The sequence below is a fragment of the Telopea speciosissima genome, chromosome 7, assembly GCF_018873765.1.
Source record: "Telopea speciosissima isolate NSW1024214 ecotype Mountain lineage chromosome 7, Tspe_v1, whole genome shotgun sequence".
Classification (NCBI taxonomy): Eukaryota; Viridiplantae; Streptophyta; class Magnoliopsida; order Proteales; family Proteaceae; genus Telopea; species Telopea speciosissima.
The window spans coordinates 4,619,116-4,761,102 of record NC_057922.1 but is presented as its reverse complement, the minus strand read 5'-3'; the positions used below and the strand labels follow the sequence as shown (position 1 = coordinate 4,761,102).

The 141,987-nt window shown below is 38.6% G+C and overlaps 12 protein-coding genes, 1 long non-coding RNA gene, 1 other non-coding gene and 1 pseudogene across 21 annotated transcripts; 8 read left to right on the top strand and 7 right to left on the bottom strand.

Annotated features, from left to right (window-relative positions):
* Positions 1-1,602: 1,602 nt before the first annotated feature.
* TRNAQ-UUG lies at positions 1,603-1,674 on the bottom strand. Its single transcript has one exon. It is a non-coding gene; the product is annotated as a tRNA-Gln (tRNA).
* Positions 1,675-10,053: 8,379 nt separating this feature from the next.
* Positions 10,054-13,882, top strand: LOC122668075 (acidic leucine-rich nuclear phosphoprotein 32 family member B-like). 2 transcript variants are annotated; one of them, XM_043864628.1, is made up of 3 exons: positions 10,054-10,257; positions 10,878-11,033; positions 13,192-13,882. In XM_043864628.1, the coding sequence occupies exons 2-3, from the start codon at positions 10,911-10,913 to the stop codon at positions 13,645-13,647; spliced, it is 579 nt and encodes a 192-aa protein (XP_043720563.1). In that variant the 5' UTR covers positions 10,054-10,257; positions 10,878-10,910; the 3' UTR covers positions 13,648-13,882. The 2 variants fall into 2 exon arrangements, with proteins under 2 accessions (XP_043720563.1, XP_043720562.1); XM_043864627.1 differs by having other exon boundaries at positions 10,064-10,257; positions 13,186-13,882.
* Positions 13,883-15,465: 1,583 nt separating this feature from the next.
* On the bottom strand, positions 15,466-36,408 carry LOC122668070 (putative disease resistance RPP13-like protein 3). The gene is made up of 2 exons (XM_043864619.1): positions 34,549-36,408; positions 15,466-16,421 (listed from the first exon to the last, which is right to left on the bottom strand). Exons 1-2 carry the CDS (start codon positions 36,406-36,408, stop codon positions 15,495-15,497), a joined length of 2,787 nt encoding a protein of 928 aa, XP_043720554.1. The 3' UTR covers positions 15,466-15,494.
* LOC122668073 (putative disease resistance protein At1g50180) lies at positions 17,367-36,440 on the bottom strand. Of its 2 annotated transcripts, none has more exons than XM_043864623.1 (2): positions 36,387-36,440; positions 17,367-18,283 (listed from the first exon to the last, which is right to left on the bottom strand). In XM_043864623.1, the coding sequence occupies exons 1-2, from the start codon at positions 36,406-36,408 to the stop codon at positions 17,508-17,510; spliced, it is 798 nt and encodes a 265-aa protein (XP_043720558.1). In that variant the 5' UTR covers positions 36,409-36,440; the 3' UTR covers positions 17,367-17,507. The 2 variants fall into 2 exon arrangements, with proteins under 2 accessions (XP_043720558.1, XP_043720559.1); XM_043864624.1 differs by lacking the exon at positions 36,387-36,440 and adding an exon at positions 36,319-36,383 and having other exon boundaries at positions 17,367-18,261.
* Positions 36,441-47,361: 10,921 nt separating this feature from the next.
* On the bottom strand, positions 47,362-48,346 carry LOC122667390 (putative disease resistance protein At1g50180). Its single transcript, XM_043863652.1, has 2 exons — positions 47,713-48,346; positions 47,362-47,513 (listed from the first exon to the last, which is right to left on the bottom strand). The coding sequence occupies exons 1-2, from the start codon at positions 48,344-48,346 to the stop codon at positions 47,362-47,364; spliced, it is 786 nt and encodes a 261-aa protein (XP_043719587.1).
* Positions 48,347-54,706: 6,360 nt separating this feature from the next.
* LOC122668071 lies at positions 54,707-88,125 on the top strand. 4 transcript variants are annotated; one of them, XR_006333899.1, is made up of 10 exons: positions 54,707-55,000; positions 55,184-56,528; positions 58,080-58,135; positions 58,273-58,503; positions 58,616-58,907; positions 65,811-66,007; positions 66,431-66,634; positions 78,890-78,896; positions 81,759-81,762; positions 88,115-88,125. XR_006333899.1 is itself a non-coding variant. In XM_043864621.1 (8 exons), exons 1-8 carry the CDS (start codon positions 54,810-54,812, stop codon positions 66,582-66,584), a joined length of 2,391 nt encoding a protein of 796 aa, XP_043720556.1. In that variant the 5' UTR covers positions 54,707-54,809; the 3' UTR covers positions 66,585-66,813. The 4 variants fall into 4 exon arrangements, 2 of the variants coding, with proteins under 2 accessions (XP_043720556.1, XP_043720555.1); XR_006333898.1 differs by lacking the exons at positions 78,890-78,896; positions 81,759-81,762; positions 88,115-88,125 and adding an exon at positions 67,156-67,171 and having other exon boundaries at positions 66,431-66,645; XM_043864621.1 differs by lacking the exons at positions 78,890-78,896; positions 81,759-81,762; positions 88,115-88,125 and having other exon boundaries at positions 55,184-55,367; positions 55,443-56,528; positions 66,431-66,813.
* Positions 69,295-73,362, bottom strand: LOC122668072 (tRNA (carboxymethyluridine(34)-5-O)-methyltransferase-like). Its single transcript, XM_043864622.1, has 2 exons — positions 72,190-73,362; positions 69,295-69,435 (listed from the first exon to the last, which is right to left on the bottom strand). The coding sequence occupies exons 1-2, from the start codon at positions 73,248-73,250 to the stop codon at positions 69,351-69,353; spliced, it is 1,146 nt and encodes a 381-aa protein (XP_043720557.1). The 5' UTR covers positions 73,251-73,362; the 3' UTR covers positions 69,295-69,350.
* Positions 73,334-78,156, top strand: LOC122667389 (annotated as a pseudogene).
* LOC122668076 (LL-diaminopimelate aminotransferase, chloroplastic-like) lies at positions 80,215-82,799 on the top strand. The gene is made up of 7 exons (XM_043864629.1): positions 80,215-80,265; positions 80,370-80,486; positions 80,855-80,917; positions 81,263-81,367; positions 81,590-81,640; positions 81,726-82,253; positions 82,503-82,799. The coding sequence occupies exons 1-7, from the start codon at positions 80,230-80,232 to the stop codon at positions 82,797-82,799; spliced, it is 1,197 nt and encodes a 398-aa protein (XP_043720564.1). The 5' UTR covers positions 80,215-80,229.
* A 3,134-nt stretch (positions 88,126-91,259) lies between the features above and the next one.
* On the top strand, positions 91,260-94,427 carry LOC122668074. The gene is made up of 5 exons (XM_043864625.1): positions 91,260-91,569; positions 93,211-93,411; positions 93,607-93,729; positions 93,946-93,983; positions 94,057-94,427. The coding sequence occupies exons 1-5, from the start codon at positions 91,492-91,494 to the stop codon at positions 94,217-94,219; spliced, it is 603 nt and encodes a 200-aa protein (XP_043720560.1). The 5' UTR covers positions 91,260-91,491; the 3' UTR covers positions 94,220-94,427.
* Positions 94,428-96,864: 2,437 nt separating this feature from the next.
* Positions 96,865-99,603, top strand: LOC122667388 (LL-diaminopimelate aminotransferase, chloroplastic-like). Its single transcript, XM_043863651.1, is given in 8 exon segments — positions 96,865-96,904; positions 97,024-97,091; positions 97,195-97,311; positions 97,677-97,780; positions 98,024-98,174; positions 98,397-98,447; positions 98,533-99,060; positions 99,307-99,603. Coding segments are annotated over 8 exon segments (1,356 nt in total).
* Positions 99,604-107,433: 7,830 nt separating this feature from the next.
* Positions 107,434-126,207, top strand: LOC122667386 (centromere-associated protein E-like). Its single transcript, XM_043863650.1, has 11 exons — positions 107,434-107,745; positions 109,388-109,588; positions 109,784-109,906; positions 110,125-110,162; positions 110,236-110,353; positions 116,446-121,179; positions 122,189-122,214; positions 122,329-122,452; positions 122,627-122,734; positions 122,821-122,963; positions 126,054-126,207. The coding sequence occupies exons 1-11, from the start codon at positions 107,668-107,670 to the stop codon at positions 126,205-126,207; spliced, it is 5,847 nt and encodes a 1,948-aa protein (XP_043719585.1). The 5' UTR covers positions 107,434-107,667.
* Positions 126,208-126,405: 198 nt separating this feature from the next.
* LOC122667737 lies at positions 126,406-126,717 on the top strand. The gene is made up of 2 exons (XR_006333849.1): positions 126,406-126,471; positions 126,555-126,717. It is a non-coding gene; the product is annotated as an uncharacterized LOC122667737 (long non-coding RNA).
* A 1,650-nt stretch (positions 126,718-128,367) lies between these two features.
* LOC122667736 (membrane-anchored ubiquitin-fold protein 3-like) lies at positions 128,368-132,684 on the bottom strand. Of its 2 annotated transcripts, none has more exons than XM_043864137.1 (3): positions 132,553-132,684; positions 131,243-131,413; positions 128,368-128,692 (listed from the first exon to the last, which is right to left on the bottom strand). In XM_043864137.1, exons 1-3 carry the CDS (start codon positions 132,680-132,682, stop codon positions 128,637-128,639), a joined length of 357 nt encoding a protein of 118 aa, XP_043720072.1. In that variant the 5' UTR covers positions 132,683-132,684; the 3' UTR covers positions 128,368-128,636. The 2 variants fall into 2 exon arrangements, with proteins under 2 accessions (XP_043720072.1, XP_043720073.1); XM_043864138.1 differs by having other exon boundaries at positions 131,246-131,413.
* Positions 132,685-132,781: 97 nt separating this feature from the next.
* On the bottom strand, positions 132,782-140,659 carry LOC122667735 (F-box/kelch-repeat protein At1g22040-like). Of its 2 annotated transcripts, XM_043864136.1 has the most exons (3): positions 140,568-140,659; positions 138,414-139,905; positions 132,782-132,792 (listed from the first exon to the last, which is right to left on the bottom strand). In XM_043864136.1, the coding sequence occupies exons 2-3, from the start codon at positions 139,789-139,791 to the stop codon at positions 132,782-132,784; spliced, it is 1,389 nt and encodes a 462-aa protein (XP_043720071.1). In that variant the 5' UTR covers positions 139,792-139,905; positions 140,568-140,659. The 2 variants fall into 2 exon arrangements, with proteins under 2 accessions (XP_043720071.1, XP_043720070.1); XM_043864135.1 differs by lacking the exon at positions 132,782-132,792 and having other exon boundaries at positions 137,803-139,905; positions 140,568-140,658.
* Between the last annotated feature and the right edge of the window lie 1,328 nt (positions 140,660-141,987).

The following is a 141,987-nucleotide window of genomic DNA, read 5'->3' as shown; positions in this document are numbered from 1 at the left end:
GAAAGCCATGAAGGGGTGAAGGCATCAATTATCATCTATGTCCAGTGAACAGATGCCAAGGAATTAATCTTTTTTTTGGTGGTCTGGTAGTGGTGGGTGTTTGTTACTTTGTTACCATTGAATCCTTGCTGCAGAGTGGCAGCTCTGTAGTTCTGTTTTTGTGATTTGGCACTTCAAATTCCTCCCTTGTTAGTTGTATGCTGCTGCTGCCCTCCTTTCCTCTCTCTTCCTCCTATCAACTATCATTCTTTCAAGCATCAACCACATCACCTTTGAAAGGACTGTTTGAATGTCCGGTGGTGTAGTGTGGTGCAAGGATTTAGTTCGCGGTATCGGTCATCAGTTGCCACCGATATTGATATCGATATAGATCAGCTGATATGCCTAGATCAGATTCTCATTTCTCAGATTGGTTGATGATGTTGTCAACCAAAAAAGGATCAAGTTTCCATTCACCAATGATGAAGAGAGAATCTCTTAAAACATGGGTTTTGACCCTTGGATGGAATAATGACACCGCAGTTACTAAACTCTAAAAAATACTTTAGTCACTAGAAAAGTTAAAATTTGTCAGGTTTTTTCTAGGTGTCATACTTCACTGTTTACCATTTGATGGTACATAGGTTAGTCGATGTGATAGAAGACCTCACATACATCAATGAATTTTTTTTTTGACTTTTCTAAAAATAATGACACCGCAATTACTAACCCATGGACTATCATGTGACAAATAATAAAACGTTATACTTCACTAGACATAGTGACGGAAAAGAAAATCCCATTAAATACCTGTCTAAAGAAGGTGAAAAGAAAGGGATAATGTCTCACAATCACACTGTTTGGCAAAATGTCCGAAAGGAAATGAATGCCAGGGGAAAGCTCTCCTTGCAAAATGTCCCACAGGAAATGAATGGTATGGGAGAAATGGTAAATGTCCCTGTAAGAGTGTTTTGATGCACCTCATCCACGAAATGAGAACGGTATCTCTTGATGGGCATATTTTACTTGTGCTGTGGAAAGGTGATGTGTCGTTTTTTTTTAACCAAAAAGGTTAAAAGGTAACGTGAATTGAATATGTCTTAGGTTGGATTTTTCAATCTTAAGGGTGGGTTAGGGTTGAAATTTTCAGGCCCGGGGTTAAGATCGGGCTGGGCCAGGATTGAGGCTTTGGGCTAATCCTGAACCAATTCGGCCCTGTGTTAGGTTATACTTCACAATTTAATGTTTACATTTTATGATTTTTGTTTAATATTTAATTATCTATTGGTTTATCAAAATAAAGTCTAATTATCTATAAAACAAAGCTTAATTATCCATTGAACAAAATTATTTACAATTTTAAGATATAAGTTTTTAACTCAAAGAAAAATCTAATAATCAATTGAATATGAAACAAATTAATACCCAATGTGTGTGTCGTTTTTTTAATGCATAGGAAGATATAAATGGTAAAAAAGCCAGGCTAGTCAGGGTCAACTCAGCCCGATTATAGTCAATGAGGGTTGGGCTGGGCTGGTCTAAGTGTGACAAGGTTGGGGTTTTAAAAAATCCGGCCCAAACTAACCCATAAATTTGGATCACAGTTCAACCTTATAAAAATACAGGTCCCACCGGGATTCGAACCCAGGTCGCTGGATTCAAAGTCCAGAGTGCTAACCACTACACCATGGAACCGTGTATTTCTGTTATGTGTAATATATCTCTTTTCTAAAATATATAGTAAACGGTGTGGATTGATCACGCATTTTTTTTTCTTCCAGCAGGGATCTTGGATCTATATGTACACAAAATTTGAACCCTCTTCCAACTATTCCATAAAAACCTTTCAAACGAGTCACTTAAAAAACCTCTTTTCAAAAAATAAATTGAAAGAAACAATCTGTTCTCCCGGGACCATAAATTAACATTTTTCTAAGAAATATCGAAATGCCATGGGAAAAATGACTTGGATGAATTGATGGTCATTACGTCTACGTTAGACGTAGTTATTATTAAAGATTTGTCTTGTACTACCTTCGCTCTAAAGAATGAGAAACTTAATTTATGGTTGTTTGTATGGTTTTTGTATTTTCTTTTCCTTTGTCTTGTTTAAGGCTTTTTGGTGTGCCTTAATTTTCGTTAAATTGATTATCTTTTGCCTATTGAAGAGAGAGAGAGAGAGAGAGAGAGAGGTATTAGTCCTAAATATCTGTGGTAGATTGAATTATTTTACCTCTCCAAATATCAATGCCTTAGTTTTTTGAACCATTTTATCCTCCTTATACTGATACCAATACAGCCGATCCAATATCATTAATACCTAATGGTAGAGAGTTAAAAGACCTAAAAGTGATAGCATAATCGATGGAAGTGAAGACAACCTTGTTGTCTACAAATGCCACCACCCATAAATCATGCAAATGATCCATTGTTTAAGAATTGACCAAAACAAAATTTTCCATTCTTTAATAAAAGTGCATCAATATAAGGCTGCATTGCTTAGATCATAAGCTTAGACCTTGAATTCTTGGCTATGTTTGGCTGGCAAGAAATAGATTTTATATATATATATATATATATTTTCATTTGAAGTGAAAAATAGACACATAAATCAATTATTATATTATCATAATTTTTATCTTATTATATTTTTCTATTTTATTTTATTTTCATTTCATTTTTAAACAAACAAACATAGACTCTTTTCTCTATGACCACCAATGCAAGGGCAGGGAAATTTAAGATCAATTAATATAAGGATGCGTCTGTTTGTGAGAATTTGTAACCGGACTTATATTACCCCCAAGCAATATGATTTTCACTTGGATTTGAGGGCACACGATGTAATTTTACACTTAAATGTTTTTTCCCTTCTTCTGTCTCTCTGATTCCATCGCTGCTTTTGCTCACCGTTGTCGCTGCCATTGCCTGCCGCTGCTGTTGCTGAGCGTTGTTGCTGCCATTGCGTGGCACTGATGTTGCTCACCGTTGTTCATTTTAGGGCTCTCTCTAGGTGTCACAATTTTTTTATTACAAAATTGAAAAAGATTACAGATGCCTAACAAGAGATTAAAGATCAACATTGGTTTGATTAGGGGCTTTATGATTCTTACATGTGCCAAATTCTCCATCAAAGACCTGAGAACTCAACGTGCTTAAAGTTATTTTTTCAAAAATGTCCATCTTTTGCATCAAATTTTCATTCCAAATCAAAGGGATTTTACACCAAAGAGCCCTAGCTTGAGTGTTGATGAAGAAATTTTGTGGACAATGAAAACGATTTTGAAATCAGATAACCTTTATCTTCCATTCCTTCGGAGAACGCCTTGGTGAACCAAACCCACAATTTTATTTGGAGACCCAAAACGATAAGGGAACTGAAATTTGATGAGTCTAGCTACCTCGCTTGCCCTAGATTGCCACTGCTATTGTGTAACAGACTAACAGGCAAAGAAAAGCTGTGAGTGAGAAAGAGAGAGAGAGAGAGAGAGTTATGGTGAAGGGACGGGAGAATGGTTCTCTGTGGAGAGCAGCTGTACATTGCGTGGGTGAGCTATGGTTCTCTGTGGAGAGGAGCTGCTGACGGGGGAATCTCGTGGCTAACGGAGAAGGAGGGGTTTGGGAGGAGGAGAGAGCCGAAGACGGAGAAGAACTGGAGAAGGAGAGAGAGAGAGGAGCTGTACATTGCGTGGGTGAGCTATGGTTCTCTGTGGAGAGGAGCTGCTGACGGGGAATCTCGTGGCTAACGGAGAAGGAGGGGTTTGGGAGGAGGAGAGAGCCGAAGACGGAGAAGAACTGGAGAAGGAGAGAGAGAGAGAGGGGGAGAAGGGAAAATTACAGAAAAACACCCTATCTAAAATGTTGATAAGTGGTGTGGGATGGACAGAAAAGTCCGGTTACAAAGATGCATCGTAACCGATTCGGTTACAAACAGCTTTACCCTTAAAATATAATACCAAAAGATATGCAATTTGTTTTATTATTATATAGATCATAAATCGCCTGGTTTGAACATATAAAGGTGAAATTCATTAATTCGAGATGGGCGAACCCATATGAGTTTTTCAATGTCTTTAAGTGTGTTACCAAAAAAAACAAATGTCTTTCAAGTGATAACATTGGGCTACACGAATTTTTTTCCTTGTCCGGTTCACTGTTCAGTACAGTCGTCTTGTTCTTCTCACAGGGAGTGAAAATGATAACTTAACCGCACTCAGACAATGTGTTCGGATAGGGGATTAGATCATCATTTTCAATCCCCTATGAGAAGAATCGAACGATTGTACCAAACAGGAACCGAAGAGGACAATGATACCCACCTACCCTCCTCCTTCTAACTCACTCCACCAAACGCCTCTCCTCTAGAGTTTGGTGCTGGGCTGTTGTCACGATCTCTAACTTCCAAATGTCAATCTAACATCAATTCGCCCAATCAATCTAACACTTACTCCAACTTCCAACAGAAGTCCTTGTATTGGAATGTGCACAAAAACTTAAAATAAACAAAGAAAAAGAAACCTTAACTAATAAGCATCTACATGGGCCAGGTTGAGAATTATCTTGGGTAGTTAATCCAAATCTCACCTAAAACTTATTTTAGATTTAATAAACGAGAATTCAATTTTGGTCGTATAACCCAAATAAAAAATAATATAATAGCATCATTTCATATCTTATTTATTTATTGGGGTGCGGTTCTCTATGCCACAGCGCAGGCAGAACCCAGGCACATGGGGGTAGGTGCAATGACCACCCTACCCCCTGCACAGGCTTCCCATGTGCCTGGGCACAGTCTACGCTACGGCACAAAGAACATTCTCCCTTATTTGTTTATTGAGAAGGGTTTGCTTCCATCATTCCAAGTCTACCTTCCCCATTTCACATGCTTATTTTAAAGAAAAAAATCCCACGACACCACCAATGTGGGGATTCCTTCCCACATCCTTTCACATTCTAACTAGTAGACTTACATTCAGAATTTTAGTATACGATTTCATATACATAATTTTTTGGAAGAGGGTTCTCGAGCAAGTAGAGTACACTACACATTCTCACGTTGTTTTTTTTTAATCATTCCTTCTCTCTTTAGAAAAATAATATAATAATGAATGTGAAGAGGCGCCGTGTACACCTTAAGCTTAGAAAGCCTTTAGGATTAATTTAAAGCCATCAAATGATTAGGATTTGATGGGAAATTTGGGTAGTTTTAACTTCCTCTTCTTTAATACTTTGGAGGGAGCAATGTTTCTAGGTGGTTCTTGGTTCTGGCATGTGGTATGTCAAATAGGATTATATAATTTTACGGATGGGTGAATCTCAGGGTCTGTTACTCACATGTCAAGTTTTAGTTTAAATAATTTCGCCAAATGTCAAAATAAAGCATTGAAAAATAGAAAAGATTTGATAATTATTAAAGTATATACATAAATATGCATACCAATACACGGGGTGATATTAGTTGAATTTGAGTCTGCAAAATAAGACATGATCATTCAAGCTTACTCCCTCAACATCCAATGGTTGGAATTGTCATATCTTTAGATGGTAAAATTAAGTGCCGTCCAAGAGGCCTTCCCTAAAAGAAAAACTTTCCCAAGTGTTTACAGGTACTCACGGGATTGTATTTCCCTATTTCCATGCCTACTTGAACCTTACCTCGAAGACAACTGCTAGCACAATTGATTGGTACTTCTGCCAGAAGAGTTCAGGGTCCCAAGAGATCATGGAATTATAGGAAACCTAACACAGCTCAAAGAACCATTGCCCATAAACTAAATAAAAAGATTTCTTAATTATTAAGGCTCTTTTTATAAGTAGCTTCTAAGATACTTTTCCTCCCTCTGTTTCCTTAAGGCTTAAGTCCCAAGATTGTAACATTGTTAATCTACCAATAAAATGGTTCCTCCCCTGACTTGACCACTTTTAGAGAGCATAAAAACCTTGCAAAACCTAATATCTCAATGTCGTGGACCTCACGTCTTAAATAGTTATTGCTTCAAAAAAGGATAAGTGCTAGCTGATGATGGCGGCCACATGATTTGTTATGCCTTCTTCCATGTTTTTTTATGTAAAGATATGCTCTAAATCTTTTTAAGAAACAACTTGTAAAGCTGGACCCTAGTGCCAAAATATATTATGTGTCTGATGATATATAAAAGATCAAAGGTCCACCAGTGATTAGGTCCCACTTAAGAAACTACCTATGCCAATTTTTTGTTTTTTTACAAAACTAACTATGCCGAAGTCATTTTGTCCATATGGTATTAAATCTACATTGGACGATAAATTTGAAGTGGCTCCTTAAAAGCATTAAAAACATACATAATTAAAAGGCAAAATTACGGAACTTGTCTAAAGTAATAATAAACTCGAAATTTCAAAAAATGCATTTGTACATTTTTCTCTATTTTCAAAAGATACAAAATTAATAGTCTAATAGCAAATAAACGTTAAGTGATGAAGTGCACTTTAAACTAGACATGAAATGATTGTTTTACCATTTCACTTTATCATTACCAAATCAATGATTATCATTTTTCTCAAACACAAAATCATCCTTGTCTCCATTCGAAGAAGAGACGAATCAGTGATCGCTTTCTCAAGTAAACACAAAATCATCCTTGTCTTTTTACAAAAACAAAAATAAAAAGGTGGAAACTTGAACCACCAAACAAATGCTAAAGACTTGAGACAAAGCTCGACCAATTAAACTAATAGCCTCACAGTTGAGGCAACAAGGTACATATATGAACAAAACACAACTAAAAGAGAAAGCAAAATTACAGATATCTGCTACTATCATGCTTGAAGCCTAGTCGAGAGAGTCTGGGCTTCCACTGATACTAGCGATAACAACCAGGCAATCAAATTTCTGACTAAATAATATTTAGCTAGGATAGAATTTTGAGTAAATTACTCCCCCCCCCTCGATTATGCTCTAATGACAAACCCCTCCCCGGGTATTGCGTAATGACTCTCCCTCCCTTGCATTAACAAGATTCTATCAACTGTACCCATTCCGTTAAAAATGACTGTTAAGTGTTCGAAAAGACCATATTACCCTTTGAAAGTTAAGTTTTAGTAAGAAACCATATTACCCTCTGAGGATTAAGTCTTTTGAAAAGACCATATTACCCTAGTGTCTTAAAACATTCTACTCTTTCTCTTTTCCCTATCGTCTTCAAAACTGGAAAAGAGAAACTCGAATTTGTGAAAACAGGGAGAACAATCAGAAGACAATGTCCAATAATTTGCTTTTGTTCCCTGTCATCTTCTTCTCCCCAACTTTCTTCTCCTGTTCCTTCTCCTTCTTCCTCTTGCTGGTGAGATCGACCGAACAATCGATGTCTTCGATGACGATGACGGACTTGCCGGAGGTCTCACTAAGAGCTTTCGCAGCTCTATTGTTCTTCACGGTGGTGAGTTCGAGGTCATAGATGTTGTAGTTCAAGAGATTTGCCATGGTGGCGATCATGGTGGTCTTTCCGGTACCTGGAGGGCCGTACAGCAAGTAACCCCTCTTCCAAGCTTTGTCGATCTTGGGGTAGTAACGCTCCAATTTTATGAGATTTTTTTAATGAGAAGATAGTAAGTTAGGTTTATGTAGGTTCAGTGGGAGTGTTAATCGCATATAATTCCCTCTGAATAAGTTAGCTTCCTTCTTTTTTTTTCACATTTGCAGATCAATGCGGGTGAGTTGGTTTACTGTTTAGCTTTCATTATTTTAGAACACATCATCTTATGTTGAGTTAATGATATTACAATCTTCTTCAGGGGAATGAAATTCCAGGGGAAACATTGCCGAGCCCTTCAACCGAGCAAAACAGAAGCACTCTCAAGCACGTCACTCGCCGCAAACTTTCATTGCCCAATGAGACATCATCTAATGCTCTTCCCATGGACAATGATTGCATCTCACCGTCTAAGTCTTTCCGAAGCACTTCTCAAAGAAAGTTTTGCCAAAATTATCTCGATGATATTCCCAAGCCTTCGCTTTGCCACCATCAAACCCTTGCCCCAAAAAAATTTCTTCCAATGAAGAAACTCTCACTTCTGTTGCTCCATCATCTCTTGGATGTTCTTCAAAATTGACCAATAAATTTTGGCCGGAATTAATGATGAGATCTCTGTGGCGCTTGTGCAAGGAGAGCCTAAAAGAAGGCTTTTTCTCGGAGTAATTATCGCCGTACAAAGGGTTTTGACGGTTGGTGGTGGAGACATGGGCTTTCCACCGATCTTGACCCTTTCAAAATGATCGGTGACTTCCTCATGGTTATCAAGGTTGAGAACCGGTTTGCAGAGTTGGTGGTGATATCGGCTTTGAGTCGCTTGGCTTGTATGGAGGAATGGGTGCTTAGGTAGGCTTGATGGAGGTGTAAGCCTTATTCCGGCTGAAAAACGACCACCATTGTGCTCGTGGAAGCTGATTTACCATGTTCATAAGTCGGAAACCAGCTTGGTGCTTTGATTGTTCATCTCGGTTGGAGGCAAATGGCGTTGCGGTAGAAGAAGAAGAAGAAGAAGAAGAAGAAGAAGGGCACTTTTTTTTCGGTAAATAAGAAGAAGGGCATTAGGGAGGGTAATCTTGGGATATCATAATCATAAGGGTATTTGTGGGTTTAAATGAAAATATTTTGGGTGATGTCATCACTTAACAGTCATTTTTAACGGAATGGGTACGGTTGATAGAATCTTGTTAATGCAAGGGAGGGGAGAGTCATTACGCAATACCCAGGGGAGGGGTTTGTCATTAAAGCATAATTGAGGGGAGGGGGGAGTAATTTACTCTAGAATTTTTTATTTTTGATAGTAAGAAACCCTAAGAGACTCTTTGTAGATATTAAATTTCAATGAACACGGTGATTTAAGGGATAAGGTTGTGATGGCAGGGTATCCTAACACTTCTATATTCATATATATATATATATATATATTTTACGTGAAATACTTTTACTGCCCTCCTGTAAATCATTACCATTTTATCTCACCTCATTAATTTACTCTGATATATGGCTTGCTCAAGAACCTTATCCTTTCTGGATCTGAATCCTCTCCAATTATTTGAACGTTTAATTCCTTTTAAACCATCCATCCAATAGTTGGGAGGACTTGGACACACATCCCAATGGATTCGATTCTTCTCCAAGGAAACTCAGCGTTTAGGGGGTATCCAAGGGTTGGACTGTGCCGCACATCTCGGCGTATGTCTAAGGATGTGTGCGACACAACCTAACGACTGGATACACTCTGGACATGCTCGGCTCCTTGGAGACGAACTCATTTGTCTAACACCTACCAACACCTGGAAATGTGTGTCCAAATCTACCCCGTCGGATTGGGTGGTTGGAGAAGAGCTTTTTCCATCCCTTAAGGCCTTTATTTAATTTCAAGTCTAAAATTTCTGTTTTCAGCTGCTCAGCCTTATTTTGTTTGCCACGTGCCTGTTCTTCCAAGAATCATGCAACTATTCTCTTCCAAAATCCAAAACATACATTTTAGAACCACACGTGTGTACCCTAAATGTGATTTGAAAATCCTCCTGCAATTCGAATCATAGAATATTCGATGACCGTTACCTGACCTGACTCCTCCAGGGCCGTTGGATTCCAAACCCACACGACTGTCACCATATCCACCATCCAATTCAGAAACCACTCCCCATTCATTAATTATAAAATGCTTAAAACCATTCCCCAGAAGAATAAAAAAAAAAAAATTCACGAGAAGATGCGAGAAATTGGTGAGAAACACAATTGCATGGTCATTGGCCGTGGACTCATTGACTCGAGGTTCTAGAAAGGTTAGAGACAACGATATATCGGGTTTAACTTTAATTAAGTAATCATGGTTAAATCGAATATGATTTTCAAAACCCTAAACCCTAGAATCCAATTCCCACTCTTTTGAAGCTTAATTTATGATGAAACGCTAATTGAGATTAATTTAGATAAACCTCACCAAGCGGAAGCAGGGTATTAGGCAAGGTCAGCCCTGGTTGCCCGAACTGCCCGTTGGACTCTCATGTGCTTTTGAGTGTGAAACTTAAGGATAACGAGCAGCTCCTCAGTAATACTCACGCACAGAGGCCGCACTTGAGAGTGAGCCATCTCTTTCCTTAATTTATTTCAACCCAATCTCTGCGTATATTTGAGTCTTCGCGATCGAGATCGGACGGTGCAGAATGAAAGGGGCTTTTGATGCTTGTTTCTTGAGGTTTTAGTCCCGGAGCTTCTCAGATCTGCTTGGGTTCGCGTTCAGTTCTCCTCACCAGATTCCCAGGTGCGGTTTTTCTCTTCAATTCCTCTGTGTTTTTTTGTTCTGTACAACTGCGTAGGTCTTTTCTGTATCGTTACTAGCTTGTTCGCTTGAATTCTTGTCTTTTCAGTTTGAGGTTTCTTTGATTTTCTTTTTCTTCTACGAATTTGCGGTTCCTGTGAGTGTTTCTCTTCACGCTTCTCTGTTTCTTATAGGATTTATTATCTTTTATTTGAACCGCTGTTTTTCTCTCGTTTTCTGCTTAGATTCCTTCAGTTTCCAGTCCAAAGGTTACAGTTTCTCCCTGTGTTCCGTCATTTTCCGGCAATAACCGTCGTTTTCCGGCAGAGTGCGTGTCAAGAGACAGGAGAGAATACTCGTTGTCTTCTTGTCTGCACTCTGCACGTCCGATTAAAACGAAATGCTTTCAGTCGGTTACGATCCTTTGCCCATTTTCTTATCTTTCTTTGTTCAGACGGTTTTATCTTTTTGCGAAGCAGAGAGAGAGAGAGAGGAAAGTTCTCATTTTTAGTAACTTTTTTAACGGTTACAGCTCCGCCGAACTTGAAACTAATCTTAAGACCATCTTCTTACCAAAAAAAAAAAAAGAAAATCTTAAGACCATCTCTCCGATCGTTTCTCAGGTTTCTCAGTTACGAGACATCTGGGCCGTACACATGGAATCTAACAAGGAGGGTCCCGTTCGGATAACGTTCAACCATGGATCACTAACGTGCGCCGGGGAGACACTAGCCAGTTTGCTAACCTCTATCCTGCTCACAACTCAGCTCTCAGTTCTAGTAAGTTCCTCCATTTTGCTTTTTAGCTTTGCTAAAACAAATTTTATTTTCATTTTTAAGTTCTCAAAAGCTGTTAATGGATTCTGTTGTCTTTTGAAATGGTTTCTTTCTTGAATTGTTGTCGTCTTCTTTGTTTAGGTAGTACGAAATTTCCTGTGTTTTCTTTCGTTTTGTTCCTGCTCTTTTCCGTGCTAGCGCTATCTTGCGCCGGTCATATATTAATCACGAACTTTAACCGTTCCGGAACTGAAGGAAATTATAAAGTGTGGCTTTGGGCACGGTCTTGGGTTCCTTGTGGGTTACAAGTTGGGCCACTTGGAATGTGATCTCTCCTTTTCTGCTTTGTCCGATAGGAATATATCTGTGGAAAAATGTTATGTTAGGTTACACTTTGAAATGTCGAACTTAAAAAATATGGAAAATTCTTAGAAGATAAAACATGCAAAGACAACGCTACCTGGTTGTATGCGGTTTCTGCTCCTCCGCCTTGGTGCCTGAAATGATCGTCCCGTTCTTAGGGATTTCTGTCTTTTTATGTGTCTTGGAGCAGGAGTCGCATGCTGCACGGGACCAAGTAGTTTTCTCCTTCTATCCTTACCCCCAAAAGCTTTTGTGGGATGTGAGTTAATACCGCTCACATCAGACATAGTGGGGAGACGAAATGACCATTCCCACCCCCGCCTCTGCCCCCGACAAAACGTAGAAATCTCATCCCATGATGTTTTGGTGCGTGGGGCAGAAACCACGCTCTCCCACTGCCCCTGCTATATTTATATCCCTTTTTTACCCTTGTTGGCATATATATTCGAATATTCGAATATTCGAATTTTGGTTTTCAATGATTCTTTCCTGAGGAAGAATTATTTTTTAGGTTGGAGAAACATTATATTTGAATCCTAATAAAAAAATGGAAGGATATTTTTTTCTTTGTTTATTTAAGGCGGAGGTGTAGGATGTAACTCATGTAAGCATGCTAGCATTTATAAGTTCGTGCCATCGACCGTAGAACACAAGGGCAGTCTATTGTCTCCAAACTGCTACCTTGGCCGCTTGGCGTATTGGATGTGGTGGGTGGGTCCCTTGCAAGGAACCGAGTTAGTGACCGACTGACCGTTGCCCTGAAAAAGATCTCATCCTTTGGGGTTTACCAAACTAAAGGTCTCATCGGTTGGGCTTTGTTTGGAAGTCAAGAAAAAGAAAAATATCGTTTGGCCAAAATAAAAATAAAACCATCAACCATTGGATTTTAGTTCACGATATCAGATGTATAATGTGTATTGGTCCTAAAAGTCAGGTTAATCTTTTGGGATTGGTGTGTGGTTTGTGTGATTATACTTTTATTTTTTAAAATAAAAAAGAATGTATCAACCCGATTATATATCAAAATACTATTAAAAAAAAAACTCATATCTGTGTTATATCGGCTGATCCGTATCAGTCAAGTATAAAATGGGTCACAGCTGACATCGATACGAATCAGTTAAACGCTGATCCGATACCAATTCTTAATCCAGAGAATATGGGAGTTAGGAAGTGATATGGTTTGTGGTCAGTCATTTGGGTCACCATCATGAAAAAACTGGACGTGGACTGAGAATCCAGCTGAATCCTCTCAGCCACGTGCACACGTGGGGACACGAACCCAATCAGGAAAGCGAAAATAGGATTTGTTAGTTGTATATAAAATACCCTAGGGGTGTCAAACAGTCTGTTTGGATTGGTTTTTTATATGTACCAGCCCAAATCGAAGTCGAAACATTGAGGTGATATTTAGTTTTGGCCTGGTTCAATTTTGGGTTTTATCAGGTTGGCTTAATGGGTTCTTATTGATCCGTTATTAGTCACCTGTTTGGTTTCGGTTTTATATATAATAATAATAATGCAAAACCCACTTCTTTATCGCTTTATCTGGTTTTTTATTTGGTTTTCTGGTCTCATTTTTTTACCTGTTCCTAAATGCCCAAAAATAAACACGACCGATTAGGGAATCGGTTCGGTTTTTCAATCAGTTCCAATACATCCAACTGGTTCGGGTTGGATTTTGAGTCTTTGACACCCTACTCTTGGGAATCAGTTCTATAATGTTGCCTTGTATTTTATAGTATTGCTGGATGTCCTAACTCTTAACTATTGACTGTCCCTAATGAATCAGTTTCAGGATTTGTTTGGATTATTAATGACTCAAAAACCTCAATGCCAAGGGGATCACAAAGAAAGTCAATTGGAGCCAGTTGATGCTGAGGGAGATGGAGATGAAGATGAAGACGATGAGGATGGGGAAGGTGGCTTTGGAGAAGGTGAGGAGGAGCTGTCCTCAGAAGATGGAGAAGGGGGTTATGGCAACAACCCCAACAGCAACAATGGTAACTCTAAGAAGGGAACTGAAGGAGGAGCCGCTGGAGCAGGTGAAGAGAATGGAGAAGACGAAGATGATGAAGAGGAAGAAGATGGTGATGATCATGATGGTCACGATGACGACGACGATGAGGATGATGATGGTGGAGATGAGGATGAGGAGGAAGCGGTAGAGGAAGAGGAGGAGCCAGAGAATGATCAGGAGGAGGAAGATGAAGATGAGGAAGCCCTCCAACCCCCAAAGAAGAGGAAGAAGTGAACAATGAAACTATAGTTACATTGTAGCCTCTTCTGGTACCGACTCTGTGACTTTTACTCTCTAATCTCTACCTTGACATCTATTTTAGCTTTAATGGGGAAGGCCTGTAAGGCCATGTTTAGTGTTGGTTTATTTTTAGGTAATATTTTTTTCAATGCATGTTTCTAAGTGAGTTCATTCGGAACTTGAGACAAGGCAATGAGCCCATTGAGCATGTGTGACATTTTTCTTTGGCCGCTTTAGATTCTCTAAAATGTTCATACGAACTTATAGTTTGAAGTAAAGACTTAGGTTCCACTCAAAGTTTTTATTTCCAAATTGCTGCCATCTTCTGTTAAAAGATCATCCTGTGTTGCCTTGCTACTTCAGTACCTGGTAATCAGGGATTAAGAACACTGAATAAGGATCTCGATCTGTCGTGGCCGATTTCAAACTGGATCGACCCTGGAATCAGTATTTTTTTATATTTTTATTTAGAGTTTTCTGTATGAGGATTAGAGGAACTGGAATGGCCACAATTGGGACCGATGCCGATTATTGAATCCCTGTTGGTTTCTATAACTTCTGGTCCTTAATCAATTATATTTTTTATTATCAAAACATGGATTCTTTAGAAATATATACAATAATAATAATAACTCGATCAGCCTTATCCCAACTAAATGAGGTCGGCGGTTACACGGATTCCTGCCTTCCAATTAACTCTATTTGAGGTCATACTTGATAGTTGATACAAGGCCTCATCTATGCATGTAATTCATCACCACTTCTCCAGTACTGTTTGCTGCTGGTCCCAAACCCCAAATAAAGGAGGAGGAGGGTTGATACGTTAGGTCGACAACTGACACCGGATAAAACCCTAGCCAAACCTTTGACATGGATTCTACATACTTGAAATATATACCACCCATAATTGAAAAACCTTGCATCAATCAAAACATATATTTTGGCTATGATTTTCCTTCATCTCTTTGAACTTTTGGTAAAATTGTGTGCCATAATGCCATGTTAATTACCTTAACTTCGGTTTATTTTGGTTGAAAAATATTAACAGATCTAGACAAGGAGAGAGAGAGAGAGAGAGAGGTGTAGCATAGCCTTCGCTGTTATACTACAAAGAACATTTTCCTTCCTTTTATTATTACATAGAAAACATACTATTTTCGAACAAATCTGTAGATCGACGAGTGGAGTTACGACCAACAGTCTACTTTCAAACAGACTTGTCGGATCAACAAAGGTTTGCTGGATCAATGAGTGGAGTTTCGACCGATAGTAAAAAAACCACTAAATTAAAGTGGTGCCACAGCCTACTTTCGAACAAATCTACAGAGATCTGCTGAATCGACGAGTGGAGTTTCGTTTGACGACAGGAGAGGGATGATGAAGGTTGAACGACGATTGAAGCTTCGGAATTGACGGAAGTCTTAGGATTGGAGGTAAATGTTACAACTGAAGTTCTAATATTGGGGCTAGGAGTGACGGAAACCCACCAATCAACGAGGAGGACGACGGTTCATTATTAGTCTCCTCCACGCATCACTCACTTAAGGGGTACTGCAAGGGAACTTGCCGATTTCCAAATTGAGAGGAGGAAAATCCCATTGTTAGAGGAGAGAGAGAGAAAGAGAGAGGTGTTAACATAACCTCCGCTCTCATATCTGAAAGAAGATTCAACCAAAAAAAATATATATATATATATATCTGAAAGAAGATTGTCTTTTATTATTGCATAAGAAAATAGGAACATTTTATCAGGCACAATGTTTTACCCACTAATCCTTGGAGAGGACAATAATATAAAAAGATTCCTACATAAAAAAAAAAAAATATTAAGAATCAAAGGATCAGCACCATTGATAATAAAAATTTCTTAAAAAAACAGAATTTGATTTGGTTTCAATGGAGGGTATGTGTTTGATGATCTCCCAATCATCTCCTGTATCTTTCCGGACCCTGTATTCAAGCTCTTCTGTCAAGGTAAGTTCCTGAAGAGTGAACATTTGTTTCAATCCACATGGAAGCCTTTTTAACGCAGAACAATGTAGAATCCTTAAAACCCTAAGGTTCGGTAATGCTCCTTCCTCCATCGTCAACTCCTGTAAGTCATATAATTTATGCAATATCAATTCCTCAAGTTGACGAAACCCATCAGCAGAGAAAATAATTTTGGATCCTAGATCTGCCATACTCAAGACGAGACACCTTAGTTTGGGTAGCTTCTTTAGGTTTGCCATCAGTTCGTCTACCAATTGTCCTCCCTGAAAACTCAATGTTAAGGTGGTGAGATTGGAGGGAAAATCTCGAATTCCAATTATTCCTTCCAAATACATATGATAGAGCTCCAAGTGGTGAGAGAATGAAACAGGAAGGACTAGTGCCTCTTTACATTCGAAACATGTCAGACAAAGGCCCCGAAGGTGGTTCAATTTGGGGATGGCATTTAACAATGCCTCTTTGTATGAATACGACCGACTCCCTTCTGAGATTATAAGTAGTGCTCTCAGATTAGTCAACTTATCCAGCCTACGCATCCATTTTCCTTCATGTAACATCAGTGTCTGCAGGTTCGTCATGTGGTCCAGAGGGCAATCAAAGTCCTGGAGACCAACTCCAAGCGTAGTAGCGAAAACAAGATTTCTTAGCTGCTGCAGTTTCATCATTGTCATAGGTAGTTGTGTGAAATGAGTAGAACCTAAATCCAACGTTTGTAGATTTTGCAGGTCTCCTATCGAAGATGGAAGTTTCTCTAAGAAGGAACCACGTAGGCTCAAGTGCTTAAGGAGGATGAGTTTTCCAATTTGGTTGAGCAATCTACTAGGTATAGAACTTAGATACACATCCGGTAGATATAAGACTCTAAGCAGTTTCATGGTTCCATAAAAAGACTTCATCCACATGTTTCTCTCAATATCTAAAGAGAAGCACAACAAGGAACGAGGATGATTTGTTGTAGTAGTACATTGATTTAGAGCATTAGTTGCACTACTACTATTACCATACACACCTCGGCCAGCAGGTTCAACGGCCAAGGAAAGCCGACGTGATTTATTTGGGGAAATCAAATTAGCATTTCCAACAACTTCAAGAAATCTCTCTTGCTTAGCTTCTGAAATTGCTAGATCTCGGATAAGATCATGGATACGACACAATGTAACACGTCCATCATAACTTCGGACTGTTACTTGAATCATGCTTCTTTGGATAAGCTCCTCCAAGTAATCCTCGGCCACATCTTCCATCATCAAGCATCCCCTTGGTTGTATGAAACCTTCTGCCACCCATAGCCAGATCAACCTACAACGCCGAATTTCATGGTCTTCTGGGAAAAGACCAAAATACAGGAAGCAAGGCTTCAAATGATCCGAAAGCTCAGTATAACTCAGACCCAATACTTGTTTGCAATTCCCTTCATTCTCATTTAACTCCCAATTCACGCTATCAAGAACCTTGGACCAGGCAATATGTGTCCTCGGTTTGACGGATAAGAGACCGCCTAATACAACGATAGCCAGTGGCAATCCATGACACTTGTGGACAATTTTCCGTCCCAAATCCTCCAAATCTTCAGGGCAATCTGCTTCCTTAATGCTCATCACCTTTGTTAGGAAGAGTTTCCAACTCTCTTCTTCATTCAAAAGGCGCTGGAAATAGGGAGTTGTGGAGGGATCTGCAGATCTAGCTACGATTTCATTGCGAGTGGTAACTAGCACCCTGCTTTGATAGCCTTCTCCTTGAACTGGAAGGGCTTGTTTCAACAAACATGTTCCAGTCTTCAGGCCTCCACAGGTCATCGAATACAATTAGGTAGGTTGTTTCTCTCAAGTGAGTTGAGAGCCTATGGATCAAGCTTTCGACATCTACCTCCTTCTTATCCTCAGGGCCGGGTGAGAAGCTTGATGATCTGTTCTAGGATGACATGGTAGAAGATCTCTTATATCGTATTGTTGAGACACAGAAATCCAGGCACGAGTTTGAAAATGTTCTTTAACATCATTCCGTTTGTAAACATTTCTAGCAAGGGTAGTTTTACCACTACCGCCCATTCCAACTATTGAAACAACAACAACAACACCAGTAGCAGGACATGGTCGTTGGGGCACTATGGGTGTTACCAACTTCTTTACTATTTCATTCTCTTCCTTTTCAAATCCGATGACATAGAAATCATCGACCACCCTATCTTGCCGACGACGAAACGGTAGGCCTTGTTCAATATTCGTGATCATACGAATTGAACTTGATGACTCTGCCCCTGAATTAGTTTCAAGCCCCAAACTAGATCTCCTAATTGAAAGCTGGTTAATCTTTTTAATGGAATTTTCTATTTCTTTCCCAAACTGGTGGAGATTAAGTAGTTGATTCGGGTAGCAGATGTACCTGGTCAGGAAGTTTCTGTGCCGTTCTCGCTCTGCTCCAAAGATGAACAAGTCGATCACATCCTCGGCATTCATGACAACATCTCTAACCTGTTTCAGCCATTCTTCCACCTCATTTCTTGTTTGCCGCTTCTCACTGGCGTCTCGCAACGCAGAAGTCATCAAACTGATCTCGTTGCATAGTGATTGGGCTTGATCGGGCACTCCGGAGAGGAAATCAGCTTCATTTGATATCATCAAAGCTAATTTCTGTGCAAAGAGCAAGATGCTCGAAGCCATTTTTTTTTTTTTTTTGTTTCCTCACTCAATTGCAAGAAATTTATGGCCTCCAACCTACTTTCCGTTAGAGCCTCAGCTTCATTTCGATATTATCTTCACGCCTCAGTTTTTCCCTTCTTGTGGGGCTCAGCTCTCTGTTTCTTCTTTATTAAACCCTTCCTCGCAAGAAAATGTGCACACAATTTCAACTCTTTATTATTTAACCAAAAAAAAAAATTTCAACTCTTTATTCAATGCACTTGGGCCTGCATTACTTTCTTGACTTGTCCATTCCTTTTCTTTTAGTTCTGTACATTAATTTTGGTAGTTGTGGACTTTTATATGTGAACAAGGACCATCAGCCAGTTTGTGACTTTGTTTTTATGGACCCCTGTTAGTTCCCATTAGAAAATTTTCTCCCAAGACTTGTACAATAGCAGTAGACTGAACCCATATACCAAGTTGTAGTTAGGGATGTAAACGGATCAGATACGTATCGGATGTAATTGGATCTAGATAGTTCCTACCCGGATAAGCTATCCATAAACAGATACAGATGTGAGTCGAATTCAGATTTTCAACTACCCGTTAGCATCTCTGACTTGTGTAACACAAACCTTCCTCCTCCCAACGGATATGATTTACTCTCAATCTATGTTTTTGTCTTATAATTCTCATTTCCTCATTCTTTAGAAATTGTTGAATCTTCAAAAACCCTCTATACCATCAGTTGGATATCTATTCGGACCGGATAATTTTTTTCCAGATTATTCGAATAAAACTTCAGATACCCATAAACAGATATGGATATCCTAAACGAATACGAATACGAATACGAATCGAATTCGAATTTTTAGGTACCCATTGACATCCCTAGCTATAATGCACTTCCCAATCCTAACTCTCAACCCTGCCCAAACCCTAAAAATGTTGGATTTCGTGGTGAACTTTTCAATTTCCTCCCCAATAAACATCTTAATGGAAATGACAAATGATTCACAATTTAAATTTGAATTTGAACCTGGGTTTAAATGATGGTAATTTGAGGAAAATATAAGCTTGGCCGATGAGAAGCATTAGCTTAATATTTCTTCATGTACAAAATAAAATGAGCCACCAAAATTAACTTATCTAATTAGATTGTGGGACTTGGCTCCTGTCAATCAACAGCCCTGGGGGGGGGGGGGGGGGGGGGGGGGGGGGGGGGGGGGGGGGGGGGGGGGGGGGGGGGGGGGGGGGGGGGGGGGGGGGGGGGGGGGGGGGGGGGGGGGGGGGGGGGGGGGGGGGGGGGGGGGGGGGGGGGGGGGGGGGGGTTTTGTGTGCTGCACCGAGAGATGAGCGGTGCACATTCTTGCCTTACCACTGCCCGTGGGGGGGGGGGGGGTTTTTGGGGGGGGGGGGGGGGGGGGGGGGGGGGGGGGGGGGGTGTGCGGGGGGGGGGGGGGGGGTGGGGGGGGGGGGGGGGGGGGGGGGGGGGGGGGGGGGGGGGGGGGGGGGGGGGGGGGGGGGGGGGGGGGGGGGGGGGGGGGGGGGGGGGGGGGGGGGGGGGGGGGGGGGGGGGGGGGGGGGGGGGGGGGGGGGGGGGGGGGGGGGGGGGGGGGGGGGGGGGGGGGGGGGGGGGGGGGGGGGGGGGGGGGGGGGGGGGGGGGGGGGGGGGGGGGGGGGGGGGGGGGGGGGGGGGGGGGGGGGGGGGGGGGGTTGTGGGGGGGGGGGGGGGGGGGGGGGGGGGGGGGGGGGGGGGGGGGGGGGGGGGGGGGGGGGGGGGGGGGGGGGGGGGGGGGGGGGGGGGGGGGGGGGGGGGGGGGGGGGGGGGGGGGGGGGGGGGGGGGGGGGGGGGTGTGTGGGGGGGGGGGGGGGGTGGGGGTGGGGGGGGTGGGGGGGGGGGGGGGGGGGGGGGGGGGGGGGGGGGGGGGGGTGGGGGGGGGGGTGGGGGGTTGGTTGTTGGGGGGGGGGGGGGGGGGGGGGGGGGGGGGGGGGGGGGGGGGGGGGGGGGGGGGGTGGGGGGGGGGGGTGGGGGGGTGTGGTGGGGGGGTTTTGTTGTGGGGTTGTGGTTGTTTTGGTTTGGTGTGGGGGGGGGGTGTGTGTTTTTTTTGTTTTGGTTTTTTTTTTGTGTTGGGTTTTTTTTTGTTGTTTTTTGGGTTGGGGGGGGGGTGTGTTTGGGGGGTGGGTGTGGGGGGTGTGTGTTGTTTTTTTTTTTTTTTTGGGGTGGGGGGTGTTTTTGTGTGGTGGGGGGGGGTGTGGGGGGGGGGGGGGTGGGGGGTGTTTGTTTTTTTTTTGTTGGGGGGGGGGGGGGGGGGGGGGGGGGGGGTGTTTTTTTTTTTTGGGGGGGTGGGTGGTTTTTTTGGTTCCCAAACGCCTTGCCCTAGTAGGGGTAAGGCGGTAAATGTGCACCGCCTCATCTCTGGTACTGCACATGTAGCACTGCTGCCCGGATTGACAGGAGCCAAGTCCTAGATTGTGAAGTGGCAATATTGTTCCTTTATTATTATTGTTAGGGGAATGGGTTCTCACATGGGAGGGGAGGAGACATCCACCCTGCGTAATAGCGGGAAAGGGTTTTTAGTTATTTCCATGGGAATTCTTGTTCCCATTTATTAAGACAAAAGTGTTATGAGGTTATCGTCACACAAAGTTTAAACGAATTGCTATTTTTTTTGTTGGCAAACAAAAATTCATTCAGATAAGTAGCATGTGATACACAAGGTTTGGATACAAAGTACCCGAAAACAAGGAATGGAGTATGATCATACTATCTTACGTGCCAATGATAGGGTCTTCCTGACTGGGGGATGGATAAAACCAATGGATTCCCAAGAAATAAAACTGTAAACATAGCTTACAAGACAAAATGATAAATTAAATATAACCTTCGGATCCAGATCCCAAGTTTTGCATTCTTGGGTTGATGCCTTGTTTTTCTTGTTAAAAGGTCCACACCTCCTTTGGTGACGCACATGATATGTCAACCAGTAGTAATCAACTAATCAACCTGGAGAAAGTTTTCATTAAGCATGAGGAGAAGGTTCATCATACTATCCTAGGGTTCACAAATCCTTATAGAATTTTTATCTATTTCCCAAAATACCCACGTGTACGAATCTGAAATTCCACGGTTAATGGATTTTCTTTCATCGTAGCTTAAATAAAAGTTAGTCAGCTAGTTAATGTGTTCCAAAAGTAAGGTTATCAAACCTAGCCCAAAACAAGTTGAGCTGATCCTTAGTTGATCGGCTTTGTGCTGGGTATTGTAAACTTAAAACCAAACCAAATCAAAATTGAAACCAAGCAGAAAGTAGACCGAAATCGATATAATCCGAAATCCATTTAAAAATGTATTTTTTTCATAATTTTGTACGTATATTAAATTTGTTACTCTTAATCCACATCACGACTTAACAGACAGACACTAACGACCTTGGTTTGTTTGTAATAGATTATAAACTGTAGGGGAGGGGTGTAATAAACTAATAATTAAAAATAAAGGGGAAGACTTTATAATATAATTGGGGCAATGTACATGGGAAGCTATGAGAATTTTTTTTTAATTGAGATGACAGTCTTATTTCTCCCTTTGTTTATTGGGAAATTATCAGCGACACCTCCTCCCAATAGCCTGTCAAATTAATGCCACCCCACTAAGCCCCAAATTATCAATTTAAAAAATTAACAGAAAAAACCTTTTACCTGTTAATGAGTGATGTCAGCATGTTAATATTTTTATAAAAACATTTTTGCCATTCCCATTACAATAATTGAACATATCTTCTTCTTCCTCAATCGAATGAAGAACACTTCCCATCTCTGCAATTGGTCACCGCTGCTCATCTCTCACCTCTACACCCTTGCACACACTCATTTGGTCACAAATAGAGAAGAATCGCTTCAGTAATATGGTTTTGACTGCCATTCCAATTCTGTTCTTGTTCTCGAGCAAAATATCTAAAACCCTAGCTCTGGAAACGAAGACAAAATACCCAAGCAGGGTTTAAGCCTTCAAAGTTCATCAGAAAAATCTGCCATATTAAACTCCCTCGGGTGATGTCATGAATTGATTGAGATTTAAGAAGAATCGAGTCACCACTTGATGAAGTGAAATTTCAGCCCACTCTGAAATTACCAGATTTCTTCTTCCAATCGAACCCTAATTCCAAGTCCAGATTTAACATCCTAATTTAACCCTACACAGTTTTTATTACTTACTGTACTAGTTTAGGTGCTTCCATTAATCTGCAAAATAATTCCATTTAATGCTAACGCCATTCTGTATTTCTGAAGTAGTGAAGTTATCGTTCTTACAATGAAGAGCTCATCACTTTTAAGGCTCAAGTCCGAAGCATTATAGCACTGCTGGAGTCACAGGCAAGGAAGAGAATCAAATCCGATCTACACGTATAAGTGTTTAGTACAGCTTCACCAGCCATCTATATATATAAATTGCCGGAATAGTGGGTGGTCGGTGGATCGGATTCCGATGGACTATTCCAGAGCTCCCAAACTTCTCTTTTTCAATAAAACAAAAAAAAAACACAAAAACATTACCTTTCCACCACACTACCCCATTTGAGGAAAAATAGTTGCACGACGAAAAGAGAAAAAGGGGGAACAAAGTGAACCACTCACACACATACGAACTAAAAGTGAAGAAATTTCTTTAATTATATTTTCTTTTTTTTCAAGAACTTTAACAAGAATCGCTAATTACCTTATTTCTAATCACATTAATGAGAAACGAAAAGAAAAAAAAAACAACAATTTTATCAGGAAATTACAAATCATTCTACGACCCCAGCTAAAATGAGAGCAGAGTACATGAGACAAGTGAGATACGGAGATGCAGGCCATTCATTCATTCTCGGGAAGCACGGGGGCATGAATCGAGTGGAGTTCTTGGGATTTAGCCGGACACTTGCAAGTTCTATGGTGTGCTGATCGCAAGGATGGAAGATGGAGGTGGGTGCCCTATTTTCCCTTCACAGGAAATTAGAGGATATTTTAGTCATTTACATTACACTCAGTTAACCCCGTTAGTTTTGGGGTCAAAAATATTTTGGTGCTTAGTGAGGAGGCATTAATTTGAAGGGCTATCAAAGGGGGTATCGCTGATAATTTCCCTTGTTTATTTAAGGCGGAGGGATTAGGATGTAGGACTTCAGATTTAGCACAGACCATAGACCGTAAAGGCTGTCTAATGTTTCCTAATAGCTATTTTGGCATATAATTGTATGTAGTGGGTCTGGGTGGGCAAGGGCTCTGTGGGTGGGTGTTCTCTGATACAACAAGGGGAAAGAAGAGAAGATGGCGGGAGAAAGAGAAGTAGATAGCAGGAGCAAGAGAGGGAGATGTAATGGAGAGGAGAAGATGGAAGCAGGTTGAAGTCGGGGTGTCAATAATGCCCGGCTGGCCCGAACCCGCCCTGAGCCCGGCCCTGACCCGACCCTGTATTAGTTTTAGGTATATAATATTATATATTAATGTATATATTATAAAGGAAAAGACAAAAAGCCAATAGTAAACCTTAAAATCTAAATTCCTTTTCATTATTTCACTTATCCAGATCCGAAAAGCCGCCGCTCGACGCTCGTGCCTCCATCGTGTTCCTTCCCTGCTTCGTCTTCATCCTTCCCTGCTATCAAGCTTCAGTGAAGATCAAGGAAGCTGCTTACCTGTGTCGAGTTCTTGCGTTCGTTTTCTCTGCTGGTTTGCTTCCAACAATATTTGTTCATGGATTTCGGCAGAGAGAGAGAGAGAGAGAGAGAGAGAGAGAGAGAGAGAGTCGTGAGTACTCTGGTAGAATACTAGGGAGTACAACATGAAGGTACAATGATGCAGATAGGCGTTGGATAAGAAGCAGAGTTTGAGTTGAAGTTTGTTTAGTTGAGTCCATAATAGAGTCTAATTCTATTTATGTTTTAATTAGGGTTTCTTGTTTCAGTTTTAGAGTAGGAGTATTCAATTATTTTCTTTAAATACCATTGTAATCCACCGATACTCAAATTTGAGAGTTTTGGAATGAAATTTTTTTTGGGTTAACCGATGGTTGCCAAGAGCCTTGCGTGCACTCCTCCCTCCACTGATTTCCTTCTTCTTTCTTCTTTTACCTAGTTGTTGTTTGCGTGTATTCCTATTGGTTGCTTATGCTATTGAGGATTGAGAGGCCTTGAGGTGTGGTTGCTACTCTCAAAATTTCAGAACAAAAGACCTCCAGATGAGAGAGATCTATCTCTCAAGAAGATTGAAGCCCTGTTCCGCCTGGTTCTGCTAGCTGAAGGTTGAAGAAGACTTCAATCGTGAGTCTAATTCAAACCCCTATTTGTTTTATTTCCCTTAATACCCCTCCCTTTATTCCTTATTCTCTACTTAGTCTATTATTTTGCTTTGTTCCAAGTGTGACCCTTCACATTAGTTACAATCCCTTCTTTATCTTTTCATTCTTGCCTGCCCAAATACACTACTAGTTTCTGTTCATTTACAATCCTACTAGTGTTCTTATAATTCTTCAAGCTACTTACTATTTTGCCACTAGTGATTGTGATTTTGATTATCTAACATTAGGGGGGCCCATAGCAAACCCATGTAGGACTTCCAAACATGGATTATTTATATGGATGTATTCTCAATCCTATTAATCAAGGTCAGGGCCAACCCGACCCTAACAGGGTCGGGACTGGGTTGAGGGTTTCTTGACCCTGGCAGGGTCGGGTCAGGATCAGGGTTTAGGTTAAGGCCTGTAGGGTCGGGTCAGGGTTTAGGGCAGTCCCGGCCCAATCCGACCCATTGACACCCCTAGGTTGAAGAATCTGTGTTTGTGGTCTCTCTAGTGTGCTGGTCGCAGATATGGAAGCAATGAAAGCTCGGCTGCCCTGGGTATTTCAGAGGTTTGAACTCCCAACGGTAAGATTAGGTTGGGGATGGGTTTTTTATGTTTTGGGAATAAAAGGTAGTTTAGACATTTTACTTTTGTTTAGTTAACTCTCTTTATTTGCGTTAGTTTTTGGGCCCAAAGTGATATATTGGCCCTTAGTGGGGTGGCATTAAAATATTGGTCCATTTGAGGGGGTGGCATTGAAAATTTCCCTACAAAAAATTGTTGGAAATCACACTATCCTCTGCCCAATCAACGTGGGTTACTGGATACTGTTTGTTTTTTCTCGTGCGTCCATCAATAGTATCACACTTGATAATCCAACCGGTCACTCAAAAGAAGATAAAAAAAAATCACTCCCCAATGCACCACACTTGAGAGGATAAAAATTTATCATAATGCCTTTTTTTTCCTACCACTGCCTTACGATCTATCTGGATAAGGCCTTTACTTTTTTTTTTTTCATAAAAAAGATGAAAACACCGCATGTTGAGGCGATAAAAAACCGACCACAGAATCATGGGCGGCGCGCGTCAATCCAAATTCACCAGATACCACCACCCACCCACCCCACAACGTCGTATATATAGGGATAGAGGAACAACTTCTACATATTCACAATCCACACAGAAAATTCAGTTCTCTGCTACGACATTGAAGCATTTTACAGGAAGGAAGAAGAAGTATAATGGCGGATATCGCTCTTTTGATCGTTGAGGAGTACGAGAGGAGGAGGAACAGGATCTCTGAAAGACCAGATGGGATCCAAGGCGAGAGGGCCCACATGGTTTCTTTCGTCTCTCTTCTTTCTCGGAGGCTCAATGAGGTTTCTTGTGTCCAGGGGGCTCTTCAAACCTTTCCTCGGTCTCGCTGCTATTGACGGTTTCTTCTCAGCTTGATTGATTCATATCCAATTTTACGACTGCTGATTACTCCATTTTATTTCATTTCCCATTCTAATTATATATATTCTCTACTTTATTATTATGTAATTTTTTAGCTCTATAAATGCAGAATTTTTTTTTTTATTTTTTTTGAGTCAAACTTAGGTTCGTATACCTTGGGGTGCACATATGGTTCTCGTATGTCAAAGTTTGCATAGATGGAATTTTCAATTTTCAATGTGATAGATGTTCCCTAATTCAATAAATTTTTCATGTAATCCCTGCGACAATGCGTTAGCCAATGAAAATGCGCACAGAAGCATTGATTGAGATCCGATTTACGATTTCACTAGAGATTAAACATTCTTTTTGCACACAAAGACATAAACTTAATGAAACACTTTAAAATGAAATCGTTTATAAATGATTCGGTTTTGCTTTCGAAACCATTTAGTTAAACGGTTTAGTTTCAATTTTTACCCCTAAACATGTGGAATCGAATCAGACCGGACCGTTCAACACCCTTATTTTCTCTCCCCTACTTTGATCATGTGAGCCCCACATGGATGATATCAATTTTTACACCATTATTGGTGTGACATGCAGATTCCTATTCACAGTGACGTAGATGGGAACCCACTCCTAAAGAAAAATTTGCACTATTGAATTTAGCATTAAAAGTAAATTGTACAATCAAAATTCCATAGTTAATCCAAGGAAAAATAAGAACATTATAACTGGCACAAAGCTTTACCCACTAATTCTTGGGACAACAATACAGAATTGGATCCTTCAAAGAAAGAAACGAGCCTTAAGAATCAAAAGGATCAACACCATTGACCAAAATCATATGGCTGAGGATGCTTCCAAGGTGATTTAACAATACCTACATTTTTTCGGACCTTGTTTTCAAGCTCTCTTGAAATAATAAATGGTAAGGTAAGTTCCTGGAGAGTGGACCATTTGTTTCAACGTACATGGAAGCTTTTTTAACTTATAGTCTACAATCCTTAAAATCCTTAGCTTCAGCAATGCTCCTTCCTCCACTATGAAAGATTCTAGATCATATATATCAATAAACGCCAATTCCTGATCAAGTTGATGAAACCCATCAGTAGAGAAAGTGAATTTGTGCAGAAATCCCTTTTCCAAGATGAGGCACCTTAGTTTGGGTAGCTTCTTTAGGGTTTGCATCATTTCATCTACCCCTTTTCCTAAAAATTTACTCAATGATAAGGTGGTAAGATTTGATGGAAAATCTTGGATTCCAATTATTATTCCATCCAGATTCATATGATAAGAGTTCCAAATGGTTAGAAAATGAAATAGGAAGTAATGCTGCAAAGTCATCGTGCAATACACCCAATTTCTGAGATTCAATACTGAAGCCTCGAAGGTGTTTCAATTTGGGGATGGCATTTAACAATGTCTCTTTGTATAATTGTATGGAGATACACTTCTTGCTAACACTATACATACCTCTCTCAGATTAGTTAACTTGTCGACACTATTTATCCATTTCAGTTTTGCCATAAGTCATTAAAAGTGTGGTACCGGTGCATTAAGAATTCAAGGTAAATGATCCAACCAAAATTTCATTATTGGGTGAGGGTTCTTAATGCTGACAGTTAACGGGAACCCACCAATTACAGGGTGAGAGGGAGGACGACAATTCGTTAATATATGGAGAGAGAGAGGTGCTAATGAAACCTCCACTCTTAGAGTGAAGAACATTTTTCCTTTTATTATTATGAGAGAAAGAACGCTACGGACCGGAGTATGTGCAGTGCGCTGTCCCTGCGTTCAATCATGGGCATGCGAAAAGACCGCCACCCTGGAAAGGAAGAAATTCCTGGAGGGGTGGCGTTCATTTCGCACCGCCTATGTGTTAGAAAAACAACGCAACTAAATAATGATTTTTTAGAAGAAATGCAAAGGGAAAGAGAAATCACATACATACATGACAAGATTTTACGTGGTTCACCCCCAAGAAATAAGCTACATCCACAGCCAAGCAATAGTACGAATCCACTTTTTTGTGAAGCAAATACAAATCCTCACTCACCCATCTCTCAAAATGATAAAACTGCCCCTAGAGACCTATTAGAGACCCACCCAGTCTGGTTCGGACCTGAACCAACATAAGATGAAATACATATCAAATAAAAGATCTCAACAAAGAATCACCCTAGCACTTTATGGACGGAGATCAGGCTTCACCAATAACACTATGTTTGACTTGACAATAGGGGAAGGTGCACCGCACACGCCTAGGGTGGTGCGTTCCCTTTTTCCTATTATTACATATAAAAATAAATATACATAACATCCAACACAAAGCTTTACCCACTAATCCTTATACTACAATATAAAAAGATTCATACAAAAATAAAGAATCTTAAGAATCAAAGGTTCAGAACCATTGATAATGAACACCGAAAATCCTGATTTAGTATCAATGGAGGGTATGTGTTTGATGATCTCAAAATCTTCTCCTGTGTCTTTTTGGACCCTGTATTCAAATTCTTCTGACATATGTGACAAGGCTAAGTTCTTGAAGAGTGACCACTTGTCTCAACCCAGGTGGAAGCCTTTTTAATGCACTACATTGTAGAATCCTTAAAACCCTAAGGTTCGGTTTCTAGCTCATGAGTTCTCCACTCCTCATCTTTACTTCCTGCTCATAGCGTATTATTGGATTCCTCTCTTCATCTGGAGAAGAGGACCCACACGGTTTGGTTTTGTTTAATTGGTTCAGTTTGATTTGGTTCAACGATTTGATTCACAATGACATGGACATTAATTAAATTGAACCAATTATAATCGGTTTTATGATTTCAAACCAAAACTAATTAATCAGTTCAGTTATGTGGTTATTATCAATTTTGGTTTGTTAATTGAATTTGATTAAAAAAAATTCGTAAACGGATCAACTAAAGACCTGGGCCACCCTTGCCAAAAAAAATGACCCATAATTCTAAACCCAATTGGGAACACCTATATTTGAATAGATATAAGCGCTCCCTAAGAAAGTTTCATGATGGGAAAATTATCCTCTCAAGTTCTCGGTCCGGTATAATTTCCTAGTGCCTCTAATTAAAGGGGGGTGGATCCCATCCGAGCAGGGGGTATGGTGGTCATTTTGCCCCTTATGAGAGGAACCTGATGAACTGTACTGAGCAAGGAACCTGAGAAGATAAAGATCCCCCATGATCAAGCATCCACACTCAAATTGTCTAACTAAAAAACTATATAAATTTTTTTATATGATTTATAAAATATGTTTTTAATCTATTTATCATGTTTAACCATTTTAACGATTTATCGATTTTAATCGATTTCAACCCAACAATTTGAAAACCAAAATTCAACTGATGATTATTATGTTTGGATCTTTATCCCCTCAATTTGCCAGCTCCTCAATTTCCTCAATTCCATCTAATAGGGGGACAAAAATGACCACCCTACCCCCTGCCCGGGGTGGGGTCCACCTCCCTTTATTAGAGGGAATTGAGGAAATTGATGGGCAGGCAAATTGAGGTGATATTTTTCCATTATGTTTCCAAAGGAGGAGGGAGGGACCTACACGGTTTAAGAAACTCTCAACCATTGTTAGCAAATACGCGTTTAAATGAGTTTTCAATGTGTTCCTGTTTTTTACCAGTTTACACACGTTTTGCCATATGTTTCTCAAACATACGGGAAAAAACAGCAAATGGCAGGCACTCTCATTTGAAACGCGTTTAAAGCATGTTTCTATTTTTTTTGGCGTTTTTAAAGATCTTGGATTAATTGAACAATGACTTACTTAGTTGACCATTTCTCTCTCTCCCAAACTCTGATGTGACTTGATTATTTTCATTTTTTAAAAAATAGAACACAAAGGTGCATGACCTGCTCATTTTCAAGGTCAAAAACCAGTGGCCCAGAGTAGAGTAACCCAGTTTCGCCATTGGCCCATCATTAGTCTCTCAGTATATGTATGATTATCTAACTTTGACGACCAGAGAGAGACCAAGGTTGGATCAGGATTGTCTCCAGGGAGCAGGGAAAGCCCAGGGTGCTGCCAGCCATTGGGTTGTGCCGCACATATCCCTAGATGTGCATCGAGATATGTGCGGCACAGCTCAACCGCTGGATGCCCCCTGGTAGCACCCTGGGAGCACGCCTCCCTGAAGAGGAGCTAAATTCGAGAGAACTATAGCTCCCACAGTCCCAGCTCAAGCAAAACCCTAATTTAATCGTCTCCTCCTGTCTCCTGCAGAGCATATCCTTCTTTCTTTCTCCCACTTCCGCTGTCTCCAGCGGGAGCCATAGAGAATCCTCACTTGAAGCTTCAAGCAACCCTAACAATTATTACTATGATTTTCATTATAATTTACTGGACAATTTCTCTGATTATAGATCTATCGATAAAATCTATGCAATTGGAATATCACTGGTTTGAAAAGGAAGTTTAACCACACCCCCACACCCCCAAAAAAAATATTGAAGAGGAAAAATGATCCCTCCTGATTTCAACATATAATGGCAAGTAGGGTGTCAAATTCTAGCCCGAATCATTAAAATCGATCGAAAAAAAACCCGAGACCGAATCGAACCGATCCTTATTGGATTGGGGTATGACAGGATCGATTGAAAATCGGACCACATCGGACCGATCGATAACAAATCGAAAATCGAACCGAACCGAATGAAACCAATACAAAAATTATAAGTATAAGGTTATGAATAATTGAATTGATTTCAATATTAATGAGCAAATTTATGGTTGTAAGGAAAATTGTTACAAATCAATGAGTATGAGGTTATGAAAATAGGGAAATTGATTTGTAACAATGTTTGTTCCATTGATCTCCTTTTTAAATGTGAGGCTAATGAAATATTTTATGTAGTTGAAAAGAGAAAGAGAAGAAAATAGGCACAAACCAAATCCAGCTTGTTTAAAAAACCCGATATCGAATCGAATCCAAACCGTTATCAACCTGTTATCATAAATCGAAACCGACACCAAATCAAACCGTACCAAAACCAAAACTGATCCGAAACTAAGAAGTCCTTATTGGTTCGATTTCGATTTCCCTTTCCCTAAAATCCACAATAAAATCGAAAAAAATTGAACCAAACCGATCGATTGACACCCCTGAATAATGACCATCCCTTGTTGATTCTGTTGCCAATAAATTGTGCGTAGAATTTCATCAACGAAGGTGTTCATGATTCCCTTCTCACCGAGCTTCATGGGGTGGCTTGGTGGTGGGTATATCTTTCTTGTTTTTTTTTTCCTATTTTGTTTGTTGCCCGTCAATATTTTCCATATTAACCGAACTTTTCAAGCACAAACGTTTCAAATCCTACACGAACTTTTCAAACAACAAAACCAATGGTTACAACGTATTTTTTGAAATCAGATTCGAACTTTTAACCGAATTTTAGAACATTGAGCGAACTTTTGAATACCTTCAGCCGAACTTTTTAAATCATAAACTATTCTTTCAAACCATAGTCGAACATTTTAAAAACCCCCTCTGGTATTTTTATTTTCTATCCTTCCCCCTCCCTCCCACTTCCAGCAAGGCCCCATTCTGCCATTATCGTCCTTCTTAGATATTCTCTCACACTATCTTCTTGTTAAATCAGGTACTAATCCCAAATTTCAGTTCGATTAAGAGAGATTTTCCGTATTGGGTTATTGACTCTTCCTTTCCCCTCCATGGTCCAAAACCAGCAGCCCATTAGTCTCTATATGTGATTATCTCTAAGTTGATGACCAGAGACAGACCTATCGCTCCCAGTCCCAGAGTCCCAGCTGAAGCAAAACCCTAATTTTAATCGTCTCCTGTCTCCTGCAGCAGAACTTCTCCTTTCTCCCACTTCCGCTGTTTCCAATGGGAACCATAGAATTCTCGCTTGACGTTTGAAGCAACCGTAATAATTATTACTGCGATTTTTATTTTCATTACAATTGGAGTTTCTGGCTTGAAGGAAAAAAAGATCCCTGATTTCTTATAATGGCGACAAAGCGTATCATATCTGCAGTTTTTCTCGACGACGTTGATTCTGTTTACTAGTAAGTTGCCATCAACGAGCTTCAAGAATTTCTTTCTTATTTTATTTTTCCATATCAAGGTTCTCCTTAGCCGAACTTTCCAAACCTCCCCTGAATTTTGTGAAACCTACCCGAACTTTTCAAACAATAACGAACTTTTTTTTATCATTCATTTCATACCTTACCCGAATTTTTTAAACCTAAAACGTATCTTTCAAATTTTGCCCGAATTTTTTAAATCAGTATGCACGAACGTTTCAAACGAATTTTTCCTAATCTTACACGAACTTTTCAACGACTTTTAAAAACATCTTCTTGCATTAATCTGCCATCATCTCGTAATAATTCTGGTTTTCCGTTTATGGGTTATTGACGCAAGGAAAGAAGACGACTCGTCCTTCCCCACGATTTCTTTCTCTCTTGTCTCTTAATTTCACTCTTTTAGTTTCATACATGCCCTCAACACAAAGAACATTTTCCTCTTATTATTACATAGAAAAATAAAGACATTATAATATCGGACACAAAGCTTTACCCACTAATCCTTGGACAAGAACATAGAAAGATTCATACAAAGAAAACGATTCTCAATAATCAAAGGATCTACACCATTGATAAAAAAAAATGTTGAAAATTCTTCATCCATTCTGAATTAGTCTATTTTGAATTAGTTTCAATGGAAGGTATGTGTTTGATGATCTCCAAGTCTTCTGCTGTGTCTTTTTTGACCCTATATTCAAGCTCTTTTGACATATATGACAAGGTAAGTTCTTGAAGAGTGGCCACTTGTTTCAACCCATCAGAAAATGATTTTGGATCCCACATATATGCCTGAAACAAGATGAGGCACCTTAGCTTGGGTAGCTTCTTTAGGTTTGCCATCAGTTCATCTATCTGTTGTCCCCTCTGAAATCTCAATATTTAGGTGGTGAGATTGGACGGAAAATCTCGAATTCCAATTATGCCTTCTAATTCCATATGATAGAGCTCCAAGTGGTCAGAAAATGAAATTGGAAGAACTAATGCCTCAGGAAGGGCTCCGAAGGTGGTTCAATTTGGAGATGGCATTTAACAATGCATCTTTGTATGGAGAGAGACTTCTATCTGAACCTATATTTAACGCTCTCAGATTAGTCAACTTGTCCATGCTACCCATCCATTTACCTTCACATAGCATTAGTGTCTACAGGTTCGTCATGTGATCAAGAGTGGCATCAAAGCTCTGGGGTACAGAGTTTATACACAAAAGAAGCCTTTTGGGCCCAGAAGGCTCCTTTTGTGTATAAACTCTGTACAAATTTGCTATCCTCTTAATATATATTGTCTCTTTTTCATAAAATTTTAAGAAAAAAACAACTTGCTGTGGAACAAGAAAAAATGTGGCACACAGGAAGTTCTATTATTACATTGAAAAATAAGGAATTACTTATGAATAAACACTTTACCCACTAATCCTTAGAGAACAATATAGAATGAATCCTATAAAAGAAACGAATCTTAAGGATCAAAGGATTAGCACCATTGACCAAACTCATGTAGAAAACCTGAAACCCTAAAAACTGATTTGGTTTCAATGGAGGGTATGTGTTTAATGATCTCCCAATCTTCTCCAGTGTCTTTTTGGACCCTGTATTCAAGCTCTTTTGACATATGTGACAAGATAAGTTCCTGAAGAGTGACCACTTTTTTCAACCCATGTGGAAGCCTTTTTAACCCACCACAACCTACAATCTTTAAAACTTTTAGGTTCGGTAATGCTCCTTCTTCCACTGTGAACTCCTCTAAGTCATATAAATTAAACAACATCAATTCTTCAAGTTTATGAAACCCACCGGTTGAGAAAATGATTTTGGATCCTAGATATGCACCATACAAGCTAAGGTTCCTTAGTTTGTGTATCTTCTTTAAAGTTGCCATCAGTTCGTCTATCCCTTGTCCTCTCTGTAAACTCAATGCCAAGGTAGTGAGATTTGAAGGAAAAACTCGGATTCCAGTTATTCCTATTAAAATCATATGATAGAGCTCCAAGTGGTCAGAAAATGAAGCAGGAAGGATTTGTGCCTCGTCATTACTTTGGAACCTTGATTGGTCTCCTACAAGACAGAGGCCCCGAAGGCGGTTCAGTTTGGGGATGGCTCTTAACAATGCCTCTTTGTATGGAGACAAAGATCCAGTTGACACTATACATAGCTCTCTAAGATTACTCAACTTGTCGAGCTTACCTTGTATCCATTTTCCTTCATTTAGCACAAGTGTCTGCAGGTTCATCAAATGATCGAGAGGGCAATCAAAGCTCTGACACGCCTCTACAGTATAACTACGGAAAATAAGATGTCTTAACTGTTGCAGTTTCGTTATGGTCATAGGCAGCTCACTGAGACAAGTATAACGTAAATCCAATGTTTGTAGATTTTGCAGGTCCCCTATTGTAGATGGTAGTTTTTCTATGTTGGCCTCACGGAAGCTCAAGTACTTAAGGAGGATGAGTTTTCCAATCTGCTTGAGCAACCTACTAGGTATAGAACCTAAAGGCGCACCCTCTAGATCTAAGACTCTCAGTAGTTTCATGGCTCCATAAAGAGACTTCTTCACCCACATGTTTCTCTCAATATTTCCAGATAAGCACAATAAGGAACGGAGATGATTTGGTGGTGGTGCTGTAGTACCTTGGTTTAGAGCATTTGTTGGACTATCATGCATATGCATTCCTCCAGGAAATTCAATGATGGAAAGCCGACGAGGTTTATTTGGGGAAATCATCAAATTCTCACTATAACTCCCAACAACTTCAAGAAATCTCTCTTGCTTAGCTTCTGAAATTGCTAGATCTCGGACAAGATCATGGATACGGCAAGTTGTGACACGTCCATCATAACTTCGACCTGTTGCTTGGATCATGCTTCGTTGGATAAGCTCCTCCAAGTAATCCTCGGCCACATCTTCCATCGTCAAGCGTCCCCTTGGTTGTATGAAACCTTCTGCCACCCATAACCATATCAATTTATAACGTGGGATCTCAGAGTCTTCTGGGAAAACACCTACATAGAGGAAACAAGGCTTCAAATGATCTGGTAGGTCAGTATAGCTCAGAGCCAATACTCGTTGGCAACTCCGTTCATTCTGATTTAGCTCCCAATTTACACCATCAAGAATCTTGGACCAGACAATATGTGTCTTCGGTTTAATGGATAAGAGACCACCTAATACTACGATGGCCAGTGGCAATCCATGACACTTGTGAACAATTTTTTGCCCCAAATCCTCCAAATCTTCAAGGCAACCTGAATAATACTTACTGCCCATCACCTTTGTCAGGAAGAGACTCCAACTCTCATCTTCATTCAAAAGGCGCTGGAAATAGGGATCTGTGGAGGGGTCTGCACATCTAGCTACGGTTTCATTGCGAGTGGTAACCAGCACCCTGCTTTGAAAACCTTCTCCCTGAACTGGAAGTGCTTGTTTCAACATGTCCCAGTCTTCAGGCCTCCATAAGTCATCAAATACAATTAGGTAGGTTGTTTCTCTCAAGTGACTTTTGAGCCTATGGATCAAGCTTTCGACATTTAGCTCCTTCTTCTCCTTAGAGGTGAGGGGCTTGATCTGTTCTATAATGACCAGGAGAAGATCTTTTATTCTATATTGTTGAGAGACAGAAATCCAAGCACGAGTCTGAAAATGTTCCTTAACATCAATCCTTTTGTAGACTTTTCTAGCAAGGGTGGTTTTGCCACTGCCACCCATTCCTACAATTGAAACAACAACAGTAGAACATGGCCGCTGGGGCTCCATCCACTGTACCAACAACTTGTTTACTATTTTTTTCTCTTCCTCTTCCAATCCGATGACACAGAATTCTTCGACACGATCTACCCGAAGAAAAGGCGGATCTTGTTTATTCCTGTTCATATCAACTGAACTTTGCCCTGCCTCTGTAGTTGCAAGGCCCAGCATAGATCTCCTAACTGAAAGCTGGTTAATCTTTTTATTGGAATTTTCAATTTCCCTCCCAAATTTGTGGAGATTATATAGTAGATTGGGGTAGCAGATGTACCTGGTAAGGATATTTCTGTACCGTTGTCTCCCTGCTCGAAAGAAGAAGAAGTCAATCACATCCTCGGCCTCCATGACAACATCTCTAACTTGGTTCAGCCATTCTTCCACCTCATTTCTTGTGCGGCGTTTCTCGCTCGCGTCTCGTAATGCAGAACTCATCAATCTGATCTCGTTGCTTAACAATTGGGCCTGATCTTGTACTCCAAAGAGGAAATCAGCTTCATTTGATATCATTAAAGCTAAATGCTGTGCAATGGAATAGATGCTTGCAGCCATTTTTTTTGCTCACTCAAATGCCAAATACTTTGGGGAGGGGATGGGATAAACCCATTATGTCTCCCCAAAGCAGAAATTTATAGCCAAACACTCTGTTTCTCTGTTTTCAAACCTAGCTTTCCTCTTTTTTCAAACCTTCCTTTTGATTTCTTGGAAATATGGATCCAGATTTGACCTTGCCTTGTCTTTTTTGCTTGCCATTAGGAATCCGTCGCTTTCTCATGAGATAACTCCATTTCTCTCATTTATTCCCTGCTCATATGGACGTTGGGTTCCTCTTGAGGTGGACCAAATGGTTTGCGGCTCACAAGCTTCCAACAATTTCTCTAACCTGGTTCATCCTTTCTTTCAACCTCATTTCTTATTTCGTTGCTTAGCAACTGAGCTTTGATCCTGCACTTCAAAGAGCTGATATCATCAAAACTAAATTTTTTTTGGGAAAATTACAGTGCCACCTCCTGAGGTTTGTATAAAATACAGAACAACCCCCTGTGTTTCTAAATTATACAGCTAGACCCCTTGAGTTTTGATAAGTTGTTACAATCAGCCCCATTCTGTTAAATCAGTCCCGTTAAGTGGTACGGTTTTGGTAATGCATGACCTAAAATGACTATTATACCCCTGTTAGGGGTGTGAGCTTACCACCCCCATTCCCAACCCTTCCCCTGCCTTGTTACTCGAATCAAGTTAGGGTTCTGGTTCTGGTCCTCTGCAACTTCTCAGGATGTCAATCTTCTGAGGCCCATCCCCGAAGTGCGACGACTGTACTGGCGATATAACCCATAGCTAACCTCATTCAAACCCTAAAAAATCTACAACTCTTCTATTTCTCTCTCCTCTGCACACACAAAAAAAAAAGAAGAGGATGAAACAAATCCAGGAACGGCAAAGCCGTCGAAAAACGTCCACGACCAAGGCAGGGTTCTTAACTTTTCTTTATCGTTCAATTATGGGGTAATCTTATATGGGGAAGAAGAACTCAAAAACCGCAGAATCGATGGACAGAATAGGGATCCAAACCCATGATAAATTAAGCCTCTAACAGTTGAATAATCGGTAATAGAAAGTAGAGACAGAACAGCCAAAACCAAATCAGAGAGCCAGCGAGCAAGAGAGAGAGAGAGAGGGTAAGATGATTCTAAATCTGACGAGAAAGTTGAGGAGAAAGTCTCGTAGAGATGAAACAGATTACAAATACTCTCTTCCAACCCAGGACAACCTTGCTTTCGATTACTATCATCCCATCGACACTGAAGGTCTCTCTTTCTTTCTCTCTCGGAAATCGAGTTAGGGCTTCTCTATTCCATTTCACCCTTCTATGTTAGCCGTGAGACACGAATTTTCATTTTATCTTTTTTGGGTCAATTGAGTAAAATTGCAGGTGAACAGGTTCTATCAATCAAGGAAAAGCCAAAGAACGGTGGCAGTGGTAGTGTCCGGAAACTAGATCCCTATGTATGGAGGTGGTGCGAGTCTAAGCAGTTCCGGGGGAAACCTAATGGCGCCGGCGCATCTAAAACTGGATTTCATGGTTCGTCCAAGAGCTTACGTTCTGGGCAAGCTAGTTAAACCAAAGTTCTTTAAAAACATCAATTGCTCAATCGTCTTTGACCCTAAGAAGATCAATGTTGCCCTTTCGCTCAAGAACTCCTGCACATACGATTAGATTTGTTTGTTCTGTTCAGAGTTTGAAGAATCGAATAAACAACACTCCAACATCAACAGATGGTTCACAGTTGTCTTCTCTATAGAGTAGATCAGATCACCAGAACGACAAGAAATTCAATTATTGAAAACGATGAGAGAAAGGAATCTATTTCCATTAATTTCTGTTCCTTTTTATTTTTTATTTTTTTAATCTTGGGTAGGATTGCTCGTTAGCTGGCATCATGTAATACTTCCTTATCCTGCAGGCCCTTCTCTTCAGTTATCACTTTTAATCTCTCCCTCTCTCTTTCATTTTTCTACCCGTAATGGTAGAGTTGCAACCCGCAAAAGGTTCGATGAACGGTGGAGCCACTGTAGGTGTGTTGATCTGAAAATCTAGGCCCTTTTTTGGGCTCCAAGAGGCAACGTAGGCCCAGCGTTCGATTTGGTGACATCGGCAACCAGCCAGTGACGCTCTCATACGATTAGTACATCCGGCGAACCAAGCAGTGGAGGCTCCCCACCGACAACAACGAGTTCAAGTCTCAGAACCCCTCTCTGAAGGACACAGGTGCCGCCACCAAAACTTCTAAGACTCGACCTCTGTCTTGGAAGAGGGCAAATTTGGTATTTCTCAGAGAGTATTAAGGATATTAGAAGAGGGCAAAGTTGGTATTTAAAATGTCTTATTTAACACCGTTCACTCACCGTCCACTCAGAAGGTCTGATTGTATACTTTAGAAACACAGGAGATTGCTCTGTATTTTATACAAACCTCAGGGGGTGGCACTGTAATTTTCCCTTCTTTTTTTTTATAGCCTCATCTTTTCATTTCTTGTTGGGTTCTCTTTCCCATTTTTTTCAAATCTTTGACTCTGACCCATATCTTTGATATTCATCAAAACTAAAATTTTGTTTATAGCCTCAGAGAGGAAATCAACCTCATTTGATATCATCAAAACTAGATTTTTTTTATAGAATTTTTCAAACCTTTGACTCTGACCCATATCGCTTCAAAGGTTAGAATTTGATTGGGATGGCCGGGTTGCTGAGGAAGATGCCGTAAATGAGGGGTTTAAACCACAAGTTCAGTTCAAACTGGTGAAGAAATTTGAGTCAATTTCTACTCAAATCAAGGAAATAAATCGCATAACCAGCACCAACCTGAGCAGCAACAAAGGTTTTAAAACTCGGATTTGGGAACCAATCGGTCAGAGAGGATTCCAATCTCAATCTGACTGAATCAGTTCAAGAATCAAGAATCGCTCATGAATCGGTCTGATTCAAGATGGATTATTAAAAAAGTGATTAGGTATTGGCTGATTCGATTCTGATTCAAGAAGCAACAATTAAAAGCGGTTAAAGGTTAGTAAGATTCTTGCTAGTCTTCGGTGTTTTTTGGGATGGGAAGCGTTTGCAAATGGAAAAGCTAATTTTTACAAGGATTTAGTTTCAGAAAAAGAAAAGGGAAATGTATTTGCACAAGGAGATTCTTTTATCGACCTCGTCAAATAGGGGAAGCAGGGGTGTTTATGTCATTTCAGATGCGCATTATGCCAAATAACCTTCTCATTTGGTATGTTTTTTGTGACGATTGTTTTCATTGAAGTAGAAGAAGTGGGCTATTGCCAAAAACAAAAACATAAGGAGTAGAAGAAGTGGGCTTGGAGCAAGGTTCGTAGTCTAGGTCTCAGATTGGGAAAATCGATTAAATTTGATTGGTAACAGCCGAGACCGATCGTGATACTGATCCGATACACCTGTATGTAAGGATGTTAAATGGTCCGATTTTGGTTAAATGGTTCGGTTTAGTTCGATTTTGATTGCTTGAGGGTAGAAACCATAACCAGACCGTTTAACTAAACGGTCTCATAATCAAAATCTAGACCGTTTGATAAACGGTTTCGATTAAATGGTTCTATACGGTTTTACATAGTTTTGGTTAAATGGTTCTATATGCATTTTCTACTCTATTTATTAATATTAGTTGTTAGTTAATAGTTATTACTTGTTACTTACTAAGTTATTAGTCTTTTTTTTTGAAAAAGGAAATCACTAATGAAGAAATATGACTGCTTAGTAGTTGCTACTTGCTAGGTTTTGACATTTTGTTTATAAAAAGTATACGGGGAAAGGTTTCGTTAAGTTTTTAAAGGGTTAGACGATTTGATTATAATCGATTTTAATTGGATTACACGGTTTGAAACCACTGGATTAATCGGCCTAAATCGAACCAAACCGATTAAATAAAAGGTGTTATTTCTAAAACCATAACCGGACCATTTAACTAAACAGTCTGCCGGTTTTGATTTAAATGGTTCGATTCGGTTTCGGTAGACAGTTTCGGTTTAGTTTTGACACCCTTACCTGTATGGATAAAGGTAAAACGATAATAACATTTTTGGGTAATTTACACATACCACCCCTGAGGTTTGACGAAAGGATAATTTTACCCCCCAGTTTTGAAAAATTCTGCGTAACCGCTGAGGTTTGCAAATGGTAACAAATAAGCCCAATCCGTCAGTTTATGACTAATACTATTAAAAATACGATGTGAATTGTCAAAATTACCCTTGCAAGAAACAAAGAAAAAAAAAAAAAAAAACCTACAACTCATCTTCCCCAAATCGATTGAGGAAGATGAGTTGCAAAGTATCCAAATGCTCACAATTTAAAAGAAGAATCGCATAACCGGCTACGACATGAAGATGAAGCTAACCGGAGAAAATGTGAACGGGACGATCCAATCCAAGGATTTGCTTTACGGAATGTATAAAAAACAAAGGGAAAAAAAAAGGTTCTTATTGTTGATGGACATCTAATATCATTCTTCTGCTCGTCCCCTCTCTCTCCTCCTCCTACTCCACTGCAACTGAGTTGCATACCCAGAAAACCAAAAATCACCCAAACATATGTTGCAAAATTGTACAATTCGATGCACACTGAAGGTGGACCAGAATTCAGGTTTCAGAATTTCAGATCATTCAGAATTGCTTGCCTTACCCATACAGTCCAGACCTTCAGTTCGGCTACGCACGATCCTATGGAACACCTCCCTTACCTGGTGCTCCAAAGGATCTAATCTCTCTCTCACTGTATCCAATACCAATGCCAAATCCGATGCTCCCTGTCTCACCTCCTTCTCCCGTTCCTCCGTCAAGGGAAACTGAACTGCATCGGCCATTTCCGTCAAGTGATGCACACATTTCTCAATTTGATGGATTTCTTTCAACAACCCACTCGCATTCTTTCAGTCCCGCTTCTTGGATTCCTCCGTGATCCGCTCTTGGAGTGAAAGAATTGAGATTGCCCATGGGAAATGGCGAGGAATGGAGAGATGGGTTTGCAAGCCACGGTCCTGATAAGGCATAGCAGCTACGAGAGACCACATTACGAACAGAAGCACCGAATTCATGGTCTAGACAACAACTGCTACCCCACCGGTGGCAACAATTTCATTGCTACGAGGAGGTCTCGAGACGAGGGCCTTGCTTTTGAACAAAATAGCCCTAAAATCCTCCAGGCAACAGAGGAACGCATCAAGAAGGTGATGGATCCATGAGAGGGAGAGCAGATCTTCACCGGTAACGGCATGGAGATCATTGAACCGATCAACGACCTATTTCTAGAACCCCTCGAGCTCCAATTCCAGGTTGGTAGGCTCCAGGTTCCCTTCCATGGAATGAACTTGATCGTGCCTAATACTCAATAACGAACGACCTATCGAGGAAAAAGGCACTGAAGAACCCTGGTAATCCGTCGCTGGCATTCTCATTCACGATAGGATAATTTTACCCCCAGCAGTTACTTGCAACTCATCTTCCCCAAACGATTGGGGGAAGATGAGTTGCAGGTTTTTTTTTTTTTTTTTTTTTTGGGCAAATTTCATGGACACCCCCTATAACTATTCGAAAAGGCAAGTACACCCTAAATTTTGTAAAAATATCACAGATACCCCTTACTTTATGACTTTATTTCAATTTAATCCATTTCTAACGGTCTGCACAGTTAAGTCACTGTTAACTCTTTTATAATGACAAAATTACCTTTTCCACATGATGAACTTCCCATAATACCCTTAAGATTAAAACTTCAAATACAAATCATTCTCTTCTTGGTCTTGCCGTGGCCGTTGCCGTTGCCGTTGCCCTTGTCGTTGCCGTTGCCGTTGCCGTTGCCGTTGCCGTTGCCGCTAATCGTTGCCGTTGCCGTTGCCGCTGACCGCTGCCGCTGCATCTTCTTCATCTTCTCTTACCCCTTTTATCTCTTCTCCACACAAAAGAGTAATTGCTGGGATTCTCTCTCCTCTTCTCCTCAATCAAATCCTCCTTCCCCTCTGTTTGGCCAGAGTCCCTAGTTTCCTTTTGCCATCGCTTCAGCTTAATTCCAGGAATTTCGATTTCAATCCGCCACCACTGATCCTGGGAAACCTATTTGAGACTGACAGTGGTTCCCCCTTCTCCATGAAATTGAAGGAATTTATTTTTCAAACTCTAAACGAAGAAGAAGAAACCAGATCGAAACCAAACCTTTTCGCAGACTTGCCATTGCGTTTCGTTTCATTCAACTCCTGCATCTCTCGAGTAGTGGAAGAATAAATGGAACTGGGTGAGTTTTCTTAGTTTCTTCTCTTTTCTGCTCTTACGAAGGGATAGAAAGTTGAAAGGCAATGGCAGGCGGAATCGGAGACAAACCAGGCACCCTCTACAAGTGTCCTGTTCTGTTCTTCATCTTCTCAAGCCGTTTATGATTTGTAGTCAATTATAAGAGAGAGAAACAGCAGCACTTCCCTTAGCTTTTCCCCATCTCCAGGAGAGTAGGACTAGAATTCCCTCGGTTGAACTCGTCAGCCGTCTCCTCTGGATCAACCGGGCAATGGAGTTATTTGGTACTCAAACAAATACCAATCCATAACCTAGCCTACATCTTCCCTGATTCTTTCTGGAAGCTAGAGAATTTAAGTGGAAATCTCATCTCATCATAGTGTCTCTCAAGTCCATCTCACTGTGTTGGGCAATTTCTTTAATCTTCTTTTAATCCACAGAAACACTATGGACGCTTATCTCTTAAATAAATAATAATCGCTGTGAAGGGCTCGGCAAATGGCTGAATTCAAAGATTTCAGCCGTTTTATCAGAGAACAGATAAATAATCTTCGCCATGCTTACTAACACACACACATACACTCAAAATATGCTGTTAATGAATTTGAGTTCTTTCCCTTGATAAATATAGATGATATGCCTTCTTTATCACATACAGAATGAACAGCTTGATGATCAAGTTGCTGCTGTCGCTGCATCTTCTTCATCTTCTCTTACCCCTTTTATCTCTTCTCCACACAAAAGAGAAATTGCTGGGATTCTCTCTCCTCTTCTCCTCAATCAAATCCTCCTTCCCCTCTGTTTGGCCAGAGTCCCTAGTTTCCCCTTTTGCCATCGCTTCAGCTTAATTCCAGGAATTTCGATTTCAATCCTCCACCACTGATCCTGGGAAACCTATTTGAGACTGACAGTGGTTCCCCTTTCTTCATGAAATTGAAGGAATTTATTTTTCAAACTCTAAACGAAGAAGAAGAAACCAGATCGAAACCAAACCTTTTCGCAGACTTGCCATTGCGTTTCGTTTCATTCCACTGCTGCATCTCTCGAGAATAAATGGAACTGGGTGAGTTTTCTCAGTTTCTTCTCTTTTCTGGTCCCCCCCCCCCCCCCCGGCCCTTAACTTCTTTCACAGATTATTTTCTGGAGGTGGTGGTGGCGGCGGCGGCGGAAGAAACAGCAGCAGGGGAGCAAGAGAAGGAGGGATTTAAATTACTAAGAAGGTAAAATTGACATTTTAATTTTGGGGGTAATTTTGCTTAACATCAGGGAGAAGGTTGATATTATTGCAAAATTTAGGGTGTATTTGCCTTTTTAAATAGTTATAGGGGGTATCCATGAAATTTATCCTTTTTTTTTGTTTCTTGCAAGGGCGATTTCAATAATTCACATCGTATTTTTAACGGTGTTAGGCATAAATTGACGGAATGGACTTATTTGTTACTGTTTGCAAACCTCAGGGGGTACATAGAATTTTTCAAAACTAAAAGATAAAATTATCCTTTCGTCAAACCTCAGGAGTGGTATGTGTAAATTACCTTAACATTTTTTGTTTATTTAAAAACAAAGGTAAATACATCTTACTTGGCCAATCCCATATACAGATCCAATCCTGATACTAAGATTACAAACCAAGCCTTGATACCAAGTTCGAAGTCGAAGATCGATGGTGTTCATTGTGAGGCTGGACCACTGAAGAGGGTGCGAATAAGACTGGAGAAATGTAGAATAAAATTGGAGGAGAAGGGTGAAGAGGTAATTATAAAATTGTTCTATATTCTTTTCTTTTATTCATTTATTTATTGGTGAACTATTCTTTTCTTTTAGCTTTGGTGCTTCCAAAGCTAAAAGCTGAAATATCCCAGTAAAGCATCTATCTTAGTTTTATATTCTTTTCTTTGGCAACACAGCATAATTGAAATAAAAATCAGCCCTGAGATAAGGAATAGCCATAGGACCTCAAGTCAAAGAAATCAGGAACAATCCATTAACTAAAATGACATAATAGACTTGTACAAGTAGTGGATTGAGCCTAACCTTTAATAGGTCCCCAAATCGGTCCAGCTAAAATCCATTGGCCTGGCCCATATACCAGGTTGTTATGCACTTACCCATTCCAACCCAGCCCATATTATAGTGGTCTAGTCCATATACCTTAAGGACTAGGTATTGACTTATATAGCAAGGCTGGGGAAATGTCTGATTAGATAGGTATAGAAGTTGGGTTACATGAGACACTTGTGTCAAAATGGGTTGGTTATTCAATGACAGTTAACGGGAACCAATACTGATGGGAAAATTATCCTCTCAGGTTTTTTGTCCGGTACAATTCCCTATTGCCTTTAATAAGAGTACGGTGGACTTCACTCAGGCAATGTGTTCGGGTAGAAGATAAAATGGTCATTTCCCCTCTTATGTGAGGAACCATACCAATTGTACCGGGTAGGGAACCTGAGAGGATAAAGAATTAAAGATCCATAATGATGCAACCAAAATTTCATTATTGGATGAGGGTTCTTAAATGACGGTTAACGGGAACCCACCAATCAGAGGGTGAGGGTGAGGGTGAGAGAGAGAATGACAGTTCATTAATATGGAGAGAGAGAGAGAGAGAGAGAGAGTGCCAACAAAACGGAAAATTATCTCATGTAATTCTCTGTCCGTTCCATTCCCCAAGTCCCTCAAATAGGGGGTGAACCCCACCTGGGCAAGGGATAAGGTAGTCATTTCTGCCCCCCATGAGAGGAATTGCAAGAAATGGACGAGCAGGACTTGTAGGGGATAAAGATCCAAATTGGTACCAAATCCCTACAATTTGCTCTCATTCGAATCAACTAATTTGATCAATCCAATTCTGATTTTTTGAAATCACTGTAGAAACCAGGTCATACGTATAACTCCATAAAAGTACAACTCCCAGAAAGCAATAGAATGCAATGAGAATTTTTTTCCTGTCATGTTCCCTGCCCCGTCCGATTGTCTGGTTCCTCACATAGGGGGGCAAAAAATGACAACTTGATCATGCCTAGACAGTGTGTTTGGGCAAGGGGTTAAGTCATCATTTCCGCCCCCTATGAGAGGAACCAAACAACTGTACTAACAGGAACCTAGAGAATAATGACCCATGCAATGAGAGAATAATGACCCATGCAACGACCACTATAAGAAGTAAAAAGAGTTGGGAAAAGATGACAAGAAACCACTATCTATGACTCAAGAACGTGGCAGATATACTCCCTCACAAAGAATCCCAACATTAAATTAAGAGCAAATAGAAAGCACATAATTCTCAATTATAAAAGTTGGAGTTCTGTCGTCTCGCCATCAACCTCCTCCACAACACCTTCTCTAGCATATACTCCTAATAAAGGTTTGTCGATTTAATTAGCAATTTCATCTTTGAGACCTCACGATTTTTTTTACTAGGTTTTTGTCATTTGGCTTCGCTTGACTTTAAAGCCATTCTCTTGTACAACGACATGACCCGCACTCGAACGGACAAACCCACTAAAAAAGGGACGCGGGGAGAAGGGGGAGAAGGTGTGATATGAGAGAGAGAGAGAGAGAGAGAGAGAGAGAGCATTTCTCTTCTATTATTAAATAAAAAAATAAGGATATATTATCCAGCACAAAGCTTTAGACACTAATCCCTAGACAATAATGTTTAAGGATTACTTCAAGAAACAAATCTTAAGAATCAAAGGATCAACACCATTGACGATAAAAATTTATCAAATCAACATTCATCCATTCTGATGATTTAGTTTCAATGGAGGGTATGTGTTCGATGATCTCCCAATCTTCTCCTGTGTCTTTCTGGATCCTATATTCAAGCTGTTTGGACATATTTGACAAAGTAAGCTCCTGAAGAGTGACCACTTGTTTCAACCCACGCGGAAGACTTTTTTAACGCAGAACAATATAGAATCCTTAAAACCCTAAGGTTTGGTAATGCTCTTTCTTCCACTGTGAACTCCTCTAAGTCATCTAAGACAATCAACACTAATTCCTCAAGTTGACGAAACCCATCAGTAGAGAAAATGATTTTGGGTCCTAGACATGCCTCTTTCAAGATGAGGCACCTTAGGTTAGGTAGCTTCTTTAGGTTTGCCATCAATTCGTCTACCTGTTGTCGTCTCTGAAATGTCAATATTAAGGTGGTGAGATTGGGGGGAAAATCTCGAATTCCAATTATTCCATTTAATTCCATATGATAGAGCTCCAAATTGCTCAGAAAATGAAGCAGGAAGGTCCATTGCCTCCTCTAGGCTCAAGTAGTTGAGGAGGATGAGTTTTCCAATTGGCTCGAGCAAACTAGTAGGTGTATCACCAAGATACACACCATCTAGATCTAAGACTCTTAAGCAGTTTCATGGCTCCTCCATAAAAGGACTTCTTCATCCACAATTTTATCTCAATAACTCCAGAGAAGCACAATAAGGAACGAGGATGACTTGGTGCTGTACCACGTTGATTTAGAGCATTATTAGATGGACTACCATACCACATACCTCTAGTAGATTCAATGATGGAAAGCCGACGTACTGGTTTATTTGGGGAAGTCATCAAACCATGCATCACTACTCCCAAGAACTTCAAGAAATCTCTCTTGCTTAGATTCTGAAACTGCTAGATCTCGGACAAGATCGTGGATACGGCAAGCAACGTGTGACACGTCCAGCATAACTTCGAACTGTTGCTTGAATCATGCTTCTTTGGATAAGCTAGCTCCTCCCAAGTATTCCTCGGCCACATCTTCCAATATCGTCAACCATCCTCTCGGTTGTATGAAGCCTTCTGCTACCCATAGTCGGATCAACCTACAGCGTGGGATCTCAAAGTCTTCTGGAAAAATATCTACATGGAGGAAACAAGGTTTCAACTGATCTGGTAAATCGGTATAACTCAGAAGATAACATGGGCTTGATCTGTTCTATGATGACATGGAGAAGATCTTTTAAATTGTATTGTTGAGAGACAGAAATCCAGGCACGAGTCTGAAAATGTTGCTTAACATCATTCCTTTTGTAGACTTTTCTAGCAAGGGTGGTTTTACCACTACCACCCATTCCTACTACTATTGAAACAACAACAACAACAACAACAACAACAACAACAGTAGCAGGACAAGGCTGTGGGAGCTGCTGCTTTATGGGTTTCAACAACTTCTTCACTATTTCATTCTCTTCCTTTTGGAATCCGATGACACAGAATTCTTCAACAAGATCTCCCCGACGAAAATGCAGGCCTCGTTCATTCGATAGCATACCGATTGAACTTTGGCCTGACTCTGAAGTTGCAAGGCCCAGCATAGATCTCCTAACTGAAAGTTGGTTTATCTTTTTTGTGGAATTTTCTATTTCCCTCCCTAACTTGTGCAGATTATATAGTTGAATCGGGTAGGAGATGTACCTAGTTAGGAAGTTTCTGTGCCGTTGTCGCTCTGCTCGAAAGATGAAGAAGTCAATCACATCCTCAGCTTCCATGACAACATTTCTAACCTGGTTCACCCATTCTTTCACCTCTTTTCTTGTTCCGCGTTTCTCACTGGCGTCTTGCACTGCAGAAGTCATCAAACTGATCTCGTTGCCTAGCGATTCCACCTGATCGGGCAATCCTGAGATGAAATTAGCTTCATTTGATATCAACAATGCTATATTCTGTGCAATGGAAAAGATGCTCGCAGACATATCTTTTTTTTTTTTTTTTTTTTTGGGGCTCAGAACTCCAAATGCAAATACTTTCCTTTCTTGTTTGTTTGTTGGCTCTTGCCTCTCTGTTTCTCTCTTCTCAAACTTCCATCCACCATTTCTTTCTTTATTCCTCCAAATAACAAATTAATTGTTCATCGCATCGAGTATACTATTTATTGTAATCCACTACGATCTCACGAAGTGGTTGATAATAGTCAACTCTATCTCGTGCCGTGCCAAACTCTCCCCAGTTTCCACCTGTCCAGAGTTTTCAAGCTGGTCAGTTAAACCAAACCGTTGACAAGAATATTTGAAAATCTGATTTCGATTTACATCGGTATTTGTTTAGGAGTATTGTATCCATTTAGGGATACCTGAAAAAAAATTTGAATAATCCAAAAGATATCCAACTAATAATAAAAAATTAAATAACTAACATTCCTGAAGGTTGCATCCGTATTCATTTAGGGATATCTGTATTCAGTTGTGAAATATCTAGATCCAATCACATCTAATTCTTATCCAATTGGTATTTAACCCATTTACATCTCTAGATATCAGGCAGCAGTCTGATTCTTAAGAAATTTGGTTTTAGTAAGAAACCGTCAAAAAACCAGTTTCAAAACAGAGGACACTAGTTAAAGAAGACACCAATCGAACTTCCTTTTCTTTTACATATCATTAATGAGGGGATTGTTAGACCATGCCCTGGTTGACTCAATTTGGATCATCTACTGCGGAGTTGCCCAGCAGGACTGTGCTGCCCAGACACGGTGTTGCACACAATGTCTACCTTAACCCTGCCTAAATGCCTTACCCGAGTGAGGGTAAGGTGGTCATTGCACGTAGCATCGTGTCTGGACAGCACGGTCCTATTGGGTAGCTCGACAGTAGAGGATCTGGTTCCTGATTGACTTGGGCCAAAGCATAGTTCAATTATGGGTCAAGTCCAATATTCTTAGAAGTTTGAATGCCTCTAAACAACCCCACCTACATCTTTAGAAGAATATATAGCATATTTAAGTTTGGTTAAAGTTTTCCTCCACTTAGAGAGGACGGTCGACCCACCATCTTAGTGTTCACAAACCCCTCCTAGGGTTTTAGTATGTTTCAAAATACCCTCTCGATATCTATTTCCGCCTTCTCCCGCCTCTTGGTGAAGGGATCCTATTCATCGTGGGTGAAGGAAAACTCACTCCTTTAAATTTTGCTTCTTCATCTTAGTCTCCTCTCCAAAGGTAGACTTCACAACAAAGTTCCACTTTAATTCAACTTTTTAAGGTTTCAAGCTATTTGGGTCAGGGTTTAGAAACCTGGAATTGGGATCCAAATCAGTTCCAGGTGATTACAATCCGGATCGAATTGGAATATGCTTGGTTTAGCACTAGAATCAGTATATTTAATGTATGTATCTAGGGATTTTCTATACTGAATCAGCCCGAGCCGGATCAAGGGGAATCAGAATCAAAATCGGCCGGATTTAAACCGATTGTTAAAACCCTGATCAGGCTGGACATATTTTATTAGTTTATTTTAATTTTGGGTTTTATGACATGACACATGACTACCAATTTGGATTGTCTAACAAAGTTTGATTTGGTTTTAATTTTTGGGTGATGTCTAGTTCGAAATTGGTTATCTACATATCATATACATAAGGGTGCAAGTGGGATAACATGTAATTGAGAAATATTATTCTAATCCATTGTAGTCTCCACTTATTAGAAACTCTCTAAATTCAATTTCTATAGTTCGAATGACCACAATAAACTCAGGTTAGTCTTCTTTAGGCTCAAAAGCAGAAATAATGGGAAAACAGATGAATGAATTACCTTCAGAAGGTTACTTCCATGGTTTTAGTGGGTTAGTGCTCTGGGCAGTGTTGTTATTGTTGGCAACAAGGATTTGGCAGTGACGATCATCAAAATATGGTTGTGGAGACAGTATTCAGTTGGTCACAAGGATTTGGCATTTTTTTGCTTATTTCTTATTGGTTTAAAGGGTATCTCTTGGAAATATATAAATATTCTCTTGAGAGGACCAAAAACGCATCTCTAGAGCCCTAGTGAAGAAGGAAATCGAAGAGAAGTCGTCTTCTACCATTCCGGCGTGATTTGAGAGCAGAGGCACAAAGGAAATCAACAAAAAACATCGGTTTTGTTGTTGGCGATGGATTCGAGGGCTTGATATGTTCTATTGAAGATCTCACAGCATTCGTTTTGGAGTTGGGAGTTTGCCTTTGAGAAGTTCGATCCGATATTCACATAGTGCATGGTATCGATCACTTGCAAAACCGATACAATACCAATACAGTATCGGCCTGAATCGGCTGTATCGAATAAATTTTTCCCTTGACTTTACTTTAAAAATGGGTTTTTTTTTTTTTGACAATTATACCTCTAATCCATATTACCTAATATTAGGAACACAAACCATTTTGAATGCCATAGGAACCACTAAGCAGCTTCACTAGACAAATGATCATTATCAATTGAGAAAGATGTGAAGACAAATCGAAACATTTACAGAAATTCAGAAAGAAATGGTGATCAAAAGTTAGTACTTTAAATTGTTCGCAAGTGATTACAATTTTTTATTTATATTTATCTGATCAATTTTCTGATTTTGATGATAAATCTCCACTTTTCTAAAGTAGAAAATCACTTATAAACAACCGATCTTCACTTCTAAATTAAAACTTGTAATATATACACTCATAATAATAAAAAATGAAAAATAAATAAAAACCTTGCCAATGAAAGATTTCAAGGCTATAATTTTCCTTTTAAGGGTCCTTTAATTGCCTCTTTGAATTTTTGTATCATGGTATGCCATACTGCCATTTTAATTACCTTAACTTTTGGTGAATTGAAGATGGTTCAATTTTGGGATAGATGGCATTTAACAATGCCTTTTTTATATGGAGACAGCTTTCCAGTTGAATGTATGTATAGCGCTCTCAGATTAGTCAACTTGTCCAGACTACCAATCCATTTGCCTTCATTTAGCCCTAGTGTCAACAGGGTCGATCGTCAGGTGATGGCAATTGAAGCTCTCGGGGTTCAGCAACATTACTACGATTGGAGAACTTTTAATTTCTTAGCTGTTGCAGTTTCATCATCATCATCATCATCATCATCGTCATCGTAGGTAATTTTGAAAGATAAGAAGTATTAGTTACATCCAACGTTTGTAGATTTTGCAACTCTCCTATTGAAGATGTAAGTTCCTTTATGAGGGTCCGACGTAGGCTCAAGTACTTAAGGAGGATGAGTTTTTCAATCGGCTTAAGATACCTAGCTACCAGGTGTAAGACGAAGGTATCTTAAGCCGATTTGGGATTTTTCCCCAATTTCAAACCCTAAACTCTTAAACGGTTGAAAGGGTTTGTAGTCCAATTGTCAAGGGCAATTGTGTCAGTTTACATCATATTTTTAACGTTGTCAGTCATAAACTGACGGAATAGATATAAGTGTTAACGTTTGTACACTTCAGGGGGTACGCAGAATTATCCAAAACTAGGGGGTAAAATTATACTTTCGATAAACCTCATGGATGGTATGTGTAAATTACCCAAAAAAGAAATATCCTCCATAACATATACTCCTAATAAAGGGTTTGTCGATTTAATTAGCAAGTTCATCTTTGACACTTAAGAATTTTTTTTTACTAGGTTTTTGTCATTTGGCTTCGCTTGACTTTAAAACCATTTCTTTCCCTCTTAGTTTCAATTTGAATTTCTTATGCTAGTATGGGACTTATTTTTGGGTCTTTTGTTTTAGTTCCACATAAGAATTGGAAGCAAATTCCAAAGGGTTACTAGCATAGAGGAATACATCATCCAAAGGGTTACTAGCACATTTCAAAATGATGGCTATGTTGTGGGTGTCATGTACGTGTTCTCTCACATTTTTTCTCCTCCGTGACAATTGACATGTCTGTATATGAACCGTGCAACACCCTCTCCAGTATTCTCATTCACTTGGTGTGGGAGATTCCATTCACTTGGGTAGCATGGCAAACCACTGCCTAATTAGTCATTTACCTTTATTCTAATTTGTTAATACCATCGAGGAAACATTGTGTTCTAATTTGGGTTATCTTTCACACGTGTGCACGTGAGACAGGATGAGGCTTGGGTGTGGATCTTTATATGATAAATTCATATATTTAGAGAAAATGATGGGCCACATTGAGGGTGTCATGGGTCTTCTCACATTTTTATCTGGATATGTGGGTCCCCTATAAGCGAATCATATGGCACCATCTCTCGTGCTCCCATTTAGTGTGAGAGAATTCATTCCACGCGCCAGGGTTGCAATCCATTGATTAGTTAGTTATTTGCGTTAATTGTTATCTAATTGTTTCTTATCATTTGTTGTTTAGCACATGTTAAATGTGCTTCTGATTTCCATACCCTTTTATAATCCATCTTGTGTACGGATCCAATCAAATCATTGAACATCGATTGCAAAGTTTTTTCTTATTTTTTCTTTTATCTAGAAGATCACTATGAATATCTAGAGTATCTCTTTAGTCACTCTCTTCGCGAAGCAAATTCTGTTGCTGATTGCCTAGCATCGTTGGGAGCAAGGCATTAAGATAATCTTGTGTGGCATGTATCTCCTGGCCATTGCATATTCCTTCCTTTGTATGCAAACGTTTCGGGAACTTTGTTCCGTCAATAATAAAATTTTCTTAACAAAAAAAAAAAAAGAATATCACTTTAAGCCTATAATAATTATGAAAAAAAGAGCTTTGTCCACGAGTGTGGCCTATGTCAGTAGTCCCATGAGTCTATCTCTCTCCTCCCATATGAAAAGACATTCCTACCCCCTTTGTTTTGAGGAGGAAAGAGATAGACGCAACGAAATGATGGAATAGACCATACTCTCGGACAGAAAACTACTTTCCAATAATTATTTCAAGGGTTTCTCTGTTTATCAATGGCGAGCTTAGTGAAGAGTAGCTATTGTTAACAATACTTCAAGCACTTGACTATTTATTTATTTTTATTTTTTTGGTAAATCACTTAATTATTGTTTACCCTTTAGTTTTTTTTGTGGTGAAAGATTATATTTTACCGTTGCAGAACTAGAAACATCAAAGCGAGATTTTTTTTCCCCCTATTTCAAATAAAGTCATTCTTGTAATTATCAGTGAGAAATAAGGGCATTTTATAGGTATATTTCCATCTATAAAATGGTCTTAACCCTGTACATGCATTTCAGCCCGCGGATTTCCCGCTTTCTTAGTTCGGATGTTCACTCTGAAAACCGTTGTGCGTTTGGACGGTTTCCATACCATCAAATCGCTCTTCGAAAACTTTCTCGTGAGTTTCACGGATCTCCATTACTCTCCTCTTTCTCTTCTCAATCTCTGCACTGTCTCTCAATGTTCTGTTTTGCATTCGTTAGATCTGCTGGTTTTTCTTACATTTTTCTCTCTAATTTGTTCATATTGTCCCTGTTCCCTCGACGTTTTCTCTCTCTCTTTTGCCGTTCTTTCGGTAGACGAAGTTGCTGAATCCCTAATGGGGTCGATTCTGAAGGTCTTGGACTCTTGGCTTTTTATATCTTTATTTCTTTTGCTTTTTAGTGGGAATTTGAGTGTTCTTAGTGTCGCTTGTTCAAGCCCTCAAGAGGAGAAATCTTTCTTGGAAATCTGGTCTTCTGTAATGATATTTTTTTTTTGTTGGTCGCTGCTAGTGTTTTTTTTTTTTTTTTTTCTGCCTTATACCGCATTCGGATTGGTTTGGGATGCAACGGTGTCTCCCCTCTCATTATCTTTTTTGCTAAATTTTCCAATCTTTTGGATTTTCTTTCAAACCTTATAAATGTTTTGATAGGTTGCTAATAGCTTTGTATCTAGATACTCTTATCAGTACGGGAAACGTAAGAAGCTTGCTAAAATGATATGACTTTGTGTTCGCTCATCTGGTTAGGGTTGGAAAGGTTTTCAACAGATTCTTTCTTTAAATGTCATTTGGTTCTCTTTTCATTTTCGTTGATGCCCTTATTTATTTTCATGGTGTTGCGTCATTGTTTGTATAAAATTTTCACTATTGAGGTAAATGTCTCCAAAGGTTGTGGCAAGTTACTGGAATATTTTGGAAGTTTCTTATTTGGGTTACCAATTGGGAAAAACGTCATTGAAGATCTGGTTACTGGAAAATCTTTTGTTTATGCTTTTTTACCCATTTTACAGTCTTATACCTGCCCGAGTTTTAATCAATGCTCAAACTAATAACACAGGCCTTATGATGTATGTAAACAAAAAGTCCTTACTGTCTGTAACATACCTCTTTTTATATTTCTCTACAATTTTTTTGAAGTTTTTTCTTGAATCATCTTGCAGGATTATGCCAAAAAAATCATTGCATGCCATCGATAAGGCTGGTTAGATTATAAGAGCCCATGTTTCCTTAATTAAATTCAGGATATCACTAATTGTTGGAATCATGGAAAACGAAAGCTCTGATGAGAAAAATGTTGTCAATGGAATAGTGAAAAATGAGGAATCCAGTGGGGACAATATGGTCAGCTCTCCTACTGCAGCAGAAGAGCTGAAGAGAGATACACCTGATATTCAGAAAGGTGGTCAAGAGAAACTACAGAGTGAAAATGAAAGCTCTGACGAGAAAAATGTTGTCAGTGGAATAGTGAAAAGTGAGAAATCCAATAGGGACAATGTGGTCAGCTCTCCAACTGCAGCAGAAGAGCTGAAGAGAGATGCACCTGATATTCAGAAAGGTGATCAAGAGGAACTACAGAGTGAAAATGAAAGCTCTAATGAGAAAATTGTTGTCAGTGGAATAGTGAAAAATGAGGAATCCAGTGGGGACAATATGGTCAGCTCTCCTACTGCAGCAGCAGAGCTGAAGAGAGATACACCTGATATTCAGAAAGATGATCAAAAGGAACTACAGAGTGAAATGAAATCTCTAGACATCAGTGAGGAACATCTCAGTTTTGAAAATGTTGAAAGGGGAGAAAGCTCAAATGATGAGATTGTTGAGGCTAGAGGAGATCCCAAAGGAACCATTGCTAATAGTGTCAACAGAGAAGAAAGCTTCAATGGTCAGATTGGGGAGAATAGAGGATTTGAGTGTGAAGATCAAGAAGAAACCAACAGTGACAGTGCCAAAAGAGAAAAAAACTCGAATAGTCAGATGGTTGATATGAAAAGACTGGATTCTGAAGATCTGGAAGAAACAAATCAGCCTGTAGGGGAGGTTTTAGGTGAGGATGAGGAGGCAGAACCTGTATTTGATGGAACAGAGATTCCTGGGATGGAAGCCAATAGCAGTTTATCTACTCGGTCTTTGGATCTTGAAACAGAAGTGCAGGGATATGGTTGGCCTGACAAAGCTGCTGCACTCACGAACTTTGTTAAAGAAAAGGGTGTTGTTGCTGTTGCCACCATTCTTCGTCGCCTTTCCGGAAAAAAGGACGAAGATGGACAAAGCTTTGCTGATGGTGAAGAGAAGAATGATAACTTGAATAGTAGCACTAGGGAGGAAGGATGTTCTGCCCCTGAAAGTAAAACAAAAGATGTCACCCCAAAAACTGTGGAGCGATCTTTATGGAATCCTCTAAACTATATTAAGATATCTCGGGATGCAGATGTGGAAAACAAAACAGGGGAGGGACAGGATCAGCATGTTCATATAAGAAAACCAATTCTACCGCTAGCAATGAGGGGAAGAGTTTTATTGTATACAAGGCTTGGCTGTCAGGAATCTAGACAGATTAGATTATTTTTGCAGCGAAACAGGATGAGATATGTTGAGATTAACATTGATGTCTACCCCAGTCGAAAGCTTGAGCTGGAGAGGATTGCTGGGTCTGCGGCTGTTCCTAAGGTGTTCTTCAATGAAAATCTTATTGGAGGTTTGAGTGAGCTTTTGGTCATGGAAGAGTCGGGTAAACTTGGTGAAAATATCAATGAACTGATCACCAAAGAACCATCACATTTGGCTCCTTTACCACCTCTTTCTGGAGAGGATGATGTCTCCAGCTCTGGAATGGTAGATGAATATGCTGTCATTGTTCGGAAAATGAAGGAGTTTATTGTGTTTAGGGACAGGTTTTATAAGATGCGCAGGGTCACCAATTGTTTTCTCGGGTCTGAAGCTGTGGATTTCTTATCAGAGGATCAGTACTTGGAAAGGGAAGAGGTCAGTTACATATGCATTTTTAAACTTGGTGAATTGAGTTTAACCCTCTGGTATACAACAGTCTTGAGGTGCATGCTCATGATTATTTGTTGCTAGATTCATCTACTGATGGGACCTGTATATGAGTTCTTGTACACTGCTAGTTTACCTGATCAGGTGGTGCTCAGCTAACCAATGGATTGCTTATGTCGAGGTCAGACGAAAAAGCTAGCAATCCAAAATGAAAGTTTAGAGGTTGGATGGTTATGAGCATCTTATCAGGCCATTTATTGGTGGAGAATTTTATGACATGCTTCCCCACTACCCTATCGTTATGGTTCATGGCAATGCCTTCTTAATATTCCAATAAGTACTTCTTGTTTATTGACTTAATAAATTATTGGAGTTGTTTATTCTTTTGTTGATTTAATTTTATGGGTTCTTTTCTCATTTTCCCATTGCTGAAGTAAATACTTTTTGTGCTGAAAAAAACACCATTGACAAATTCTGATTTATGTATGTAATATAGCAATTGTTTTTTACAGTCATCCTAGGTTTACTAACTTGGCCTGCTTAGGCTTCCATTTCCTGCTTTGTGTGGCTTGGGTCATTATCCTTACTTTACACCATTGACAAATTCTGATTTATTTATGTAGGGAATTGTTATTCCCCCCCCCCCCCCGGATTTTGCTAGTTGCAGGGTAAAGATTCTGTTTTCAGACAATTTTGCATTTAATAAAACTGAATATAGGCCAGGAAACTAGCAAAGCAGGAGTGGAAATAACCATTTGTTATAAATAGTTCATTTTTCTTAATTATTTCTTGTTAAATTATATTAATTTTAAGTTGGTTTTGGCTTTCAAGTTTCATCAAAATTCTATTGACAACTGGACTCAACAAATATTGAAAATTTAAAATTATTGTCATAGACATCTGGAGAACACAATCATCTCAAAGAAAAGCTGTAGAACACAAAAAATTACTCTGACAAGACTAAATGGATGTATTCTAAATGTTCCAGAATTGGTCCTACATCTTCTATGTCAATCTGGGGTGATCACCGAAAGTCAAACTGTGGACCTTTTTTTAATGACCAATAGGATGATTAGAAAATTAGAGTCATTCATTCATGACTTTCTTCTGGGAAATCTATTGAATGGAATGTACCAAGTTGTGATTTCAAGTCCTTGCATGTGGTCCTGGTATTCAATTCTAGATGATTCTAGAGAATTTATATATATATATATATATATATATATATATATATGTAACCTTTATTGTTTGGATGCTTCTGCCTGAATTTGTATGACAGCCAGCGTAGGAATTGATTCCATGAGACAAACATCATGTGAAACTGACCTTCAATAAGTTCAAATTAATAGTGGATTCCAGCCCAACTTCAATCATGGATTGTCTCATGTACAATCAGTTTTGTTTTCTTTTGAATCGATAGTTTGCATTTGTGTTCATAATTTCCTTTGTGTGTTTATAATTTCTAATTTCCCATATTAATTTCCCATATTTAGAAATATCCTTATATTCTTCTGTTTGTTTCTGTTCTCATTGAATCAGGCTATTGAATTTGGACGAAAGCTTGCAAGTAAATATTTCTTTCAGCATGTTCTTGAGTAAGTTCTTTGAAATTGTCCCATCACAAACATATGTCTAATTTTTCTTTGTAGCGAGTTTGGGTTTCTGTCTTGGTCTTCTTCCTGATGAGGCAATCCTTCTCTGTGTGTTCTTCTTGAAATCTCTACTTCTCTAGAGAGAATATTTTTGAAGATGGTAATCACTTGTATCGGCTCCTGGATCATGATCCCGTTGTATCTCAATGCCACAACATTCCAAGGGGCATTATTATTATTAAACCCAAGCCAATAATAGAAATTGCATCAAGGTTGCGATTCTTGTCCTTTGCAATCTTTGAAGCTTACACTTCTGAAGATGGAAAGCATGTTGATTACAGAAGTATCCATGGGAGCGAGGAGTTTGCAAGGTTGGTTGGGACAGCTAATATTAACATATTAATCATGGAAGTATCTGAGTACCTACATCTACTTGTTTTTCTAATTTGCTAGTTGCAATTTTTTGTTGCTCTTTTGGCACAGGTACTTGAGAACAGTTGAGGAACTTCAGAGGGTGGAGTTGCAGGATATGTCGAGGGAGGAGAAGATTGCTTTCTTCATAAATCTCTACAATATGATGGCCATTCACGCAATCTTGGTATGGGGTTATCCTGTTGGACCACTGGAACGAAGAAGGTTGCTTGGGGACTTTAAGTATGTTATTGGTGGATGTACCTACTCACTTTCCGCCATCTACAATGGCATCTTAAGGGCAAACCAACGACCCCCATACAATCTCATTAAACCCTTTGATGTGAAAGACAAGCGTTTGAAGGTGACATGCACCTCTCTTTTTTTTTTGGTCATAGCACTCTTACTTTTGAGTAATGGATTTAATAACTCTGCTAATCCTTGTGCCAACTAAATGAGGTTGGCTACGGGAATCCTGTTTCACCATTGAACTTGATTCATGGCCATACTTAACAATCCTAGGCCATGAGCATGTCTTTTCCCTCCACTTCTCCCAAAACCATTTAAGGTCCCCCTGTTCTTTGAGCTCCTCCAGTCTCAACAATCACTCCCCTCATCAGTGTATTGAGGGACCTTTGTTCCACATGTCCATGCCACCTCAATTGACTTTCTCTCAACTAACACATATTTTATCTTTCTGATTTTACCACCCGTCTATCTCAAAATCCTCATCTCAGCAACACTGAGTATGGATTCAACATGTTAATTAAATATCTAATGAACAGTAGAAATTAGAGGAAAGAAGAAAATTGAAAGAATATTGGCTTATCAAGTTGACAAAAGCCACCACTTTATTTATAATTTGAGATGATTACAAATATGGGATGCTAGCTAAGGATGACTCAATCCTTGTCTAGCATATTTAACATGTGCATAATGAACGTAGACACTATAATGTATCTAGATACGTTACACACTCCAACAAGAGAACCAAACTGGTTAAGAACCGGACCAAATATTTCAACACTCCCCCTCAAATTGGTGCATAGATATCACACATGCCCAACTTGGAAACAATAGGATGAAAGGACTTAGCAGATAAACCCTTGGTAAACACATCTGCCAACTGGTTGTCTGTTGTAATAGAAGGAATGCAGATCAGGCCATCTTCGGTCTTTTCTTTGATGAAATGCCAATCAATTTCAACATGCTTGGTCCTATCATGTTGAATGGGATTATGAGCTATACTGAATGCAGCTTTGTTGTCCACAATAGAGCCTTATAGGTCCCTTAGGAGTCAACTTCACATCACTGAGAAGTTTCTTCAGCCAAAGGATCTCATATTCCCCTTGTGTATGCTATTGATCTGTATTCGGCCTCGGTACGTGATCTGGACTCTGGAGACCACAGGTTGCTTCTTGTTGCCGCTAGGTAACAAGATATCCCCCAAGGAAAGTACAATAACCAGAGGTAGAACGTCTACCATCAATAAAGCTGGCCCAGTCTGCATCAGTAAAGGACTCTAACTTTAGGCTGCCATTGTTTGAGAACAAGATACCCATTCCTAGTCTGATTTTAGGTATTGAAGAATTTTGTCATTGCTTCAAGGTGGACAGTCCTTGGGTCATGAAGGAAACAACGAATGACACCCGCAACATAAGCAATATCAGGTCTGGTGTGAGAAAGATATATGAGTCTTCCTACAAGATGTTGATATCGTTCCTTCTCTACTGAATCACCTTAGGTGCTGCTGAGTTGATGATTAACTTCAATGGGAGATTCAGTGGATTTACAACTAAGCATTCCAGTCTCTTCAAGAAGGTCTAGGACATACTTTCTTTGAGAGATGAAGATCCCTTTGTTGGATCGAGCTACTTCAATTCCCAAGAAGTATTTTAGATGTCCTAAATCCTTAGTTTCAAACTCACTTGCCAGCTGAGATTTTAGGGGAGATTTCTGCCTCATCATCGTCGGTGATCACTATATCATCCGCATAGACAATAAGAACTGTGATCTTGCCTTCCCTATGTTTGACAAATAGGGTGTAATCGGCATTACTCTGTTTGAACCCGAACTTCAACATAGCCCTCTGAAACCTTCCAAACCAGGCACGAGAAGATTGTTTCAAACCATAAAGAGACTTATGGAATTTGCAAACCTTGCCAACTGAAGTAGATGAGTCAAAGTCAGGAAGAGTATCCATGTAAACTTCTTTCTCAAGATCACCATTCAAAAAGGTGTTATATACATATAACTGCTAAAGATTCCATCCAAGGTTGGCTACACATGATGATAGAGCCTGGACAGAATTCATCTTAGCAACTCAGGCGAAGGTTTCTTGGTAGTCAATGCCATAAGTTTGAGTAAATCCTTTGGCAACCAGCCTTGTCTTGTAGCGAGAAACAGTTCTGTCAACATTCTGTTTGATGGTGAACACCCACTTGCACCCTACGGGTTTCTTTCCCTTGGGATAAGGGACTAGCTCACAAGTATCATTTTTCTTCACGGCCTGCATTTCCTCTATCATAGCAGTTCTGCATTTAGGGTCAGTTATAGCTTCTTTCCAGCCCTGCGGGATAGAGACAAGATAGAGGAAATAAAAGCACGATAGGTAGAAGACAAAGACTTATAGGAAACAAAGTTAGAAATGGGGTGTTGGGTGCAAGATCTGACTCCCTTTCTTATGGCAATGGGACGATCATCATGAGAGGAAGAAGAAGAGGCATTATTACCTTCTGTGTACTCAGGAGCTAGTTCAGGAGGCGCAGGAAGACATGGTAAGGCAAGAGCAGCTTTCTTTTGGTGACGAGAATAGGTTATGAGATCTTCCCACCAATCAATTCTCCCCCTAAATAGGTATAGTATTAATAATGAAAGTACTTGGAGAACCTTCATTCAAGGGCATTTCTTCCACAAAATAATTCATCCCTTGAAGAGATGCCGGATAGAAGGGTTCTTCTTTATGGAAAGTGACATCCATGATGACAAACAATTTTCGAGTGGGAGGGTGATAGTATCGGTACCCCTTTTGAGATATGGAGTACTAGAGAAAGATGATCTTGAAAGTCCAAGGGTCTATCTTAGAATGGGTAGGAGAGGAGTTGTGGGCAAAGCAAACACACCCAAACACTTTGGGCGGGAGATGTGAGGCAATAGCAAGGTCGGGAAGCTGGTTGATTGGAGTTTTGAAATCCAAAACAACAGAGGGTACCCTGTTGATGCAGCAGTAAAAATAGCATCCCCTTCAGTAAAATTTGGGAACATTGGTGGTGAATAAGAGAGATCGGGCAACATCTAGAAGGTGCCGACTTTTTCTCTCAAGAATGCCATTATGCTCTGGAGTTCAAACACAAGAAGTCTAGGAAAGAATATCTTGTCATCAACATATTTGAGAAAAGGACCATCTAGATACTCTGATCCATTATCTCTTCTCAATACCCGAACCTAAGCGCTAAATTGGGTCCGAACCATACTGTGAAAGGATTGGAAACAAGAAAAAGCTTCAGATTTAGTGCAAAAGAAATAAACCCACGTTAGACGAGTGCAATTGTCAGTAAAAGTAATAAACCATCAATACCCACCTCGAGCAATAATATGAGGAGGTCCTCATAAATCAGAGTGGATAATAGAAAAAGGAAAACTATTTTTATTATCGCTAAGGTAATACGTAGAACGAGTGTGTTTTGCAAGTTCACACACGTCACAAGAAAAATATCCTTGTGGACAATGTTTTACTAAATAAGGAAATAAATAATTTAAAACAGGAAAAGGAGGGTGTCCCAAACAGCGGTGCCATTGATGAAGTTGCTAAAGGTGACTTTTAACCTGAAGAGTATGAGCAGAGACCGGAGGAGAGACAGGAGGAGGTACCGGATCCAAGTAGTAGAGCCCATCTCGCACCTTACCATATCCAATTGTTGCCCCCATCGCTAGCTCCTGAACTCAATGAGAAGAAAAGAAGTGAACATAGCAGTTAAGGTCAACAGTGAGATGATAAACTGAACATAAATTTGCACAGAGATTAGGGACGTGAAGGACATACTGAAGGGAAATGGTGGGAGAGATGGTTACAATGCATTTACTAGAGGTAATAGAAAGAGACTCATCTGCTACTCGGATTTTGTCCTTACCTGAACAAGGGCTGGTATAGGTATTGAAAATGTCCGAGGAGCTAGTCATATGGTCAGACGCTCCAGAATCCAAAAGCCAGGAAGGGCTAGGATGTGAAGAAGCAAGAAATATACCTGACTAGGAAAAATGAGAAGTGGAGGTGGAAGATGCTGGTGCAGGAGCAGCAAAACCCAACTGAGCCATCATACGTTGAAGAGCCATTAACTGATTTAAAGAGAACGGTGAGGATGCAATGGGTGTAGTAGCACTATCAACAGTATCAGCCACATGAGCCTGAGAACGGGGACCACTTTGTTTCCCACCATGCCCTCCACCTTTAAGGCGACATTGAAGCTTCAAACAAGTGTCTTTGGTGTGTTTGGGACGGCCGCAATAGTCACTTAACCGGGTCTTTACCAGAAAACCGATTTAGTGGAGTTCACTTGTGGAGTAGTGGTAAGGACTGATCGGGCTGGAGTAACAGTAGGCATCATAAGGGACCGACAGCGCTCTTCATGCTGGACCAGGTTATAAACCTCTAGTAAAGGAGGAAACTTATCACGGCTGAGAATTTGGACACGGATCTTATCATACTGTGGGTTCAGTCCAGTAAGAAAGTCATATACACGCTCCATTTCATCTCAATCTGAAATGTCCATGCATCAGTAGGATCAATCATAGACACTGGATGGTAAAAATCCAATTGCTGCCACAAGTTGTTGAGGGCTGAATAATACGCCGGGAGTGATAACTCCTGAGTAGTTTCCCTAACTTGCCGGTGCAATTCATAGATCTGAGCATAGTTAATGGATTGTGCATAGGTGTGCTTCACAGCCTCCTACAATTTTTTAGCAGAGTTCAAAAGTACAAAACTAGGGATGATTGTGGGTTCCATAGAGTTTAGTAAAAAATACATCACAAGGGCGTCATTCACCAACCATTCATTAGCAGCAACGATTTCAGATGGTTTGGGAGTGTTACCAGTTATATATCCCAAAAAGTTATTACTATGAATCGTGAGCATACAAGCCCGAGACCAAGTGAGATAGTTGGACCCATTCAGCTTAGTAGGACCAATTTGGAGAGTATGGTTATGGCCATGGGTACCAAGACATCCCACCACACTACCCTCAACTCCCCCTAGAGAGGTCACTGAACTTTCTTCCGTAATAAAGAAAAGAAGAAGACCAAAGAACACTCACTTGAATGGTAGAGATGATCACAGCAACTATCCACACGATGATAGAAAGACCAATAATCAGCAATGGTATTGCAACATGATATTAGAACTAGGCAGCAACCAATGGAGCAGACAGAGAGAGAGGCAGAAGGGGTTGTAACCCCTGAACTACGGAAATAAGGGGGCGGTAGCACCTGCTAGCAGCGGAGAAAGGGGGTGGGAGCCCCCGTTATCACCAAGAGGGGGCGGGAGGCCCCTGCGATCAAGAGAAAGGGGGTGAGAGCCCCTAGAGACGTCGGAGAAAGGGGGGCGGAGCCCTGCTATCGGCGGAAGCGCAGGTGGAACACCTGCAGGCGGCAAGGGCTGCACCCCTATGATTTAGGGGTGTGATGCCTTGGTGGCGGCGGTGAACATGGTGATGTGGTTAGTGGTCAGCAGTGAAGGCAGCACAACTTTATGTTACCATGCTCAGCCTTGGGAGGCCGAAAGCCTCTATGATGGGGCTGACCTTCGCAAAAAATATCCCTAAGAGAATCTATCTCTGATACCAAGTAGAAATTAGAGGAGAGAAGAGAGTGGAGAGAATATTGCCTTATCAAATTGACAGAGGCCACCACTTTATTTATAACTTGAGATGATTACTAGTATGGAATGCTAGCTAAGGATGACTCAATCCTTATCTAGCACATTTAACATGTGCATTATGAACCTAGACACTGTAATGTACCTAGATACGTTACACACTCCAACAAGAGAACCAAACCGGTTAAGAACCGGACCAAATATTTCAACACTTTGCTCCCCTACCCTAGACTTGTTTAGGATGCTCAATTGCTCATTGAGCTGAAAAGGTGAATTGGTGGGCCTCTTGGGGTGGAGCTGGCATGGCATGTAAGCTACTGAGCAGTTGTAGAAACTGAAACCTATCCACGATATAGAAAACAAAACATAACAAGGGAAAGAGCAATCAAACAACCACGACACAAGAATATACGTGGTTCAGCAAGTTGCCTATGTCCACGGTGAGATGAGAGCATCTTCACTAACAATGGAGAATAGGGTTACAAGTTCTGTGATGCAGATTCATCACCAAATAGGGCTTGTTTCATTGGGAATAAGTCTAGGGTTGGGTTACATACATGTTGGGCCTTTGATCCCATGGGTTTCTAATGTTCTAATGTAATAGGCCACTTTTATGGGCCTAAAATATGGGTATATAGGTTGCATACGGGATTAGCCCAATACTTAGTTTATTTTTATGTTTTTTAATTGAACCAGTTCAAATTGGTTGCATCCAATTGGTTCAATTTAAGTGATCATGTGAAGAATTCCCCGTAATCCTAATAACCCCCATCACGGCCAATTTAAAGGGAAAACATGAGATACAATTTTCCAAAACTACCCTCATGTAAATTACCCTCAAGCCCCACAGGCTTTTAACATCCTTTCGGAAGTGTCCACAACCCAAACCACAGAATACAAGACATCAGGCCTCAACAGTTGTAATGTGTAACAACTGATATATGAAGCTTATCTTGCAAGCCGCACTTAGTGTTTCCCCTGTCATATCTATGTTTCTGATTGCATTATAAAGGTTGGCTTGAGTGTCCATATACCTGCTCGCATTTTTGTGCATGTTGCACCTTCACTATTTTCTTTATGAATCGCTGCTTGGTAGTTAGCTCTAAATGTAATAGAGAATGCATTCTCTGTCTGGGAGTGTGGCCCCTTCCCCAACACAAAGGTCAATAGTAGTGTGTGCGGAAGCATCAACAGGGGTGGGATTTCTGCCTTTCATGGGGGCGGGGGTGGTCATCGCCCCATGCTGTGTTTGGACGCAGGAACCACAATCCCGGACAGAATTCTTTTTCCCTTATTAATATCTTATTCTCTCTCTCTCTCTCCTTGCAAAAGTATTTCTGTCATGGTTCAAATTTTGAAATAGCTTTTTCTTGATTGACTATTTTACTGGATCAGGTAGCTCTTCCCTATCCGGAACCTCTTGTTCATTTTGCACTAGTATTTGGTACCCGATCTGGGCCAGCTCTTCGATGCTACTCGCCTGGGGATATTGATAAGGAGCTGATGGAGGCAGCCCGCAATTTTTTAAGGAATGGAGGTCTCATTGTTGATGCTGAAGCCAAGGTGGTATCAGCCAGTAAAATACTTAGATGGTTAGTTGTATTGGAAGAATCCATTTGATACTTTGGCTTGTCATTTTTTACCCTGGCAAAACAAAACTCGTGGACAGAGTTTTACTATCAAATATGAAGTTAGGACAGGATGGATGGTAGTTAATTTGTCATATAAAGAGCATGGTGTGTTAGCCACTATGGTCACATAAATCATTTCTTGGCTTGTTTCCAATATGGTTACAGAAGATCATTCTTGGAAGATCGGCTGTAAGGGGGTTTCGTGTTTATATAAGGAATGGCAAAAAAAAATACAAGGACTTCACCATTTGGTGGTTGGTGGCTCATCTTAATGTTTGTTCTGCTGCTAGTGACCAGTCACTTCTCAGATAATTGTTATCTGTAATAATTCAGAAGATTGCTATGATTGTTATTTGATATTCTCCTTCCATCTTTATCCTTCAGGTACCCTGGGGATTTTGGGAAGAATGAAGTGGAAGTGTTGAAGCATGCAGCAAATTACTTGGAGCCGGCAAAGTCAGAAGAGTTACTTGAGTTGCTTGCAACCACTCAATTGAAAGTCACATATCAACCCTTTGACTGGAGCTTGAATTATTAGCATTTCTTTCACTAACTGCTTTAGCTTATTGAAAAGCCCAAAATGAGAAAGTTTCATATTGTTATTATGGTTAGCTTTTTTATTCTCCATGTTCATCAAATTACCGTCAGTTTTGGTCACTGTGGAAGAGGAGGCTGTAGTAGCAAAGTTTAATGCCCTTTTTTTTCGAGTGGGCAACATTATAATGTTCAGTAATCCTCCATCAAAGAGAACTTAATCTACCAGTTTACAATTCTAGTTACTGCTGTGTTCTATTTATGCCTTTCACTCATTGACTAAAGTAATCGTCCATCACATTGTATGTGATCCTTAGTTCTTTTTCTTTCCAAAAGTTTGTTATTATACTACTGATGTTAGAATTCAGAACACTAATAGTAATGGTGCAAAAATCTGTGGAAGTTTGTATGACACTCCCCATCTGTAATGCAGAGGTCTATTATAAGTCCATATTTGGTTAACAGTAAGTGGCACTAGTGTGGCCTTTCTTGCTCAGTGCTCCATCTAATATGTTCTATTTAATTTTCTACCCTCTCCCTGTTTTAACAAGTTGAAAGATTAAATATGTTGGTATTAACCATTTTTTTTTTGAAGTTTTTTTCATTTATGGAAAAGCAAAAATCCTAGGTCTTTCTAACCATCTAGGCCCTTATGACTTGCACCTGTTTCATGATGAGATGATTGGCTCTGCCATTGGCTGGTTCTCAGTTTAGAGACTCTTTATGAGAAAAATAGCTGTAGAGTAGGTGATCCAACTGTTTGTTTTTTGGTTCTTTTGTTTGAACGTATAGAATTTAAATAGAGTATCAAGAAGACCCACAAATAATATTTAGTTCAAATGGTAAAATTGATATCTCATCATGGTGAGTTTTTTTTTCAATGAATTGATCATGGTAATTAAATTGAACAGGGCAGAGGTCTCCTGTATTTAATGGCTGAAATGTGGAAGTTTTGTTTATGGTAAATTTGGACCTACTCTTCATATAATTTTCTATACATAGTAAAAGATTAGGCCAGTTTACCCTCAATGTGTTACCACAAGGGCTGAAAAGAAGTTTGAAATGTCAACGAAGTTTGTTCAACAGGAATTCAACATGAATCACTGGAAATTCAGTGGAAAAAGTTTATACATGATAGACCATATAATTGAAATAGGTCAACAAATTTAACAGGTTAGTTGTCTTATCAAAGGGGTCACCATGATACAAATCACCCAATGTGGATGCCCTGGTTGGTTTGCTCATAATGAAAACCCAACTTGTTGGACAAGATAAAAGAGGAAAGTTTTCTACCACCTAGGATGTCGAATCTCTTCATCTAATGTGATTTGATGTTGTGGTTGGACTTCTGAATGAGCGATTGTTTTCATTAACTCCCGTTCGCTATATATGAAGGTCAAGGTCCGAAGTACCTTTTCATAGTCCAATTGGAGGGTCGGATCCCTGATTAAGAGTTTCTTTCTTCATCATGAGTGAAGAAAAACTGGGTCTTGATAAAACCCTGTGAGGTTTTGCAATAACTCTTTCCCAACTCGTTGGTTCTTCCGGTTCCTATTACGCAGCTATTGGAAGCTGGTTGATCTGTAGGTTAATTGCATCCTGCTCTTTGCGGCAACCTTGAGCTTGTGTATGCAATCGCTGCTTACTGGAATACTGCACCCCATAATAATTTCTTTCGTCCCTCTACCAATTACACCATATAACCCTTACTAGTGTAATTACTTTACATTGAACATGTCCACAACATCCCACCATTGTTCCAGTAAAAGAGAGAGACTTTCTTATACAACTAACACCGGGCCTGTTTCCCCTCCACTGATCCATACACTTAAAAAGGACATCTAATTAACTCACCAAATAACAATCCTGACAAGAACATGAATCATACCCAACTATTGTTCTATTTTTTTTTACAAGATTTGGTACAAAACTTTATCAATGAATGTATAAGATGGGGATGAGAAGAGGTTCAAAAATAACTAGAGGATACTGATTGCCAGTGTCTCTTTATGAGAGAATCCAGTAGATCCAATGGAAGCATGCCGTGGGGGGAGAGGGCACTGGCACACTGGCAGTGTGCTGTGATAGTGTCTTCAACATCATAAACATCTATTAATTAGAAAGATTTTCTTTCAATCAAAACCCATTTGTATGGGTGTGAGAAAAAATGGGCAGGTTCTGAATTATTTAAGAAATATAATTTTCTGAAGAAGACTCATGGTTCTCATCACTCGCAAGAAATGGAGAGCTCTCACTGGAAACAGTGAACTATCACCTAAATAAAATTACAGTTTTCGGAACCAATGGAAAACCAAGAAATCTGGAGAATAATATGAAAAATTAACAGACAGACCAGACCATCAATTGCACTTCTGGACATCTTTGAGGAATGGTTTAATACCATTGTGATTTTTCAAGCTAAATATGAAGAGGATCCATTTTGAGCGTCTCCTTTGTCAATGAGGAAAACCTTCGGAGTAACAAAATACTTGATTCATGATAACAAAAACAGGGGAAAAGGGACAAAATTTTCATCCTTAGTGTTACAGCAATTATTTTACACTTACTATGTGACACAAGGTAAATGCCACAACATTTCTTCAGAGCAACATTTCATAGCAATCAAATTCATCTCACAGAAATCAGCCAGAGCAACATCATCATGGTGAACAAAACCTGCTAACAAGATCTCTGCTAGAAACTTCAGTGTGAAGCGCGAAGAAAATGGCATTGTTGATTGATTGTATACCCTCAAGGCATCTACGGAAACTTATGTCTTCTTGAGAATAATGCACCAGTTCGACTTATCATAAAATTGATCGACGATGACAATATTGTCAATTCCAGAGACTAACCTGTAGAGGGATTTAAAGATGTTAGCTCTTCTGTAGATAGCAAATACTGCCAGAACAAGATACAAAATGAAGACAGAATTTATTGAGGGGACAAGTCACCCCCACCCCTTTTTTTTCCTTCTTCCTTACATAAAAACGTTTCTGTCCTAAGGAGTTTCAAATTGGCTCGGTATTTTACATGCTAATGCAGCTCTCCAAAAGGTTACTTGTCTTGCTAATTTCCTCAATATTCCCAAATGTGCAACATTTACCCACATATAAGGCCTCCTAAGTTCCTGACTGGGGGAAACAAAAAATTTAAAGCAGAATTATAGTGACTAATAGGAGGCATAGCCCAAATGTCCAATACCACATAGTAAACATTGAAAAAACACTACTAGTGGGGGCAGCCCATATTGGGCAGGTTGACCTCCTTTTTTTAGGAGGGGGGGGGGGGGCAAGAACTGCATTTTTTTAAGTTCTAGATTCTCCCCTTTCAATGTGGCTGGCAAAGGATTGAAACCAAAAACTGCATTAAGAAGCAACTTCAAGCTCAACTACAGCAGGTTACTTAAAAGAAAAGTGAAACATCAGTACAAGAAGAACATTTTTCTTACATATGTTAGCTCTTATTTCTTGTTTTCAGCTGATAATCCTAGTACCTAACGAGACTACATATATAATCTACATAGCCATAGGTTCATTTGGCTAATCTTACTAGCTGAAGAGCTCCTTGGTCCTTACCATAGATACTTGACTACCTTTTTATCTCATGCTCAGTGGTTGGAATGTCTGATACTATTTCTGGTGGTTCGGTTGGGGAAGCTTCGGTATTGTCCCAAGAGAGCAAAGAGAGGCCTTTATCACATGGCCAGGGATTTCATGAGAGAGAGTCAAAATTCTATGGTAACTATTACCATTTTGCCATATATTGGGGTATCTGGAAAGAAAGAACCCAACGAAGCACTTAAAAAAATGCCACTCATAAGGAATAGAGAAATTAGTCCATGATGCTGGGCCTGGGGGTTCCCTTTTGAAAGCCAGAAGTGTATATGTTGTCATAGTTGTCATGGCGTCTAGGCGAACCAAGGCATTGGAGGGGGCCCGGACGCAAGGTGACCAAAATGCCCACTTAGGCGATCAAGGCGACACTAGTTGTCAATGTGCCTGGATGCCAAGTCGGTCACCTCGGCAACACCTTGACAACTGTGATTGTTATTTCCATCCTGTGAGAGTACCATAATGTATGTGTGAGTAACGTATTTACATGATGTGTCATACACACTTCTACAGCTCTTTTGACTTATTTTATTCTATCTTCTCGCTTTGGTCTCCTACGCCACATGAGAGTCCAGATCAATTTTGATAGTGAGCCAATCTGTGTCCTGCAGATGTTGGTGGAGTATTGTTGGATCATGAAGGGACCAAGCTGTTAGTGTATTCAGGTCCAGTTGGCATTTGTGATTCTGTAACTGAGATAAAGGGAATAATCATGGGCTTGGAGATCCAAGAACTTGGTGGTGCGACGATTTGATTATGAGTGTGATGCCAAATTTGTCATCAAGTGGATGGAGTCGAAAGCACAGGACTTTGAAGATGCTTCACTTCATTAGAAGGGCTAGAACTCATAGTGCTTCTAAAAATCAACTAACAACCTGGCTGACGAGACAGCTAGTCTGGGATGGACAGACACCCTCTATTTAAGACCTCATGTAGTTGGTTGTTTGTGTGTGGTTCAGCTTGGGGCCAATCATATTTGTGTGGCTGCATTATATCCTGTGAAGCTTGATTTGCTCTAAATGAAATTGATGTTTATCCCCAAAAAGAAAAAATTCTATTACCTCTTAAAATAATATTTTTGTGCAAAACAATTTTAGTTAAAAAGAGCATCAAGAGAGTTAAAGACGAGATAAATGGGTGAAACTACGAAAGACTCAATATGAGGTTCTTGTAAAGCTACAACTTGAACTGTCAAATAATTGTTGAAAATTATACTAATAGATTCATCAATATCAACATATACATAGGGTTCAGTAGCAACAATACATTGACACATTCATAAAAATAGCAAAAGTATGATTACCTTAAATATATAGCACCTATAGCTAAAAAAGTTACAAACAAACCTATTAAAAGAATATTTTTGTGCAAATCAATTTTAGTTAAAAAGAGCATCAAGAGAGTTAAAGACGAGATAAATGGGTGAAACTACTAAAGACTCAATATGAGGTTCTTGTAAAGCTACAGCTTGAACTGTCAAATAATTGTTGAAAATTATACTAATAGATTCATCAATATCAACATATACATAGGGTTCAGTAGCAAATATACATTGACACATTCATAAAAATAGCAAAAGTATGATTACCTTAAATATATAGTACCTATAGCTAAAAAAGTTACAAACACACAAAGTACAAAACTATCAAAGAAATAAATATCACAAAGGAAAGGGGCAAGAATGTGTTCAAGGGGGAGGGCACGATGTATAGAGTTCTTCATTTTCATAGGATAAAACCAACCCCATCAGATGATCCAAGCCATCTTAGCCTTTTCCACATATCTTTGCAAATAATTTAAACAAGATTTTCCACAACTGGCGAGTGTCACAAAGAATAGGTTTTAGGGAGTATCCTCGCTGCATAAGTATTGGTGATAAAGTTCTAGCTAAAAATGCTGAATATTTAATAAAAAGAGACCAAAGAGGAATAAAGAATGAAAATCAATTTGAAATTTCAAAAGGAAAACAGTAGATAAAGAGAAATAATCTCTTACCTTTCAAGTTCACCTTCGATGAACACATGGTAATATCTATTGTACACCACAGCACCTTTTTTATCATCTTTCTCAGCTAGTCCATTTGCAAGAGCACAAGCAGAGGCACCACTAACTTCAGCACGATGATAAGGCAAGTGCCAAGGGACAAAATATTCCTGCTGATTTTCAAGATTCTTCCCATTTCGGGGAGCAACTGAACTGTCATCATTTATCGTTCCCCTCATGGTGTCCTCAGATAACCGCTTAGAATTTCTTAATTGATCTCGGACACTATTTTCCTCAGTTTCAGGGATGCTTTCTAGTGTTAAGGTCGAAGAACTACGGACTCGAGGACTCCCAGGACCTATCCACTCCTCTGTGTACTTTTGGGTAAGGGGGGTCCACTTGGTTAGCAATGACCTATCCTCTTGTTCTACAGCCCAGACTGTTATTAGGACCATTCCACCCTTCCTGACAACTCGAACTAAGTCAGCTATTGCTTTCTTCCTTCTGCTTTCTGTGCTTAAGTGATGCAATACAGCAATAGAGATTGCTGCATCACCAAATCCAGTTCGGTAAGGAAGATTTACAGCATCTGCAACCATAACTTCATGCTCTCTTTCTGCACATATATTGATCAAAGGTGCACTTATATCGCAGCCTATGAAAAAGCAATCAGGATTTAAACCCAGGTACTTTCCATTTCCACAGCCTGCATCCAAAATGAGGGATCCTGGAGGCAAGGAATTGAGAAAAGTAGCAACTTTTGGCCACTTTGCAAATCGTGTGGAGCTAAAATGAGGAGCAATGGCATCATAAACATGATGGACATACTTCTTTTCAATATCTGGGGTGGATTGAACACTTGATGACTTCTTTTCCCGGCTCACTGTGATGGGCTTCTTGAAACGAAATTCTTCATTAAGAGGAGGCAAACTGGAAGCACCATCTACTTGGGAATCTGTCATTGTACAAAAGGCTCTTTGATTGCCAAACCTACAAACTATACCAGTAGAAGAAGTAATGAACTCCAAAGATCTATTCAAGAAACTCTCTACTCTTGCAACATTAATGATCATCAGAGTGCAGCATAAACTCTAAGCTGCAAAAATACCACATCCAGGAATAAGTTAATGCTATGCATCATACATTTAGAAACGAAATGGATAAACAACTGAACAGGTTTCCCTCTAGCATATAGAGTGGACGAAAAAGGAAGAACGAATGCAAGTATTAAACTCCCCAGGCATTTCTGGTATGCATCATTTTTAAGAACCCATTTGGACAGGCACAGTATCAGTTATTGCGTCAGACATGAGATCTGAAATGCAAACTATTCAAGCACGCATAGGACCCAAAACCTCTTCAGAGAAAAATCAAAAGAATTACGCCTCCAATGTGAGATATCAGATATCCAGCCAGTCCCCCAAAGTAGTACATTGACAATCCATTTCAAAGAAGTTCAAAATATATACATCAGGAAAGCGGACCCTAATATTTTCTGTCCAATAAAAGTTCCTCATTATTTTACCCACAATTACAGAATCAAGAAATGAGGGGGGGGGGGGGGGGAGGAAAGGGGTTCCGAAGTAGTTTTCATGGTCGAAGTATATACAGAGAAAACAGAAGAAGAAAACGAGATTCTCTATCAATGAGAATGATGGGCAAAGCTGTTCAGGACTTGCCTACCTGTTATCGAAAAGAAAACTATGTTCTGAAACTATAGAAACTGAAGGTTCAGAAGATTGAGAGAGAGAGAGAGAGGTGTTCAGAAACTTACCCAGAATCTTAAGAGGAATGTCATAAAATGATAATGGTGGAGTGATCGGAAACCGGGGCCGTATTTCAGGCGAGCATCAGTGGCGAATGGCGACAATTGTTAGGGCTTTAGTCTTGATGGGCAGAGATACAGAGAGAGAGAGAGAGAGAGAGAGAGAGAGAAGATAAACGTTTTCATCAATTGAGAATCCGCATTAAAGCAGGGTTATGAAAATTGGAATCGGGGATCAAATTGGACAATGCCGACTCTGATTTGAGTCGGTCGTAATTGGCTGGAATTAAATGGAATTTAATCAGAATTGGATGGAATCGTCTGAATCGGTCACAGCCGAATCCAATCTGAATCGATCATTTCGACCGATCCAATTCTATTTTTGAAACAATGGGATACAGTCGGGTAAGAGCCTTATATGAATTTTTTATTTTTTATTTTTTTGGTGAAAAGCCTTATTTGGATCTCGAAAGCATAGATCGGATAAATGAATGGTATGAGTAAAGTTTTCCGTCACCTAGGTAGGGTGGAGAGAGAATCTTTTTATCCAAAATTATTCTTGAAATAGTGAATGTTTAGGAAGATTTGAAATCTTCTTTCTCAATCTAATCGGAGGGTAAGATCCCGTGGATTAAAAGGTTTTCTCTTTACACCACGGGGAAAGTAAAATCTGATCTATATATGAATTACCCTTAAAGTGGATTTAAAATTTAGAAAAATCTCGATTGAAATACCCATAAATGGTATTTTTCATAGAAACAATATTTTTACGTATTTCGAAGACCCCTAAATCATAAAAATCAATTCAATAATTTTTAAGGGTAACTAACTCTATCTGATATGAGTATCATCTGAGACCTGTCCCATATCTGATATCGATTCTTAAAACTATGCCCATGATAGAGGGAGGATGAGGTCACTGAAGTATCAAAGTATTGTACATTCTATGAGTAAGTAACAAGGTAAGAAACTTTAGCTTATAATCCCAACAACATGAAAGCAATATCTCAATATCTCTTCAGGCATTAATGATATCCCCCAACCTATGTTTGTTGGGACTCGAAAGGCACAAGAAAACCATTTTCAATTTGCATCACAGAGGGTCAGAGGCTGCCGTGGTTGTAATGACACAAAATTATTTGGTTTCTTATAAGAGGCTAAATGGGTTAGTTGTGTGCACAAGTAGGTGGCTCTCATTACCTTTAGTATAGATTAAGGGAGAATGTTCTCTGTGCCACAATGCAAGTTACGCCCAGGCACATGAGCAGCCTGTGCAGGGGGCAGGGTGGTCATTGAGCCCACCCCCATGTACATGATCTCAATTTCATACATGCATGTACTCGATTTTATAAATAATCTCACGTTGAAAATTGTTGATGATAATATATATATTTTGTTGTTCTGTTAGTAGATTATTGTACGAAGGTTCCTCGCAATGTAAACATGGAGAAGTTGTGAAACGGATATTTATTTCCAATCTTAGCTTGAAGACCCTTTTGTGTGTGTGTGTGTGTGTGTGTGTGTGCCATCAGAAGAAATGTATGATGTCCATTTAGTAAAAATGTTAATGAAACATAAAAAGGGAACTGTCCCAACTACTCCTCGATCAAGAACTTAGAAAAGAGAGAGAGAAGGTGCAATGAACACTTTTTTTGTTTTTTTCATTATATTGTTATCATTGACACTTCTTTTTGGAACAAGCATATCCATCAGATTTTCATGATATTTTAAATATAAATTTGCAGAAGAAAAGAGGAAACACAAGGTGATTATACCGAAGCAAAGATAATAACCCTCGGAGTTGGTGATACAACTGAACCTATTCCACAGATCATTACCTCTTCCATGGTTCAGGTAACATTAATTAAGACTTACATATTAAGTCATAATTTAATTATAATCTAAATTAGATTGACTTACATGGAATTAGGTTGACCATCTCCATATATAATAAAGTCAACACCCCCACCTTTCACGCTCACTAGTCAACCATAGAGGATTTGCTTCAAATATTTTATATTAAACAAGCTTTAGTTGAGTCAACCATGCTTGACGTTAAATTAAAGAGAGCCTTGGTTAAGTTAAATTTGCCATTGACCATGGAAAAATCAAACCTTTTAAAATGTGATCGAAGTGAGTTCATTGACAAAAGACAGTCAAGAACAATAAGAATCTTTCAAGTATTCCTATTTTTTAATCTTTTTTTTTTTAATAAAATAAAGGATCGAGTTTTCCTTCACCCACAATGATTCCATTCACCAAGGAGTGAGAGAGAGTGGGAATGGATATCGGGAGGGTATTTTGAAAAATACAAGAATCCTCCTAGGGTTTTGTGAACCCTAGGCTGGTGGGTGGAGGAAAACTTAATTAATTATACGCTGGTTTGCAGCAAGCGTGTGCTCTATCAACACATGAAGGCTACAGAGGATACGGGGATGAACGAGGCAACAACGTAATGTATCGCAATGTTTTTTGTTTTTTTTTTTTTTTATTATATTAAAAAATTCAAAGTCCAAACACTCCATTGGAATCTGACTAGATTTTTTTTTGTTGTTGGAGGATCAAAACAGAAACCACCAGTAGCGAGTCTCCTTTTATGATGTGTTTTTTTTTTTTTTTTTAATTTAGTTTCTTTATTCCAAGATTTTAAGTAATTCTATGTAAATCAGGCTCTAAAAAAGGCTATAGCAGATAAGTTATACAAACATGTGGGACTAAAAGATGATGAAGTTTTTGTATCAGATGGTGCACAATGTGACATTTCCCGCATCCAGGTATTTACATATAAAAAATTTTGTCAATTTTATTTGGAACACTCAGTTGAATTTAATGTGAACTCCAAGCATATGAAGGCACCAAGGATAAGAACAAACCATTGCGGGACTACATATATATATATATATATGGCTCTATAACTCCTAACATCTTAACGTACACTCTCCCTCAATGCATCTTAATATATATCTACTATTCTTCCTCAGTTGCTTATGGGATCCAATGTTACGATAGCTGTTCAAGACCCCTCATATCCGGTGAAAATTCCTTAATCTTTCCCTCGTTATCTTATATCCTCCTAATAATGCTTGTTATTAAGTGATTAATGAAAAATGTGGTTGAGACAGGCATATATAGATTCAGGTGTGATAATAGGTCAGACTGGTGAGTTCAATGAATTGAAGAAACAAGGAAGTACAAGAAGTCAAGAACATAGAGTACATGAAATGTGGATTTGAAAATGATTTCTTTCCGGACAATCATTTTTTTCTGCTCACCAAACAATCCTACTGGTTATGCAGCATGAAGGGAACAATTACAAAAACTTGTAAAGTTTGCAACAAAAAATGGATCAATTATTGTCTATGACTCTGCCTATGCTGCTTATATCTCTGATGATAGCCCAAGAACTATTTTTGAAATTCCTGGAGCCAAAGAGGTTTGTCACCAATGCATCACATAATTTTATAATCTTATTACTTAATTTCCTAAGTTAAGTATGTATTGCTGGAAATGACCAACCCCTGTTTTTGCCCTGTTTTTGGGGGGTTTCCAAGCGTTGGACCCTCCAGCTCCTGTGACGGCTGGAGGAGAGCCAGATCCTATAATGCTCTCTAAAGGATGATCTTTAATTGACGGGATTCACTGGAGTTCGTCTTGGTTGGACAATGGCTCCTAAAGAGCTAAAATATGCAAATGGGTTTTCTGTCATTAAGGATTACAATCGTATTGTTTGCACATGTTTTAATGGTGCATCAAATATTGTTCAAGCCTTTGGACTAGCATGCCTTTCAGAAGAACTATATGGTACAGTTTTCTTCTAATTAAAACCTCTAATTCATCTTTAAAATTCAAAGTTTAAGAAACTAATCTAATCAATAATATCTGTTTTCAGGCCTTGTGTAGTGTGATGGACAACTACAAAGAGAACGCGAAAATCTTGATTGATACATTCATTTCACTTGGGTTGAAAGCTTCGGGTGGCAAAAATGCACCATATGTTTGGGTACATTTCCCAGGGTCAAGTTCTTGGGCTGTGTTTACTGAGATTCTTGAGAAAACACACATAGTTATGGTTCCAGGCACTGGATTTGGTCCAGGCCAGGTGGTGAAGGGTATATTAGAGTAAGTGCGTTAGGTCATAGAGAACATATCCTAGAAGCCTCAAAGAGGCTTAGAACTCTCTTTAAATGAAAATGATTGAAGGCGCGCCACCCTTGGCCTTGGCCTTGGCCATGGTATCTCTAGTTGTTGTTATCCAGTGGGGACTTTAGCTTGAGTCCGCCCTAAACTTCACCTTTGGGTTTTATGGGGTTGGGTCTTATTTGTAATAATATATATAAAAAAAATCATTATCAAATAAAAAAGGGTGGGAAAGGAAAAGTTATGGGCCCAAGTAATGAGGTTAAACAACATGAAAGAGAAAAAAATAAATAATAGAGTTTCATAATTTTTTATTTCAATGCGTATTAAAGTTCTGAGCCTTACATGTAATAAAGTCATTCACCTCCACCCCCCCCCCCCAAAAAAAAAGAGGACGAACTTTAGAGAAGGGTGGGGGTGCATGGTTCTAAGTATCGGTATCGTATCGTTTGTATTAGGCGATACGTATCGATTTTGTTAATTGCCAATATCATATTGATAGCACGGTACGGATAAGGGGTAAAATGGTTAGAAAACTCATTTTTTAAGAAAATTCAGGGATATTTTTGTTCGATGCTGCCAATCCAAGCCGATACCGAATCAGTATCATATCGATTTTGTGGGTCACCGATACTGTGCACTAAAACCATGGTGGGGTGGGATAAAGTTAGTCATGTAGACATACCTGTGTTCCTTAATACATGGATGGTTTGCTTAGTTTTCCCTGCAACCAAGCATCTGCCCATTTGGAATTTTATGGAATACCCTATAGTTATCCCATCAGGGTCTACATGTAATGATTGACTTAAGTTTTGAAGTACGTATTATTAGAGGCTAAGTTTTGTTTCCTCATTGTGAAAAGAAAATCTCTAATTCAATGTTTCGAACCGTCTTCACTAGGGGTGAGAGTTAATAATGAGACTCATTGTGCATAGAGTACATCCAATTATCGCATCAAATCATCATAAAATGAAGAGATTCTCTATTCATCTGGGGTGATGAAAAAATTCGCCTATTTTTAGTACTTCACCTTTACCATTCAAAAGGTTATCAGTAAAAAAAATTTCTTTATGTATTGGGTGACCCGGCAATAGGATCCGAGAAAAACACCATAGTCCATAGAAGACCAAAGATCGATGGACTTTCTAGCTTGATGGGTTTAGCATTAATTTTGGTCAAAGAGGATCGTACCGTTTGCTTTGAAATTGCTGAGGAATTAAGTGAGAAAATATGGCCTTGGATTAGTCGGCTGTTTGGGGGCGTGTGATTCAATTCATCATACTTCGAAAATTAAGTAATAAAATTAAGGGAAAAAGTTCTCTGTCCGAGAGTGTGGCCGACGTCAGCACTCCCATGAGTCTATCTCTCTCGTCGCCATGTAAAAAGATATTTCTGCCCCTTTATTTTAAGAATGAGAGATATAGACACATGGGAGTGCTGGCGTAGGCCACACTCCTGTACAAAAAACTGCTTCTCTAAAATTAAATCCAATCCTTTCAATTCCTCCCCCCAAATGCAGCCGTAAGACCATGACGCCATGGGTTTGACATATGCTGTTTGTGTCAACGTACTATCTTAGAAAATTCAGCCTTGGCCACTTTTCAATGAAGAAAATTGTTTTTTTTTTTTTTTGGGGGGTTTTCTATTCCCACATGCTCCTCTTGTAAACGGGGACTGAATATTTCTTAAGCCCCAAAGGAGAATTACCCGCAGCTTTCAGATGGATGGGAGAAGGTATCGCACAACAATGGGAGGGATGTTCAACCATTCGTAATTAGTAATAGGATATTTTAGGACCTTAAGATGATAACTGCACACTATACTAGGGGTGTAGGAAAATTTTTTCCTATAAATGGGTTTTTATTAATGGATGTATAAATGTCTAATTTATGCATTATACTCCTATAAATTTCTTCTGAGTCAAATTCGAAAGTGAAAGAAGAGGAAGGAATTCAAGATGTCTCCAACTCAACTCTCTCCTGAGGAGAGAGAACTGGGTATGTCCATGATCTCAATTCGATATATGAACTCATTTTATAAGTAATCTCCTCTTATTAAAAATTGTTGATGGTGATGTGTTCGTAATTTCGTATTTAAATTTTGTTGTTCGGTTGGTAGGTTATTGCACAAAGGTTCCTCGCAATTCAAACATGGAGAAATTGCGAGATGGGTATTTATTTCAAGAGGTTAGTAGCTTCCAATCTCTTCAGGACTCATAAATTGGTTTTTTTTTGTGTTTTGCTACACACTCTTCTTTCCTCGTACGTATAATTATATATTTTGAATGCAGATTCGTAGAAGGGAGGAAGAACATAGGAAGAAGTACCCAACGGCAAATGTGATAACCCTCGGAGTTGGGGATACTACTCAGCCTATTCCACAAATCATTACCTCTTCTATGGTTCAGGTAATTAATTAATACTTGCAAATCAAATCACAATTGGACCCGGGATGAATGGCAATCTACATACCTATTCATTGTTCATTCTGACTTATGCAGTCATTGTAGTACGGTGAAGCTAACCTATGGGACCACTAATTGTAGTAGTGCCTGGGGTATGTTGGTCTCGAGTTCGAGACTCCTCTCCTCCTATTACCTGCAATAAATCAGATCTTTTCTAAAAAGAACGTGTTGATCCTTCGTGGTTCCCTCCTCCTGGCCCCTTGGGATCAACGATTCCCATTTCTTAATCCTTTTCTTGACCCAACAAGATAAAAATCTGTGGACAATATGTATTCTCTATTTCCTAAGCAATTACATACACTGGTTTGCAGAAAGCTTGTGCTCTGTCAACGGATGAAGGCTATAGTGGTTATGGACCTGAACAAGGCGAAAAGGTAATGTATCGCAGTGTTTTTTTTCTTCTTTCTTACCAATCCTATCTTAGCAGCCCGGTTCCTAATCGGTTCCAGGTGTAATGAATCCGAACCAAAATCAAATCAATTATTAATCGGTTTCAAATTCCAAATTACATCATTTGTTATTGGTTAATCGGTTTATCATCGATCATATCGGTTATTTGGTTGTTATTGGTTTGTTACCAGTCAACCGATTCAAACCAAACCAAACCAATTAAATGTTCGTACAATGGTCCAAACTGAAACCGAACCAATTAATAAGCACTTCACTTATTTATATTCTTTATTTCAAGATTTTAAGTCAATCCATATGTATAACTGCAGGCACTAAGACAGGCTATAGCAGATAAGTTATACACACATGTAGAAGTGAAAGGTGATGAAGTTTTTGTGTCAGATGGTGCACAATGTGACATTTCTCGCCTTCAGGTATTTACATTTTTATCTATTGAGACTTGTTTGAGGGTCCAATCCAAAACCTTAAGACATTAAGAGAGAGAACTCCGAGTATATGAGGGCATCAAGGACATGAACAAACCAATGTGGGATTATAACTCTATAACTCCAAACATTTCAACACTCCTCTCTCTGTTCCCTCCGGCACAGAGAACATTTCCCGTATCCTAATCGATCTCTACTATTCTGTTGCAGCTACTTATGGGATCTAATTTAACGATAGCTGTTCAAGACCCCTCATTTCCGGTGAAATTTCCTAAATCTTTCCCTGGTTATCCTCTTAATAATGCTTGTTGTTTAGTGATTAATGAAATTGTTGTTTTTGAGACAGGCATATATTGATACAGGTGTGCTAATAGGACAGACTGGTGAGTTCCATGAAAAAACTAGGAAGTACAAGAACATAGAGTACATGAAATGTGGACCTGAAAATGATTTCTTTCCGGACTTATCAATTACTCCAAGGACAGATATAATTTTCTTATGCTCACCAAATAATCCAACTGGTCATGCGGCAACAAGGAAACAATTACAACAACTTGTAGAGTTTGCAACAAAAAATGGATCAATTATTATCTATGACTCTGCCTATACTGCTTATATCTCTGATGATAGCCCAAGAACTATTTTTGAAATTCCTGGAGCCAAAGAGGTTGCAATTGAAGTGTCCACTTTTTCCAAATTCGCGGGATTTACCGGAGTTCGTCTTGGTTGGACAGTGATTCCTAAGGAGCTGAAATATGCAAATGGATTTCCTATCATTAATGATTATAATCGCATTGTTTGCACATGCTTTAATGGTGCATCAAATATTGTTCAAGCCGGTGGACTAACATGTCTTTCACAAGAAGGCTATATGGTATAGTTTTCTATAACCCTAATATATGTTCTAATATAAGTTTACTTGAATAAGGAATCAGGCTGATACTAGCTGGAGGCAGCAACCTGTTTATTCTAAACTTGATATACAGGGTATATTGTTTTAAACAACCTTGTGCTTAAATCCTAAATCCGAACATATCTTCTAATTAAAACCTTTTAAGTCATCTTCAAAATTTCAAAGTTTTTAATCTTAAACTAATACGAATAATAATCTGTTTGTTTTCAGGCCTTGTGCAGTGTGATAGACAACTACAGAGAGAATGCGAAAATCTTGATTGATACACTGACTTCACTTGGATTGAAGGTATATGGTGGCAAAAACGCACCTTATGTTTGGGTGAAATTCCCAGGTTCATCAAGTTCTTGGGATGTATTTACTGAGATACTTGAGAAAACCCACATAGTTACGGTTCCAGGCGCTGGATTTGGTCCCGGCGGTGAAGGGTTTATTAGAATAAGTGCTTTTGGTAATAGAGAAGTTATCCTTGAAGCCTCAAAGAGACTCAAAACTCTCTTTAAATGAATCCTCCAGCTAGCTCCGCCATGGCTGGAGGAAAACCAGGTCCGATCTAGTTGGGTCTTTCTTGTAATACCTATAAATAAAAGAAAAATTATGATCAAATACAAAATTTAATTTGTTAAGTATTATTGTTTAGATAGCAATACAAGTCATCTAAGTATAATGATTGACTAAAGTTTTGAAGTTTGTATTTTCAGAGACCAAGTTTTCCGAATCTCTTTAATCAACCCTTTTAATTTAAGGTATTTTAAACCTTCATCGCTAGGGGGTGTGAGTTAATGATGATCGAGATTGATCGTACCAAAAAGTCAAACCATATCATCAAATCACCATGAACAAAAAGATTCTCGATTCAACCTAAGTGACTAAAAACTTTTCTCTATTTTTAGTGCTTTACCTTTCAAAAGGCCATTGGTATTGAAAATTAAAATATAAAAGGAATGAACTAAAATGGTCTCCACGAGAAACCCAATATACCATACGATGATATGTTCTTGAATCAACCTATTATACATTGCAGTGCTCCTAAATAAACCTATTAATATACTGTGTAAAAGTATATTTCTTGGTCAAAGAATATGTTGGCCCTATAAATTCTCTTACTAATACCTAAATTTATACAAGGGAGTGTCTGAATGACACCTATATAAGGGATCCGGCTCATTTCCAGGGAACCCAATGCCCAGGGAGTGCCTAGGAGGCATCCAACGGCTAGGTTGTGCCACACACATCCTGGCGTGCGCTAGTCGACCATCAGGATGTGTGCAGCCCAGCCCAGCCGTTGGATGCCCCCTTGGGCATTCCCTGGGCGCTAGGATCCCTGGAGAAGAACTCGATGCATCTCATGCCTATATAGGTGTATTTAAAACTTGATACATTTTAATTACCTATTGTCTTATTTTCATAAGTTCTTTAAGTTAGCGGTATAAAAAGGTTTTCAAAAATAATTTGAAAATAACATATCATTATATCATTATGAAAAAGATAAAGTTTTCCTCCACCCATAGAAGATGGTTCACCCACCATCCTAGGGTTCACAAAGCTCTCCTAGGGTTTTTGTATGTTCCAAAATACCCTCCCGATACCTGATACCCATTCCCGTCGCTTGATAAATGGGATCTCATTCACCGAGGGTGGAGGAAAACTTGGTCCGTAATAAAATATGTCATTGTCATACACATATTTCAAAATGTAAAATGATAATATATATATATCCTCATTAGAAAAAATTGTATGTAATACTAATAGGACAAAAACCGTAAAAAATACAAAAATTATTTGACACTTTAAGAGATGAAAATAAATTATCCCTTTATAAAAGGTTTTGCCTTATTATGATGTCTTTCCTATCCTGCATCTGCTCAGCATTACTCACTAGCTTGGCAAAAGCTTTAGAGAGATTTTCTATGACAAAACAAGTGAACGAGGACCACTTATTTGATGCTTCCCACTAAGGGAAGGAATTTCAACAGAAAAATAACAAGCTTTCAGAGATTTTCGTGATTTTCAATAGATATTTAAGTATTTAACCCTCCATTTAGTAAATAATACTCTCAAATTTAGTCCAATCACATCTAAAGCAGATCGTGGTTCATCACCGAACAGGAGAAGAGTCATTATATATCATTTCAATCTCTTTTAAATAGACACAGAATATTTTGGTATATGCCATCATCACATCACTTTGCTTTTTCTTTTTTGGACAAGTCAAGATATTTTGACAAGAGAAGAATCATATACACAGCACATTGTATTTCATTCTTATAAATCATAAATCATAATAGGTCAAGTGGTGATCTCTCCTCTTCCAAATCCAATCAAAAGATATTTATGTCTACTTTTATCCCTACATTTCTTGAATATTAGACAGTTTACTATTTCCTCTTAAACTCAAATCTAATAATGCAAATCTAGAGTTACCACACAAATTAAAAGAGTTTTATTTTACTCATATTAATCAAGTGTATATGGTTTTTTTCAGAATAATACACTTTTATTTTTCTCTCCGACACTATCTAAATGATACCTCGATAGGTGTATTCAGAATTTGATAATATTTATCTTCATTAGAAAAAAAATATTTTGTTTTCTTGAAAAAAGCAAACAAGTAAAGTTACAATTTATTTTACACCTTGAGGAGTGTTAATAAGAAATCTACAGAAAACTAAGAGAATGTTTTTCGACACTCACGGCGAAGAGATTCTTTAGGTGGTGTAATCCTATTATTGGACTCTTGGGCAGTTAATTTCATTATTAAACTCTCTCTTCGATAATACCCTATTTTAAACCAATCCAAGGATCAAATGAGATGGCTTAAGAGATTCCCTCTCCTCCACAAATGAAGTGAAACTACAAAATAACAAAACTTATTCACATGATATGTACTAAGAGGCCTTTCAAATTAGCCAAAATATCTACTATGTAGTATTCTCTATTAACATTATCATTTAACAGCTTGGAAAGTTTCAGTCAAATTTACTTCTTCCACATGGATCAGTTTTGGAATGAGAATGGATGAAGATCGATTCCCTCCGTCTTAAACGTGTTTCTGTTTTACAACCCCGTTTTTTATTGAAAACCTGGGGCAAACTTGTCCGATACAAGCCAATTTATATGGTATTATATTGGTTTTGATGGTGATCGATACCTGATCTGATACTGTGCACTTAAACCATGATGGCAAGGGTAGCCCGGACACAGGTGAGTACAAATTAACAAAGCCCATGAAGGACCACATTATTCTGTCCCTGCTAGCATTGTATACTAGTTCTATAATTTCCAAATTCTTATTCCGTCCATAGATAGATGCTGAAGGGTGCGTTGTAGAAAGATACATATCCCACCATAAAACCAACATAAAAAAGAGGAGAATGGAACCCAAAACCATTTTATGATGATGGCATGGCTTAGTCAATAAGGCATTCAATTGGTCCGTGGGCTGGGCTCCACTTCAACGCTTGTTCCCCAAGCAATTAGACTCCTCTACTTCCGCCTGCCCCCATTATTATGTGCATTTCACACACAAGCAAGGTGGAATGTACCGCCTCACCCTTGTCCGAGCGGGGGTAGGGGAGTCGGATCTTTCTCTAAGAAAAAGTAGCGCCTATAAATAACATTCTTCCTCACAACTATACTCTCTGCTTGAATTGATCGGTAGCTGAGAATGTCTTCTGTTGGAGTTCATATGGCTGAGGCATACGTGATGCAGAAACTCCATAAGGAGAAGATGAAGAGAATAGAAGGAATAGATAGTAGTAGAGGAGAGACAGTAGAGAAGAAATCCTATGGCCGCCGTTTCTTTGGGGGGAGAAAGAAGGTTCACCCAAGCAGTACTGCTTCGACATCTTCTTCCTTTTGCAACGGAAGAGCAGCTTAGCGAAGGAAAGGAAATAAGCACCATTTCTGTGTAGCTTCTAAATTCTAATGTGTTTGTGATCTTATTTTCTTGTTCTTCTAAAGTCTACTTTTCTGAGTTTTCTGTTTAAAAAAGGTACAACAAATCTAAGTCTGGTGTGTGTGGTGTATGTATATTCGTCATTCCATGGTTCTAAAAATCGGTTAACCGTTTAGGATTGGTGTGTAGTTTGTATGATTACACTTTTATCAATACAAATCTATGTGAAGTGGATTCCATTTGTGCACTTAAGAGGCGTACGAGATGGTTAGCCTCAATGTTATTTATGTGAAGTAGATTCCATCTGTATGTCTAAGAGGCATACGAGATGGTTATCGTATGTGAACCTGAGCCAACCTCAATGTTACCTAAGCGGTGATCTTGGGATAAAAATCCTTTGCAATGCGTTGCAGTGCAGGTTCCATGAAACGCCACATGGTGTTTGAAGATCATGCGGGTGAGATTGTAACTGCACATTTCAAATGAACTGCAACTTGTAACCTGACCTTGTTTTTTGTCAGATTGTAGGTGACTTTTGGAGTTAAATGAAGTCATTTCATCATAACTTTAAAATCCTCACTTGAACAAAGGATTTGGGTAGAACTCAAATTTAAAATGCTAATTTTTAAGGAGAGGTGTTCAAGTACCTATAAGTCTTCATATAGGATATCTCGATACTCACATCCGATGTAAGATTATTATTTTCGTCATTTGTTAGGGTTTTAGGTAGGATTCAAATAAGATTGAATTCGAAACCTATCCATAACAAATTGATAAGATTTCAAAACCAAATCAAATTATAACCAAAATATTCCAAATTGATTTGGTTTCAAATAATTCACCTTTACCACATCGAAAGCGATTTAGCCTGAACTGATCGATTTGACAACCCTAAATGTATGACGAGCTTCCCTTTATATTTTTTCATGTAAGTGGTAAGACATAAAATGAAAAGCTTTCCTTTTAACGTTTTCTAGTGTTTTTTCTACGCAAAGGATAAGAAAAAAAATGACGGATTACCATTCTTGAAAGTTTCTTTTTTTATTTTTCTCAAGGAATGCAACGATAGAGCTCAAAATTTAATTTCATTGTTGACTACTTTTCCTTTCCTTAAATACTAACAAAGCAACCAAATACAATGTTTAATTAATTTTTAAGATTTCAATAAAAACTCTCAATTTTCATATTTCATGCATTGGTGTTAAAATATCCTCCAATTTTGATGATCCACAATTATTAGATCATGAGCACATCACCCACTGAGTCTCATGTTAACATGGTTTGGAGTGTCAGTATCGGATTGCCTGTGTCAGATGATCTGTATCAATATCGCTAATCACTGATCTTGATATCTCACCGATGTCTCATATCGGTGGAATGATATAGGCCGATTCGATTGATTTGTATCATTATTGATACATGATCGATACAAATTGATGGATATGATTTTTTTTTTTAAAAAGGATGTTTTAATTTGAAGTCGATATTAATACGATAATACAACCGATATGTATCGATAGATATGATATCGACAACTCTTACCCCAAAATAAAAAAAAATAAAAAAGATATCGACAACTACTGATACCATAGAAATTGGGATCGTGGGTGTGCCTTGGGATTCTTACCAAGTTGGCGCCGTGGGATCCGTTTCGTAAGATTTAAATTGTAAGATTTCCTTCTTTATTTCTCGTCATCAGACTCTCCCGCCTGGTCTATAACTAGGGATGTGAACGGATCGAATTCGGTCAGATAGTGGCATTATCATATTCGTATCCGTTTATATTCGGACGGATTCGGATAATATCCTATCGGTATTCGGACGGATTCGAATAATTTCCGGATAATGATTTTTTGAATACGGGTTCTCCTAAATGGATATGAATACAGATCGAATACGATTTTTCGACTATCCGTTGACATAGTTACCATTTTTATGATGAAAGTTAGGGTTGAAACTTTAGAGTTCAGTTATTACCCTTTCTTCTACTCTTTTTAGTCTTTTATTCTCTTACGTTTTTTACTTTTGATTTTTTAATAGATATGTAATTCCATGTAGCACATTGCATAAAATAATATATATAAACCAATAACAAATCTAGAAAAAGAATCACATTATCTTAACTTATAAATTTATAAAACTAAGATAACAAAATCCAATAAGGTAACTTAAAAGGATAGACAAACACAAAGTTATATTTCACATATTTTATTACCGTTGGACTGCTAAACGAATCGGATAATAATCGATCGGATAGGGGGATTATCATATTCGTATCCAAATAGTTTCGGACGGATTCGGATTCTCCTAAACGAATACGAACGCGGATCGAATACGGATTTACGAATATCCATTTACATCCCTATCTATAACTCCTATAAGCTTATAATCTCGTACGTCAATGTTATTCCCCTTTTACCCTCATTCTCTAGGCTTAATCTCCGAGTGACCTGGCAACCTCAAATAACGGAGTAGACTAGTGTAGAGTGTAGACTGTCGAGTGTCGACAACTAGACAACATCGAACTTTCGTTGACTCTGGTCAAAATAGGGGGTATCTTTGTAAATTCATAAAATCACCATTAATCCTAATTAAAAAAGGATTAATTTGGTCACCTCTCTTGACTCCTACTACCTCTCTGTCTTATATTTGGCGGGATGTTGGAATGTTTCTTTCTTTATTTTAATCCCCGTTCGAACGGTTGGATTCTCGAAAGCTGATATTTCATCTCTGAGATTATCAATCCATCCATCGTCCCATGGCGAAACTACTACATTTACTGCTTCTCTCATCACAGAAACAGCTCTTTATTCAGACCTGTCTCGATCTGTCTTTCTATCACTTCCGAAGCTTCCATCGAAAGGTTCCGTGATTTCCCTTGCGGTTTAAGTACTCGCAGAATCTGAGTTAGGTACGAGATGGCTCTGTAGCGTCTTTCTCCTTCTTCTTCTTTCTTTCTTTTTCTTTTGTTTTGATATTTTCAAATCAGTTCTGCTCGGGAAGTTATGCTTCGGCAGGCGAGGATTTCTTTTCTTTCTGTGTCTGATTCTACCATGCATTTGAAGTATTTCTGAGATGGAATCTAGTTGAGATATCGGGACTTGGCGTTTTTTAATGTTGTACGTTTTAACTTCTCTTGTATCTGCAAAGCTGCTTTCGTTTTTCAGTCTAGGTTTTTAACCTGAGATATTCTTAGGGAGCTGTATTGGATTTTCTCTCGCTACAGGTTTGCTTTAGTTGGATATTTAAGAATGTGGTAGCTCCAGTATGAAGTTCAGCTTTGCTGGTTTCAGTTCTGTAGGATACGAAGCTGATCATTTGTTTGATTTAAGTTGTTTCAGTCTTATTTATGGTGGCGTTGGCAAAATCGAGGATTTTGACTACAGAATTGATTTCGCTTGCAATTCAACGAATGTCGATCACTTTGTTGAACAAATCTAACTTTTTAAATTGAGGTATTTGTTTTTTGTTCATGAGCACTTTTGTCTATTTCACTTATTTATTCAGCGTTTCATTTGTATTTGGTACATTTCCAGTTCTACTGTTTTTTTTTTTTTTTGTTTTTTGGGTCAAAGTGGCTGCTCTACGGTTGATGTAGTTGATTTCTAATGGTTTGGCCTTTTGACATTGGTCCAGTGTTGTTAGCTCTATGTATAGGCACTTTAGTGGATTTGATATATTTTCGGGAGATCTTTTAGTTTTGTATCCTTATCTCTGATATAAGTTGGTCTATTTTGTAAGTTTAAATTATTTCATAGTGCTGTTTTAACCTTTGAGTTATATTATTGTGCTTAACTTCAGTATGCTTTGTTGTAACAAAAATTTGGATTTTAATTTTTCTAAATACTGGGGAAAGCATTTTTAATCAGGTTGATTGCTTCAATCCTTGAGCATATTTTGCTAGTTTGAGTTTGAAAATACTGTTTCAGTTTTCTGCTTGTCCACTTTCCAATGTCAGTAGAGGTCCATATGGCCTTCACATATGCAAAAACTAAGCCATTTTCTACCACAACTTTTGAGCTTAGAGGTTTGGTTATGTAGTGTCATGCGTTGAACTCCTTTTTATAACCTTCCTGTATTCTTCCATCACGCTCCAACTTCCTTTAAACTTTTGACAAGCAATAGCTAACAAAATTTGTTTAGATTATGTACTGTATAAAAATACTTCCATTTACATGAGTGTGAAACATTTGAAAAAGTTTACTATCTGAACATGGGAACACCTACTTGCACAAAAGAAATTCTCTCTCCAATCAACCCAGTGGTACCACCTACAGCACATAATCTTTGGATTTTAAATGACCCTCTACGAAAGTTTCTCTATTTCTATTCTTCAACAGCCACTTTGATTCGCATCCACAACTTTAATCTCTATTTCCTGTGCCATTGATGGGGGGGAAAATGGGAAGAAGTCCAACCCTTCCGAAAACATGAGTGTGAAACATTTGAAAAAGTCCAACCTCTGAATGGTGCCCTCATAGGTGCTAGAGCTGGTTGACAACATGGAACCCCATGTACCACATGCATGTCATACAATTCACTGCTTCCATGTTAGTTTCCTGCAGAAGGATGTCTCCTCCGATAAACCTTTATTTTCCTGCAGAAGGATATCTCCTCTGATTAGCCTTTGTTAAGTCTTGAATCAGTCTTGGCATAAGAGTTGAGGAGAATTTGTACATTGCATGGGGCCTGCTTTTTTCTTTGGAGGGGGGGGGGGGGGGGTGGGGTGGGGGAGCTTGTCCAATAGGATTGAACAACTTGGGTCAGATTTTTTATACAGAGATGCAAGCTTATGTGAAAAATATTACTAAATATTATATATATAACATGTAAGTTCAACAATGTAATTTTGTATATATGTTCTTTATATCATTCCTGCTTCTTATTTTCGTGTGAATTTTCAATATCCTACCCACCAATTAAGTTTAATCTTGCTTTCTACAATAAAAACTGTATTGTTGTGAAATTTGAGACTATCATTTCTTTGAGATTTGACATACTTGCTATTGGTTATTAACTTCTTACTTTGCCTCTGATCACACTTTTTGTATCAAGATGAGGCATCATATGTCTCTTGAAGCTCTGTCATCATGGGGCTGGACTTTGACATCCTGATGTTCTAGTGATTGATAGTTTGTATTTCTTGTATTGAACTTTTGGGTTGCTACGTTTGATAATCTTGCATCATTCCCTTTTAGATAAATGATATGAAGGGTAGTTGTTTTGTTTGTTCTGATCAACAAAGGAAGTGAAAGTGGGAAACTGATTGTTTGTAGCAGATGATCGATTGATTATTCAATAATGTCAAGGATTCCTAAGAGGAAGGTTGAGAAGGTGAAAGTAAAAGTGGTTTTTCGGTTGCAGTTCCACACGACACATGTAAGTTTATTTTTCTTTAAGGGAAAGAGAACTGCGTGGGTGGGTCCGGGGTGAAATGACCACCGCACCCCCCTGAATTTCCGCCTTTCCATGGGGTGTGGTGGTCATCTCGCATGCCCCTGTGTCTGGGCGCAGAGGCAGCGCACTGCACGCACTCAGGTAGCATTCTTTCTCCCTTCTTTTTTTTTTTTTTTTTTTAAATTATTGTAAAAAAGTGGAATTTGCATTCCTGATGGATTCTTTGTTGTCTATTATAGCATCCTTTCTAATATGATGTCTATCTTGCTTGATGTCTTTAATTTTCTTATGGCGATCAATCTCCGAGCTTGTACTAGAGAATTGGAAGGTTCTTATTTACAATGTAGTCTTAGACTATGCATTTTTCTTGACCCGAACTATTTATGCTTTAAGGATTTCAAATGTGACTTTAGCTCTTTGATCTGGGTAGGAATCTTTCAGTTATTATTATTATTATTTTAAATTTGTGGGAGCCCCATTGGTGATTTCTGATCAGAAGCATTATATATTGGGTTACACTGGGAAAAAGGAGAGAGAAAAAGGAAAATTTCTTCCGCAATCGATCCAACTTTGGATCTCGCTGAACTTCCGGAATCTTACATAGGTTACATGACAAGTTCTTTCCAGGAGCTGTTAATTTAGGAGCTATAATTTTAACTTTCGCTTTTCAGTCCCTTTGTCAAAGCTTGCCTTCCCTTTTTTGATGATGAATAGAGGCGTTGATTAGGTTTAATGTGGCACTTGCTGGATGCTAGAAACTACTGATTACTGTCCTAACACAGGCCAGTGTACACAAGCTTGTTTCCACATACCACCTAGTTCTGCTGTGTGTAGAATGATGGGGGCAATTCTGACCTTTAAACAGAGAGAGTAGGATCTAGATTGCTCAGTGTCAAATTTCATAGCCAAATTCAATTACATATCTCCTAGGTACAAAGATAGGTAGGGTCCCGTTGAGTTCTTACTCTATACATCCCTATGTTGGTAGAACGCTCTTCATCATCCCTATCTTAATTGGTGTCCACTCTCTCGGTGGTCCTGGATTTTCATAACTTGATTTTGGTGTTTGTCTTACTCCGTTTTAGCTGAAATTTGACGTGTAAGCAGGGGACCTTTGAGTCATTCGTCCAAAAAATCTGGACCACATTAGACATGCCATGGGCTCAAAAAGGTGGGTTGTGTAGCGAAGGTTTCCTCAATACACATTTTGTATGTTGTATTACATTTTACATTTTACCAATTTAATTGTAGATCTAGATATAAATTATAGGCTACTTAATCTTTACCGCAGTTATTTGATTCCTGCAAATGTGATTTCTTAGGAACTGAGGTTGCCTAATTAATAATTACTTGTTGAAAGACTAATATTAAAGGGGAAAAATGATTAGATTGGATCAGATTTTGATCTTCTGCATCATGCAATAGCTGGAGATTTGTCAAATAAAGCCATACCATATGTTATTGCAGGTTTGTATGGTTTTCTGCTAACATGCAGCCTCTACCTTTTGATAATGATGGAACGAACTGCATGTGTTCTGAAGCCTTGGGAAATAATTATACGTGGGTTCAGTTCTTCTAATCTTAGGTGATTGGTTTTTACGCCCGCCATTTTTCCTGTTTCAGATTCCACAAACTGGATGGGATAAATTATTTGTATCTTTCATTCCTGCTGATTCTGGAAAGGCAACGGCAAAGACAACCAAAGCTAGTGTCAGAAATGGGACATGCAAATGGGCAGATCCTATCTATGAGACAACAAGACTTCTCCAAGATCCAAGAACCAGAGAATATGATGAAAAGATGTATAAACTTGTTGTGGCAATGGTATTAATCCTTCTTATTTCCTGCATATTCATTTAATGCAGTTGGAGTTTGTCTTCTTGCAATTGAACATTGTTATGCTCAGACTGCTTCCTATTCTACCCTCATTTATCCAACAAAAAGAGGCCTTCTGAATAGATTAGTTTCTTCCAAACTGTGATTAACAATAACATTTGATCTGAATCTTGCTGACATTAGGGTTCTTCTCGGTCCAGCGTCGTTGGTGAGGCTAACATCAACCTTGCTGATTATGCTGATGCATCAAAGCCTTGTGCTGTTTCTCTGCCTCTTAATTGTTGCGACTCGGGAGCTGTTTTACATGTGAGGATTTGTGGATGTGTTTTCTGAATATTTTTCAGGGAATTTTCTTGATTAAATTCAGAACACTTCCAATTTGTTTGAGACAATTCATTTTTCATTAATCCCTTGGACAATAATGATGCCCTATATGGAAATTACTTCTTCTTTGCTATAAATGGAAATCAATTATTTATAAACCTTGCTTATGTTGTGATTCAATGGATTATTTGATGCTAGGTCACAGTCCAGCTGCTTACTTCTAAAACAGGGTTCAGGTACCACATCAAATATGCCATAAACTGGGTGCTTTTACTATTGCAACTTGTCTTATGTTCCCTTTGCTTTCAGAGAATTTGAGCAGCAAAGGAAGCTTAGAGAGAAGGGGTTCCAGATGTTGACCAAGCAGAATATTCATGATGAACCTGTTCAAAAGTTATTAGCTTCCACAGAGATGGCCAATGATCAGGTAGATAAGGTTTTGCAGTTGTTTTGTGCTCCTGTTTTTGATTGATGTCTTCATGGTAATCAGTTACTTAATTCATGCTAGAATTCAAGATGCTCAGGATTTCTGTAATCTTCACTCAGACATAGATACCTATAAACGTAATTTGCATGGCTTCCATAGCTTACTGCTTAGCTGCCATTTCTTGACTCATTAACATATGCTGCGAACAGTTATATAACATGTGCCACAGATTGGTGTTTTTTGTTGTCATCAACATGTCTTATTTAACACAATAGGAGTCTTATTTAGTATCATATTACAATATTTGCAGCTTTTTGCATGTGTTATAACTATCGAATTGCTTTTGATATTTATAAACAGAAAAAAACAGAACAATAGAAGCCCTTCAAGAGAGAGATATATTGGATGGAATTTGGAGCGAGATCACACTTATGATCTCATCAAGAGGGAACCACACCTTTGATCTCATTTGAGAGAGGCCATAACTCCTGAGCTGGACTGAGTAATTAACCACCTTGGGTTGAAAGCTTCTGGTGGCAAAAATGCACCATATGTTTGGGTACATTTCCCAGGGTCAAGTTCTTGGGCTGTGTTTACTGAGATTCTTGAGAAAACACACATAGTTACGGTTCCAGGCACTGGATTTGGTCCAGGCCAGGTGGTGAAGGGTATATTAGAGTAAGTGCGTTAGGTCATAGAGAACATATCCTAGAAGCCTCAAAGAGGCTTAAAACTCTCTTTAAATGAAAATGATTGAAGGCGCGCCACCCTTGGCCTTGGCCATGGTATCTCTAGTTGTTGATATCCAGTGGGGACTTTAGCTTGAGTCCGCCCTAACCTTCGCCTTTGGGGTTTATAGGGTTGGATCTTATTTGTAATAATATATATAAAAAAAATTATGATCAAATAAAAAAGGGTGGGTAAGGAAAAGTTATGGGCCCAACATCTAATGAGGTTAAAGAACATGAAAGAGAAAAAAATAAATAATGGAGTTTTATAATTTTTTATTTCAATGCGTATTAAAGTTCTGAGCCCTACATGTAATAAAGTCATTCATCTCCACTCCCCCCCCCCCCCTCTCAAAAAAAGAGAGGACGAACTTTAGAGAAGGGTGGGGGTGCATGGTTCTAAGTATCGATATCGTATCATTTGTATCAGGCAATACGTATCGATTTTGTTAGTTGCCGATATCATATTGATAGCACGGTACGGACAAGGGGTAAAATGATCAAAAAACTCATTTTTTAAGAAAATTCAAGGGTATTTTTATCCGATACAGCCAATCCAAGCCGATAACATATTAGTATCATATCGTTTTTGTGGGTCACCGATACCATGCACTAAAACCATGGTGGGGTGGGATAAAGTTAGTCATGTAGACATACATGTTTCCTTAATACATGGATGGTTTGCTTAGTTTTCCATGCAACCAAGCATCTGCCCATTTTGGAATTTTATGGAATACCGTATAGTTATCCCATGTGGCTATTTTTCATCAAACAAATAGGGTCTACATGTAATGATTGACTTAAGTTTTGAAGTACGTATTTTTAAAGGATAAGTTTTGCTTCTTCATAGTGAAAAGAAAATCTCTAATTTGATGTTTTGAACATTCTTTAGGGGTGAGAGTTAACAATGAGACTCATTGTACATAGAGTACATCCAATTATCGCATCAAATCATCATAAAATGAAGAGATTCTCTATTCATCTGGGGTGACGAAAAATTCACCTATTTTTAGTACTTCACCTTTGCCATTCAAAAGGTTATCAGTAAAAAAATTTTCAAATTTTCTTTATGTATTGGGTGACCCCGCAATAGGATCCGAGAAAAACACCATAGTCCATAGAAGACCAAAGATCGATGGACTTTCTAGCTTGATGGGTTTAGCATTAATTTTGGTCAAAGAGGATCGTACCGTTTGCTTTGAAATTGCAGAGGAATTAAGTGAGAAAATATGGACTTGGATTACTCGGCTGTTTGGGGGAGTGTGATTCAATTCATCATTTTTCGAAAAATTAAGCAATAAAATTAAGGGAAAAAGTTATCTGTCCGAGAGTGTGGCCTACGCCAACACTCCCATGAGTCTATCTCTTTCGTCGTCATGTGAAAAGACATCTCTGCCCCTTTGTTTAAAGAATGAGAGATATAGACACATGGGAGTGCTGGCGTAGGCCACACTCCTGTACAAAAAACTGCTTCTCTAAAATTAAATCCAATCCTTTCAATTCCTCCCCCCAAATGCAGCCGTAAGACCATGACGCCATGGGTTTGACATATGCTGTTTGTGTCAACGTACTATCTAATTCAGCCTTGGCCACTTTTCAATGAAGAAAATTGTTTTTCTTTTTTTTTTTGGGTTTTCTATTCCCACACGCTCCTCTTGTAAACGGGGACTGGATATTTCTTAAGCCCCAAAGGAGAATTAGCCGCAGCTTTCAGATGGATGGGAGAAGGTATCGCACAATAATGGGAGGGATGTTCAACCATTCGTAATTAGTAATAGGATATTTTAGGACCTTAGGATGATAACTGCACACTATACTAGGGGTGTAGGAAAAAATTTTCCTATAAATGGGTTTTTATTAATGGATGTATAAATGTCTAATTTATGCATTATACTCTTTCAAAACTCCTGTAAATTTCTTCTGAGTCAAATTCAAAAGTGAAAGAAGAGGAAGGAATTCAAGATGTCTCCAACTCAACTCTCTCCTGAGGAGAGAGAACTGGGTATGCCCACGATCTCAATTCGATATATGAACTCATTTTATAAGTAATCTCGTTATTAAAAATTGTTGATGGTGATGTGTTCGTAATTTCGTATTTAAATTTTGTTGTTCCGTTGGTAGGTTATTGCACAAAGGTTCCTCGCAATTCAAACATGGAGAAATTGCGAGATGGGTATTTATTTCAAGAGGTTAGTAGCTTCCAATCTCTTCAGGACTCATAAATTGGATTTTTTTTTTTTTTGCTACACACTCTTCTTTCCTCGTACGTATAATTATATATTTTGAATGCAGATTCGTAGAAGGGAGGAAGAACATAGGAAGAAGTACCCAACAGCAAATGTGATAACCCTCGGAGTTGGGGATACTACTCAGCCTATTCCACAAATCATTACCTCTTCTATGGTTCAGGTAATTAATTAATACTTGCAAATCAAATCACAATTGGACCCGGGATGAATGGCAATCTACACACCTATTCAATGTTCATTCTGACTTATGTAGTCATTGTAGTACGGTGAAGCTAACCTATGGGACCACTAATTGTAGTGGTGCCTGGAGTAGGTTGGTCTTGAGTTCAAGACTCCTCTCTTCCTATCGCCTACAAGAAGTCAGGTCTTTTCTAAAAAAAATCCGTATTGATCCTTCGTGGGTCCCTCCTTGACCCGGGTCAATGATTCCCATTTCTTAATCCTTTTCTTTTGCCCAACAAGATAAAAATCTGTGGACAATATGTATTCTCTATTTCATAAGCAATTACATACACTGGTTTGCAGAAAGCTTGTGCTCTCTCAACGGATGAAGGCTATAGTGGTTATGGACCTGAACAAGGCGAAAAGGTAATGTATCGCAGTGTTTTTTTTTCTTTCCTACCAATCCTGTCTTAGCATCCCGGTTCCTAATTGGGAATCCGAACCAAAATCAAATCAATTATTAATCGGTTTCAAATTCCAAACTACATCATTTGTTATTGGTTAATCGGTTTATCATCGATTTTATCGGTTATTTGGTTGTTATTGGTTTGTTACCAGTCAACCGATTCAAACCAAACCAAACCAATTAAATGTTCGTACAATGATCCAAACTGAAACCGAACCAATTAATAAGCACTTCACTTATTTAGATTCTTTATTTCAAGATTTTAAGTCAATCCATATGTATAACTGCAGGCACTAAGACAGGCTATAGCAGATAAGTTATACACACATGTAGAAGTGAAAGGTGATGAAGTTTTTGTGTCAGATGGTGCACAATGTGACATTTCTCGCCTTCAGGTATTTACATTTTTATCGATTGAGACTTGTTTGAGGGTCCAATCCAAAACCTTAAGACATTAAGAGAGAGAACTCCGAGTATATGAGGGCATCACGGACATGAACAAACCAATGTGGGATTATAACTCTATAACTCCAAACATCTCAACACTCCTCTCTCTGTTCCCTCCGGCACAGAGAACATTTCCCGTATCCTAATCGATCTCTACTATTCTGTTGCAGCTACTTATGGGATCTAATTTAACGATAGCTGTTCAAGACCCCTCATTTCCGGTGAAATTTCCTAAATCTTTCCCTGGTTATCCTCTTAATAATGCTTGTTGTTTAGTGATTAATGAAATTGTTGTGTTTGAGACAGGCATATATTGATACAGGTGTGCTAATAGGACAGACTGGTGAGTTCCATGAAAAAACTAGGAAGTACAAGAACATAGAGTACATGAAATGTGGACCTGAAAATGATTTCTTTCCGGACTTATCAATTACTCCAAGGACAGATATAATTTTCTTATGCTCACCAAACAATCCAACTGGTCATGCGGCAACAAGGAAACAATTACAACAACTTGTAGAGTTTGCAACAAAAAATGGATCAATTATTATCTATGATTCTGCCTATACTGCTTATATCTCTGATGATAGCCCAAGAACTATTTTTGAAATTCCTGGAGCCAAAGAGGTTGCAATTGAAGTGTCCACTTTTTCCAAATTCGCGGGATTTACCGGAGTTCGTCTAGGTTGGACAGTGATTCCTAAGGAGCTGAAATATGCAAATGGATTTCCTGTCATTAATGATTATAATCGCATTGTTTGCACATGCTTTAATGGTGCATCAAATATTGTTCAAGCCGGTGGACTAACATGTCTTTCACAAGAAGGCTATATGGTATAGTTTTCTATAACCCTAATATATGTTCTAATATAAGTTTACTTGAATAAGGAATCGGTGATACTATTTGGAGGCGAGAACTGCTTATTCTAAACTTGATATACAGGGTATATTGTTTTAAACAACCTTGTGCTTAAATCCTAAATCCGAACATATCTTCTAATTAAAACCTTTTAAGTCATCTTCAAAATTTCAAAGTTTTTAATCTTAAACTAATACGAATAATAATCTGTTTGTTTTCAGGCCTTGTGCAGTGTGATAGACAACTACAGAGAGAATGCGAAAATCTTGATTGATACACTGACTTCACTTGGATTGAAGGTATATGGTGGCAAAAATGCACCTTATGTTTGGGTGAAATTCCCAGGTTCATCAAGTTCTTGGGATGTATTTACTGAGATACTTGAGAAAACCCACATAGTTACGGTTCCAGGCGCTGGATTTGGTCCCGGCGGTGAAGGGTTTATTAGAATAAGTGCTTTTGGTAATAGAGAAGTTATCCTTGAAGCCTCCAAGAGACTCAAAACTCTCTTTAAATGAATCCTCCAGCTAGCTCCACCATGGCTGGAGGAAAACCAGGTCCGATCTAGTTGGGTCTTTCTTGTAATACCTATAAATAAAAGAAAAATTATGATCAAATACAAAATTTCATTTGTTAAGTATTATTGTTTAGATAGCAATACAAGTCATCTAAGTATAATGATTGACTAAACTTTTGAAGTTTGTATTTTCAGAGACCAAGTTTTCCGAATCTCTTTAATCAACCCTTTAATTTAAGGTATTTTAAACCTTCATCGCTAGGGGGTGTGAGTTAATGATGATCGAGATTCATCGTACCAAAAAGTCAAACCATATCATCAAATCACCATGGACAAAAAGATTCTCGATTCAACCTAAGTCACTAAATACTTTTCTCTATTTTTAGTGCTTTACCTTTCAAAATGTCATTGGTATTGAAAATTAAAATATAAAAGGAATGAACTAAAATGGTCTCCACAAGAAACCCAATATACCATACGATGATATGTTCTTGAATCAACCTATTATACATTGCAATGCTCCTAAATAAACCTATTAATATACCGTGTAAACTATATTTCTTGGTCAAAGAATATGTTGGCCCTATAAATTCTCCTACTAATACCTCAATTTATACAAGGGAGTGTCTGAATGACACCTATATAAGGGATCTGGTTCATTTCCAGGGAACCCAATGCCCAGGGAGTGCCTAGGAGGCATCCAACGGCTAGGTTGTGCCGCACACATCCTGGCGTGCGCTAATCAACCATCAGGATGTGTGCAGCCCAGCCCAGCCCAGCCGTTGGATGCCCCCTTGGGCATTCCCTGGGCGCTAGGATCCCTAGAGAAGAACTCGATGCATCTCATGCCTATATAGGTGTATTTAAAACTTGATACATTTTAATTACCTATTGTCTTATTTTCATAAGTTCTTTAAGTTAGCAGTATAAAAGGGTTTTCAAAAATAATTTGAAAATAACATATCATTATATCATTATGAAAAAGATAAAGTTTTCCTCCACCCATAGAAGATGGTTCACCCACCATCCTAGGGTTCACAAACCCCTTCTAGGGTTTTTGTATGTTCCAAAATACCCTCCCGATACCTGATACCCATTCCCGTCGCTTGATAAATGGGATCTCATTCACCGAGGGTGGAGGAAAACTTGGTCCGTAATAAAATATGTCATTGTCATACACATATTTCAAAATGTAAAATGATAATAATATATCCTCATTAGAAAAAATTGTATGTAATACTAATATGACAAAAACCGTAAAAAATACAAAAATTATTTGACACCTTAAGAGATGAAAATAAATTATCCTTTTATAAAAGGTTTTGCCTTATTATGATGTCTTTCCTATCCTGCGTCTGCTCAGCATTACTCATTAGCTTGGCAAAAGCTTTAGAGAGATTTTCTATGACAAAACAAGTGAACGAGGACCACTTATTTGATGCTTCCCACTAAGGGAAGGAATTTCAACAGAAAAATAACAAGCTTTCAGAGATTTTCGTGATTTTCAATAGATATTTAAGTATTTAACCCTCCATTTAGTAAATAATACTCTCAAATGTAGTCCAATCGCATCTAAAGCAGATCGTGGTTCATCACCGAACAGGAGAAGAGTCATTATATATCATTTCAATCTCTTTTAAATAGACATAGAATATTTTGGTATATGCCATCATCACATCACTTTGCCTTTTCTTTTTTGGACAAGTCAAGATATTTTGACAAGAGAAGAATCATATACACAGCACATTGTATTTCATTCTTATAAATCATAAATCATAATAGGTCAAGTGGTGATCTCTCCTCTTCCAAATCCAATCAAAAGATATTTATGTCTACTTTTATCCCTACATTTCTTGAATATTAGACAGTTTACTATTTCCTCTTAAACTCAAATCTAATAATGCAAATCTAGAGTTACCACACAAATTAAAAGAGTTTTATTTTACTCATATTAATCAAGTGTATATGGTTTTTTTCAGAATAATACACTTTTATTTTTCTCTCCGACACTATCTAAATGATACCTTGATAGGTGTATTCAGAATTTGATAATATTTATCTTCATTAGAAAAAAAATATTTTGTTTTCTTGAAAAAAGCAAACAAGTAAAGTTACAATTTATTTTACACCTTGAGGGGTGTTAATAAGAAATCTACAGAAAACTAAGAGAATGTTTTTCGACATTCACGGCAAAGAGATTCTTTAGGTGGTGTAATCCTATGATTGGACTCTTGGGCAGTTAATTTCATTATTAAACTCTCTCTTCGATATTACCCTATTTTAAACCAATCCAAGGATCAAGTGAGATGGCTTAAGAGATTCCCTCTTCTCCACGAATGAAGTGAAACTACAAAATAACAAAACTTATTCACATGATATGTACTAAGAGGCCTTTCAAATTAGCCAAAATATCTACTATGTAGTATTCTCTATTAACATTATCATTTAACAGCTTGGAAAGTTTCAGTCAAATTTACTTCTTCCACATGGATCAGTTTTGGAATGAGAATGGATGAAGATCGATTCCCTCTGTCTTAAACGTGTTTCTGTTTTACAACCCCGTTTTTTAAAGAAAACCTGGGGCAAACTTGTCCGATACAAGCCAATTTATATGGTATTATATTGATTTTGAAGGTGATTGATACCTGATCTGATACTGTGCACTTAAACCATGATGGCAAGGGTAGCCCGGGCACAGGCGAGTACAAATTAACAAAGCCCATGAAGGACCACATTATTCTGTCCCGGCTAGCATTGTATACTAGTTCTATAATTTCCAAATTCTTATTCCATCCATAGATAGATGCTGAAGGGTGCGTTGTAGAAAGATACATATCCCACCATAAAACCAACATAAAAAAGAGGAGAACGGAACCTAAAACCATTTTATGATGATGGCATGGCTTAGTCAATAAGACATTCAATTGGTCCATGGGCTGGGCTCCACTTCAACGCTTGTTCCCCAAGCAATTAGACTCCTCTACTTCAGCCTGCCCTCATTGTTATGTGCATTCCACACACAAGCAAGGTGGAATGTACCGCCTCACCCCTGCCCGAGTGGGGGTAGGGGAGTCGAATCCTTCTCTAAGATAAAGTAGCGCCTATAAATAACATTCTTCCTCAATCCCAACTTCCTCACAACTATACTCTCTGCTTGAATTGATCGGTAGCTGAGAATGTCTTCTGTTGGAGTTCATATGGCTGAGGCATACGTGATGCGGAAACTCCATAAGGAGAAGATGAAGAGAATAGAAGGAATAGATAGTAGTAGAGGAGAGACAGTAGAGAAGAAATCCTATGGCCGCCGTTTCCTTGGGGGGAGAAAGAAGGTTCACCCAAGCAGTACTGCTTCGACATCTTCTTCATTTTGCAACGGAAGAGCAGCTTAGCGAAGGAAAGGAAAGGAAATAAGCACCATTTCTGTGTAGCTTCTAAATTCTAATGTGTTTGTGATCTTATTTTCTTGTTCTTCTAAAGTCTACTTTTCTGAGTTTTCTGTTTTAAAGAGGTACAACAAATCTAAGTCTGTGTGTGTTGTGTATGTATATCCGTCATTCCCTGGTTCTAAAAATCGGTTAACCGTTTAGGCTTGGTGTGTAGTTTGTATGATTACACTTTTATCAATACAAATCTACGTGAAGTGGATTCCATTTGTGCACTTAAGAGGCGTACTAGATGGTTAGCCTTAATGTTATTTATGTGAAGTAGATTCCATCTGTATGTCTAAGAGGCATACGAGATGGTTATCGTATGTGAACCTGAGCCAACCTCAATGTTACCTAAGCGGTGATCTTGGGATAAAAATCCTTTGCAGTGCGTTGCGGTGCAGGTTCCATGAAACGCCACATGGTGTTTGAAGATCATGCGGGTGAGATTGTAATTGCACATTTCAAATGAACTGCAACTTGTAACTTGACCTTGTTTTTTGTCAGATTGTAGGTGACTTTTGGAGTTAAAAGAAGTCATTTCATCATAACTTTAAAATCCTCACTTGAACAAAGGATTTGGGTAGAACTCAAATTTAAAATGCTAATTTTTAAGGAGAGGTGTTCAAGTACCTATAAGTCTTCATATCGGATTTCTTGATACTCACATCCGATGTGAGATTATTATTTTCGTCATTTGTTAGGGTTTTTGGTAGGATTCAAATAAGATTGAAATTGAAACCTATCCATAACAAATTGATAAGATTTCAAAACCAAATCAAATTATAACCAAAATATTCCAAATTGATTTGATTTCAAATAATTCACTTTTACCACATCGAAAGCGATTTAGCCTGAACTGACCGCTTTGACAACCCTAAATGTATGACGAGCTTCTCTTTATATTTTTTCATGTAAGTGGTAAGACATAAAATGAAAAGCTTTCCTTTTAACGTTTTCTAGTGTTTTTTCTACGCAAAGGATAAGACAGAAAATGACGGATTACCATTCTTGAAAGTTTCTTTTTTTTTTTTCCCCTCAAGGAATGCAACGAGAGAGCTCAAAATTTAATTTCATTGTCCACTACTTTTCCTTTCCTTAAATACTAACAAAGCAACCAAATACAATGTTTAATTAATTTTTAAGATTTTAATAAAAACTCTCAATTTTCATATTTCATGCATTGGTGTTAAAATATCCTCCAAATTTGATGATCCACAATTATCAGATCATGAACACATCACCCAATGAGTCTCATGTTAACATGGTTTGGGGTGTCAGTATCGGATTGCCTGTGTCAGATGATCTGTATCAATATCGCTAATCACTGATCTTGATATCTCACTGATGTCCCATATTGGTGGAATGATATAGGCCGATTCGATTGATTTGTATCATTATTGATACATGATCGATACAAATTGATGGATATGATTTTTTTTTCGAAAAAGGATGTTTTAATTTGAATCGATATTAATACGATAATACAACCGATATGTATCTATAGATATGATATCGACAACTCTTACCCCAAAATAAAAAATAAAAAAAAAAGATATCGGCAACTACTGATACCATAGAAATTGGGATCGTGGGTGTGCCTTGGGATTCTTACCAAGTTGGCGCCGTGGGATCCGTTTCGCAAGATTTAAATTGTAAGATTTCCTTCTTTATTTCTCGTCATCTGACTCTCCCGCCTGGTCTATAAGCTTATAATCTCGTACATCAATGTTATTCCCCTTTTACCCTCATTCTCTAGGCTTAATCTCCGAGTGACCTGGCAACCTCAAATAACGGAGTAGACTAGTGTAGAGTGTAGACTGTCGAGTGTCGACAACTAGACAACATCGAACCTTCGTTGACTCTGGTCAAAATAGGGGGTATCTTTGTAAATTCATAAAATCCACATTAATCCTAATTAAAAAAGGATTAATTTGGTCACCTCTCTTGAGTCCTACTACCTCTCTGTCTTATATTTGGCGGGATGTTGGAATGTTTCTTTCTTTATTTTAATCCCCGTTCGAACGGTTGGATTCTCGAAAGCTGATATTTCATCTCTGAGATTATCAATCCATCCATCGTCCCATGGCGAAACTACTACATTTACTGCTTCTCTCATCACAGAAACAGCTCTTTATTCAGACCTGTCTCGATCTGTCTTTCTATCACTTCCGAAGCTTCCATCGAAAGGTTCCGTGATTTCCCTTGCGGTTTAAGTACTCGCAGAATCCGAGTTAGGTACGAGATGGCTTTGTAGCGTCTTTCTCCTTCTTCTTCTTTCTTTCTTTTTCTTTTGTTTTGATATTTTCAAATCAGTTCTGCTCGGGAAGTTATGCTTCGGCAGGCGAGGATTTTTTTTCTTTCTGTGTCTGATTCTACCATGCATTTGAAGTATTTCTGAGATGGATTCTAGTTGAGATATCGGGACTTGGCGTTTTTTAATGTTGTACGTTTTAACTTCTCTTGTATCTGCAAAGCTGCTTTCGTTTTTCAGTCTAGGTTTTTAACCTGAGATATTCTTAGGGAGCTGTATTGGATTTTCTCTCGCTACAGGTTTGCTTTAGTTGGATATTTAAGAATGTGGTAGCTCCAGTATGAAGTTCAGCTTTGCTGGTTTCAGTTCTGTAGGATTCGAAGCTGATCATTTGTTTGATTTAAGTTGTTTCAGTCTTATTTATGGTGGCGTTGGCAAAATCGAGGATTTTGACTACAGAATTGACTTCGCTTGCAATTCAACGAATGTCGATCACTTTGTCGAACAAATCTAACTTTTTAAATTGAGGTATTTGTTTTTTGTTCATGAGCACTTTTGTCTATTTCACTTATTTATTCAGCGTTTCATTTGTATTTGGTACATTTTGAGTTCTACTGTTTTTTTTTTTTTTGTTTTTTGGGTCAAAGTGGCTGCTCTACGGTTGATGCAGTTGATTTCTAATGGTTTGGCCTTTTGACATTGGTCCAGTGTTGTTAGCTCTATGTATAGGCACTTAAGTGGATTTGATATATTTTCGGGAGATCTTTTAGTTTTGTATCCTCATCTCTGATATAAGTTGGTCTATTTTGTAAGTTTAAATTATTTCATAGTGCTGTTTTAACCTTTGAGTTATATTATTGTGCTTAACTTCAGTATGCTTTGTTGTAACAAAAATTTGGATTTTAATTTTTCTAAATACTGGGGAAAGCATTTTTAATCGGGTTGATTGCTTCAATCCTTGAGCATATTTTGCTAGTTTGAGTTTGAAAATACTGTTTCAGTTTTCTGCTTGCCCACTTTCCAATGTCAATAGAGGTCCATATGGCCTTCACATATGCAAAAACTAAGCCATTTTCTACCACAACTTTTGAGCTTAGAGGTTTGGTTATGTAGTGTCATGCGTTGAACTCCTTTTTATAACCTTCCTGTATTCTTCCATCACGCTCCAACTTCCTTTAAACTTTTGACAAGCAATAGCTAACGAAATTTGTTTAGATTATGTACTGTGTAAAAATACTTCCATTTTCCATTTACATGAGTGTGAAACATTTGAAAAAGTTTACTATCTGAACATGGGAACACCTACTTGCACAAAAGAAATTCTCTCTCCAATCAAGCCAGTGGTACCACCTACAGCACATAATCTTTGGATTTTAAATGACCCTCTACCAAAGTTTCTCTATTTCTATTCTTCAACAGCCACTTTGATTCGCATCCACAACTTTAATCTTTATTTCCTGTGCCATTGATGGGGGGGAAAATGGGAAGAAGTCCAACCCTTCCGAAAACATGAGTGTGAAACATTTGAAAAAGTCCAACCTCTGAATGGTGCCCTCATAGGTGCTAGAGCTGGTTGACAACATGGAACCCCATGTACCACATGCATGTCATACAATTCACTGCTTCCATGTTAGTTTCCTGCAGAAGGATGTCTCCTCTGATAAACCTTTATTTTCCTGCAGAAGGATATCTCCTCTGATTAGCCTTTGTTAAGTCTTGAATCAGTCTTGGCATAAGAGTTGAGGAGAATTTGTACATTGCATGGGGCCTGCTTTTTTCTTTTGAGGGGGGGGGGGGGGGATGGGGTGGGGTGGGGGAGCTTGTCCAATAGGATTGAACAACTTGGGTCAGATTTTTTTATACAGAGATGCAAGTTTATGTGAAAAATATTACTAAATATTATATATATAACATGTAAGTTCAACAATGTAATTTTGTATATATGTTCTTTATATCATTCCTGCTTCTTATTTTCGTGTGAATTTTCAATATCCTACCCACCAATTAAGTTTAATCTTGCTTTCTACAATAAAAACTGTATTGTTGTGAAATTTGAGACTATCATTTCTTTGAGATTTGACATACTTGCTATTGGTTATTAACTTCTTACTTTGCCTCTGATCACACTTTTTGTATCAAGATGAGGCATCATATGTCTCTTGAAGCTCTGTCATCATGGGGCTGGACTTTGACATCCTGATGTTCTAGTGATTGATAGTTTGTATTTCTTGTATTGAACTTTTGGGTTGCTACATTTGATAATCATGCATCATTCCCTTTTAGATAAATGATATGAAGGGTAGTTGTTTTGTTTGTTCTGATCGACAAAGGAAGTGAAAGTGGGAAACTGATTGTTTGTAGCAGATGATCGATTGATTATTCAATAATGTCAAGGATTCCTAAGAGGAAGGTTGAGAAGGTGAAAGTAAAAGTGGTTTTTCGGTTGCAGTTCCACACGACACATGTAAGTTTATTTTTTTTTAAGGGAAAGAGAACTGTGTGGGTGGGTCCGGTGTGAAATGACCACCGCACCCCCCTGAATTTCCGCCTTTCCATGGGGTGTGGTGGTCATCTCGCGTGCCCCTGTGTCTGGGCGCAGCGCACTGCATGCACCCAAGTAGCATTCTTTCTCCCTTTTTTTTTTTTTTTTTTTTTTTTTTTTAAATTATTGTAAAAAGGTGGAATTTGCGTTCCTGATGGATTCTTTGTTGTCTATTATAGCATCCTTTCTAATATGATGTCTATCTTGCTTGATGTCTTTAATTTTCTTTGGGCGATCAATCTCCGAGCTTGTACTAGAGAATTGGAAGGTTCTTATTTACAATGTAGTCTTAGACTATGCATTTTTCTTGACCCGAACTGTTTATGCTTTAAGGATTTGAAATGTGACTTTAGCTCTTTGATCTGGGTAGGAATCTTTCAGTTATTATTATTATTATTTTAAATTTGTGGGAGCCCCATTGGTGATTTCTGATCAGAAGCATTATATATTGGGTTACACTGGGAAAAAGGAGAGAGAAAAAGGAAAATTTCTTCCGCAATCGATCCAACTTTGGATCTCGCTGAACTTCCGGAATCTTACATAGGTTACATGACAAGTTCTTTCCAGGAGCTGTTAATTTAGGAGCTATAATTTTTACTTTCGCTTTTCAGTCCCTTTGTCAAATCTTGCCTTCCCTTTTTTGATGATGAAGAGAGGCGTTGATTAGGTTTAATGTGGCACTTGCTGGATGCTAGAAACTACTGATTACTGTCCTAACACAGGCCAGTGTACACAAGCTTGTTTCCACATACCTCCTAGTTCTGCTGTGTGTAGAATGATGCGGGCAATTCTGACCTTTAAACAGAGAGAGTAGGATCTAGATTGCTCAGTGTCAAATTTCATAGCCAAATTCAATTACATATCTCCTAGGTACAAAGATAGGTAGGGTCCCGTTGAGTTCTTACTCTATACATCCCTATGTTGGTTGAATGCTCTTCATCATCCCTATCTTAATTGGTGTCCACTCTCTCGGTGGTCCTGGATTTTCATAACTTGATTTTGGTGTTTGTCTTACTCCGTTTTAGCTGAAATTTGACGTGTAAGCAGGGGACCTTTGAGTCATTCGTCCAAAAAATCTGGACCACATTAGACATGCCATGGGCTCAAAAAGGTGGGTTGTGTAGCGAAGGTTTCCTCAATACACATTTTGTATGTTGTATTACATTTTACATTTTTACCAATTTAATTGTAGATCTAGATATAAATTATAGGTTACTTAATCTTTACCGCAGTTATTTGATTCCTGCAAATGTGATTTCTTAGGAACTGAGGTTGCCTAATTAATAATTACTTGTTGAAAGACTAATATTAAAGGGGAAAAATGATTAGATTGGATCAGATTTTGATCTTCTGCATCATGCAATAGCTGGAGATTTGTCAAATAAAGCCATACCATATGTTATTGCAGGTTTGTATGGTTTTCTGCTAACATGCAGCCTCTACCTTTTGATAATGATGGAACGAACTGCATGTGTTCTGAAGCCTTGGAAAATGATTATACGTGGGTTCAGTTCTTCTAATCTTAGGTGATTGGTTTTTACGCCCGCCATTTTTCCTGTTTCAGATTCCACAAACTGGATGGGATAAATTATTTGTATCTTTCATTCCTGCTGATTCTGGAAAGGCAACGGCAAAGACAACCAAAGCTAGTGTCAGAAATGGGACATGCAAATGGGCAGATCCTATCTATGAGACAACAAGACTTCTCCAAGATCCAAGAACCAGAGAATATGATGAAAAGATGTATAAACTTGTTGTGGCAATGGTATTAATCCTTCTTATTTCCTGCATATTCATTTAATGCAGTTGGAGTTTGTCTTCTTGCAATTGAACATTGTTATGCTCAGACTGCTTCCTATTCTACCCTCATTTATCCAACAAAAAGAGGCCTTCTGAATAGATTAGTTTCTTCCAAACTGTGATTAACAATAACATTTGATCTGAATCTTGTTGACATTAGGGTTCTTCTCGGTCCAGCTTCGTTGGTGAGGCTAACATCAACCTTGCTGATTATGCTGATGCATCAAAGCCTTGTGCTGTTTCTCTGCCTCTTAATTGTTGCGACTCGGGAGCTGTTTTACATGTGAGGATTTGTGGATATGTGTTTTCTGAATATTTTTTAGGGAATTTTCTTGATAAAATTCAGAACACTTCCAATTTGTTTGAGACAATTCATTTTTCATTAATCCCTTGGACAATAATGATGCCCTATATGGAAATTACTTCTTCTTCGCTATAAATGGAAATCAATTATTTATAAACCTTGCTTATGTTGTGATTCAATGGATTATTTGATGCTAGGTCACAGTCCAGCTGCTTACTTCTAAAACAGGGTTCAGGTACCACATCAAATATGCCATAAACTGGGTGCTTTTACTATTGCAACTTGTCTTATGTTCCCTTTGCTTTCAGAGAATTTGAGCAGCAAAGGAAGCTTAGAGAGAAGGGGTTCCAGATGTTGACCAAGCAGAATATTCATGATGAACCTGTTCAAAAGTTATTAGCTTCCACAGAGATGGCCAATGATCAGGTAGATAAGGTTTTGCAGTTGTTTTGTGCTCCTGTTTTTGATTGATGTCTTCATGGTAATCAGTTACTTAATTCATGCTAGAATTCAAGATGCTCAGGATTTCTGTAATCTTCACTCAGACATAGATACCTATAAACGTAATTTGCATGGCTTCCATAGCTTACTGCTTAGCTGCCATTTCTTGACTCATTAACATATGCTGCGAACAGTTATATAACATGTGCCACAGATTGGTGTTTTTTGTTGTCATCAACATGTCTTATTTAACACAATAGGAGTCTTATTTAGTATCATATTACAATATTTGCAGCTTTTTGCATGTGTTATAACTATCGAATTGCTTTTGATATGTATAAACAGGAAAAAACAGAACAATAGAAGCCCTTCAAGAGAGAGATATATTGGATGGAATTTGGAGCGAGATCACACTTATGATCTCATCAAGAGGGAACCACACCTTTGATCTCATTTGAGAGAGGCCATAACTCCTGAGCTGGACTGAGTAATTAACCACCTTCTTACTACATTCATTCTGTCACATACTTAACCGTCGGACCACCCAAATCACTGACACACGTCCTAACCAGTTGTTACTTCCTAGCAGTTTTAACCAATACAAAGGTTTTAAGACCCAAACCAAAAGATACATGACCCCATATCCCTTATTAGTTAAGAAATTAGGCTTTTCTCTATTGGATACACCAATCTTTTGTCTCTTCACTTATAGGGTTGTAGTTGTAGTTCACTTCTATTTTAATCTTAATGAACAATAGGTAAAGAAAAAACTTGAGCTCTCTGTTCGTAACCTAGTTTACTCAAGCAAAAGGTGTTAAACTGGCAACTGGTGGATTTTGAGAGGATAGCATCTGTGGAAGATTCAGCAGAAAATCTCAGATTCTCAATTATGGCTGCTGAACTACTATTGGTAAAAAGCTAGGTTTTGCTTGGGTTATAAAGCTTCCATAAGGTTTGTTTACAGAATCACTGGGAAAAATTCTATTGTATAAGGGATACAAAAGAGGGTGGCTTTTGATGAGACTGAGAGTAAGGCAAGAACTAAGTGCCCAAAGTGTAGACTGAAAAATGTGAGCATGAGCATCAGAGCGCCAAATTCAAATATTCACTACATTCAAGATTGTCTTCCGAGCACCCATGTAATATGTTCTGTTAAGATGTGTTAGGAGTTGAGTCACGATTGGGGGAAGTGTCCCCGTCGTGGACTAAGTTGAGTTTGAGTTTACTTTACTTTATATTAGTTTCCTTTTTAGTTTGTAATTAGGTGTTGTATTCCTACTAGGAATACAATTGCTGTTGGACAGATCTATATAATTAAAGACAGGCCACGGTTTAAACATACACTGAATCTATCTTGGGTTTAGATTTCTCTTTCCCATTGTTCTCTTTCTTCTCTTCTCTCCTCTCTCTTCCACTTGCAGGTACTGGTTCTAGGTTCTGGGTTTGTTACATGGTATCAGAGCTGTAACCAGTACCTGTTCTCTCCGTGATTGCCGTTTTGAGAGTCGTTTTGGGTTTCTGGTGTGAAGAAGGAAACCCTTGTTCATAGAAGAAGAACTAGGGTTTCACATTCTGATTTCAACGAAGATTTTGTATGAACATTCATACCTGTTCTGCTGGTGGAACCTTTTTTTGAAGGTTGAAGCAGAACTGCAGAAGTTTGTTCCTACGCAGGCTGTTCCCCTTTTGTTGCTTTCATATACTACTATCGTTACTGGTACATATTGTTACTATTTTGCTATTCATCATACCAGAAGTGAATTGAACTCTATCAATATATCTGCTGCTATTTTTTTCAAATCTCTGCTGCTGGTATCCATTCGTGAATATCATTGCTATTGTTGATGGCATCTGGTTGCTGCCGGTATCAAACTTGTCTATCGTTGAAATCAATTCTGCTACTGGTTGGTTTGCTGCTCCATTGAACTAAGGTTGGATTGCTACTGGTGAACTAGGATTCTTGATATTCTGGATTTTCCTTTTAATCGCGAACCATGGAGACTGATTCTTCGAGTGGTGGTCGATCCACCTCCTCCTCGATGTTCCTGTGTTGCTACCTTAAGCTGTTGATGTTGCTGCTTCTCCAAAATTTCAGAATCATATTTCCCTCATCGTGACTCAACTCCTAACACATCTTAACATGTTCAATCGAGTATGTTACATACAAGTATGATTAACATATTCATAAGATTTAATTATTCAAAAGAAAAATACTTGAAAGTAAGATGGGGATAGAGGAGATGATGGATGTTTTACAACCTCTCAACACAAAAGGAATGTCGATCACTAATTGCAGCAGTAGGCCTTTTCCTTTTTTAATTTTATATATTTATTGTTTTTTGGGGTGGGGGAAATGAAACTATTCTATAACCATGTATTGATGTGATTTTGGTTTCTTTCGCCTCATTTACGATTGGATTTAGGTGTGCAAAATTCTGATTCTGAACTGGTTTTGGTGAAGATACTTCGACTTTTTTTAAAAATCAATTTCTTGGAGTTGAAGCTGCAAGTTTGATTTTTCAAATTGCATTTTGGAATTTATGAACCCGAATTTGTTGGTTCTCGCTTTCAGTTAATCAATTCACGATGTGACGGTGAGTTTAGTGACTCCATGCCATGGGGTGGGGCACTAAAGGCAAGCCATAAATCAAGAGAATGAGATCAAAATGGCAGGTTAAGAGAAGAGCAGATAGGAGTGCACAAAAATTCATTTGTAATAATTAGACTTAAGAGTGGTCGTGTTTTACAGATTTTTTTTTTTCTTTTCAATTCAAGATTTAAAACATCGTAATATTTTGACCAGTAATTAATGAAAAAGGATAAAATACAAGAAGAAAAATAAAAAAGAACAGCCTTATGCTGCAAAAAGTCAAGGAGTGTAGACACACAGGAGAACCCAGAATCAAAATTAAAAGCTTGAAAGTTGTCCAGACCCAAATGCTACTCTTATACAACAACAACAACAACAACAACCATAGCCTTATCCCAACTAAATGGGGTCGGCTACATGGATCCAATAGATGCTAAGCCAATAAAGGATGCAAGAGAGATAAAAAGTAAAAAAGGAAAATAAGTAAAGGTAGGAGTCGAAGCAATAGTCAAAGCAACATCCTAGGAACATCCCCCTACAAAGGGTCGGCTATACGGATCCTTGTCCTCCAAACAACTCTATCCGCTGTCATACTAGGGTCGAGCCCTACCATATGCATATCCTTTCTTACCACTTCACCAATAGTCATCTTAGGCCTGCCCCTACCCCTTTTAGCTCCATTAAGCTGAATCTGGTCACTTTTCTTTACTGGTGCATTCATGGGTCTCCGTTGGACATGACCAAATGCTACTCTTATATACCCCACAAAAAGAAAGATGCGTGGCTTATACAAAGGACCCTTGGGAGAAGCAGCAGAAAGCGGAAAATCCACTAGGACAATGCAAGGATTTAAAGATTAGAATCAGCCCTGGATTTGGACACTGGATCAGGCAATCCAGTGTCCAAAGTCCAATAATGACAGTGGTCAGCCAATCCACTATTAATATATTGGATTGCTCCCAGCTGATACCCCAGATTGGGTAACTAAATCTTTCTTGGTCAACCTTGAGAGCATGAGCATACGACCAGGGATGCGCATGGACTGTGTCTGGGCCATGAAGTTGTTTTGTAACCTGAGTCTTGGCCTGGTGCAATTTAATGTCAGGCCTGAATTACTTAATGGGCTCGCACAGCTGCCCTGGAATTTAACCAAAACCAAGGGGAGACTGGGTGAAACCCAACCCTTACTGGAACACCAGAATATTAAAGAAATAACTGCAACCAACCTACTAATTTGATAATCCACGACCACTCTTTAAGGACCATCATACCAGATTATTCTGATTTGGAAAATCAGCCTTTCCAAATTCTGGTAGAACAAATAACATGATGGAATATTCTTGCTTCCATGGACACGCTGGCTTCTTCTATTCCAACAAAATCTCCTGATTTATCACATTATTGGTTACTTGAAGTTGCTGTCATCCTCATGATGTTACTATTCACTGTGCCGGTAGAATGTTCGCCATTATTAATCTGTCTTTGATAGTTTTTGAAGTTTCCTTGGTATGTGTTGAGGATCTTTCTCTTTCCTACTGCTGAACATTTTAACCCTTCCATGTGTCCATGGAAATTGAATGCTTCTGCACCTCATACCTCATTAGAATGCCGGGAGGAATTTCTGAGGCCATAATTTCATTTTAAGTACCCAGTCAAACTTTATTTTTTAGCTTAGTTACCCACTCAAAATTTATTCTTCAGTTTGGAGGATCTTATACTTTGGGCTCTCCACCTAGATAAATAAGATAACCCTAAAAGTAGTAACACCAAGAGCCTTTGGGATAGTCAGATAGAGGCAGCGAGGGCCATCTCTGGTCCTCTTCCTCGGGTACACACTTGAACCTATCAACTGCCTTTTCGTAAGAGTGGCGAGAGAGGGAGTGACTGATTTCAGACTGGTTAGAAGACACTCCATAAAGGAAAGATGACCATGAAAACCTAATCTTGAGAAAAGCAGAGCCTGCCAGGAGTATTGCGATTTTAATTGATGAAAAGTACCAAGAAATGGACATTAATCTAAAAAAAAAAACTCGTTAACTAGAAAAAAATGGATGCAAATAAGTCATGCATATCCAAGTGCCCAGCTACTTGATATTGGCTGCGCAAATCCTGTTTCACCATTCAAAAGTTCCACTCTATCTAGGGAAATATGTTAACCACTGGCATATGATCAAAATAATGCTAGCACTTGCAATATTCTATCCTAAAAGAAAATATTTGTTGGTACAGACTCATAATATAAACTTCTAATGTAAAAGAAATAATAATAATAATAATAACAATAACAAAAAATCCTAAAATTGCATGAAAGACTTGACCTTTAAGAGTAAAAGCATGCAAAAATGTTGGTAAAAAGTTTGGATTCAAAGTTGAGAAACCTGAACAAACATATAGAAAGAATCCTTGAACTATATAGAAGTCATAAATTGAATAAAAGGGGAAAAAATCTGGAGCCTTAAATTGAAGTAGTGAAACACAAAAGATAACTAGAAATTGCTATTGCTTATAGATATCAAACAAGGCAAAATTGTGGCACAGCGGTCTACCCAATTAGAGCCATGTACAGATGATGTGGGAACTTTCAACCACATGGATATGTGTGGTCCACCTTGGATCAGCACAATGTTAAATTTGGTGGTCAAACTCAATCATATCCTTTACTTGTATTGGATTAGTACTTTGAACAGTCAATATATCTAGCTCTTATCACCTTTTAACCAATATTGGACCTATTTTCCATGGAACTCAGGTTGGCTTTAATTTTTAGGCAAACAGGGAACAATAGTGGGATCTATCTCTGCACCGAATTTGAGTGCCAAGTGGACTGCCATATGGCAGATATAAGTGGGCCATTGTGCCAAGCCTGGCACAACAGCTGTTATATCACCTTTCTATAAGAGGAAGTAAACATAAATAGGAGAAAGTCTAAAAAATTCTAATGGTATGAACCCAAGACTACTTATGAATTAAAAAACAAAGGAGAATATATATTTAGGGAAAACTAAATAAAATTGAAATTAGCAACAATAAAGATGATTAATTATCTAAACTGAATTTTGTAAACCCAAATCCAAAATACAAAGCAGTTGGGAAAAAAACTGTGAATAGATTTTTCAATATCTTAAAATAGGCTCAAGTTTTCCTATCCCAAAGACCTAAACTGGAAATTACTGAAAAAAAAAAAATTGAGCCTGAACAAGTGAAAGAGATGGACGGAAAGAGTTTATCCTCAACAAGATTAATTCTCGGGTGGAGACTAGAAACTAGATTCTTAATTTAGTTTATGTTGTGTGATAAGCTTCACTGTGAAATCCTCTTAAATAAATTATAGTAATGTGCTAAAGAATTCTACTGCTGTAATACATCACATGTTGGAGCTCCTTTCTGGTTGTAATATTGTTTTGCTGATGTATTGCCAGTCTTTTGCCGTATCATGCTTTACTTTTAAGTTAAATCATTTTTCCAATTTTTTTTTCCCATGAAACAGGTCAATGTGAGAGAGAGATTCAATTCAGAATCTAGGGAGCTTCCTTCGCTTGAGGAGGAGGTGTTGAATGAAGAGTACACAGTCTCAGCTGTGGGAATTGATGGCTCATCTAACATGTCGGAGAGCATTTATGCTGAGAAGCATGATACATCTAGCATGCATGAAATTGATAGCCTCAATAGCACATTTTCTGGTGAAATAGGTGGGCTTCCCCCGAGTCAAAGCCATCAACCTGAGAAAAGGGACCTCTCTGATCATCAGAGTTTGCAACCGGGGAGCAGTGACTGGGGCCAGGGCTGGAGTTCAGATTATTCCTTGGATAATGACTTTACAACTGCTTATGAAGAAAATAGTCAACTTAGAGAGAGCTTGGAATTGGCTGAGTCTTCTATCTTAGAGCTTGAGCTTCTAGTAAGCACTTTACAAAGTCATGCAGATGAATTAGGTGCTGAAACACAAAAGTTTTCTGAGCAGCTTGCTGCCGAAATTGCTTCTGGAGAAAGTTTGGCAAAAGAAGTTTCCTTGCTGAAATCAGAGAGTTCAAAGTTCAAATTTGATTTTGAACAGCTTAAGCATTCTAGATCAAGCCGTCAGATAACCAATAAGGAGATGATTGAGAAAGAGCACAATCACCTATTACTGGATGTGCAAGTGAAATGGATGCAGAGTCTTTTGGTTATGGAGGATAAACTAAGGGAGGTCCAAAATAAATCACGCGTCAGGTACAGTGATTGTGATTCCAGTTTCCTCTACCCAGATTTAGAGGCATTGCAATGCATCCTGCAGAATCTTAAACAAGAAGCCACAGAAGTAGCTTCTGCGATAAATCTACTACCAATGGAAGAAGCAGATATAAAGGGTATTGGAGCAATGACTGCACAGAGACCTGAACATTTTATTACTGTTGATGGGGAAAATGGGTTAGAGGTTTTTGATGCCAACCATCCTCAATCTGAAGGTATGCTTCACCACTTATGCAGATCTGGTCAAATTTCTGGGGAATCCGGACCTATTGATGTTACATCTGCAACAGAAGTCAAATTTTGTGAACTTCTAAAGGAGTTAGAAGAGTCAAAAGCTGAACGGGAAAGCCTTGCACAGAAAATGGGTCAGATGGAGTGCTACAATGAAGCTCTTGTTCATGGGCTTGAGGAAAATCAGAAGCAAATGCTGGGAGAGTTGCAGAGCCTCAGAAATGAGCACTCTAATTGCCTGTACACAATTTCTTCCTGTAAAACTCAGATGGAAACAATGATCCAAGATATGAATGATCAGTTCTTAAGGTTTGCCGAGGACAGGCAGAACTTGGAGTCTCTTAATAAGGAGCTTGAGAGAAGAAGTATCACCTCAGAAACAGCACTCAGAAGGGCCTGCTTAAATTATTCTGTCGCAGTGGATCAGTTACAAAAGGACCTTGAACTGCTTTCTTTCCAGGTATTGTCCATGTTTGAGACGAATGAAAACCTCATCAGGCAAGCTTTTGCAGAAGGTTCACAACTCTTTTTTCAGGAGTACCTGGAAACAGTGGATAAGGTTGATGCACCTTTCCTAGATCAGCATAAAACACCCACTCAAGGAAATCAAGCAGTGGTCAAGGAAAGTGAGAAAAAAGAGAATGCAATCCCTTCTGACCAGCTGATTCAATTTAGGAAAGTTCTTACAGAAAAGAAGAGTTTGGCAACATGCACTGATTTAATTGCTGATCCAAGGATAACTTTGGATCATATGGACCTTGTGGGCTGCCCAAAGGATGAGCTTCCTGGCAGGGAGACTACCCTTGAGTCCAAGCTGGATTTTCTGGAATCTGAAAATGCAAAACTGCTGCTGTTTCAGAACCTGAATTCAAATCCAAGAAAACAGTTATTTGGTGGTGAGATTCTTTTGGAGGACTTAAAGAAATTGTTTCACTTCGAGGAAGATCGTTATCAGATGGTCGAAGCTGAACTTAATAAGATGTATGTGGTCAACATGCATTTGGACGTGCTTTCAAAGGTTCTGCAAGAAACATTGCATGAAACATGTGATAGCTTCAGGTTTATGACAGAGAAGATAGATGAATTGGCATGGCAGCTTGAACATTCAACTGAGTCTAAAGAATTATTGATGCGTCAACTGGAAACCGCACTGGATGATGTAAACACACTCAGCGAGTACAAGGCTAGTTGTGTCACCAAATGCAATGACTTGGCTTTGCAAAACCAAATTCTAGCAGAAAACTTGGAATCCATTTCCAATGAAAGTTGTCTTCTGACTCAAAAGATCGTGGAATATGAAGGATTAGTGATGGAATCCAGAAGCTACAAAAGCAAATATTCAGCATGCACTGCAGAAAACTTGGAACTAGCAAATTTATTAAAACAGGAAACTTTGGAGAAAGCAAATCTTCTCAATGAAGTAAGTTCTTTGCAAGAAGAATTGACTGCTGTCAAGGTTGAATTTGATAAGCAAGATTCTGTTAGGGACAATCTGGAAAAAACTGTCATCTTTCTGCAAGATAAGTTGGGGGATCTGATATCAACCATTCTGTCCTACGGTGAGCAACTCAATGCACCCGTTCAAGGTAAATCTCTGCAGAAGGACTGGGGAAACAATGATTTAATCCATAACGTCTTACATTTGGGAGAGCTTCAGAAGAAAACATGTGAAAAGATTATTCAAGTCACCCAAGAGAAAAAGGCTATAGAGGAAGAAAGGGATATTGCTCAAAGGTCATTAATTGGCACAGAGACAGAAATTTTCAGCATGAAGCAGAAGTTTGCATCTGAAATACGAGGCATGGTGACTGGACTAGCTCTCTCCCATGCTCATGTTGAAAAGCTTCAGCTAGAGCTTGAAGCTTTTGCCAACAGACTCAAATTTAGCTCAGAAGCTGAAGAAAAATATGCAAAGCAGAACCAAGTACTCTTCTCAAAAGTGGAATCATTGGAAGTTGAGCTGCAACATGTTATTACTGAGAGCGGAGATCTTGCCAAAAGAATTATGGCCTTGGAAAGTGTGAATGAGGAGCTTGAGAGAACTAGGTTGTCTGTTGTTAATTTTAGAGAAGAAAACCAAGCATTAGTGACATCCTTAGCAGCTGGCAATGAGGAATCTGTCAAGCTGGCAGTGGAGTTTGATAGTGTAAAAGAAAGTTTGAGGTGTGTGAATGCTGAATTGAACTTTGAGAAAGGCATCAGAGCTGAACTAGAGGGCACAGTAGCAGATCTTACTGCCCGATTGAATGAGAAACATGACCAACTGTTTCGTTTTGATCAGCAGAAAGCCGCACTACTCAATCTAGAACAACTAGTGTCTGATCTAGAATTAGAAAAATCAAGAGTTGGTGGTCTTTTGTTGCATAGTGAGCTATGCTTAAAAGAGGCTGATGAAAATGCTTCATCATTGCGCATCCAAGCAACTGAACTGGAAACTTGCCTTGCAGAAGTATTTGAGTATTTGTTAGCTTCCGATATTGAAATCATTTTCACAAGAAATCAGTTCCAGACCAGGATGCAGGAACTTTTTCAGCAACTTGAATCTTTTGATAAGTGCCATGAGGAACTCTCTATGAAGCATCTTGATGTATTGACCTCACTGAATAGGCATATTGCTATTGAGGGACAGTATGTTGAAGAAAATTCTCGACTGTTGACAGCTCTTGAATCACTAAAGTCTGAGTTAGAAACCTTGGTTACTGAGAGAAAAGTTCTTCTCGATAAAGACAGAGTAAGTTCGGCTGAACTTGAGAAATTTAAGACTAAAGCTACACTTGCAGAAACCGGTGATGATATCAATGATAATCAGTGTTGTGAGCTTGAGGTTGAACAATTGAAACGCATGATATATATTTTTGAAGAAGAGATTAATAGTCTGAGATCCTCCAGGGATGAACTGGAAGTCACACTTACAGTTTTCAGAGCCAAGTTATTCGAACGATATGCTCAGATATCATTGCTGGAGGACCATGGTGACGAACTGATGATGCTACGGAACCAGCACAATGAGCTGACTCACAAGCTTTCGAAGCAAGTTTTGAAGACAGAAGAGTTCAAGAACCTTGCCTTCCATTTAAAGGAACTTAAAGACGAGGCTGATGCTGAGTGTATCCTTGCTCGAGAAAAAAGAGAAAGTGAAAGACTGTCAGTCACAATGCAAGAGTCCCTGAGCATTGCTTTTATCCGAGATCAGTGTGAGACAAACATGCAAGATCTGAGAAACCAGCTATATATTTCCAAGAAGCATGGGGAAGAGATGCTGTTGAAACTGCAAGATGCCCTTGATGAGGTTGAGAATAGGAAGAAAAGTGAAGCTTCTCACATAAAGAGAAATGAAGAGCTGTCATTGAAAATCTTGGAATTAGAAACTGAGTTGCAGTCAGTGCTTTCTGGCAAGACAGAAATGGTCAAGGCTTATGACAGAATGAAAGCTGAACTGGAGTATTCATCAATAAGCCTTGACCATTGGAAAGAAGATAAACAAAAGGTTGAAGCTTCCTTACAAGAATGTGAGGAGGAAAAGTCTAGAATTGCGGCTGAGCTTAGCTCTATGAGAAAGCAGCTGAGAAGTGCATTGAATATCACTATACGAGAGGAAGGAAATTCTGGACCAGGCATTGGGAGATGTATATCCAGTGAGAAATTTATGGATGTTAAACAAGAAGCATCATTGGAGGGTGATCAAGTAGAAGATGTGTGCCAACTTTCTTGCAATGAAAGTAGCCAGTCAAGTTCACAGATGACATTGCAATCCATAGAGGTATTAGTTTTTCTTTCTTCATTTCATTTCTTCGCATTTTATTTTCCAGCCTATGAGTTTTCTTGGAAGTTGAAACTGGTATAAAACCAAAATATCACAACCAGAATCAGTGAAGAGAACCCACAGAAAAAGAAAGATTGATTGGGGAGAAAAAGAGGCTCACGATTTGGCTAGTCAATCTAACCGTGAGCAGAAACATGTATTAATAATAATCCCTAACTTGTTACAATGATATTAATACCTTTACTTATCCTTATCAATACTTAAACACCACCACAGTATCTAAACTACACTGTGACTCATAAACCTAAATACTACCACAAAGTATAAATGTAACTACTAACACTAAAACAGCACCATACTACTAAACGTCACCATATTTTCAACGGAAACTATAACAAACACTTCCGCCATGTGTTTGCCTTTTCTTTCCCTCCTCCCAGCCCTCCTTTTGTATTACCTTTTGAATTTTGCTGATGGTATAGTTTGGTTGCTGAAACAAAGGCGGAGATAAATGCCAAACGTGAAGGGGTGCTGTAGAGTCAAAAGGTTTTACAAAAAGTCTAACTAAAACAGAACATGGAGTGTAACTTCAATTGAATTAGGAGTGAAAATGGTGTGGTTAGGATTAATGACCCGGTTATACCCGAGTAATAGTTTTTTATATTTAGGTTCTATTTTAAAGAAGATGTTGCTCATAGAATTAAAGCTGGATGGGTTAAATGGAGGAGTGCTTCAGGAGTTTGTGATTGAAACTTTAAAGGAATATTTTATTGAACAAGACCAACTAAGGGATTCATGTAGCCGTCAACTAAGGAATAAATATAACTTTAAACAGGGTTCATTGGTGTGACAGGATTCATGTAGCAGTTACTAAGGGAAAAGTCTTAGTTGAGTTGAGTAATACCTTCTGAATTTATTATATCTCATTACTGTAATGAAAGTTAACGTTATGGTTTCTTTCTGTATCTCTGACCTGTTTTTGTTGCAATATTGAATATTGGATTAGTTTCCTGCTTTGTCATTTGGCTTTGTGTAAGCCTGTTCAATACTTCAAGCACTATAATCTTTCTTTCAGTTTGTTGCTTGTTTGTCTCTCAAACCAATCTAAAAAGCTACCATTTCATCGGATAATACTCTATCCTGAAGTGTGCTGGGTAGCCCAATGCCTATGGGTGAAATAATTCAAAATAATGGGAAGAATGTAGCTCTTATCAGTGACCATTTCAAAGCCCAAAGCTTGAAGTTTAGTATGGATCTCCTACAGAAGGAGGTATTATTGTCTTGAATGGACACTGTACTGTACTTTGTATCACTTTCTTTCTTCTTCTTCCTTTTCTTTTTTAATGTTAATCTGCTAGAAACTCCTGATAGTCTTGACTACTATAAATTTTCTCAAGGGGATATCTGATATGACCTGCTTTAAACCCATGTCATATTCTTGCAGTTGAAAAGAATAAAAAATGAAAATTTGGCTTCATCTCTTCCATATGATGACCATCAATGTGAACCTGCTTTTCCGGGTCTACAAAAAGAACTGTTGCAATTACACAAGGTATGCATATCAACATTCTTTACAACCTCAAGATGTTAAACCCTCTACATAAACTTGTAATCATTCTCTTCCTGGCTTTTTAACAGGCAAATGAACAACTAGGGAGCTTATTCCCCTTATTTAATAAATTTTCCACAAGTGGAAATGCATTAGAAAGGGTAATTGCATTGGAAATTGAGTTTGCAGAAGCATTGCAAGCAACGAAAAGGTCAAGTGTCCATTTCCAGAGGTAAGTCATCACTTAGATGGTATAAATTCTGAAGTTGAACAACCCAGGAGCTTCAATGCTAATGGTGGACCACAAAATTGATGTTTTGTGTTTCTCTTTTTCTTCTTTTTCCTGTGATTCTTTTATCTACTTATCGCTTGTTGAAACTTAGCTAATGAAGGTTTTCCCCCCTTTTATGGGGGTCGAGGGTGGTGTGGGGTCTTTTCATTGGTAATTAATTAAAACTGTGTATTAAAAAATCGTTAGAACTTCATAATTTACTTGGCGTACAGTTCAGTTTGACATGAACTGCAAACTGTGTATTAATTTTCAACTTCTAGACTGGTACAATCATTGACAAACATTAACTGCAAGACAACTCTACCAACGAAGAAATTCCTATTCCTTTTGCATCCTCGTTGATTGATCATGTCATAATCTGAAGGTCCGGAGACGTTTATTGGAGTTATTTCAATTTATTCAAACAGGTCGGTTAGTATATTCAAACAGCCAATGTAATGCCTGAAAATTAATGGAGATGCAGGCTGGACTATGGGTCCATGTCTCCTTTATGGATGCCAACCCTAGGTTAAGAGGGAATAAATATGCCCAACAAAACTTTCTGATGTACTGACCACCAAGGTTTAAAGTTCCAGTACCGGGCATCATATGGGGAGGATGATTTTAAGAGACATATCGTATCAGATAGATGCAAGATACGCTAAAGATATGCATGGAAACACTTCAGAAACATATAGATATGCTTAGCATACCTGCAAAATATATATATATATATATATATATATTTTTGGAACATAATGCACCTTAAAATAAACAGTAGTTAGGTTTGAATATAAGACATTAGGTAGTCGGACCCACTATCTGCCATGTGGCTGATCAGTGAGAGCCCTGGGATTATGTCCAAACATATATAGTTCTAAAGAAAACAGTTCGTGACCTTTAATTTTCTTGCTTACTTTGTTATTTGTTTATTTACATATTTTTGGTACATTGAGATGCATGGAATTACATGCATGTAAATAAAAAGGAAACAAGGGGACTGAAGTCGATCAAGACCCCACATTCCCACTCCACCCTTCCTCTGTGAAAGAACAAGAACCCTTCGCTGAAACCCTTTACAGCGACTTCCTTTGTGAGCTGCGAGCCGGCGACTGTGATCCAACCTGTGGTAACCCAACTGGTAATTCAGTACTTCTTTGGTACCATTTTGTTTCGAGGCCTTCCAATACCGATACAATACAATAGAATAGTTTAAACCTTGCTGACAACTAGCCTGGTTGACATGAAATTGGAATTTGCGATGCCGTGGCATAGATTTGACTATTTGCCAAGTCACATGCCTGGATCTGATAGTCGATTCCTCTCCTTGTGATGCAGCTCCAAGAAGGAAGAAGAAGAAGAAGAGGCCCTAAACTTAGGGTTTGAATAGGGAGCTGTAGGTTAGGAAATATTATTTTCCATACTTTGTTTATTTTCTTGTTTTTAGATTGAACTGGTTTAGAATTGGTTGCATCCAATTGGTTCAATGGGTCTAATTTAAGTGAAGTGTTCCTATTGGTTAATAGGTTCTTGTATCCTATTGGCTAATATGGAATCTACCTTAAATTAGTTGTTTTTAAGTTAGATTCTTTTATTTTAAGTTAGTAGGGGTAGTTAGGACAATTTACTGTTTTAAAGTAATTAAATTATATTAGATCTCTCCCTTCCACGATTTTAGAAGGAAGAGACATTAAGTTGTAGTAGGAATTGGCCTTTGGCCTTTATTATAAAATAAGAAACCGTGGGAGGCTCCCCCCACATTGAGATTTGAAATTAAAATACAGAATTCGTGGCTGTCTTGCTGCTGCTCCTTGCTCTTCGAGAGTGTGCATCCTTGTGGGTTACCAAGGTGGAAGGGTGGGTGGATTCCTGCGACTCTTTACGCCGTGATGGCTGGGAGGATCTCTCTTCGAAGGTGGTTTCATCCTTCAAACATTCAAGCTACTGCCGGTGTATTCCAGTGTGAGTTTGAAGTTTAATTTCTGTGTTTTTTTTATTCCTTCTCTTTCCCCAATCAATCCCATAACCCTAGCTTCATCTATAGTCTTTACAGCCCTATTCCCTCCTCAGTTTACACTTAAACTCTAACCACAGATCCATCACAGTACCCTTCCCACTCGATTTCAGTTGCAGCCTCACTTGTCCATTAGAAACCTTAATCCCCTCCATCACCATTGAGACCTAAAACCCTAAAACCTGTCTAGACCTAACCAACCATCAAAACCCTCCCATATTTGGACTGAACCTCCCTCCCACAGTCCCCTAAATTCGATCCCAAGCCCAGACCTCACAGCCCACTCAAAACCCTAGTTTTTGGTTGTTTCCTAGTTTCTAAAACCCGAAACCCTAACCCTAATTTCTGCAGGAATTTAAAACTGATTCGAATTCAGATATTTTTGTATCATAATGACCCCCTAGACCTGCAGATTAAAATCTTATAAACCCCATTTCCCAAATTCCCATCCTAAACCCTAATTTTATCCTAAAACAGCCCCAAATCTTCCCTAAACAGCAGGCTTAGCCTGAACCTGATTCTACTTGGCTCCTAGTAGGATTATCTCCTATTCTAGGACTACATTACCTTGTCTGCAGTGTATACTGCTATGCTGGGCACTACTTAATAGTCTTCCAGACTTATACTTCTGATAGTGTTTAACGTTATTGATTCGGTGATAAGGATGGCCATAGAGTGGGTTAAATGGGTGAACCAGTCTGCTCCATTAGGTATTGCCAATCAGGTATTGGTTTGAGTTTTGTAGGCCCAGAGCTGGTTTGATTACAAACTCAAATCTCAGGTATTGCCTATATTTCTGCTAATATCTTTTGTTTTGTCAATACTTGAAATGTCTCTACATAACCTCATGCCCACCCTAACCTGGCTCGCTGCTGCTGAGATTTGAGTTTGTCTGGCCCAATCCGTTGCCTATTTGCCATTGTTATTCTCGACATAAGCAATGCTGGCCGTATTTCTGATTCTGTTCTGTTATAATTGACTTTAGTATAAATTGCCATCGAGAACCTGACACCAGTTTTATGTTCTGGATGGTTCAGTTCATTCCTGAAGCAACACAGTGATGAAGAAACTATGCTCCAAAGCTTTAGAGATATCAACGAACTGATCAAAGACATGTTAGAACTGAAGGGAAGATACAGAAGAGTCGAAAACAAGCTGAAAGAGATGCATGATCGTTACTCTGAAGTCTGAACTGAGCCTCCAGTTTGCAGAGGTAGAAGGAGAAAGGCAGAGACTCTTGATGACACTCAAGAATGTTAGTGTCCAATAAGCCCTCTCACTTATATTTCTCCTCATCAGCTAGTGTTGAAGACTTACCATATAGCAACAGCACAGAAATGAATGGGCATCCACTTAAGCCCCAGAAATCCCCGTTTTCGCCGGGGGGGTGGGGGGTGGTGGTGGTCTGCGCATCTGTAAAAACAAAGTATCATAATCCTTGACCCTAATGTCAAGGTTGAGATGTTGTCTTGGTTTGTATGAATAATAAATGCTGTCTGTAAATACAAAGTGTCATAATCCTTGAACCTAATGTTAAGGCTGAGATGTTGTCTTGGTTTGTATAAATAATAAATGCTGTCTTGCAGTCTCATGGTCAGTCATAAAGTCAGTGTAGGATCTCTCTGATACGTTTACCTGTCCATAACTGGGTATATAGTTCCTTGATCCTGTATAGAAAATCAAATTCTCTCATTGATCTCAGAGTAGATGGAGACTTTATGTTTAACTTTTTAACAGTTACATTTCATTCTTTTCCTTTCTCAGCTGGGGCTTGAGTGTGGCACCTAAAGTTCTGGAATTGACCTCTCTTAGAAATCTCAACCACTGCAATGCTATGTGGTTTCATGTTTAAACCAATCCCTTGATTTATATACAGCAATATTAGAGAAAACAAAAAAATCATGAAATCCAGACCATCCTGTGCTTATTTCCAGTTCATAGGTTTTCCACATGTTTTTAGGCCGTAACAGAATTTCAACTGCCTTGGTGTACTTGTTTTTGTATTTCAAGTATCATTAGGGAGTTGCATTAATGTGAATTCAAGTGCATGAGTTCCCAATCAGTTTCAGTAAACGGACCCATGATTTAAACTTGATAGTTGTTTCTACTCTTTCCTCTTCTCCCACTCAATGTGCCTATGATGAATACCAACGGCTATCAAGTTGGGGTGTTTGCATTATTATATGTGAAGGCAGCTATAAACCCATTGGAGGTGTTGCAGGATGGGCGGCTATATTGTTACATAAAAAACAGTTTGTGGTGGCCTTTATGTGTTCTGGTTTGTAAAAAGAACTCTCATGAATCAGAACTTTGGGGACTATACCAAGGGTTGTTGGGAGCAAGAACAAGGGTGGGCTCATGTAGAAGTTTGGACAGATTGCCAAGAAGCCGTAGATCGACTAATGCAGGGATCTAGTAAAGGATGGTCATGGAAAAACTTCTCTGTTCTTTATGATATTTTGATGATTCTGAAAAGCTTTGGATCTGTAAGTATTATTACTAAGAATAGACAGGTTATATCCATTGCCCATAAGTGGGGTTCCAAGGTGAGGCTGGAGAGAGTACAAGTCTCTGTTAAGGAATGATGTTCTCAACTTTCTTTTTCATTAATTAGTGTGTTTTATTTTCATAAAAATTATTTTTTTATTGAAGAAATTTGTCAGCTTGTCCCCTTCTATTGTATTGCTTTTCCATCTATGAGTTCCAAGCAGAATAGGCAAATGTTGGGGGCGGGGGTGGGGGGGGGGGGGGGAGGAGAACGTGGTCACAGTGGGAGAAAGAAAGAGTCTATGAAGGGGAGAAGAGTGGGCGGGGAGGGGGGGTGTGTGAGAGAGAGAGAGAGAGATGAGTGGGAAAGTGGGGGAATTAACTTTAAAACATACAGACACCTCCATAGGTGTATTTAGAATTTGGCACATTTTAATTTCTCCTTGTTTTACTCCCGAGAGTTCTTTATATCAGAGGTAAAATAGGATTTTGAAAGTGAATTATCATAAAGTCATCATAAAAAACTGTCATTGTCTTGCAAATTTTGAGTCCACATGTGAAACAACATGATTTACCCTCAATAGAGAAAAAGATTTTACACTATAAAGGCAGAAGTTAGGTTATAAATTATTCGACACCTTAGGGGATATCAATAAGAAAATCTCTAATATAATAATAGGGTAAAGGCTCTCTGAGCCTAAGGCGTATACTTCGCCTCATCACATGAATTATTATATTATTTTTTAAAGAGATGATTATTTAAAAAAATCTTTGTGAGAGGGTGTAGAGTACCCTGCTTGCTTAAAGAACCCTCTCCCATAATAATATGATGTATAGGAGGGCTTTTTGTCAAGTGAAAAAGTATACCAAACAATCAAAAAACCATTCATTCTTTATATATGATAGTATGATATATATTTCCTCCAATTTTGAAAGGAAACAAGAAACTACACAATCAAGAAGAAGATTATGCAATACAACAAGTGAGGCACTTGAGCTTCTTTTGCCATCGGCTTCAGACTAGGTGCATAGCTGAACTACATAATCTGATCAGCCTCCCAGCAACCCATATACTCGAGACACATGGGAAGGAAACGACAACCGTGATGAATTGTCATTCTTATCATTTGGAGTCAGAGGATTGAGCATGAACATCTATTCTTTTTTGGGGAGTCAGCTAGCTGTTTTTCTGTTGCAAATGAGACACCATGTTAATATTAGATAGATTTTGGGTGAGGACTAGCATTCTGCATCTAGCCTTTGTTATTAATGTGCACATCAATGTAGGTGTGTAATTACAATTGTTTCTCTTTTTTTTTTCCTGAAATTTTTATTGGAATACATCTATGCACTTGTACAGCAAACAAATTAACTTACTCATTTACATGCATTCAAATATTAAGAAAGAAAGGAAATGTGTTGCCTACTTGGTTTGGATGATGAAGGGTTTCCATATATTTAAGGGTTTCCTAATTGTTTTATATGGTGAAAGGATTCTCATGCATTGGGAATCCAACACCATTATATGTGGCAGATTTTGGCAGAGGCCTAAAAGATATTCATATGTTAAAAATACTGACCCTTCACCATCATTATGATCTTCAGATCATATTAGTTCAATGCCATGCAAAAGGGAACCACTGCTTATCCTAATACCTCAAACAGATTAACACTATATATGGTTACGTTAGAAGATGAGAAGAATGATTGAGAGCTGAAATGCTTGAGTGAACTATGTCTTCACTCTGCCTCTTCACTTACAGATTTCATTAATAGGGCAGAATTACAAATATATTCCTACATAGCCGACTATGATAGCTAGAGAGGGATATAAAGGAAATAAAACATAGAAAATACCCAAAATACCCTTATCGGGTTTACATATCTCAACAGGTTATTTATATTCAGTGGCAGACATGCTAAAGCAGCTATATATGGTAGAATACAGGGATGTGGACGAAAAAATCACATACACAGCTGATGTAGAGGGGCATCTACCTGATGAGCAGTGTAGAAGGGGTTACTTTGTGTAGGGAACAATCATACAGGTATAATGTACAAATTTCTCATCACAAGTGGAGTCCCTTGGGGGTGGGGGTGTCCCTGTAACCTAGTCTGGTTTAAGACCTGTCTTCATCTACTAAAAATTATCAAATAACCACTGACGAGATTTCCTGTTAAAAGAAAAGAGGGACCAAATGCCCAAGCGGAGAGACCATCAAGCATAAAAAGAATGAATCAAATTTCTTTGGTGATTTCTTTGGTGACAGATGTCGGGAATTCATCCAAAACACTTAATCAATCTTAAAAAAACTATTTTATCTTCAGTCGCACTAAATGTAAATGAAGGAGACACAAATTCAATTGACCCTTAGTAAACACTTGACCTGTAGGGACTAGGGACTTATAATGGGAATTACCACCAAGCTCCTCCACACAAGTTACACATTATAATCTTTCATAGTGTCAACTTCCAAACAATATGGATATACCCGGAAGGAAGCATTCCAATTATACTCCTTAAAACCTATTCAGAAAATAAAACACAGCACAAGTTTATTGACTAGGGAGGACAGTTGAGTACTACCACATGAGCTTTCTTCAGAACTGGAACACCACTCAGGTTGTTCACTAATCTTATGACATTTATTTTGAATCCATCTCTCACCTAGAGCAACCTGTTGAAAATAAATTATGAACCCTGTACTTCAACTGGAGTATGTCTCCAAATCTTATTAATATAATTCTCCAGTTGATGTGAATTTCCCACTAAAATGAGGATAGAAAGACTGGAAGAATATGAACTAAGGTAGTAAAATATGTTGTCATGGTTTTACTAGATACACAGTATCAGAGGATTTTGGAAAGGGGAAACAGAAATACCCATTGCCAAATAAGTGGGACAAGCCTTGGAGGATTACAATGAATACCACAAGATCCTATGAACCTTACTGTGCATGCCTTTAACCCTTTCTACCCCTGAAATATTTCCCATTTGACAACACTAGTGTTACACTCAGCAAACATGCACCAAATTCTGATCATGGTAGGAAGAGAAAAAGGGCTAGAAAAGTATAATAAGATTTGGCAAGAATCACACCTGAAAGGATTTAGGTCTCTACCTCATCTGCACGAGTGAGCAAGAGATTTTCCTTCCACTTTCTAAGAGCCTTGTCCAAGCACAGCAAATGGTTTCTAGGTAGTAAATTCACTTTAATTCCCCAATTCTCCAGGATACCACGATTTTGGGTATTACCCAAAATCACTGTTCTTGTAGTTGACCAGTTATCTCACTTTTGAATGACACGAAGATCGGATACCTCTTTTGGACTAAAATGACAATTTTTTCATTTCTAGGTAGCCAAAGGTGATTGATATAGATACCAACTAGTACTTGACTGTTTATTTTATATATATATATATCAACTAATATAATTTTCTCAGGTTTGATAGTATCTGGAATAAATTCATGAATATACTTCTTCAGTAACTGAAAGTGGATAGGAAACTAACTCGATTATCAATACAGATAAAGACAGTGGACCTAGGAAAAGCTAGGTTGATAAGGTACTTATTAACATCCTTATTAAGATCTGGTAGTTATCGTTATCGAATTCAATTCACGATGACCTGATAGACTACTAGGTAGATTAGGTTCACATGGTAAGTTCTGAAGACAGCTTAAGTGATGTACATTCCACTATGTCAAAATGAAAGATAATGTGTTTTGTGAAGTTACCACCATTCTTGTCTGATAATGGAGGGCGCACAACAACATGCATAGTGATTACTCCGCCTGAAAGTTCTCCAACTGGTACTCTGCACTCCGCAAGGGTCTTGATGTTTTCCAATATCTTACCTGCATTGATGAGCTTCAGATCACTTGTTGTCCTTGGAGCATTTTCTTTGTCTACCAAACAAAAGACATACTCAAGTCAGAAAATTAGACAGCCAGTGAGAGGGAAGTGAATGAATGCGAAAATCATATATTACAAAAGCAATTCAATTTTAAGGAATTTTAATGTAATACAACATATCGTCTCTATCAACCCCAAAAAAAAAGAGGGGAAAGAGGGGGGGGGGGGAACCTTGTTACTTGGGAAGCAAGCACAAAATGACAATCACAGGGTCATGAAGTGAAATCAATTTACCCACATAGTTTACATTTCCTGGTTCAATCACAGCCATTCTGAAGCAACACTCCTGAATATATAATGAAATCCAAATCATTTAAGTCACAAAGGAATATTTGGGCTTTCTAGGCTATCCAGGGCTCTACATTAACACTCTACAAGTACCAGAAAAGACAGATCCCTATCAATCAACGAACTTAGATTTTTGAGATGCCAATGAGGTACTTGAATATAGTAGACACTGTAAGTTTTATACAAGGCAGGATGGCAAGTAAACATTTTGAAAAAGGTTGAGATCGTGTCAACGACAGAATTAAAAAAATATTTCTGATCAGCATAACACAAATGCTATGGGGTGTGAACTAAAAACAAGAACCCAAATGGGAGCCCAGTAATGGCTATGTCCACGGTGAAGACATGGGTTCAATTCCAAAAAAAGATGAGAGAAAGAGATGCAAGATATATACTAGAGCAGAAGCTTAATATGATCCAGATAATTCAGAACCCACCTGTTAACACCTACACTCTAAACTTCATAAAGATGGGTTGATCAATTGGATTGGTTTTTAATGTGGTGCATTAAAGATCATCATAACAGATCATGATGTTTGAGATTCACCATCTATGCACCCGATTAAAAAACAACAAACTTGCACAGGCCCACCGTTCAAGAATATTTGTAATTTGGTGGCATGGCACAATAAATTTTTTTGATAAAAGCATAAAAAATTGAACAACTATCAATATCTTTATGCCTGAACACTAAATCTTAAGACCAAAAAGATTCTTAACACAGGCTATCAATCGAAAGTAGAAGAACGAAGATTATAACCTATAGGGAGAGAAAGAGAGAGAGATCCAGAATTATCAAGATCCAATGCTGAGTAAAAGCAAGGTGTATGAAAAAACGTCTAACCTTTGGGCCATTCAGCAAGTATGAGTTCTTTAACAGTTCCAACAGTGGTAGTAGGACTGTACTTGTTGGGTCCAATGTCAGTTCCATCGAAAAGCCTGAATTTGAGCTCAATCAATTCCTCTTTAGCCATTAAGTAACCTCTAAAGACAACCCTCCCTCGCTTCACATCACTTAGATTATATATTTAACTCAGAGAATCGACCCACAGTGACTTTTCTTAACATGTTCATCAGAGGAAGCCTTTTCTCGATATATTCAATCTTAGAAATGAAAACAATCAGAAGCTAGGCTAAATTTGGCGATATTATGCTATCACCCAGTCATCAATTAGATTCATAGGCATCCATTAGAAGCAAAAAAAAAAAGCACTGCCTCTGTTGCCAGATTCTCCAGAAGCCCACCCAAAAGCATCTCTTTTTTCACAATATTCTCCTTTAACACCAATTTTTCTTGTCATTACAGAAAAGACCCATCAAATCCAGATCAATCTCCTTATTCTAAGCCAATAAAACATCAAAAACGATTAAAGGAAAAACTACTGAATGCCCACTTAAGGTCCATCCAGAAACGAAAAAACTTTTACTCCAAAAATCCATCTCCATATCTAACGAAAACCCATTTCAGAGCTAGAAAAAATATATATTAATGAGGCGAAAAGAGACGCTTTCCAGCTTAACGTGAGCACTACTAACCTCCTTTTATTGTTAAAGGAGCCAAACCGGACGCCAAATTCGAAAGTGAGATTTTACTGAAACGCGCGAATGAAAGAACATGACATGTCTCCAGGGATTCTTTTTTCTGCGGAAAACAGCCGATGACTACACCATCACTGTTTTAATACGCTAAATTCTATCCTTCTATTCTTTTTCCTACTTTTGAGCCAAGATAACGAGAAGATGGAAGCTGAAGAAAACTAAACTCTTTACCCAAAAAATAAAAAGTAAAAAATAAAAAGAAAACTAAACTGAAAAATAAAATAAAAAAAACTTAAATATTCAATATAGCAAAAGACCCATATGACTATAAAGGAAAAAATATAAATTGAGGAAAAAGAATAGGGCAAGATATCTCTATTTGGTCGCATGGTCTCTATACAAACGTCTGAGTCATTGGGTGAGCATATCTGAGTATCTACCCAGGGGACAGAAATATTATCTCAGGATGCCCTGTGAAAAGGCGTAAATCATGTGATCCATTCAATTTATTTGAAATCAATATTGACTAGACTTCTAAAGGGTATCAAAGTCACTCTAGTAGTGGAAGCATTGTAAGAGATCATGATTGTAAACATCTATGTTCTTTCTCCGTGTAACATGGTATTGCCTCTATACATTCAGTAGTGATTGCGATTTTTTTTTTTAAATAATAGTAAATACACAACAAAGAATATTTGACATATTATAATTTGAAACTGATTTTTCAACTTGATTTCGTTAGTAAAATCACAAATTTTTTTTATTTTTTTTTTTTTGAAAGTTTCTTCAACAGTGGTGTAAACCTTTAATTTATCGCCACGTAACAAGGGCTTATCATTAATATATTCATCGCTAACCTTTTAACCTGAAAAATGTCTATACATTCTCTTGTCTTGGTCAATTTGATCTTTGCTTGTGATCGATGCAGTCTTCATTCATGGTTGATTGTAAGACTAGTTAATTTAACTCAGAATAGCCAAACATCCCTTTTGTTTAATTTTTCCTTGCAATCAAACGGAGCTTACTGTAGGGAAGATAACTAAAAAATTAGTAAGAATTAATTAAAGAAAATATTCCCTTAAAATTTTTATACATTAGAAATTATGACTAAAAATTAATAGAGTATTAAGCTCAAAACATTAATCAAAATAAAGGGTGAGGGTCCCCACTCTGTTAGTGTGAGAAGAATCTCCAACAGCACGCTACTCGATTTCGTCAACAATGAGGCCCATATGGTCAGAAAGGATAGAGAGTTTCATTGAAAGTCCAATACAGTTAGGATGTGAGTAAATATATAATAAATGTCATTAAAAAAATATCATAAATGAATTTTTTTTTAAAATAAACTTATAAATAAAGAGAATTAAATTGCTCAAGTGTTTCAAGTTTATGCTGCAGATATTATTGAATCTGTCTTCTCAACATGATTGAAGTCATGAAATTGTGGTTTGTGAGAAAAGTTGGAAATTATCCTTCAACAGAAAACCAGCCCCACAAATTGACCGAATGGGATGTATGAAGTTGACCTTAGTGGGGGTTTAGGGTAAGGCCAAGATGATAATGAAGATGATGATGACCCTACCTATTCGATTCATAGACTTCGCAAGAAAGTTTTCTAATAAGTATATGGAAGAACGAAACAAGACTAATCCCACTACATAGTTATGGATATCTTTTTTTTTTTTTTTTTTTTTTTGGAAGAGAGATCTCTAAGCAAGAGGTATAGAGGAGCGCACCAATAAGGTGCACAAAATGATATCATACATTGAAAGATAGCAAGGTCATTTCATGTGGGACGAGAGAGGTAGATACAAAGGTGCTAACATACGTTGCTCGGCAGCTCAGAGAATCGAATAGTTGTCCTTTTGAGGATACCCAATTGTCCACCCCTTAAAAGGAAAAGGTTCTTTGAGTTAACCAATCGTAGAGGGTACACTAGCACCCTCTCTCTATCTATCTTCACCCATATGAAATGACCTCTCTAACCTCCCTATGTATGAAACCGTTTATCGATGTGCTCTCTATGCCGCTTGTTCAGATAATCCTCTACCCTAAAATAAAAAAAGGAAGAAGAAGCTAGAGAGTGATAGATTCTTGGTCCTTAAAACAGAACAAACCGAAGAACCAATTGTGACCAGAATGATGATGATTCCATTATCATTACTGTGTCCTTTTGATATGTCATTCGATTCCATCCTTTGGCACTGATTTTCCATTTACATTATAGATCAAAGTTTTTCCCTTTTCTTTCGAATGTGTGAGCTGCACTTTCCAAATTTTTGATTGGTTGTGTTGCTAGTTGCTACTCACCTTACTATGTCCCTTTAACCTTATTTTTTAGCAGCAAAATCATGGAATAGGAGAATCTAACATTAAGTCCTTAATGACAACCATTTCAATGATTTGAAAATCCATAGATCATTACACGTTCTTGCCTAGCCGGCCGGGTCTTACTTGGTAAACAGAACATGATTCAAAGTTCCTGAACGTATTTTAATGAATAATTGAATTTATTAGAACAGACCAAAAAATATATTTACAAAGAAAATCTCCACAAAGGGATATTGTTCCCACCACAAGTCCTCTACAACAGCCCTCCGTGTTTTAACACGATTCAACCACACCAAGTGTTCCGTGATTTTCGTTCGTATATAAAACTCTTTTACAATACATGGTTATTTTCATTTCAAGAATTAAGCCATTAAGATAAATTTTATATTCTCAATTTCTTTGGTATTATTTTCAATAGTATCCACATTTCTCTTAATTAAAGACTCTGTACCCTGCATACTAGAGACAGTTCACCCTTGATCATACTAGACCACAACATGAATGAACCTCAACTATATCATGGCAGGATTAATTATCCAAAAAATATATATATATCATGGCAGGCTTAAGACAATTTATTTTATATCTTGTGTTTTTTCACTCCAAACACTACAGAAGATAGAAACCAAAAATCATGTTTATCTTCAAGCATTAGAGGTCATTAAGCCACTTGCAGAACGTTAACTATGCAATTGTTCCATGATCAGGGATGATGGAAGAGTTGGATAGTATTTTAATTGAATGCTGATGTTTCAAACTATGACTGTGATGTGGAGTCTATAATGATATTTCAGCTGCAAGCGAATTCCAAATGTTATTTATTGTTGGGTTCTCAATATATATTTTTATATTTTCTCCATGATTGATTGAATGCAGACATTAAAAAGAAAGAAATAAATAAAAAATAAAAATACATTACAATATATTTTTCATTTCTCTTGTTTAATAAATGGATTTAGTTTTTCTTCACCGTAATTTCACCCATGATGATTTGACTATGATTGGACCCTGAAGCATGGTGATCTACCATTGCTTCAAGCAATGATTTCTGTTGCCGTTGAGATCTACCACAGTGAATCCTACACACAAGAGAACCAAGGAAGAGACAAAGAGGTCAACGACTGGAGCTGGACTTTCCGATACCTAAGTTAGATCTCAGGAGAAACAACAATTGTGGAGCTTAGGACAGAAAGAACAGTACTTATAGTGGAATGAATCTTCCCCTGCATGGGGTTATCACGGTTGCATTTATATGTTCGAAGAAGATTGCCCTGGATCCACATAAGCTCCAAGTTCAAGTGGTCCTGAGCTTACGTCAAACGTGCCCTTCTTGAACAGGAACCGTCTAACTGTCTTGCAGTTGGCATGGTGGGAGGTCTCAAGTTGAACGTCCACATGGATGGCGTTGAAGAAATCTTGATCTCATCTGCTTCCTCGTGCTCTTGGACTGATCATGAGTGGAACTGCTCACGTAGTTTCAAGCTTTTGGATCCCAATACGTGTCATCTGTTGATTGGAGAGATAAGTGAAGTTTAGAGTTTAAGGATGTCAAATGAGTTTTGTCGGTCTGGCGTGTGGTTTTTGTGATTACCTTCATCCAAAAAAAATTGATCATGTTGTCTGGTTTCAGTCGGGTTTTCTTCCCCAGTCCTCATTTATCATTTCAGTTCTATTTTGGACCAATAACGAGTTTGATTTATAAAATCAAAATTGCAAATTGTTCACATGTTAAATTGCTGACAAACATCCAAGCATATAACCTCCTATGTTTGTCCATGCATTCCATTATAGCACCTTGGTTGTTGCTGACTTTTTTTAGTACTTTGTTTTGTCACTGGACAAATTCGGATTGGACTGAAACTTTACAGGTAAACAATGGACCTTAGGATTCACCTAACGGGTGCAAGTTTGGCCAAGCAATCCTACCCAAATCCCGACAAGGCGGGCTAGGGTTGAGACAGGAGCTGGGCTGAGGCCTTATAGATTGAACCCAGCCCAGCCTAGCAATCCTGCCCAAAAAACTCCGATTTGGCCACTAGGCAATCATATGGTTTGTTTTTGAGTAAACTTCCTGGTCATTTACTGTTCCCACTCAACAAAGGTACAACCGGATCCTTAGTCCATTTTGAAACAAGAGACAATTCCAATTTCTAGTCTTATGACATACAGCAATAAAAATCCTTAAGTTGTTCACACAAAAGTAAAAATGTACTAACAAAAACTAGAAGCAAGTTGTGCAGCATTAACGTAGTTCTCCCTCTTTACAAACCTATTTTTCATTCATCTTGCAAGAATTTTATTACTTGGATACAAGAAAGGAGAAGATACATAACTAATATTGCCAATTCCCAATCAAGGAAATGATGACTTGATGAGAGATAAAGTCTGCCACTAAGGGAAGTTTAATAAACCATACCTGCATTAACATCTTACAAATCAATTCGTGCAGCAAGACCCTGAATTCATAGACAAAGCAACCTTCTTCATATGCATCAAATAAGATGTCACATCTGAATTTTGTAATGAAACTTCAAAAGGGATTACTCCTAAACTTGAGCAGTCCACCTATTTGTATCAGCAGGGGTCATTAAAATCATTAACCACCCTCCTTGCAATGATCCAGTGACAGCACGAGTACTACTATGAGTTTCATAATTCCCAGAAATGGTCACCAGAAACTACTTCTGACTTTCTCTTTATACAATCAAGTCCTGGTGTAACCTTGCTAATACTGTTAGATATCAAGTACTTGACAGCTGACCAGCTCAACAGACCCAAAATTCCGAGTGGCAATAACCTTCCAGGCTTTGGTTTCCGCTTGTGACATTGAGTCACACAGTTGGCCCAAATCAGAAGGCATTGATGAACCACAGGCAGGGAAAGTTTCACCCGTGGTTCTTTCTGAGGAAGATGAAGTTGAGGGAGACGAACTTATTTCATTATGGAGGTCAGCCTGCAGAACTGCAATTTCATGGTTGGCATCTTTCGTAATGACATGAAGCTTCCCTAGAAAACCAGCAAGTATATATGGAGACTCCGAATCAGTGAAATCCCGAATAGGAACCTTCCCTACAACAACTTTCCATGCATCCTCTTGGTGATCATATATCTTAATCTTACCACTATCTAGAGAACTAGAGGGATCCAATGCATAAAGCTCCCCGGCTACCACAACACTCAATTTGGTCCCTGCTTGCCTCGCAGGCCAACCCTCTCCCATTCCATTTGGCATTTCAACCCATGAATCCATTTCAGGATCATACATCTCTCCTCCAACATCAACGAAAAAGGGCCAGGAATACAGACTCTGTGCCACGCATAACCTTCCCCGGTATGAAGTCATCCCAGTGGCAATAGGCTTCAGCATGTCAGCCAAAAAAGCAGTAGGTAAGACCTGAGCTCTAGAGAATGGCATGCTTGGGACTTGTGACCACTCCCCAGTGTAAGGGTCAAATACTTCAGCAGATTGTAGAGGAGTCAGAGCACCACCACGACCCCTACTAACCCCTCCAACGACATAAAGCTTGTTGTTCAAGCTACCTGTCTTACAATATGCCCTAGCAATGGACATAGAGCTCACTTCACTCCACACATTTAGAACTGGATTGAATCGCCAAACACACGTCATGGCCGAAGATCGAGAGAATCCACCTACTACATAGAGGCAGCCATCAACCGCCCCAATAGCACAACCACAAAAGGGCATTCGATCCAATCCATCCTTCCATCCAAGCCAGCCCCTGATTACATCTGCAATCTTAATACTTGACCCGACCACATTCCACATCCAAACAGCAGATAACCCCTGCTTAGACTCTTCTTCGTAAGCAAAGTTGGGCATTGGTGGCAACAGTTGCCATTTTCTGGACAAAGGATCCAATGCATACCATAAAAGCTTATCGTCATCAACCTTAGTCAATATATAAAGCCATTCTTCTGTTTTTCCAAGCTCTTTTCGCAAATTGAAAAGTTCAGGACTTGTGATGGCAATTTTCCAGCTCCTTGAAACCTTCTTAATACTTAAGTGACAAATCCTGGGAACTCTAGCTAGAATCTGCATTGATATCTCATCAGGAAGACTGGGAATCAGTCTCGGATTCTCGTCATTAAAACCTGATGACATCCTTTGCCTCTTGCAGGTTTCCTTTTGTGGAACCTCACCATACTCACTTGCCCTGAACCTGTTACCAGCAAAACTCAGAAATGCCCCCATCAAGAACTTTCTAATCACTTAACATCTAGAGGGAATCTGGACTTTCCAATCTTCTCAATTTATTCCATACATGGGATCAGTCACTGCATCATGTTATTACTAATCAACATAATGCTGCTGAGAAAGAGCAAAGACAAACAAACAGGGGGGAGGGAGGAGAAAAGGAACTGTGATTAGTATAAATATTATGAATCCACTCCAAAAACAGAATGAGGAGGAATGCTTCGAAATGGAAGTTTAAACATAAACAATTTTTTCCAATTATAATCATTCACAAGATTTCCCTGAAATATTCATTAAATTTAGAAGACACCAGCAACATCAATGCACGGAACATTAAAAATTCTAACTTCTCCAAACGCAATAAAATTCATATAAATTAGCATTCAGAATTCCTGTCACAAAAAAAAAAAAAGGGCGTACTTAATAAAAGCAGAAATTTTAAAATCAAAACACTATAATTCAACTCAAACTATTGGCTCCTAGTCCTCAGTTTTCTCTAGTGCCCATACACACACACGAAGAAACCCTAATTCCACAACCTAAAACAACACAATCGATCAACGGCAAATCAAAGTACAGAGTATAGAACAAAAAAACGCCAAAATTCATTCAAACTATAACAAAAGAAACCCTAAAAGCAAAACATCATGTGAAATCGATAAATCTCGGAAACTAGAACGAAATCTCTTGTAGGAAATCAATAGAATCAGTGCATTCTACTTCCACATTACCTCAAATCAGTGAATTGAAAAGAAGATCGACGAGAAGATTACCTGTCAGAAACCTCGGAAGGTTCAAATCAGAAACAAAACCCTCAAGTTTTTGAGTTTCGGTTACCGAATTCCGACAGCTATTTTCTTTATGAGTCTTTATGAGGTGCTTATTCAGTTTGGTACCAATCAATTCCGGTCTAACTTTTAACCGTTAGATTGCTTGTTCATGTATTTTTGAATAGTAAGAGATCTGAATCTCACGGCCTATACCTAGACAACAGGTTGCAGAGAACTTGTGGCTCTGTGAAGACTGAAGCAGGGGGCTGTCAGGGAAGAAATCAAATGGTAATTACGGACTATAGAGTGCAAATTCACAATCACGAGTTTAAAGGGTCGGGCTAAGTCCGGCCAATAAACTGTTGATCCTGTTGGGCGCTTGATGGGTTAGGACTCCACACCGAGACCTTTCAATTATTAAACGTGTCGGGCTTAGGCCTGACCGACATGTTTAATAATCAGGCCATGTCAGGCTTTAACCAAATGGGCTCGATCGGTCCTACAGGGCTGGGCTTGGAATTGACACCCCTAGACTGAATGTCTTCCCACAGAAAAAGGAAAGGTAATCTATGATGCATGCTTGCAACCATTGAATGGGAATGAGAAGCCACGGATAGTTTTTTTTCTTTTTTTCTTTCTTCTTGAGCTCGGACTGTTGGATGTCACGCCTACCAAGTGGCGACATTCCAATCCTGAATTGCACTGCACTAGTGTTGTTACAGAAGTACACTTTGTTATACTTTCTGCTATGTGGTGCAAGTTTGGCCCAGTGAGTCCAAGTCCACTCTAAGCCCGACGGGGCTTGGACTGGCTTTTCAGCTTGTGGATTGGGATAGGGCTGAGACCTTGGTTTCAGCCCAACCTACCCTATACAGTTATATTTCTAAACTATTCCATCCTTCTCTTACACTTGAATTGGACCACCTCTCTAAGGCTTGGTTTGGTATGATTTTTATTTTAATTTCAAGGATGATTTAAAAAGGACGTACCCAATGCACGAGGCTCCCGCTACTGCGGGGTCTGGGGATGGTCATAAATTTATATACACAGCCTTACCCTTGCTTTTGTAGACAGGATGTTTCCAAACTCGAACTCGTGACCAACTTGATTACAATGGAACCGCCTTACCATTGCATCAAGGCTTGCCAGGAGTGATTTCTATTTTAGAAATTGTTTGATTTGATTTGATTTTTATACCTAATTTCAGTGAAATAGAAATGAAGAGAAATAGAAATTGGTAAAACATTGTTGATAACCATCCTACCTTGGAGAAGCCCCAAGGCTGAAAATAGTGGCCTTAACTTTCCTTTCTCTTCCAGGAGGACAATCAAGGATGCGTCAACATCATGCCCCCCCACCACATGTGAAAATAAAGACTCAACAAACATAGGATCTTTTTTCTTGGTAAGACAAACATAGGATC

Bases quoted from the DNA above. Each gene is read 5' to 3' on its own strand.
- LOC122667735 (XM_043864135.1), bottom strand. From the start codon at position 139,791: ATGGGGGCATTTCTGAGTTTTGCTGGTAACAGGTTCAGGGCAAGTGAG.
- LOC122668076 (XM_043864629.1), top strand. From the start codon at position 80,230: ATGGAGAAATTGCGAGATGGGTATTTATTTCAAGAG. The intron at 80,266-80,369 runs GTTAGTAGCTTC...TTTTGAATGCAG, and splicing joins ATGGGTATTTATTTCAAGAG to ATTCGTAGAAGGGAGGAAGA. The intron at 80,487-80,854 runs GTAATTAATTAA...ACTGGTTTGCAG, and splicing joins TTACCTCTTCTATGGTTCAG to AAAGCTTGTGCTCTGTCAAC.
- LOC122668074 (XM_043864625.1), top strand. From the start codon at position 91,492: ATGTCAAGGATTCCTAAGAGGAAGGTTGAGAAGGTGAAAGTAAAAGTG. The intron at 93,730-93,945 runs GTGAGGATTTGT...ATTTGATGCTAG, and splicing joins ACTCGGGAGCTGTTTTACAT to GTCACAGTCCAGCTGCTTAC. The intron at 93,984-94,056 runs GTACCACATCAA...CTTTGCTTTCAG, and splicing joins ACTTCTAAAACAGGGTTCAG to AGAATTTGAGCAGCAAAGGA.
- LOC122668075 (XM_043864627.1), top strand. From the start codon at position 10,911: ATGGAATCTAACAAGGAGGGTCCCGTTCGGATAACGTTCAACCATGGA. The intron at 11,034-13,185 runs GTAAGTTCCTCC...CTAATGAATCAG, and splicing joins CAACTCAGCTCTCAGTTCTA to TTTCAGGATTTGTTTGGATT.
- LOC122667390 (XM_043863652.1), bottom strand. From the start codon at position 48,346: ATGTCTGCGAGCATCTTTTCCATTGCACAGAATATAGCATTGTTGATA. The intron at 47,514-47,712 runs GTAAAACCACCC...TCCTCCATGTAG, and splicing joins AGTAGGAATGGGTGGTAGTG to ATATTTTTCCAGAAGACTTT.
- LOC122667386 (XM_043863650.1), top strand. From the start codon at position 107,668: ATGTCAAGGATTCCTAAGAGGAAGGTTGAGAAGGTGAAAGTAAAAGTG. The intron at 110,354-116,445 runs GTAGATAAGGTT...CCCATGAAACAG, and splicing joins CAGAGATGGCCAATGATCAG to GTCAATGTGAGAGAGAGATT. The intron at 122,964-126,053 runs GTAAGTCATCAC...TGGATGGTTCAG, and splicing joins TCAAGTGTCCATTTCCAGAG to TTCATTCCTGAAGCAACACA.
- LOC122668070 (XM_043864619.1), bottom strand. From the start codon at position 36,408: ATGGCTGCAAGCATCTATTCCATTGCACAGCATTTAGCTTTAATGATA. The intron at 16,422-34,548 runs TTGAGCTTCCGT...CTCCTTAAGCAC, and splicing joins AACTCATCCTCCTTAAGTAC to TTGAGCCTACGTGGTTCCTT.
- LOC122668073 (XM_043864623.1), bottom strand. From the start codon at position 36,408: ATGGCTGCAAGCATCTATTCCA. The intron at 18,284-36,386 runs TTGCACAGCATT...GCATCTTGCTCT, and splicing joins GGCTGCAAGCATCTATTCCA to TTGCACAGAAATTAGCTTTG.
- LOC122668072 (XM_043864622.1), bottom strand. From the start codon at position 73,250: ATGATCATTAATGTTGCAAGAGTAGAGAGTTTCTTGAATAGATCTTTG. The intron at 69,436-72,189 runs GTAAGAGATTAT...ATCCCTCTACAG, and splicing joins ATCGAAGGTGAACTTGAAAG to GTTAGTCTCTGGAATTGACA.
- LOC122667736 (XM_043864137.1), bottom strand. From the start codon at position 132,682: ATGGCTAAAGAGGAATTGATTGAGCTCAAATTCAGGCTTTTCGATGGA. The intron at 131,414-132,552 runs GTTAGACGTTTT...TTTGTTTGGTAG, and splicing joins ACTTGCTGAATGGCCCAAAG to ACAAAGAAAATGCTCCAAGG. The intron at 128,693-131,242 runs GTAACTTCACAA...CATTTGCAACAG, and splicing joins ATTATCAGACAAGAATGGTG to AAAAACAGCTAGCTGACTCC.
- LOC122668071 (XM_043864620.1), top strand. From the start codon at position 54,810: ATGGAAAACGAAAGCTCTGATGAGAAAAATGTTGTCAATGGAATAGTG. The intron at 56,529-58,079 runs GTCAGTTACATA...TCATTGAATCAG, and splicing joins AGTACTTGGAAAGGGAAGAG to GCTATTGAATTTGGACGAAA. The intron at 58,908-65,810 runs GTGACATGCACC...TTACTGGATCAG, and splicing joins TGAAAGACAAGCGTTTGAAG to GTAGCTCTTCCCTATCCGGA.